This window comes from Myotis myotis, unplaced genomic scaffold (genome assembly GCF_014108235.1).
Source record: "Myotis myotis isolate mMyoMyo1 unplaced genomic scaffold, mMyoMyo1.p scaffold_m19_p_10, whole genome shotgun sequence".
In the NCBI taxonomy this organism is placed as follows: Eukaryota; Metazoa; Chordata; class Mammalia; order Chiroptera; family Vespertilionidae; genus Myotis; species Myotis myotis.
This window is the reverse complement of record NW_023416314.1, coordinates 65,656,485-65,800,663: the sequence shown is the minus strand read 5'-3', so window position 1 is coordinate 65,800,663 and position 144,179 is coordinate 65,656,485. Positions and strand designations below refer to the sequence as shown.

Sequence of the window (144,179 nt, the reverse complement as noted above, 5' to 3'; positions counted from 1 at the left end):
TGAGATCATGTGATATTTATCTTTCTCCAACTGTCTTATTGTGCTTAGCATATTGCTCTCCAGTTCCATCCCTGTTGTTGCAAATGGTAAGAATGCCTTCTTTTTTATAGCAGTGTAGTATTCCATTGTGTAGATGTACCAGTTTTCTAATCCACTCATCTGCTGATGGGCACTTAGGCTGTTTCCAAATCTTAGCTATGTAAATTGTGCTGCTATAAACATAGGAGTGCATATATTCTTTCTGACTGGTGTTTCTGTTTTTTTTTTTTTTTTGGATACATTCCTATAAGTGGGATAACTGAGTCAAATGGAAGTTCCATTTTTAATTTTTTGAGGAAACGCCATACTGTTTTCCACAGTGGGTGCACCAGTCTGCTTTCCCACCAGCAGTGCACGAGGGTTCCTTTTTCTCCACATCCTCTCCAGCACTTGTCGTTTGTTGATTTGTTGATGATAGCAATTCTGACAGGTGTGAGATGGTACCTCATGGTTGTTTTGATTTGCATTTCTCGAATGATTAATGACTTTGAGCATGTTTTCTTATGTCTTTCGGCCTTCTGTATGTCCTCTTTTGAAAAGTGCCTTTTTAGGTCCTTTGCCCATTTTTTGATTGGATTGTTTATCTTCCTTTTGTTAAGTTGTATGAGTTCCCTATAAATTTTGGAGATTAAACCCTTATTGGTGATAACATTGGCAAGTAGCAGTGGGCTTTCTTGTTGTTTTGTTGATGGTTTCTTTTGCTATGCAGAAGCTTTTTATTTTGATGTAGTCCCATTTCTTTATTTTCTCCTTAGGGGCTGTATCGGTAAAGATATTGCTACAACAAATGTCTGCTATTTTGCTGCCTATGGCTTCTTCTAAGATTTTTATGGTTTCCCGTCTTACGTTTAAGTCCTTTATCCAATAAATGTTGTTTTTCAATGTCAATAATAATTGTAAGCAGTGAGTAGCATTGCATTCATATTTATTTATTTATTTATTATTATTTTTTTAAATTTTCTTTTTTTATTGCTTAAAGTATTACTGCACTCATATTTAGAAGAGTAATACAAACTGTACTATTTTAAGAAAATTGTTTTCATGTAAAATGAAGCTCACAATATAATGTTAAGGAAAGGATAGTAGGCAGTATAACAATAATATGATACTTATTGTATAAGTTTTATATCAAGGTACACAGTAATAAATATATATTTACATAGAGAGGTAAAAACCAGAAATACAATCACGGTTGAGAATAGTTCTCTCTAAATTTTTGACCAATAGTTGACTTTTCTTTTGTACATTTCTGTATTTTATAGGTATTTAAAGATAAAATGTTTTACATCTGGTTTAACATTTTCAAAAGATTGATAGGTTAAAGTTGATGATGAAATTATTGCCCAATCTTTAGAAGAAATTATATGCAATCAAAATATCACATGAGACATTACTTCATCTATCTGCTCTGTCTGCGGTCTCCAAGGCAATACTTCAATGATATTCTCCAGGGCTAACATCCCTGGGGTCTGGGTGGAGTATAAGTGTAACACTGCTTGGTGCTAGGATTCAGCTTTTTGGTTTCCCCTTTTCTCTGTCATCTCCATGTTTATTTATAAAAGATTAGAGGAAATATCATTTCCCTTATATATTACAACACACTGTAGACCCCTGTTAATATTTTCACAGGTTTGTTACCCTATATATATTTTTAAAGGTTGAATTCTCAGCAGGAACTTTCCTGGAATTCATTAGTTTTAGCAAAGAAGCTTTAGCAAATGAATAAGTCAAATTCTTCTGCGCTCAGGTGAGTTTATTCAATCTTATTTTATTTCACTTTAGAAAGAAGATAATGCACTCCAGTAATCTTTGCAGGAGGCAAACATGTGTGTCAATCTAACTGCCAGGATATCTACTTAGCCAACTGGAAGTATTTGAATATTCACTGACCCACATCACTAGGAAAGTTTCAGTTTTTGTTGATCACAATATTCTTACCCTTCTGTTTATATGCACAAGCTTTAATTTTAATGACAAACAAGAATTATATGTAGTACTATATCATTTGTAATTATATATATAGTTCCTCAAGATAATTCTCAGAAGGGACAGATTTGAGGGTGAGATCCATATTTTATAATTTCATGCTTTCTAAAATGCCTATAACAGTGTTGAGCACAGAGTAGCTATAAAATGAGAAAGCCACTCCAGGTTAGATGTCCCTGGAAAGAAGGCAACGAGTGTGCACAGCACCTGGAGCTCTCAGTCAACAAGCATGTTGACACTTCATGGGCCTAAATGAGGGACTGTGAACTTTGGCCCCAAGTCTGATGGTATAAATACAGAAGGCAGGAGGTAGCGTGAAAAGCTACACATGTGGAAAAGATATGTGCGTAGGAATGAGATGAATATATATCAGAAATTATATTTATCTTTAAATTTATTGGGGTGACATTGGTTAATAAAATTTTATAGGTTTCAAGTAAGCAATTCTATGAAACATCATATGTATATTTCACTGTGTGCCCACCACCCAAAGTCAAATATTCTATTACCATTTATTTAATTCCCTTTACCCTTTATTACCCCTCAATCCCTTCTTTCTGTGTCCTTGAGTTTTTATTTATTTTTCTTGTTTGTTCATTTGTTGTTTTCAGTTTTCTACCCCACATATGAGTGAAATCATATGGTTCTTAACTTTTCCTGACTTATTTCACTTAGCATGATATTGTCAGGATCCATCCATATTGTTGCAAATGGCAGTATTTCATCTTTTCTTATGGCTGAGTAGTATTCCATTGTCTATATGTAGCACATCTTTATCCAATCATCTATAGAAGAACACTTTGATATATTCATCTTTGATGATGACTATTTCCTTGTCAACCCTGGGATGCTCAGACATTGTTACAACAGCCATAGGGAATAAATATAGATTTTGGAAAAAGTGAGCAAAAATGTGCTCAGTTATGAATTCACATTCAATGAGTTTTATGTGAAGTTGAAAAGTACATTCAGGAAATCATAATAAATGTGATGGAAGATCAAACCACAAGTATTAAATAAAAGGAATTTAAAGAAACAACTAAAGAAGACAAGGTGCAAGGAGATGTGAATGATATGGTTATATATGTAGGAAACCTTTCAGTGCTGCCTGTGATCATGGAGGAGAAAGGCATGAAAACTGAGTGAAAACTATGGTGTGTTTAATTTCAGCTCATAACAAGACCTAGAATTTTGCAGAATTCTACATGGAATGACTTTCCCTTTATACCTAGTGCCTTGTTAGGTTTTAGTGAGCAGTCAGGAAATGGCGTTGAGAATAATTGCTTATAATGACAGAAAAAGGCAGTTGAAGCATTTTGGAAGAGCATAAGACATTTAAAAAAAATCCATTGAATCCCTTTCCCCCCCAAATGTCCTTATTTTATGCTACTTCAGGAAGATTAGGTCCCATGGGATTTTACTGTGAGAACTTCTTTTGTAGAACTCAAGATATGTCTCAGTGCATTGTGAGTTTACAGAGTGGTCCTGATTTAATAGGCAAATCTAACTTCTTTAGTATTAATATAAGCTTTTATCCCAAAGGGAAATTTAGAAATAGCTCTAGCAACAATAGAGAGAGAAAAAAGAAAAATTGTAATGAGAATTTTGTTAGATCATTAATTTCCTTTTGAGTTCTAACTTTTCCTTGTTAAATTGGTTAGGCAGGGAAGAAATTATAGAAACTTATGGTATGTATTTTCTCCAAGACAAGCATTTTAACTGAACTCATATTCAGTTAAAAAACTAGACTGGTCCTTCTCACGATGTTAATTGTCTCTGAGGATACTGAGTCTGAGCATTTAAAATATAACAGAGAACTCTATTTTTGTTCTTTGTCTCTCAACTAACTTCTTTTATTATTTCACCTGCACAAATGTCATATTCACTCTAGAATTGTGATATTAGTCAAATCTAGCTTCTGAAATAATATAGCAAGTATTTTCCAAAACATTCTGTATATTCATTATGTCTCTCCACATTTGCTCATTTTAACCTGCCTTATCCAAATTTTGCTTCTCATTTCTCTGAGTCAACTTTCCTGTTCTGTCCACAGGAACCAAGAAAACCAGAGTGCTGACGTGACTTTCATCCTTTTGGGTTTCTCAGACTATCCAGAACTCCAAGTGCCCCTGTTCTTGTTATTCTTAGCCATCTACACAGTCACTGTGCTGGGGAACCTGGGCATGATCATGGTGATCAAGATCAATCCCAAACTCCACACCCCTATGTACTACTTTCTCAGCCATTTGTCTTTTGTTGATTTCTGTTACTCCACAGTGGTTACACCCAAACTATTAGAAAACTTGGTTGTGGAAGACAGAGCCATCTCCTTCACAGGATGCATCATGCAGTTCTTCTTTGCCTGCGTATTTGTGGTGACAGAAACATTCATGTTGGCCGTGATGGCCTATGACCGATTTGTGGCCGTGTGTAACCCTCTGCTCTACACGGTAGTCATGTCTCAGAAGCTTTGCTCCCTCTTAGTGGGTGCATCATATTCTTGGGGTATAACCTGTTCCCTGACCCTTACCTACTTTCTATTGGAATTATCTTTCAGAGGAAATAATATCATAAATAACTTTGTCTGTGAGCATGCTGCCATTGTCTCTGTGTCTTGTTCTGATCCCTACATTAGCCAGAAGATCATTTTAGTCTCTGCCACATTCAATGAAATAAGCAGCCTGATGATCATTCTTACTTCATATGTTTTCATTTTTATCACAGTCATGAAGATGCCTTCAACTAGGGGGCGCCACAAAGCCTTCTCCACATGTGCCTCCCACCTGACTGCCATCACCATCTTCCATGGGACCATTCTTTTTCTCTACTGTGTTCCTAACTCCAGGAACTCATGGCTCATGGTCAAGGTGGCCTCTGTCTTTTACACAGTGGTCATCCCCATGCTGAATCCACTGATCTACAGCCTCAGGAACAAAGATGTGAAGGAGACAGTCAAGAAGTTATTCAGCACTACATAGTCTTGTGATAAATGTAAAGCTAGAATATTAATTATTTCACTTTGAGAGTATTGGTAAGAGTTATTCATTAGTGAATCAGTACATGAATCTATGGTAAGCTTGCAATTGATAGTCCAATATCTGTTCACCCTAATATTTAGTAAAACAACTTTAAAATTACAAATTATAGTAGGGATGAAAGCTCTGATTACTTAAACTAAGTTTTTGATTAAAAAATTGGAGTGTAAAGTTTTCTGTGATAGTATACATGACCAAGTGATTGTCCAGGTCAATTTTCAGTTCAGTTTAAGCCGTGTGAAGTGTGGGATTTTCGAGGTGATGTGAGCATCATAGTCTACAGTGTAGTAGTTTTACAATTTACTTATAGATTATTTTGGATGTTCAACATGCATATTATATAATCTCTGATTAAATATATTGTTTTTTTCAATATTATTTCTTTCACGTTTTCTTTTTGCTTTGGTTGACTTTAGTGCTAGGAACTTCATTGTAACATTGAACAAATAGTAAAACTGTACATCCTTGACTTCCTGATGTAACAAGAAAAGCATTGAATATTTTATATTTAAAATGTTGTTTGCTATGTCTTTATAGAACCCTTTCCCCCAGATTAGCAAAGTTATGTTTTTTATTTTTTATTTTTATTTTTTGATGAGTGTTAAACTAAGCTACTTTTTCTTCATTCTAACTCAAACATTTTAATGTAACAACTTACATTTTTTTGAATTTTCTAATATCAAACCAATTTTTTTTCTGAGAAAACAAATTTAAATGTCATATAATAGAATTTCCTATTATTTGATTAGATTAATGTGTCGATATTTTATTTGTTTTAAAATCATTTTTGTTTTTAAAATACAATTGATATACATTATTATATTAGTTTTTGGAATACAATCCACTGATTAAACATTATATAACTTACTAAGTGATCATCCTGATAAATCTTGCATTCATCTGACACAATACATAGTTATTAGAATATTACTGACTATATTCCCTATGGTGTACTTTACATCCCCATGACTATTCTGTAACAACTAATTTGTACTTCTTCATCCCTTCACCTTTTCATCCATTGCCTCAACCTCCCACTCATCTGGCCACCATCAAAATGTTCTCTGTATCTATGAGTCTGTTTCTGTTCTGCTTGTTTGTTTATTTTTTTAGATTCAATTATTGATATATATGTATTTGTTGCCATTTTATTGTTCATATTTTTGATATATATTATTCTTCTTCCTCTTTTTTTTAAAAATATATTTTATTGATTTTTTACAGAGAGGAAGGGAGAGAGATAGAGAGTTAGAAACATTGATGAGAGAGAAACATCGATCAGCTGCCTCCTGCACATCTCCTACTGGGGATGTGCCCGCAACCCAGGTACATGCCCTTGACCGGAATCGAACCCAGGACCCTTCAGTCCGCAGGCCGACGCTCTATCCACTGAGCCAAACCAGTTTCGGCTCTTCTTCCTCTTAATGAACACCCTTTGGGTAGAGTAATCTTGGTTATAGGTATTTGCTTTTCATCACTTGTGATATTCCTTGCCAATCCCTTCTGGCCTGCAAAGTTTCTGTTGATGAATCAGCTGACAGTCTTATGGAAGCTCCTTTGTAGATTACTAACTGCTTTTCTCTTGCTGCTTTTAAGATTCTCTGTCTTTAACCTTTGCATTTTAATTATGATGTGTCTTGGCTTGGTGTGGGCCTCTTTGGATTCATCTTGAGTGAGACTCTGTGCTTCCTGGACTTGTATGTCTATTTTCTTCACCAGGTTAGGGAAGTTTCTGTCTTTATTTTTTTCAAATATGTTTTAAATTTCTTGCTCCCTCTATTCTCCTTCTGGCATTCTCATGATGCTAATGTTGGTACACTTGATATTATCCCAGATGCTTTTAACCCTAGCCTCATTTTTTTTTTTTTGATTATTGTTTTTCTTTTTCCTGTTCTGATTGGGTGTTTTTTGCTTCCTTATATTCAAAATCACTGATTTGGTTTGACTACATCTAGTCTACTATTGATTCCCTGTAAATTGTCATTTATTTCAGTTAGTATATCCTTCATTTCTGGCTGGTTCGGTTTTTTTTTTTTTTTTTTAATACTGTTGAGGTTCTCACTAAATTCATTGAGCATCCTTATAACCAGTGTTTTGTCTGCAATTAGAAGATTGCATGTCTCAATTTTGTTTAGTTATTTTTTCTGGAGTTTGTTCTCTTCTTTCATTTGAGACATGTTCTTTGTCTCCTCACTTCGGCAGCCTCCCTGTGTTTGTTTGTATGTATTAGGTAGAGCTTCTGTCTCCCAGGCTTGGCAGAGTAGCCAGATGTAGTATTTCTATAGGATCCAGTAGCACAGTCTCCCTTATCACCCAAGCTGAGCACTAGAAGTACACTCTTGCCCCATATATGCTGTGCACACCCTCCTCTGCTGACTGGTAAACAGAATTAAATAAAATAGTGTTCTGCTTTCTCTAGCTAATTTTCTTATGAGACTACAGCTCTGGCTGACACCTAATTTGTACCCTAATGACTCTCTATGGAGTCCAGAAAGCCCAGCCACGTGGTGCCCAGACTGCTGCCCTACAGAAAGTGTGATATAAAATATGTGTATTAGTTTAAGCCACTGAGTAGATGGTAATTTGTCAGGTAGCATAGAAAATTCATATACCAGGTAACATAGAAAGTTGCTAGTTTTGCGTCACTCTGGTGCAGAAATTGGGTCCAGAGCTGGTCCAGGGTGTAGAGGTGTCAGTGATGAGGAACAGATGCAGTGTGGACTCAAGCCAATCCTATGGGGGGAGTAACAATGCAGACCCACTAAGATTCTGGATAAATAATTCTATTCCCCATGATCAATAGCCTCTGTTGATCTCAGAGGAGAGAGGAATCAGGTGGGGGAGGGGGCTTGATGAAAGAAGGTGACAAAATTAGCCAAAGAACATGTATGCATAACCCATAAACACAGACAATAATGTGGTGATGGCCAGAGAGAAGGGGGAGTGGGGGTTGGGTGGAGGTGGGCAAAGGGGGGATGTGGAGATCTGTAATAGTGTCAACAATAAAAATGAAGTAAGAAATTAGCTTCTGTTGTGTTGGGTTTCTGTAGAGAGTGTGGCAATGGTGAGTTGGTTGTTAAGGGCCCAGGGAAAACTTACATGAATCTAATTGGGTGGTATTTGGGCATAGTGAGACCAATGGATTGGTTGGTACCCAGTGGCTTTAGAGAGCTAAACATGCTTCTAAAATATATTTTTCATTTTTAAGATGGTATAGGCACAAAGAGATTATATTATTCAATTAGGTTAATATAAGCTTAAAGGGTAGATTGCTCATATATGGAAGATAACACATTAGTTTCAAAAAAATAAATAAATGTTTCCAAGAACAATAATGATTATTTTATGTGAAATGAAAAAGGCATAACAAAAGTTATATTATTTATGTATGTTAATGCATGCATGCACGTGCGTGCTCACACACACACACACACACACACACACACTCACACATTATGCATAGAAAAGATAGAAAAATCACACAGCAAATGTTAACAGAAATGATCTCTGAATAGTTGCATTTTAGCTTACTTATTTTTCCATTTGCAGTTTACTTTAGTCACCATATTTTCTACATCAATTTGTATATTTTATATAATTACATTTTTAAAAGAAATTTATAAGGTAGGCTTAATGAAGCATCATCTCCAGTGATTTAGAAGAAATTGCATTCTTATAAAAAGTACATATAGGAGAGCATTCAACCTAATTTGTGAGTTTGTGATATAAAAAGAAATAATTCATTAAAGATTCTCTAGGGTCAAAATCCCCAAGGTCATGGAAGTATACATAAGCCCTACATAAGTTCTGGGAGTCAGATTCATTTTCCAAATAAATTTCAATCTCTCTCTCTCTCTCTCTCTCTCTGGACATTAAGAAAGAAAAATGTTGCCATTGCAGCAATTAAAATTTATTGTAAACTTCTTCCATATTTACCAACTTCTTTAGATTTAAAATAATTTTGAATTCTGAGTGGGAACTTCCTTGGAGACTATTAATAGCAAAAACCAGAATCTTCAGGTGAGTTGGCTTCAGGCTCCGTGCTCTATCTTGTGTTCTCTCCCATTTATCTGGCATGAATAAAGAAGGTTGAATCCTGGGGGGTAGCTAGGATAAGGCTTTAGGTAGAACTGAGCAGAAGAATTTAGATTTGATAAATTAGCTACTAGGAAGAAATCAAAGTTTTCAGAGCAAAGCCTGTTATGATAATCACCGCAATCAAGGGAAGAAGAAATTGATGCTCTCACAGTGCAGCCCGGCAGCAGGGAAGCTGGCTGGTACCCGGCTCCCATAATTCACCCGAGAACGATGGCAGTTCGCTAAGCCTCCCTAAGGCACCAACCTGCGGTTGTAAACAGAGGACAAGAAAGAGTCAGATAATAACGAGAAAGCAAAGGGGGAAACAGAGGCAACTTGTGGAAGGAGAGTAAATGGCGAATTAAGACAAATAGGGCCAAGGGGAGATCCAGGAAAGAGCGGAGCTAGACTTTGACATTTCAGATTGTACCTAGATATTCATTGCTGCCCACTTTCATCCTTGATCTGTTTCTTAGATTAAAAAAAATAATATCAGGGTTTAAAAATAATACCAATTAGTCATAGTACTAAGGATAAAAAGAGGTGAGGATAGAGAAATCTGCATCTCCTGGATTCCATGATTACCAGATTTTGTGCTCAGTATATTAATATCATTTCCTAATTTAATTTTTACACACCTATGAAATATCTATTACCATGTCAATATTATTGATAAAGAAATTGAGGCTTAGACAATTCCAGTAATTCACCAAGGATCACATAGTAAATGACAAAGCCTGAAACTGAATTTAAATATACGTTTTCAAAACCATGCTTTTTAAATCATGCTGATCTGTCACTAACCCCTTGTGCCTGCTGATTCCCTTTTCCTCATGTAGGAAATACATGTTTGGAATGTTACAAGGGGCATTTAGCTATGAAGGGTATAATAGTTTCTTTCTACCTTGATCTGGTCAGGCAAAACTAAAATGGCATCTTTGTTTATGAGATTCATACTAATTGTCTTATATTAACCTGAACATTTCAGATATGTTCATGCTATTGGTTAATGGTAAAGGGAGGGGGAGGTGAATGGGAGATATCTGTAATACTATCAACAACAAAAATATATTTAAAAAGAAAACAAACAAAACTTGTTGCAGGATTAAATGAGATAACGTGTGATTTATCATGAATCTTTAGTTGCAAAGGAAGGAACCCAAAATAAACTGCAAAAGAAAAAGAAAAAAATTCGTTAAATGATTAAGGATATTTCTGCAGTTATGAACTGCTGTGAGTACAAGTTGCTTTTGCTTTCTCAAAATCACATATACTAATATAGCAAAGATTGCATGACTCCAATCAAGATAATAACATATGTAACTTTAATCAAAACCCATCTACAATACTTAGAGTGGCAGGAAATTTTGAGGGTGATTATGTAACCATTGGTAACTATTACCACATTCTCTAGCTTCCTCTAGAGCTGTGGTCGGCAAACTGCGTCTTGGAAGCCACATGCGGCTCTTTGGCCCCTTGAGTGTGGCTCTTCCTAAGCCTTAGGAGTACCCTAATTAAGTTAATAACAATGTACCTACCTATATAGTTTAAGTTTAAAAAATTTGGCTCTCAAAAGAAATTTCAATCGTTGTACTGTTGATATTTGGCTCTGTTGACTAATGAGTTTGCCGACCACTGCTCTAGAGAATATGAAAGGCTTGAGCAAAATACATTTTAAGTTGCTTTCCAATTCACAGATCCTATGAGCATTTAATGCTCTGATATGCCTAATAAAATTATAAAATAAAAATAATAGCCATTTAAAAGTTAACAAGGAATCTACATCAGTATGTGGATGGCATCAATGACAGTGAGAAAAACACTTATGTAGGAAAGAAAGCAGGTGTGTGAGGGAACAACATGTCAAAGCTGTAACTTCATTATTTTATCAGGTTGCCACATGGTTTGTAGAACACTAAGCCAATTATTATAGCTTCAGGATTCATTAGTCAAGAGCTTGAAGATCTACAGGGTTATATTCCTTCAATATCCATTATTTTTTCAAAGCTTGGAAATTCTTGTGGTGACTCACAGATGCTACCTTTCTTATGATCCTCAGGTTGAACATTATGGTTCAACTCATGGTCTGTGGGAGACAGAGCCATCTCTCATAGGCTGCACATGCAAATAGAACTATTATCGCCTCCAATGCTGTTTGGAGATGAAAGTTAATATAGCTTCTTTTGTTCTTTAGATTCCACATATAAGTGAGATCATGTGATATTGATCTTTCTCTGGCTGGCTTATTTCGCTGAGCATAATAATGGAAAAGGGGGAACATCTGTAATACTTTCACAATAAGGACAAAAAAGAAGTTAATAGAGCTTAATGTTTTTCCCTGCCACATGGTAGCTGTTATATAAATGTACTGTCATTATTATCATTGTTGTTATTTTTATCATTATTTCAGATGTTCTCCAGTAACAACCATGTTGTTGACTGAAGGAAATCGGAGTGCTGGAGCCACATTCACTCTCTTGGGCTTCTCAGATTTTCCAGATCTCCAGGCGCCCCTGTTCCTGGTATTCCTGATCGTCTACATGGTCACTGTGCTGGGAAACCTGGGCATGATCATGATCATCAGGACCAGTCCCCAGCTTCACACCCCCATGTACTTTTTTCTCAGCCACTTGTCCTTTGTAGATTTCTGTTATTCCACTACTATTACACCCAAGCTGCTAGAGAACTTGGTTGTGGAAGACAGAACCATCTCTTTCCCAGGATGCATCATGCAATTCTTCTTGGCTTGTTTATTTGCGGTGGCAGAAACATTCATGTTGGCAGTGATGGCCTATGACCGATTTGTGGCCGTGTGTAGTCCTCTGCTCTACACGGTAGTCATGTCCCCAAAGCTCTGTGCATCACTAGTAGCTGGACCCTACACCCTGGGAATAGTATTTTCTCTGCCACTCACCTATTTTCTCCAGGCATTATCCTTCTGTGGGTCTAACATCATAAATAATTTTTTCTGTGAGCACTCTGCCATTGTTTCTGTCTCCTGCTCTGATCCCTACATCAGCCAAGTGCTTTGCTTTGCCATAGCCATATTAAATGAGGTGAGCAGCCTGGTAATCATTCTCACTACTTACCTTTTCATCGTTGTCACTGTCATAAAAATGCCTTTAGCTAGTGGGCGACAAAAAGCTTTCTCCACTTGTGCCTCTCACCTTACTACCATCACCATTTTCCACGGGACTTTCCTGTTCCTTTATTGTGTACCCAACTCCAAAAACTCAAGGCTCATAATCAAAGTAGGTTCTGTATTTTATACAGTGGTAATTCCCATGCTGAACCCTCTGATATACAGCTTCAGAAACAAAGTTGTGAAGGAGAGTGTCAGGAAATTAATTCATCGCTCAATACAATTTTGTTGAAGATTTATATTTCCAAGAGGAATTTGATTTACTATATTGAGAATTGTTCAGTGCTTCTAGTAGAGATGATGATTTAAATTACTTAGGCAATTCACCAAAATTTTAAATCTCTTGCAATAACTACTTATGTGATAATTTGATTTCTATTCATTTCAGTGTGAATTATAAGTGAAGTGACATAGTGTTGTAGGTTGAATAATGTCCTATAAAATATCCATGTCCATCCAGAAGCTCAGCATGTGACACTATTTGAGAATAGGCTCTTAGAAGATGTAATTAAGGTAAAGATTGAGATGAGATTATACTGGAATAGGCTCAAATCCAAATGAGCATGTTCTTATTGAGAAAAGAACCCAAGAACAGACACAGGGAAGAAGTCTTAGAAAAGATGGAGGCAGGGATTGGCATTTTGCGGCTACCAGCCAAGGCACTCCAGGAACCACCAGAATCCGGATGATGCAAAGGATTCTCTACTAGCATCTTCAAAGGGTGCATACCATGCCGGCATCTTGATTTCAGGCTTCTGGTCTCCAGAAGTATGAGAAAATTTCCATTGTTTTACACAACCAACTTTGGGGCAATTTACTGTAGCAACTCTAGGAAATTTACTTAACAGTAAATATGAGACCATGAAATCCAAATTTCTTGACTCTAAGTTGGCATGGCAAATTATTTTTTAAATCATTCTTTAATTCCATTTAAGCAATGGGAATGTTGGGGCTATAGATGAATTCTGAAATGTTATAGCTAGGAGTGTGAATATAGAAGATTAGCAATGAGAGCTTAGAGACAATCTCTCAGATCTGGTCAACTTCTTGAGTCTCTCCACAGGGCCTCATGTACTTTTATTATAGTGTAGGAAGTGGTGTTAAACATGATGACTCTGAATATCAACTAAAAATGTTGATTTTATAGAAATTTCTAGAAGGATTACCAAAAATGAGAAATCTGTAGTTATTAATCTTGCAATCTGATGTGTTAAACTTGATTTTGTAATTCTATTTGTTAACACAGAGGATATCACAATATGTTTCAGAAATAGTTTGCATAATTTTGATTTGTTCTTAAAGGTTAACTTTTAAGTAATTACACATTTTACCTGCATGGCATATCTGCCAGACAGGTACAGCATTATTGCAGCTGTTTTGATTGAAATGTCCTCTACGTTTATTACTCATCTGCTGGCCTTAACCCGGTGTGTTGCTCTTAAATAAAACTTTCTGACTTCACTTTATACTATAAAGATATACCGCAAGTAGGGGAGGCCGGGGGAAGGTCAAGGGGGAAAAAAGGAGACATATGTACTACTCTTTGTAATACTTTAAGCAATAAAACAAAATAAAAAAAAAAGACATACCACAAAACCTAATCTTATATGTGTGAGCAAGTTGGCAATTGTAAAACATAAAGTAAACGCATATTTTATTTGTAATTTTCTTCAGTTTTAAACCAGGGTTCCCACATAACTTTATCATAATATCATAATATCCAGACTCGTTTAAGGGGATATAGAGTGCACAAAAGATGCATACTTCTGTTTGCTCTTACCTCCTAAACCACATGCAATTCAAAAAAAAAAAAAAAAAAAAAAAAGAAGAAAGAAAAAGAAAAAAGTCATTCTTAGCAGTGCTGGTTTATAACCATTTCCTGGCTTTTGTAAGTCTCTACCTTACACAGTCGCCATGTCCCAGAAGCTGTGCTCCATCCTTCTGGCTGAGAGCTACACCTGGTCTCATTACATGGCTGCAATCATTTGGGAGCTCTTCTGGGTCTAAATTTCCATAATGATGCCACTGTTTTGTTAGGTGACATGGTGCTGGCTGTTGGCTGGGGTGCCTCAGTATTCTCCCATGAAGTCTCTTATCTGCTAGTACAGTGGCTCTCAACCTTCCTAATGCCGCGACCCTTTAATACAATTCCTCATGTTGTGGTGACCCCCAACCATAATTATTTTCGTTGCTATTTCATAACTGTAATTTTGCTACTGTTATGAATCGTAATGTAAATATCTGATATGCAGGATTTATTTTCATTGTTATAAATTGAACATAATTAAAGCATAGTGATTAATCACAAAAACAATATGTAATTATATATGTGTTTTCCAATGGTCTTATGCGACCCCTGTGAAAGGGTCGTTCGACCCCCAAAGGGTGTGAGACCCACAGGTTGAGAACCGCTGTGTTAGTAGGTTACCCTGCCTGCCTTATGTAGCAACCTCTGAACAGTGTTTGGAGAGACTGGAAGTAGAAGCTATAAGGCATCTTGGTGCCTCTGCTCCAGAATCTATTTAACCTCACTCCCAACACATTTTCTTGCTAAAACAAGTCACAATTCCAGCTTGCTGGATCAATTCCTGTGCTCCCTAGTGGAAGTATCACTCCTCTAAACTACTACAGCTCATGGTTTCCCTTATGGGAAGCAGGGATCTTGCTGGTGGGTCATAATGGATTAACAGGTAGAAAAGCCACTCCCATTTCCACCCCTCACCCATAAATTCCGGGTCCCATAAATTACTGGAGAAATAGCAGTTGTATACTGGTTGCAGATTTAGAGCACAGAACACATTCTGGAGGCCTTTATTCCATTCCTGTAAAGCAGTGGTTCTCAACCTTGGCTGCACATTAGAATCACCTGGGAATCTTTTTAAAATCCTGATTTCTGGCCCTCATCCTCCGGAAATTCTGTTTCTTTGTTACTATTGTTGTGGCCCCACCCCATAACAAAGAAACAGAATTTCCGGAGGATGAGGCCCAGAAATCAGGATTTTAAAAAGATTCCCAGGTGATTCTAATGTGCAGCCAAGGTTGAGAACCACTGCTCTAAAGTATTGCCAACAGAGCTTGTCCCATAACTGAGGTGTGAAAGGCTAGTCCAATATTCCAGGCACACTGTTTGAATTTCTGAATACTAGGTGAGTTGTTCTTCACCACTGTCTTTCAGGGACACCCTAGGACAGGGCTAGAGTGTCACAGCTGTCCATTTTTATAGAATCATCTAAAAATGAGGTCCCAATGCTTTCTTCCATATTCAGGTTGTCATAAAAAATTCCTCATGAGGATACATTATAAGTTCAGTCTTTGAAGGACAAAGCAACAATAGCATGGATCATGGGCACCTGAACCACTTACTCATGTAAATTACTTGTGTCTTCAGGAACAGGAATGCTATCGACTGCTGTGTATGTCTAATGTTATGGGTTGGTGGGATAGACAACGCCCAGCTGAAGAAGTGTAGGTTGCATAGGAATGTGGTAGCCTGTGGTCACTCATTTAGTCCATATTAGGGTCCATTAAAAAGTCAGAAAGCTGTTTCTCAAAAGGTGAATAGTTATCTGCTGTGGAAGTTGCTGCTTTGTTTTAAAATTCTAATGGTCTAATCTGCAATTCACTATCAGGGCTTTCCAAAGTTCTGCACAATCCTTATCTGTGAATACACTTCAAGGACAATCATGTAATCAGGTCATTTGTTCAAAATAACACAGAAGCTGGCATGGCAGACTGGACTTGTTTTGGGATTCACAAAAATGGACGATATTTTGAGTAACTTTGTAAATGGGTTGGAGTAACTTGCCTAAAATGGGTGTATGCTGTCCACCAAATCAAAAGAGGCCTACTGAATTTTGGTGTAGAGGAGGCAGAATTTGAGAACTATGGTTATACCTTAGCTTTATTAATTCTAGAGGGTGCTTGGTTGTGTGCAAACAAAGGCCGATAGTCCATTTCAAGCAGCAATTTTTCTGTGTAATTTCAAAGAAATTCTAGTCATTAAAAATGACACAAGGGACTTAGCATTTGCCTTGATTACCTGTTTTGATGCTTGTGAGAAATAAGTTGCTAGGGATTCTCCAGGGTTTGAGTCCCTGGGGCTACAAGTTAGATGTAAGGGCTTTGATGACTCTGTTACACTCCGCTTATGAGAACAGGAGGGTGGTGGCCTGTTCCTCTGTAGCAGGTAAGTTTATTCAGGTTTCTATGAAACAGTGAACATATTTTCCAAATGTGATGATAGGGTTTTCTTTTGATAGTAATTCACTGTAAATGCTATCCAATTCTGAGTTTAATTACATTAAAGAAAGAAGTGTTAACTTCTTTGTGGAAATATTTGGCTTCAAGTCCATTGGCAACCTTTTCACAAAGAACAGAGTAAATTTTCTACCTGGAAATAGATATATACTCATATCCTCCTTATATGCACTTTCTATTGGTATATAAACTTTCACAAGAAAGAGTATTAATTAGTTCTGAGAGCACTCTACATGGTAAATCTTGAGACCCTTAAGAGATGTATCTATACAATGTCTGGGTTGTAATAGAAGCTAACTCTTAGGCTATAAACCCTAATAAAGTGTATACTATACTCAGAGGTCAAAAGGAGCCACCGTTCTCCTCAGCCCCTCAGTAGCTAAGGTATTCAATGAAAGAAGTCGCCTTTTCTAAACAAAAGGTGCTAAGTTGGAATTGATACATTTTCCCTAGATTTCTCTAATATTTACTTTATCCTTAGAATAGAAACATATTCTCTTGAAGATTTTAGTTGATTTATGTGTACAGGCAGAATACAATAACATTATATGTTCTTTTTTGAGGCAAACATTTCACTTTTTTCCCCCCACAGACTCACTATGCATTCACCTATGTGCAAACATTTTTATCCGCTGTGTGCATATTATGCTACTAGTCAGTGGGGATGTACACACTGTGATTCGATAAGCATTTCTTATGAAAACACAAAGTGCAATGGAAATGCAAAGGTGTTTAAGAGACTCAGCTTGGTTTGTTATACCTGTAGCAATAATCTGCATGAGACATGTTCTGTATGGAATAAACTAGGACCCAAAACTCTTTTTTATCATTTTGTTTGGTCTACCGTAGAAATTCATGATATGCTTGTTGCTTACTGCCATACATTTCTTTGACAGAAACAACTCTCTTTCCCCAGCCCGCCCTTCAAATGTACCGTAGTGATGGCTGCAAGAAATAGGAGTGTGGAGACAATCTTTGTCCTCTTGGGTTTCACAGATTACCCAGAGCTTCAGATCCCCATCTTCCTCGTGTTTCTGGTCATGTACATCATCACCGTGGTAGGCAACCTCGGAATGATCATAATCATCAAGATTAACCCCAAGTTTCACACCCCCATGTACTTTTTCCTGAGTCACCTTTCTTTTGTTGATTTTTGTTACTCTTCCATCGTTACTCCCAAGCTGCTTGAGAACTTGGTCATGGCTGATAAAAGTATCTTCTATGCTAGCTGCATGTTGCAGTACTTCCTATCCTGCACTGCTGTGGTGACTGAGTCCTTTTTGTTGGCAGCGATGGCCTATGACCGCTTTGTGGCCATCTGCAATCCTCTACTCTATTCAGTGGCCATGTCACTAAGGCTCTGTGCCTTGCTGGTGGCTGGGTCATATCTCTGGGGCATGTTTGGCCCCTTGGTACTCCTTTGCTATGCTCTCCAACTTAATTTTTTTGGATATAATGTAATTAACCACTTTTTCTGTGAATATACTGCTCTCATTGCCGTCTCGAGCTCTGATACACACATTCCCCACCTGCTGCTCTTTGGTTTTGCTACCTTCAATGAGGTGAGCACACTGCTGATTATCCTTGCTTCATATGCTTTTATTTTTGTGACTGTACTGAATATCCGTTCTGCCAGCGGGCGTCGCAAAGCCTTCTCCACCTGTGCCTCCCACCTGACGGCCATCACCATCTTCCATGGGACCATCCTTTCCCTCTACTGTGTGCCCAACTCCAAAAACTCTCGGCAAACGGTCAAAGTGGCCTCTGTCTTTTACACAGTGGTCAACCCCATGCTGAACCCTCTGATCTACAGCCTGAGGAATAAAGACGTGAAGGATGCCTTCTGGAAATTCATAAACACAAAAGTTCCATCCCACTGAACCAACCTCAAAAGGTGTTTTCAATCCCAATGAACAATAGGAGCAGAGCCTATAACACGTCTAAAATAGCATATATTTGCATGAGGTTTTTATAGGTGGCTGTGATGTTAATATTTTGTGTATTGGTTAGCTCAAATCCCTTGATGATGCCAGAAAAGTTAATTTTGGGACGGACTCCATAGGATTTTGATCTGAAAAACATTTATGTCTTCAAATTCTATAAGAAAAACCCCCCATATAAAAATACTACAAAGCTGAGAGGATCATCTTTACTCACCTTAGAGAAGGCCTGTCTGCTTTGTTCCTTACTGCAAGTGACCATGGGTAACTTGCCTTTAAATGTATTTGTGTTGTGTGCCACTAAAGCACCGTGCCTTTGTTGGGAGAAACAGATGGATATGCTCTTTTATAAACGGGGTCATAAGCCTTTTCTGACACCTTCCTTCCTGTGAATTCTATGAATGGACAGTCAGCTTGTGTTGAGAAGTACATTGGGCCAGGATGCTTATACCTGTCGCGTGGATGATGACACAGAAGACCAAGAAACTAGTATAATATAATAGAATCAGGGGCGTAGAAAGGGGGTGGACTGACAATTCTCGGAGGGGGGGAAGCTTGTGGGGGGTGCAGGAAGAGACTGGACAAAAATCGTGCACCTATGGATGAGGACAGTGTGGGGGGTAAGGGCAGAGGGTGGGGTGGGAACTGGGTGGAGGGGAGCTATGGGGGGAAAAAGAGGAACAACTGTAATAATCTGAATAAAGATTTAATTAAAAATAACATAGCGGACTATATTAATAAATATTTTCTTACCTTTTCAAAAAAAAAAAAAAGAAACTAGTATAGAAATGGCTAAAATGATTGATTTAAGACAGGAACTTACTGTTCACTCCAAATCTAGTGCCATTTTCATTGTCATACCTCTGCGGCCGTTAGTGTGAGAGGTCATGAAAATTAATTTTTGTCATTTGGAAATGACAATTCCTGGAGTCACTTTAAGACTTCTAGCTTGTGCTCGGGTATTATTTCTCAAAAGGCTGCATTCCCAGTATTAGCAGTTCTGGGAATGTCTTAAGCATTATCTAGTCTAGTTCATGTATGTCAGAGTGAATGTAATATACATTTTATCAGGAAATATTAAGGAATTATATTTCAAAATTTCTATCCTAATATTTTTATGAATAGCTAAGCAAGCACAAATATCCAGTAACAAATACCTTAAAAATCAGAGCAAATTGTAGCAGGAAGGCTATCCCTATAGAATTTAAAATGAATTATAGACATTATTATTAAAACAGTGTCATATCAGAACAAATAGATAGCCATGTGAGAAAAAGATAAAAATTAGATATCGTCTTTATTTCACATGCCATAAGAGAGCTCTAAGTATAGGTTTAAAATTTAGATTACATAAATATACAAAATCTCTTGGCAAAAACAATAGAAAAATATTAAATTGACAAAAAGCACCACCTATATCACATAAAAGGTTTAAAATTACACTGATAAAGTTTTGGTTCTATCATTCCAGGTAACTTCTGAAAACCTGAAATTATTTCATAGTAATTTTTAAATGAAAGAATACTGCAATAACACTCTACTAGTATTACCCTAGATTTTGTTAGTATTCTAAGGAATACCAACTTAATTGCATAAACACATCTTAAAGGACACCCATTGATACACCCAGATAGGCTTCTTTCTTTTTTTTCTGCCATAGACAATGTCATCCTGAAATATCCATGTTCTCTCTCTCTCTCTCTCTCTCTCTCTCTGTATAATTTTTTTAAAATATATATTTTATTGATTTTTTTACAGAGAGGAAGGGAGAGGGATAGAGAGTTAGAAACATCGATCAGCTGCCTTCTGCACACCCCCAACTAGGGATGTGCCCGCAACCAAGGTACATGCCCTTGACCGGAATCGAACCTGGGACCTTTCAGTCCGCAGGCCGACGCTCTATCCACTGAGCCAAACTAGTTAGGGCTCCATGTTATATTTTTGATAAAGGAATTTAGAAAGTATAGAACAGCAACACAAACTGCATAATTATTGAGATGCATAAAAAAGCTGACTATTTGGCAATGAGTTGTATTTGCTGTACTCTTTGCTCCAGACTCAACACTCTTCCCCCAGTTATTTGAGTAACTTCACAATGGTCTATGCTCAAATAGCACCTCATTGTGGTCTTGCCTAACCTCTCTAAGAGATCAACCAAAGAAATTGTATGCATATATGCATAGCCCATGGACACAGACAATACTGTGGTGAAGGCCTGGGGTGGGTGGCTGGGGCGGGCTAGATGGGGTCAATGGGGAAAAAAGGGGAACATTTGTAATACTTTTAACAGTAAATATTAAAAAAAATAAATGCACCACCAAGAAAATATAAAAATGATTCCTTCAATTATATATATTTCAGCATTAATTATTACCAGAAAATGATTACATATTTATTTGTTTTTGTATTCTCCATTAAAAATAAATTTGTTGATAAAGGGACATTCTTTCTCTCTTTTTCCCCTGATACCTAAGATAGTACCTGTCTCAGGATAAGTATATAATAAATATTTGTTTCTTGAATGAATAAAAGAATGACTGAATGCGTAGTTACATATTCTCATTATGTGCTCAAACCTCCTTCTCCTGGTTCCTGCACCAGAAAGAAGAGTTCGCAAAATAGTCACTTTGTTAATTCTGATCAGTGAATATACATCCTTTAATCAGTCTATGTTCAATGGTATTGCTTGTTACTACAGAGAGATTATATATCCTTTGAGATAAAAGTTTTAATGTAATTCATATCTGTATTATTCTTATATCAATAGCATAGGCTTGCATTTAATGGGTATGCAAAAATGTTTGCTGAGTGAATAAACACGATAAAACTTTGGTTTTAAGATTATCTAGCCGAAACCGGTTTGGCTCGGTGGATAGAGCGTCGGCCTGCGGACTGAAAGGTCCCAGGTTCGATTCTGGTCAGGGGCATGTGCCTGGGTTGCGGGCGTATCCCCAGTGGGAGATGTGCAGGAGGCAGCTGATCGATGTTTCTCTCTCATCGATGTTTCTGACTCTCTATCTCTCTCCCTTCCTCTCTGTAAAAAATCAATAAAATATATTAAAAAAAAAAGATTATCTAAAGGAGAATATTTGAGATGCTCTTTTCCCATTGGTAGACAATTTCACTATGCTGTATCTGATTTTGAAAATTTAAGATTTCTATTGTAATAAACCTGACAAGAGAAAATTCAACAGAGTGGACATTAGCTTTATTTTATTTTGACTGTCCAGTTTTAATAATCCGTTCTAAAAACATTCTTGTCATTCTTTCTGAACTATCTCTTCTCTGCAATCAAATTACTCATAGTTCTAGTATGTTTGTCTCTATCCCCAGTTCCATGGAAGGTCGTATTTTTCATTCAATAAAGATTCATGGTGCTTTATGATAGTCACTGATCTAGGAGCTTGAACTACATTAGTAAATAAAGCAATAAAAAAATCACTGTTTTTCTGAAGCTTTTTCTAGCAGGAGGGAACAAATAATATATAATAAATTCAATAACTAAGCATTCAATATATATTTGAACCATGATAAGTACTTTAAACACTAAATTGGGATGTAGGGTAATCCAGAGTATAATAGCATGGTAATTGAAGGTTTCACTAAAAACGCATTTGAGACAGCATGGAGAGAACTGGTATTATGCTAAGCGAAATAAGCCAGTCAGAGAAAGATAAGTACTACATGATCTCACTCAAATATGAAATCTAATGAAAAAAATAAACTGATGAACAAAATAGATCCAGAGGCATAGAAGCATGGAAAAGACTGGTGATTCTCAGAAAGAAGATGGGGGTGGGTGGGTGGAGAGAGATTAACCAATTAACTGGTGAGTTTATATGCATATATGCATAGCCCATGGACAGACAATAGTGCGGTGAAGGCCTGGGATGAGCGGGTGCTGGGTGGAGGGGGTCATTGGGAAAAAGGAGGACATCTGTAATACTTTCAACAATAAAGGTAAATTAACAAACAAAAAAACAAACACGCATTTGAGCAAACACTTCAGGGAAAACATTCCAGTGTAAAAGAAGCACTACAGAAATTATCTGGGATGATAATAGTAAAAAGGCCATAAGGAATGAGTGTGCTTTTTTTTGGTTTGGTTTTGTTTTTGAAAAGTAGCAAGAAGGTCTGACTAGCTGGAGAAGATGGAGGAGGGAAAGGATAATAGAATAGGAGAGATCTGAAGGGGACTAGATCATTTTTCTGATTGAATATTGAACTTTGTAAATGTCTCTGCTTTAACTCTCAATGAATCATGATGACCTAACTGATGGATCTCGCACTTCTCCAACATAGAGTGGGTGGTATGGAGGAAGAGGGTTATTCCAGGCATATAGTGGTCACGTAGTTAATATTCGATAATGATGACTTTTATAATTACGTAATTTTGGTAACTGTAGGAAGGTATAGGAGTGATCAGGGAGCTGGGAGAAGTGACTTTAAAAGACGAATTTTCATATGAAATGCCCCTCGTGCTGCTCCAGATTTCCAGTACACAAGAATAACATCAGAGAAAGATGATTAATTTTAATTGTTTATTTCATGACCTCAAGAGCATGAGGCAATGGAGAGTCTCTAGGGTCCATATCCCAAAGGTTGTGATTATAGATATAAGAATATATGAATCCCTTCCAATCAGGAGAGGTCCTACCTTTGCCATCAGCAGGTTTGTTTTAAGATTCAAAAGACTGATATTAATTTCAATGTATGGTATCTGGAAAACAATGTGAGAGGGGAAATTTACCCTTTAGATCTATGCAGTGCTTGAGAAATATTTAGTCACTGCAAAAGTTACATATCTGAACATGCCAGGAAGAGGATGTGCCATTGTCCTACAGAGCTTTGCAATCAGAAGGCCTGGCTCAGCTGAGCTCCCCAGCAACAGCAGGTGCCTAGGGTTGGGGTAAGAAGAGCTTGGAGAATTTTGGAAATGTGCATTGTCTTGCTTCTATAATTTCTCAGAGCAGCAGTCAAGGTAGACACACAAGTATTTAAATAAAATGAAGTAAGCAAAGAATAAATAGACTAGTGAAAAAAGTTAAAAGATACCAACGTTAAGATTGCAAAGCAGGACACATTGGGCCTTGAGAGCAAAAATTACAACAAAATGGAGGAAAATTATAAGAAAGAATATCTCAGGTATTGTATTTCCTGGATTCAAATATCTAGAAAAATTTACTAGTAGTTTAATAATAGCTTTTGGGACATTACATTAAATACAGCATTGATTTTTAAAGGACAGGTAAATTAAGAATTGTATTAAGAAAAAGTGTGATAGAGTGACTTTGTGATGGATTGTCTTTTGAGGTTGTTTTTAAGACTCAAATTTATGAGAATATGAGCAGATAGGACCCTGGAGTGTCTCAGTTTCACATAAGATCTGACACCTTCACTGATGGGCCATCTGAAGCTATTTCATGGGTTGTGGGACCAGAGATAACCTTCCTAGAAATAATAGTTTCCTGGTATGGGAGGATCTTAGAGGTGTTAGGCAGCAATTAGAGAAATATAGGGTCAGAAAAGTAGGCTTTTGCCCTGTACAGTTGTGAGTGTGAGAAACACAGAGTTTATTCTTGTATTATTACTTATTAAGTATTGTATTAATTTCCATACAAACCTACTTTTGCCTTGCCTTGTGTAATTCTGTATTACTATTTTGTCTCATAAAATGACTTTCTAGTGCAGTTTTTAATTCTCCTTTATAGGTGATATAGTGACAGAATGAACATTATATAGGTGTTGAAGGAAGCTGGGGCGGGGGGGGGGGGGTGGGGAGAGAGAGAGAGAGAGAGTGAGAGCCTAGGAAAGGGAAGTCTTTCAGTCAGAGTCTTTATTGTTAGTTATTCCTGGGAGAAAATAAAATCCTAAATCCCTTTTCAGTTCATATTGCTGCTGCTTTCAGATGTACCCTGTCACTGGGCTACTGCTTATACACATAACATCTGCAGTTTGTCATAACGTATGACTATTAATAATAAAGGGAATACCTTAGCATCTAGACCTTGAACATGGATCAGAGTGCAGCATAAAATATGAACATACTGCTGGGAGTTTGGAAATGAGGGTTTAGTCATAGCCATTTAAATTGCTCCTTATTTGCATGTCATTGGGAAAGTCATGGTTTCTCCAGCTTCTGTTTTATCACTTCGAGAATAAGAAAGCAGACTAGATTATCTATCATTTGTCCTAATTTTATTATTTCTCAAGCAGTGAGGAAGTATTGACAACTAGGACTCCCTGCATTGAGGGCAATGCTATCTGAAAACAGTAAAGATTTATTTTTATATCAGGCTTACTGGATCAGAAAAGGAAGAGATTAGCCTGGCTGGCATTGCTCAGTGGTTGAGCGTCAACCTATGAACCAGGAAGTCACAGTTTGATTCCTGGTCAGGGCTCAAGCCCAGGTTGTGGGCCCCATCCCCAGTGTAGGGTATGCAGAAGGCAGCTGATCAATGATTCTCCATCATTGATGTTTCTATCTCTCTCTTCCTTTCCCGTTCTCTCTGAAATTAATAAAAATATATTGTAACAAAGGAAAAGATTAAAGTGCTATATGAAATTAACAACAAAGGCACAAATTTAAAGTGTTAGGAGTATTAAATTTTTTTATTGATTTTTCACAGAGGGGAAGGGAGAGGGACAGAGAGTCAGAAACATCGATGAGAGAGAAACATCGATCAGCTGCCTCCTGCACACTCCCCACTGGGGATGTGCCTGCAACCAAGGTACATGCCCTTGACGGAATCGAACCCAGGACCCTTCAGTCCGCAGGCCGACGCTCTATCCACTAAGCCAAACCGGTCAGGGCAGGAGTATTAATTCTTAATGTCACAGTGTGAATGTATGAGGCAAACATTAATTTTAGAAATTTCTCATTTTTATTGCTGATTGCATAATTGACAAAATCAGTGATGTTAGGCTTATCTTTTATGACATTAAAAAAAGGAGAGCTGAAAGTGTTATGGGTGGATTTGATTAAAAATACCATAATTCCCTTGAGCTCATACTATTTTTAAATATTAAATAGTACAATTGAGAACTTAGAAAATTAATTCAATAATTGTATTTTTTACATAAAGAAAAATTTAAAAATGTTATCATGCTTAAAAATATTATACATTCAGCATAACTTGCATAATAAACCCATAGAGAAATTCTGAAAGACATTTTTGCTGCATTTACCAGTTTGATAAGGAATATTAACCCAGCTTTTTATACCCTCACTTGGTTTAATATTTTTCTTTTCAGGACTCATTCAGATTCTGAGAAACAGAAACCATGATACTGTCGGAGAGGAATAAAAGTGGGACCACGTTCACGCTCTTGGGCTTCTCAGATTACCCAGAACTGCAGGTCCCACTCTTCTTGATTTTTCTGGCCATTTACAGCGTCACTGTTGTAGGGAATATTGGGATTATTGTCATCATCAAAATTAACCCCAAGCTGCACACCCCCATGTACTTTTTCCTCAGCCACCTCTCGTTTGTGGATTTCTGCTATTCCTCCATCATTGCCCCCAAGACCCTGGTGAACCTAGTTGTAGAAGACAGAACCATTTCATTTCTGGGATGTGTTGTACAATTCTTTTTCTTTTGTACCTTTGTGGTAACGGAATCCTTTTTATTGGCTGTGATGGCTTATGACCGCTTTGTGGCCATCTGCAACCCTCTGCTCTACACAGTTGCCATGTCCCAGAAGCTCTGTGCCATGCTCGTGTTCGGATCGTATGCATGGGGAGTGGCGTGCTCCTTGATACTCACATGTTCTGCTCTCAGGCTATTATTTGAGGGGTTCAACACAATCAACCACTTCTTCTGTGAGTTCTCCTCACTGCTCTCCCTCTCTTGCTCTGATACTTATGTCAACCAGTTGCTGCTTTTTATTTTTGCCACCTTTAATGAGGTCAGCACACTACTCATTATTCTCATGTCCTACGTATTTATTCTTGTCACTATCCTCAAGATGCATTCAGCCAGCGGTCGCCGCAAAGCCTTCTCCACCTGTGCCTCACACCTGACGGCCATCACCATCTTCCACGGCACCATCCTCTTCCTCTACTGTGTGCCCAACTCCCAAAACTCCAGGCACACAGTCAAAGTGGCCTCTGTGTTTTACACAGTGGTCATCCCTATGTTGAACCCCCTGATCTACAGCCTGAGAAATAAAGATGTCAAGGATACAGTCAGCAAGCTAATGGACACTAAAGTCTTTTCTTGTTGAGCATATTGTTTCAGTAGAGTTTGTACCTACATGCAAATAAAGTATGTCCTTAAAGGTTTATTTTAAAGAGATATTTTTTAAATTATTGAAGAGCTAATGTTGTAGAGTGGAAAGGACATGGATCTTGACTCAAAGAGACCAAAATTAAGTCTGTCTCTTACTGAAGAAAAATCATCAGTTTCTTTCACTTTAATTTTTCATTTACAAATTTGAGATAAATAAACTGGCTCCTAATCTGATTGTAAAGATTAAAAGTTAGTATAGGTAGCCTGTGGAATACCTTATAGAATCTCAATAAACATTAATTTCATCCCTCTTTCATATAACATGCCTGGAGTAGACTAGGCCTTCAATAAACACATGGATTTCTCTTATAAAGATACAAATAGCAGTTAAGATATAGTCTTCATTTTCAAGGAATGCAACATCTAGTGTTGACAGTAGGGCAATGAAGAAAGTGGCCATTGTATAAGATAGAAAATAAGTATCATAAAGGGTTTGAGAGAAAGAAAAGTTCAAATCTATTTAGGGACTTTGGAGAGATGCCTTCATAAAATAGGCATTGTTTGCACTTGGCCTTGGATAGCAGAATAGACAGTTTCGGGAGACACATTTCAATAAGGTAGGAGTTTTATTCAGTAGACAAAAGCCTAACAAAATAAAGAGTTCAGAATGTAATACTGAGTCAATGGCCCAACAAATTTTTAATTGAGAGAATACTGCATAATGTGTGTGTGTGTGTGTGTGTGTGTGTGTGTGTGTGTGTGCGCGCGCGTGGGCGAGCACGCGTCTGCATGAGCTGTATTGTACATACAGGTAACTTGGCATGACTGGGAAATTGAAACTACATGGTCTATATCCTGAATGTGTTTTCAAAGGAGCTCCAGTGTGGCGGTATAATAAGCTATGATAGGCTTCACCAACCACTCAAAAATGGTAGATTGGATCTTAGAAAATCTTAGAAGCAAGAGGTAAGCATGGTTAGAGCCTGCCCTACCTGTATTGCATGCTATTTTTCTGCCTGAAAAGATAAAAAACTTTATCCTTATTATTTTTGTCTGAACATTAGCATAATCTCTGAATCCTCAAATTGAACTCCCATCTTAAAAAAAATGTGCTTGGAAGTGCCTTAAGTGTTGAAAACTAATTGTCTACATAATCTTATTCGAAATAAAATGAAAACCAGAGAGTTGTTAGCATTGAGACCTGTTCAAACTGGCCAATTAAAAATACCTGATGTTGTTAACGTCATCACTTTTGCTTGAGTAACTTGTGCACCCTCCTGCATTCTCTCTACTATCATTAATGTAATGGAAGAAATAAATTTCCAATTGTTTTGGCAAAGAAGAAAAATAACCCGGAGAACAATTTTATATGGGCTCAATAAAGTTATTTGGAATATTTGCATTATTTTGAACTTATGATCATCATTTTAAAAATGTTTCATTGCTATGCATTATTTTATAAATAACTAATCATTGTGTACAGAATGATAAAATATGTAAGAAACATTGTTGTAAATATCCGATGCCTAATTAGGGAATGCTTTTCTCTCCTAATGATTTCTGTTTCTTTTTTTAAAATTTTGTTTTATTGCTTAAAGTATTACAAAGAGTATTACGTATGTCTCTTTTTTCCTCCCCTTGACATTCCTACGGCCCCCCCTACCCCCCAGTGTCTTGTGTCCATTGGTTATGCTTATGTGCATGCATACAAGTCCTTCGGTTGATCCCTTACCCCCTCTCCCCAACCTTCCCCAGCCTTCCGGCTGTAGTTTGACAGTCTGTTCGAGGCTGCTCTGGGTGTTCACAAAGTTATCTTTCTCCACACATCTAGAATTTATACCATTTTTAATTGTCTTTCAAATTAGGAAATTATTTATATTAACCTCAAATAAAATCAATAAAGGGTAATCTCTTTTTATACATTATGTTAATTATTTCCATCCTGCATGGGCTAAGGAGGGTCACATGTTGTGGTAGAAATAATACAACCCACTTGGCTTTTATTCTGAGGAAACCAAGGCCCATATTATTTCAGTGACCTGGCCAAGGTTGCAAAAGCAATCATTCACAGAATTAAAGCCATCATTTAAGACCCCAGACACATTAGCAAGCATATTTTTCACTAAACACTGGCATATGATCTTATATTTATTCATTTTCAAGTTATGACATTTCAGATTCTTTATAGTAGATTGTATTGCTTCTTAACAGAACATGGTTTATATTAGTCCTCTTTACATTTTTGTGTTTATATGCCTTTTAGTTAATTCTGAAAAGGCATATAGCAGAAGTTTAATTTTACATTTAAATATTTCACCATAAATTTAAATAACAGTGAAAAGTGTAATTTCCATTGCATAGAATAATTCATTTAAAACACATGAATAAGAACATCTGAAATAGTCAGATTTGTGTCTTTCCTTCTTCTATACTCATATTCAGCTGTATTCCCTTCCATTGAACATTATAATTGTATTAATTACATTAATGTTTTTTATTTCTTTTGATCGTAATGCTTTGGGAATATCAAGAGTTTTTCTTTCTGGATTAAGTTAACTTGGCAATGACACAATGATAATTATACCACTAATTGAAACATAATTGCATTGCAACTTTGGATATAATATAATTAATCAAAAATTAAAGAATGTTTAAGAAATATTTCTTTTTATGAGAAATATGTGTTTGGATTTTTAATTTCAATTAATTAATGTATCCCTAAATGATATCAAAACATGACATTTCTTAAGACACTCTAATTAAGAGAGGGCTAAATACGGATTTAAAAAATAATTTCTAATATTACTGCCCTCCTTTACAATTCTTCCTTCTCTTACACATGGCTGTAATAAATTACCCCCAGGAGAAAATAGAAACAAGCTTCCAGATCCCAGGAAGTATCATGCATGTCCATTTCCAAAAAACCAGAGTGTAGTCCACCTACCCCACCAGAGGCATCTCATTTTGCGGCCTCTGGCACTGAGTAAGGAGGATGGCATCCTGGCACCATTCAGTAGCCCTGCTCTTCCCCACACAGTCATACGGGCCCCACAAACCCAAAAGCAGCGTATGGCCTCATCCTATCAGTCATTCCACGTGTGACTTCGGGCAAGTTACACCTGTCTGCGCCTCAGTCACCTCATTTGTAAAGGTGTGTAACTGTACTAGTCTCACTTATTTTTATAAAAAGAAAATGTCTTTTTAATAATTTTTTAATTTTTCAATCATAGTTGGTATGTACTGTTATATTAGTTTCAGGTGTTCAACCCGGTGATTAAGCATTTATATAACATACTAAACGAAGACCCTGATAAATCTAGTGCCCATCTGACATTATACATGGCTATTACACTATTATTAAAATATTATAAAGTACTATGCTGTACTTTACATCTCCTGTGACTATTCTGTATCTACCAATCTGTACTTCTCAGTCCCTTCATCCTTTTCACCCAACCTCCCAATCCCTCTTTCATCTGTCAACCATCAAAATGTTCTCTGTATCTGTGAACCTGTTTTTATTTTGTTCATTCATTTATTTTGCTCTTTAGATTCCACATATAAGTGAAGTCATATGGTATTTGTCTTTCTCTGTCTGACTTATTTTGCTCAGCAAAATACCCTCTAGGTCCAACTATGTTGTTGCAGATGGCAAGATTTTTTTAAGGTGGAGTCATATTTCATTGTATATACACACCACTTATTTATATCCATTTATTGATGGACACATAAGTGGCTTCCATATCTTGTCTATTGCAAATAATGCTGCAATGAACATATGGATGTATATGCCTTTTTGATTTAGTGTTTGAAGATGAAATGTCTTAATAGTTGTATTCAGAACAGTACTTAGCATATAGAAATTGGTCAACGAGAAGGTTGGTTGTTCCTACCCCTTTCTGGTATTTGGCAGAACTCTGGTGTGCTTTCACACCCTATGCTCTTAAGGAAGGAGCTTTTGAATATAAGACAGGCGAAGTTTATAAGCCCTATTTACAGATTTCATAACATCAGTGTGATCTCTGGTTCACAGATCGATGCTTGGATGAAGCATACAGCGCCTTGAAATTCACTCTGAGCTCTCAAGGCATCATACTGGACTATAGCAATATATAACAACTTGGGATAATTTCCCCCTGTTAATATCTCATAGAAGTCATTACTGATTTGAGTACCAAGATGGTGGTGTTTTCTTGGTATCTTGTTGGTGTTCCACAGAGATCAACAATTATTTAGGGAAGCTTAAGGACCATGGACCCCAGGGACACACACACACACACACACACACACACACACACACACACACACACACACCATAAAGCTATAATATTTCCCATCATAACATCTTCAGAAACAGGGGAAGCAATGTCTGTCCCGCAGGTTGGTTGGTTGGACTATACACTCTGTTTTTTTGGAGTGGACATACATGTTATTTTCTGGGACCTGGAAGCTTGTTCTTTTTATTTTCTCCTTGAGGTAATTTATTATAGCCCTGTGTAAGAGAAGAAAGAATTGCAAAGGAGGGCAGTAGTACTAGTCATATTTTTTAAAACCTGTATTTGCCCCTCTCTTAATTAGTGTCTCAAGAAATGTCATATTTTGAGCACTCCTTTGTGAAAATACTTTCTCTGTGTATTGAGAAATAATCTTGATGAGAAATGGGAACAATCTAACTTGCAGAACCAAAGAACTTGTAACAGCTTTTAGTGTAAAAGGGGAGAGTGTAAACAAATTGGGGAGAATGCTTGATTTCTCTTTTCATTCTCCTACTCTCTCACTAACTCTATCCACGAAACCTGGTAGAAATTGCATGGAGACCCTCCTGATGGTCACCCTGAGGCTGAGTGGCGGCAAGGGGCCTGAGAACTGCTTATAGAGGGGACAGGCAGCTGCACCCCCTCTGAAGCTCAAAGGGGGGGAATTACCTTGGCCATGTGCAAAGCACTTTGAATTGTCTCTCCATAGCAGGTTTCTCAACTTTGAAACTATTGATATTTTGGGCCACATCATATTTTGATGTTTGCATGTGTTGTCGGTATGTGTGTGTTGGGGGAAAAAGGGGAGGCCATTGTGTATATCGTAGGGTATTTAGCCGCATCCCTATGATGAGAAATGGGAACAATCTGATTTGCAGAACCAAAGATCTTGTAACAGCTTTTAGTGTAAAAGGGGAGAGTGTAAACAAATTGGGGAGAATGCTTGATTTCTCTCTTTTCATTCTCCTGCTCTCTCACTAACTCCATCCACGAAACCACTGTGGGGCTTGCAGGAGGCAGCTGGTCAATTATTCTCTCTCATCATTGATGTTTCTATCTCTCTCTCCCTCTCATTTTCTCTCTGAAATAAATAAAAAATATATATTTTAAAAATCATGCCGGGACCGGTTTGGCTCAGTGGATAGAGCGTCGGCCTGCAGACTGAAAGGTCCCAGGTTCGATTCTGGTCAAGGGTATGTACCTTGGTTGCGGGCACATCCCCAGTGGGGGGTGTGCAGGAGGCAGCTGATTGATGTTTCTAACTATCTCTCTCCTTTCCTCTCTGTAAAAAATCAATAAAATATAGTAAAAAAAAATCACATGCTTCTTCCTGAGCCGATACCATAATATGTTTTGTAAGAATTCAGGCAAGTTTCTATATTGTGTGTTTTAAAAAACAATTGGAATAAAATATTTACATTTTATGTGTGTTGTGAGGCTTAAATATACAATTCAAATTATGTATACATATATAATATCTGTGCAACATGGCTTACGATTTTATAATGACATTTTAGCATAGTCATTTTACAAGTCATTAAAGTTATTAAAAAATAAGTTTAATAGCTGTGTACTTGTCCATAATATATAGGTACCATAACTCTGATAAATTCCATCCTGCTTGACACTTTATTTCTAAGTTTTACTATCATCAATAATGCTGCAGTGTGGCAGCAAATATTCTTGTTAATAATTTCATATTCACCTCTTTGATTAGTTCTTAAAATAAATTTAAAGCAGTAAATTCATTTGTCAAATAGGTCATTATAAGGCTTCAGAGTCATAGTTGCAGGCAGTTTGAATCCAAGAGTACCAATTCACTAAATAATGGCTGACATTAAATAGCTAGTTAACAATATCACTATGCTAATTTCATAGAAAAATGCATAAAAACTACTTTTGCCTTCTAAAAAATATTGGTAGAAAAACTTGTGGTTTAGCAATCAATTAAGCATACTTCTCAGCATTTCAGTGGTAAACAGTATAATAATTAAAAAAAATTATTTCCTTGGGATCCCAATTTTCCCAATATTGACTAAAAAGTCAGCAGGAAAAAGGGATTAAAATTTTATAAAACAAGATGGCTAATTAAATAATATTGGATGTCTTACAATGATTCCCTTCCAGGCCCAAAATTGTGTAGAACTAGCGTTAGGACTCACACTGAGTCGATGGATATGAATGCTTTTGTGTGACCTGTGAATGAAACTGTGAGCTCTATGCATTTGTATGCAACAATGTTTGGGCATTTTCTAAACTTCACAAGAGCAATGTCCCATTTGCAGAAAAAATTAACTATCCTACTTATTTTCATGTCTTTTTTAGGAGACAGTCAAAACTGAATTTGGGATCATATAATGGAGAATAACTGTTAATATTTTTCTCCAACTCCCTTGAAGTGGGGACATGGGCAAGGAAAACTGTACCATCGCAACGGAGTTCATTCTTCTAGGATTATCTGATGTTCCTGAGCTGAGAGTCTTTCTTTTCATGCTGTTCCTTCTGGTCTATGGAGTCACAGTTTTGGGAAATGTGGGCATGATCGCACTGATTCAGGTCAGCTCTCGCCTTCACACTCCCATGTACTTTTTCCTCAGCCACTTGTCCTTTGTAGATTATTGCTACTCCACAATCATTGTGCCAAAGATGCTAGCTAATATTGTAAAGGAAGACAAAGCCATCTCCTTCCTGGGATGTGCTGTGCAATTCTACTTGTTTTGCACGTGCGTGGTAACCGAGGTCTTCCTGCTGGCTGTGATGGCCTATGACCGCTTTGTGGCCATCTGCAACCCACTGCTGTACATGGTCACCATGTCCCGGACTCTCTGTGTGGGGCTGGTGTCTTGCTGCTACCTCGGTGGGACTGTGTGTTCTCTGATTCACTTGTGTTTAGCTCTTGAGATCCCATCCTTTAGATCAAATGTGATTAACCATTTCTTTTGTGATCTGCCCCCGCTCTTATCTCTTGCTTGCTCTGATGTCTCTATGAATGAACTGCTGCTTTACATTGTAGCCACTTTCAATGAGATCATCACCATCGTGATCATCCTCACCTCCTACTTGTTTATTCTCATCACCATCCTGAGGATGCACTCTGCACAGGGAAGACGCAAAGCCTTTTCCACCTGTGCCTCCCACCTCACAGCCATCGTTGTCTTCCATGGAACAATCCTTTTCACTTATTGTCGGCCCAGTACTGGCAATAGTACAGATACTGACAAGGTGGCTACAGTGTTCTACACAGTAGTGATTCCCATGCTGAACCCCCTGATCTATAGTGTGAGGAACAAAGATGTTAAAGAAGCTCTCAGAAAAGTGGTGGCTTCCAAAATATTTTCTCTGAGAATATTTTCTTAGCAGGACTCAGGCCCCATAGTGGAGGCTGGTGGAGGGATGAATGGGTGGGCTGCTGTGCTGGAGTACAGAGAACAGCCAATGGGTAGGTATTTATGAGTGAGGTGTTTTGGTTCACTTATCTTTATACTTACTTTTGATTACCTGACAATCAGCATACATGTATAATTAATGTATATGGCAGCTTGACCAAGAGCACATCTCAGTTCTTTTCATCTGGACTCTCTAGGCAGTCTTCATTACGTAATTGAGTATATTTGTTGTAAGCATTGAGAGCTAATTGCTTTCCGTGGCTTGGAATGTTGTTTTAAATTAAATGTCAATTTCAATGACAATCTAAACAAAGAAATAATAAATCTAGATTATTGTGTATATTAGGGAGGATTCATTTTTCTCTTATAGTAGTCATATTTATTGAAAGATGCCCTCATACACACAGGTATCTAATTTTTAAAATTCTGTAACTTTGTACATCTTTTTAAGCCCATCATCAATTTTACTTGAATTCCTTATATTTTCTTTTTTTTTTTTTTGTCCTGCACTGTTTGCGTTTGGATAAAATTCCAGATTATTCAGAAACTTATTGGGAGGAAAAATTCTGGTTGTTTTTGTGAGGGTAAAATGAACCAGGCAGCAGTCTGATAGGGGTTCATGAAATAATTTGGTATGGTTATATGATTTTAAACTTACAATGATAAATTAAAATAATATCAAAATTTCATAAATATTTACATATACAATTATAACCAAAATGTTTTACATATTTACAAATAAGCTACCTTCCTTTGTATATTGTCACTAACTTAAATTTAAATTATCTGGAACAATAATGTAAAAATAGCAAAGATGTTATATTACTCTTGATTGGAATCTATGAAAAACTCATGTTTACAATTTTTTTATGTATTTTTCTCTATCTTAGTGTAGGATGATTATATTTTTGTAAAGTTAGAGGTAGAAATCAACTTTTATTTTGAGGAAATGAAAATGTATAGTTTAAGTGCTCTGACCAATGTATTAGAATTAGTGAGTGACAAAATAAAGATGGGTAATTGAGATTTCAACCACAGAGGCACTACACTTTTCAATAAATATAGATGTAACATTTCATCTTATTCCATTCTGTCATTTGAGATTTTGAATCTTCTTTGGCACCTCTTACAGCTGCTATGCAGAACATGATTTATGTTAGTGTTATTTAAATTTTTTACTCACGTGTCATTTAAATGAGTTAATTTTTAAAATCTATATATCTGTTAAATTTTTAGTTGACATAAAAAATTCATCACAAATTTAACTTGAAAAAGAAAAACCTATTATTATCCGTGTATACCATAGCTTTTATTTCCATCATGATTAATTTAAAATACATGGATCATCAGATTTCACATTATTTCTTTGTCCTTGAGTCATATTTAATTTTAACTATTCTACAGAGTTGTATTAGAATGACATGTATTTATTTTTCTTTATATTTATTGTCTTTGCCCTGGCTAGAACTCCCAATCTTGTGTTGAATAGAATTGGCTAGAGTGGATCCAGGTCTTTTTCCTGATCTTATAGAAAATGCTTTCAGTTTTCATCACTGAGAATGTTGTTAGCTATAGGCTTGTCATATATGACTTCTATTATGTTGAGGTACATTTCATATTTTTTTCATAGGTATGGACAGTGGTAGGAGGACCTGGCTTTGGAAACAGTAGGAATAATTATAACTAAAAGCTGTCCTTTTCAATAGAGTTTGAATTGTAACAGAGTCTAAACTAGTATTTATTGTGCACTCCTATTATCATATTGCTATATTTGAGGACATATTGGTTGTAGACTACTTGAAAGTCACAATCTATTACATATTTTCATGAGCCCTTTTTATAAATGTTAATTTTAATAATTTAATACATATAATTATATTCCTGGTAATATATTTATTTTAAAATGAAATTAATATGCAGTCACTAGAAAAATTTACTTTCTCAGATTCAGAGAAATTTTAAAATGTCTTTAGTATTATTCTAAATGACAACTAAAAAAAATATTGCACTTACACTTACTTGAATCTTGTTTAAACCAATGTAATCAGACTTTTGGCTGAAGCATAGAAGATAGTAAACTAGAAAGAAATTTGCTTCCTATGTTATAATACAAAAAATTAGATATTCTGTAAGCTTAAAAACTTTCTGGAAAGCCCATCAGATAGTTGAGCTCACTGGGTAATCAACTAACAAAAGAATAGAGTTTCCAGTAACAGAATTCATTGCTAGGAGAAGGAAAAGAATCTAGAAAGAGGTCCATATGCAAAGAGAAGACCTACAGCTTAGGATGGATTACATTTTTAGAATCTCTGGCAAACCAACTCCCACCATCAAATAAAATAGCAATAGATGAATTAGAAGTTTGTGGAAAACAGAGGTAATCATATTATTAACAAAACTGAAACCTAGGTTAAAGCAAAAGATAGAAATCATTTTCAGGCAAAATGCTGCTTACTTCATTCTTTATTGACCTTCACATGATATGCATTAAAAAAATATAGACATAGCACAAATGAGCAGGAGAAAATGGTTATGGGGAAACAAAGACATTAGCAGAGTCAGATTTGGAAAATAACTTAAATGTTAGAGATATCAGACATGCTATCTACACTAATAAAAGACAAACATGCAAATTGACCATACCTTCGCTACACCTAAGCCATGTCCACCAGCCAATCAGAGTGACTATATGTAAATTAACCCAAGCAAGATGGTGGCCAGCAGCCACGGAGCTGGAGCAAGCAAGAGGTTTGCTTGCTCCAGTGATGGAGGAAGCCAAGCTTCCCGCCTGCTGCGGCTGGCTCTGAGCTCCACTCAAGGCAACAAAGTTTTAATTATAGAAGATAAATAAACCCTAGATACCTGCTTTTAGCCAGCCGTTGCCATGGTGCTGGAGCAAGCAGGAGGCTTAGGTTGCCCCTGGCGATGGAGGAAGCCAAGCTTTCCACCTGCCCTGGCTGGCTCTGAGCTCCACTCAAGGCTACAAAGTTTCAATTATAGAAGGTAAATAAATCCCAGAATAAAAAAAGAAAAAAGAAAAAAAGGAGAGGCTGGGAGCTTCTGTCGTCGGGGGGCTTGGCCAGCCTTAAAACAGCCCTCAGCCCCTCACCCAGACTGGTCAGGCACCCCAGTGGGGACCCCCACCCTGAAGGGGGTGTGACCAACTGCAAACACCCATCAGCCCCTCACCCAGGCTGGCCAGGCACCCCAGCGGGACCCCCACCCTGATCCAGGACACCCTTCAGGGCAAACCAGCCGGCCCCCACCCATGCACCAGGCCTCTATCCTATATAATAAAAGGGTAATATGCAAACTGATCCTAACAGCAGAACGACTGGGAATGACTGGTCACTATGACACACACTGACCACCAGGGGGCAGATGCTCAATGCAGGAGCTGTCCCCTGGTGGTCAGTGTGCTCCCACAGGGGGAGCTCTGCTCAGCCACAAGCCAGGCTGATGGCTGCCAGCACAGCAGTGGTGGCGGGAGCCTCTCTGCCTCCTCAGCGTTGGTAAGGATGTCCGACTGCAGCTTAGATCTGCTCCCTGCTGGTAAGTGGACATCCCCCAAGGGCTGCCAAGCTGCCAGAGGGATATCTGACTGCCAGAGGGATGTCTGACTGCCAGCTTTGGGCCTGATCCCTCAGGGAGCGGGCCTAAGACAGCAGGTGGACATCCTCCGAGGGGTCCCAGATTACAAGAGGGTATAGGCCGGGCTGAGGGAACCCCCCGAGTGCACAAATTTGTGTGCACCAGGCCTCTAGTGTAATATAATTCTATGGGTACTAGTGGGAAAGTTATCAACATGTATGAATAAATTAAGAATTTCTACTAAGTCATGGAAACTAAATTTGCTAGAAATAATAATGAAAAAAAAACCCCACCAGAGATAAATATGCGCACAGAAGTAGCCTTAACATACTCAAGCAAAGTATTAGTGAACATACAGATAGATCAGTAGAAAATACTCAAAATTACATGTAGAGAAAAAAAGTGCAGAAACAAGGGAAAGTATTTAAGCTGTATGACTATTAAACAGTCTAAATAAGTCTATTTGAAAACTCAGAAGTAAAATAGAATGATATTAGGGCAGAGGAAGTATGTGTAGAGATAATGGCTAAAAAATTTAGTAAAGGACACAAAACCACAGGTTCAAGAATCTCAGATAACACCAGACAGAATGAACACACACACACACACACACACACACACACATCATAGAAGGAAACAAAGTAAAACAGTACCAGTAAATATGGGATGCAAGAACCAGTACATATGGAGAAAGGATTTTCAACGACAGCAGTTTTAACACAATAATTTGCTTATGGAGTGATATCAGTTGCTCTGTAGGATGTTAAGCAGCACACATGGGCTCTACAAACCAGATGCCAGCAGCATCCCTTCTAGTTATGACTATCAAAAATAATCCACAGCCCTGGCTGGGTGGCTCAGTTGGGTGGAGCATCATCCCATACAACCAACAGGTTGCAGGTGTTATCCCCAGCCAGGGCGTCTATGGGAGGCAACTGATCAATGTTTCTCTCTCTCTCTCTCTCTCTCTCTCTCTCTCTCTCTCTCTCTCTTTCTTTCCTTCCTCTGTATCTAAAATGAATAAAAAGATATTCTCAAGTGAGGATTTAAAAATGTACATATTGGTAGTTAAAAAATAGTCACAGGCATGTAAAGTACAACATAGGGAATATAGTCAATAATATTGCAGTAACTATATGGTGCTAGTTGGGTACTGGAAATATTGGAGAGAACACTTTGTAAAGTGTGTGAGCTTACTTCTAATATTGAATTTAAAACGGAGTGGGTATTTAAAACACAGAAAGAGAAAGAAAAGGTAGCCCTCATAGTCAGTTATAGAAACCAATCAAGATCTCTAAAACAAAGGAGCCTAGTGGGGCAAGGTGGCCTGGCTCTTTACCTAGTTGTGTGGATGATGTGTTCATTCTTCTCTGAAATGGATGCTTCCTTAATCAAAGTTTGTCAGGCACTTGAGTATTAAAAAAATAATAGTGCTGATGAAGGAAACTGAGATATACCCTTAGTTAAGTGGCCAGATGAATTGATAATGTATTTACGCTGATCAGTAGTTGATAGAAAGGAAGCATAAACAGAACATGAGTATATTTTCTTTGCTTTTGCTCTCAATTTCAAAAAGCAAGCTAATATTCTTAAACCTCTTATACATCCCTTTATTGATTATCATCATGAGGAAATGAATGAATATTGTATAATATTTAGAAAAGATCCTAACACATAACAAGTGCTTAATAAATGCGAACTGTTATATAGTTTTCTGACCAATAGGGTCATTACTTTTATGGTATTTAAGGAATTCTGGTGTGGCTTTAGTCACTGTGCCCTATAGGAATTTAGGAGATTTTATAATGTCATAAGAAAGGGAGAATTTATAAGAAATATTTGTGTTGTTATGGCAATAATAGGCTGTGACCCACCTATATGACATCAGGATGTAAGACTGTAATGAACCATAATATCTAGAAGGAGGCACTTTGGTTGTAAATAGGTTTTTCCCAAATGGGGATAATTTAAAAAACAAATTTCTTAACGGCATTCCATAGAGATTAATTATTATACATTACACCATACATTGTATTAGTTTAATTTTTACCTATTTTGTTATACCATGTAAATTAATAATTGATTTGCAACTTGAGGGACCCTTCCCCAGGAGCTTAAATTACATATAAGCCTCTAACTGGGTACCACACTTGTCCTAACATCTCCAGCACCAGGGAGGAAATGTCTGTCACTCAGGTGTGTTAGCTACAACTAGGCTCTGGTTACTTGAAAATTAAAATGGACATGTTTTCCCAGAAAACATGATTTTAAAAATATAGCTAACTCATTTGTCTGCTAATTAGAGAATGATTTCACAGACCATATTCCTGTGCACTTACTGTTCAAATGCTTTTGTCTTTTAGTATTGAGAGACAGTTGATGGTGAAATTAGAACCATTTCCTCTGGAACACCAAATGTTGATGTGTATGAAAGAATACAGAGGAAACAAATGGTAGTCTCTCCCCGCCCCCTCCTTTTCCACTTTGTTTCACACCAATTTTTGTCATGGGATCTAAAATTTGTGACCATGGAGGAACTCCCTAATTCTTTTTTTATGTTAATAGAGTAACTTTTATAATTACATTTAATTACCTTTATTGGGGTGACATCTTAATAACATTACATAGCTTTCAAGTGTACATTTCTATGATACACTATCTGTATATTGCATCATGTGCCCACTACCAGAAGTCAGATCTTCCGTCACCATATATTTGACCCTCTTCCCCCTTTACTACCCCAAGTCCCCTTCCCTCTGGTAACCACCATACTTTTGTCACCCTATATTCTGAAGGTTGAATTGATGTGCCTGAGAGTTGGTCATGGAGAGATAATCAGGACATGAGGACTATGGCTATTCATTAAATGAGGTCTTTAAGATTTGTTTTCAGTTTACCATAAAGCAGTTTCTTATTATCAGCCTAGAACATAGGAAGACATTTTTCCAAGTTGATTTTCTTGGTTTAACTCTTAAGTGGGCAAAGAATTCAGGATTTTGTTGGTTGTTTTTTTTTTTTTTCAAGTAATGAGAAAACCATGATTTTCGGAAGGTGATATGCTTTCATTTTAAATTAACTGAAGATATGGATGAAATACCGGGTTATGTTTTCCGTCCAGAATATCTTCGCTCAATTTTCAGGACATATATGTGTATTACATCATGGGTATAAGAATAAAATTATTTAATTTCTTATGCCTTTTCTTTAAGGATAGGTGTGAAAGGTAGATCTAATTTATATAGAATATACAAATGTAACCACTTCCCAACCAAGTACTTCAGAGAACCTGGGAAAATTCTTCACTTAACCTTTTAAAATGTGGGTAAAGGATTAATTAACCTTTTGATTATAGCCTAATTACAGCAATAACATTTAAAATCTCTATCATATGTATTCATACCTCCGCAGGTACATCTTCATTTCCATTTACATGTATACACCCTGTTTTTTATTATGTATCTTTTAAAAATTAACCATCTCCAAAACATAATTTCAAATAGCACAATAGCCTTCTACCCTAAATATGATGCTCCATAGTTTAACAATTGCTCTTTTTGACAATTAAATTTTCTGATTGTTAATATTATAAACAATGCTGAAATGTAGCTTTGGATGTAGGTTTTCACAATTTTGTCAATGTAATTAATATATCTTATTAAAATCTCCCATTAAAGTATAAGATAGTTTTTATTGTTATCAGGGTTAAGTCTTCTAATATATGCAGCCTAATTATATTCCCGAAAAATTTATAGTTAAGTTTCATCTTCCTGAGTCTTTAATAGCATAGGTCATTGCTATTATAATTGATAAAACCACTTTGCTAAATTGATACAAAAATGATAATTTTCAGTGTATATTTTAATTTTCTTTTTTCATAATTCCAAGTTTAAAGGGTTTTTATGGGTCACAAATCTCAAAAAATAGTCACCTCAAAAATAGAATTGTGAAAAACTTTTATTAAAATTTATGTTCATGATAGATTCAAATAAAGAATAGTTTATATTTTATGCAACCACAGTAAGTGTTACCTTGGTGGACAGAATTTATATTTTGTCAGAGAACAGGAGATAATTTCTGTGTGCCTTTGAAGTGTACCATTGAATCTGTTTTGAAACCCATGGAACTACTGAACTTTCATTCATCATCTTACTCTGTTGTGATCAAGAAAGGTTGGAATCATTGAACCATTCTGATTTTGTTTAAGTCAATTTTGATCAGCGGGACCAACTAGACAATTAATATTATTTATTATATGACAATATTGTTTCTGTTATATCTCAGAAATACACTGCTCCATAGACATCACTGTTATATTTTTCTAAAATTATATACATGTTTTTTGTCTCCTTTCTTCTCTTTCTAGAAGCAATACAAAACTTATCATTTGGTTTTTCCATCCTGACATATGGGAAATGGGGGAGGAGAATTGCACTGTTTTGACAGAGTTCATTCTTCTTGGATTAACAGATGTTCCTGAGCTGAGAGTCTTTCTTTTCATAGTGTTCCTTCTCATATATGGAGTCACAGTTTTGGGAAATGTGGGCATGATTGCACTGATTCAGGTCAGCTCTCGACTTCACACTCCTATGTACTTTTTCCTCAGCCACCTGTCCTTTATAGATTATTGCTATTCTACAATCATCGTGCCAAAGATGCTAGCTAATATTGTAAACGAAGACAAAGCCATCTCCTTCCTGGGATGCATGGTGCAGTTTTACTTATTTTGTGCCTATGCAATCAGTGAAGTCTTCCTGCTGGCCGTGATGGCCTATGACCGCTTTGTGGCCATCTGCAACCCACTGCTGTACATGGTCACCATGTCCCGGACTCTCTGTGTGGGGCTGGTGTCTTCCTGCTACCTCGGTGGGACTGTGTGTGCTCTGATCCACTTGTGTTTAGCTCTTGAGATCCCATCCTACAGATCAAATGTGATTAACCATTTCTTTTGTGATCTGCCCCCTCTCTTATCTCTTGCTTGCTCTGATGTCTCTACGAATGAATTGTTGCTATACATTGTGGCCTCATTCAATGAGGTCACCACCATCGTGATCATCCTCACCTCCTACTTGTTTATTCTCATCACCATCCTGAGGATGCACTCTGCACAGGGAAGACGCAAAGCCTTTTCCACCTGTGCCTCCCACCTCACAGCCATCGTTGTTTTCCATGGAACAATCCTATTCACTTATTTCCGCCCCAGTTTGGGCAACAGTGCCGATACTGATGAGGTGGCCACAGTGTTCTACACTGTAGTGATTCCCATGCTGAACCCCCTGATCTATAGTCTAAGAAACAAGGATGTTAAAGAAGCTCTCAGAAAAGCTGTGAGTTCCAAAATATTTTCCTGGAGAATATTTTCTTAGTAGGACCCAGGATTCCATAATGGAGGCTATTGTGGGGTGAATTTGGTGGGCTGCTGTGTTACAGAATGAAGAGAACAGCCAGGGGCAGGTCTTTATGAGTGAGTCATTTTCATTCATTTACATTTGTGTCTCTGCACTTGACCAGTGCAGGGTTGAGCATATTTCAAAATTTTCAGCCTATATGTTTGCTTTTATTCAACCTAAAATGTTTTAAATGGGTAAGGGTATTTAACTGTTAAGATGCCCAAATATAGTTTGCTTTAAAACCCGTCATAAGGTTAATGATGAACTCTTGTGAATCACATTTTCTGATCTGTTATCAAAAGTACTATCATTTCAAAATTGAATTATTCTAATTTTACAATGAAGAATACACCTTTGCCAGTTTATGCATAGAGTGAGATTTCCATATGTGTATATATTCTGTTTGTTGTTCACTGTTTGCTTCCTTTATTATATTTTTGTTGTTGTCATTGCAATTTCTAATGTTTTTGGAACTTCAGGGACTAATATTTAAAAAAATTGAGATACTAGTAATAATTATGTCAGAGAAATCTTAGGGAAATTAGGAGATAGGTCATGTGTAAAAAATTTAGGATTATTCATGGCACTTAATTAATCCTCTGTTTTTGTCTCTGTTGCTCTATCTGTCTCTGCATGTGTATATGTGTAGAAAATGTATACATGCATTTAATAACCATCTTTATGAGGGGCAGCATTTTTGTCTTTGAACTTTTTCATTAGTTTATCTTTTACTTTTTTAAAAATATATTTTATTGATTTCAGAGAGAAAGGGAGAGGGAGAGAGAGATAGAAACATCAATGATGCAAAAAAATCCATTGATTGGCTCTCTCATGCACATCCCCTACTAGAGATTGAACCAGCAACCTGGGCATGTGCCCTTGACCAGAATCGAACCTGGGACTCTTCAGTTCACAGGTCGGTGTTCTATCCACTGAGCAAGACCAGCCAGGGGTATCTTCTACTTCTTATCATCATGCTTATTTTATATTTTGTGGATCAAATGTTTACTGTCATTTATAGGTGAAGTTGTAGCCTCTGTTTATGTTCTTTGTTGTATTTTTACTTGTGATGAAATGACCTTTGCTTAACCTTCCTATATGTTTCTAAACCACATTTCTTCATTTAATCCTGATTTATAAATACCATTGATAATTTATTTGTGCCTTCATTATGTTTATGTCAATTTCTACATTGCACTAAGTGAAATCATATGGTGTTTGTCTTTCTCTGACTGACTCATTTCACTAAGCACAATACCATCTATATCCATTTATGTTGTAACAAATAGAAATATTTCATTCTTTTTTATGCCCAAGTAATATTTTATTATATAAACTAGAGATCCGGTGCACAAATCCATGCACATTGAAAGGAAATTAATTAGAAGAAATATTTTAATATCACTACTGGTACTTTCTCTAGAATAGAAATGTCAACCAAATTCACAATCTACAATGACAGATGGAAACACACACATGCAACTGGCGCCAATGAGAGTTTTATATGTAGTGCGAATGCGTGAGTCAATTTAGCCTTTTATAGATATAGAATAAACTTGATTAATTAGACCTGCTTTCTAATTTAGCTAAACTTTTCCAGCCCAGTGAAGCAACTCAACTTCTCTTTCAGGTAATTTTCAGCAACATAGCAGTAAATATCAATATGAAGCAGATTATTATTGTAGATCACGCAGGGAGAACAAAGGGTAAAATATTTAACTGCAGCAGTGTTTGACTATATTCTGTGCAGTGAGAAAACCTGAAGTCACTTTCAAGGTCCACTATTTCTTACTTCCTTTCAGTTGGGTCAAGTTTCTAAGCTTTCTAAATCTCCATTTTCCAGCTAATGAAAAGAAAATAGGATTCCACCAAGTCTCCTATTTACCTATTCCAGGACTTCTGTGAGGATCAAATGAGATGAGGAATGGGAAAATGCTTTGGTTAAAGTGTGAAATATTTGCATCTGGCTCTAAAGCAAGTCATGTTCCTGGACTGAAGAAACTCCAAAGAGGCTAGTCGCTAGGGAGAGAAAGCTGGGCATTACTACGTGATGTTATTACCTGGTGCCACAGGGACCATTTCCAGGCTGGGCTGGGCTGTGAGCCAAATTTTGTGCCATGGGGTCTTGGCAGCACCAGCTGTGATTTGGTGGGCTGTTGCTCTGGGGTGGTGGTGGGCCTGTATCCCCCTTGGGGGAAGCTGAGTGTTGCTTTGTGGGTGCCAGGTCTGCAGAGCCATTTCTCTGTAAATGGCCAGTGAATGACACAGCAGCTCCTGTATTGAGCGTCTTCCCCCTGGTGGTCAGTGCATGTCATAGCGATTGGTCGGATGGACACTTAGCATATTAGCCTTTTAATATATATATATATATATATATTCTTGTTTTTACTCACTTGTCTATTAATGCTCACTTGGGGGGGGGACATGTATTACTTTCAACAATAAAGATATATCAAATAATAAAAATTACTATAATTTAAAACTCAGAGGTAAAAGAGAAGGTCCCAGCAGAGGAAATATCTGTAGAGATAATAGCTAAAATTTTTCTGAAATTAACTAAAGACACCAAACCCAGATTCAAGAAGCTCAGATAACACAAAGCAGAAAGAAATCAAACACACATATACACACACACAGAAGAAAGGAAAGTAAAAGAAAATTGAATAGAAAACCATTATACAGTTGAACAATGTGCAATTAAGGGTGCCTACACCCATGCAGTGAAAAATTTGCATATCACTTTTGACTCCCCCAAAACTTAACTATCCTCAGTATCTGCTGGTTCCAGGTCCCCTGTGGATACCACAATCTGGAGAGGCTCATATTCTCTGCATAAAATGGCACAGATCAATGCATATGGTTGTCTGTCTGCGTCCATAGACCTCCATGTTTTATTGGGGAAAAAATCTGTGCGTAAGTGAACCTGCACTGTTGAAGTCCATGGTGTTCAAGGTCAAATGTATAATGAGCAGGTCTGTGGGTCTGTTCAACCTCAGCGCCATTGATCTTTTGTACTGGATAGTTTCAGTTGTGAGATACTATCCTGTGCATTGCCGGCTGTTTAACAAAAGAATAGTACTTAACACAAAAATTACAAAAAATGGTGTTTTTCTTGGTGTAAGGTACATGTATATAGCAATGTAAAACCATAGAAAATTAAAAACTAATCAGATTAATGTTTAATTTATTTTTGACAAAGCTACCAAGGCTATTTTTTTCAATAAACGATGAAGAATAACTGACTATTCCTATGTAAAAAGATGAACTGAAATCTATACTTCATGCCATTTGCAAACACTAAAAATGCATCATAGACATAAATTTGAGTGCCAAAGGCACAAGTTATTTATATCTGGTGGGAGGTTTATATCCATAATATATAAAGAACACTTACAACTAGAGCATAGAAAGTCAAACAGGCAAAATATTTGCATAGACATTTCACCAAAGAAGAATGGGTTTAAGGTTCCTTGATTGCAGAAAACCCAGAAAATTTGAAGACATCCTTCAAACCAACAACGTCCCCAGTTATTTCTATATTGACCCACACATATATGCCCATGGGGATAATACATAAAATATGGACTGGTAAGAGGTGTTTTTTTTTTTTTTTTTTTTAAATTGTGAAAGATTATGTGGGAACGGAGAACCAGAATGTTCCCTCAGCCTAGGATGTTGTCTCTGACATGTCAAGTTTAGGAAGCTATTGTATGGTATTTTAGAATATAAAATTGGTTTACTTGAAATTACCTTTTGACTATATACATTCCTTGAGAAGTTTATGTGTACACTCAGTATACACAGAGACCAGTAGTGGCCTACATTGACAGTAGACAGTGAGAAGAAGCGCACACCCAGAATAGATCACTGAAGGGTCCCAGCTCATGGCTCCAGCGTTGGACATGCATTAAGGAAATGCCAGCCTCAGCCCAGAGTTGCATGGGGCCTTTTCCTGAGATGTATTTAGAGATTATCCAGTTTACAAGTCAGTGCTTGTGCCTCCATCATCTCCTTTGTAAGAGAGACCTAGAAACAGGATTGTTCTCTTGATTGGTTATCATGATCATGCAATGAGTCAATGTTATATAATATTTAGAATAGGTTCTAACATATAACAAGTGCTCAAGAAGTGCAAACTTGGTCTTCTGACCAGTAGGTTATCTTCTTCCTAGCATTTTAAAGGGATTCTGGTGTGGCTTCAGTTACTGTACTTTGTTGGAAATTGGGGGATTTTGTAATAGTATAAAAATGGGAATTAATGAGAAACATTCCTGTGATTTCATTATGACAATGTGATCTGTCACCCACACATATGACATTGGTATGGAATGTCATACAATACTAGGAAATCTGGAAGGAGACACGTTTGATTTTAAACAACTGTTTCATAAAGTAGGACATTTAAAATGTTCTGTATAATATTCCATAGAGATTAATTATGTGTCTTATACCACATGAAGTATTAGTTGAATTTTAATTTATTTTTATAGCATTAAAGGTTAGTAATTGATTGGGAACTTAAGGGGCCCATTCCCCAGGGGTAGCAGTATAAATTGCTGTGTTCAACATTTATTCTAACATCTCCAGCACCACAGAGGTACTGTGTCACTCAGGTTTTTTAGCCAGATCTAGGCTCTGGTTACTTGAAAATGGAAATGAATATACTTCTCCAGCAAACAATTATGTAAGGTAAGTTTAACTCATCTGTCTTCTATTTAGAGAATGATTTCATAGACATATACCTGTGCACTTACTTGCCAGAGACTAATTCCAGCATGACAGCAGGGCTGCATCTGGGAATGGCTTGAAGGCATTTCCCCAAACCTGAATAGGAAACTGATTGCTTGCTGCCAGACAGCTAAAAGGCATCTTAATCTACATGTTATTGCCTCCTACTGGCCAAATACCTGAACAGCCATAGGTTAATTCCCCTGTTCTGACAATGTTTCTGTATTACCCTTTGAAGTGTATATCTCTGCCTTGCCTCAGGACAAATTGTGTTAATAAAAAGCATGGGGTTCTGGGGGCAGAGAGAACCTAAGACTTTAGAGTTAATATCTTAGAACTTAGCTCCTTTAGCTAAGCTCCTCTGACTCCCAAAATGCCTTTCAAAATTATATCTCGTCTCCGGACTCTTTATTAGTCTCTGGATTCCTATTTAACATCTACGCACGGCCCCTTCTCCAGATTCCTGAACCATTCTTGATGCTGGGACAAGAACCCCGGCATTTACTGATTCAAATGCTTTTCTCTTTTAGTATTGAGAGATCATTGATGGTGAAATTAGAACAATTTCCTTTGGAACACCAAACGTTGATGTATGTGAAAGAATACAGAGAACACAAATGGTGTTCTCTCTCTCTCTCTCTCTCTGTCCCTCTCCCTCTCTCATTCTCTTTTTTACTTTCTTCACCCTAGTTTCTCTCATGGAATTGAGAGATCCCTAATTGTCACCCTAAATATGAGGGTTGAATTTATGTGTCCCTGCGTTGGTCATGGGGAATCAGGACATGTAGACTATCTCTGCTCAGTAAATGAGGTGAATTCTTTTATTTTTTTTGTTTGTTTGTTTTTTACTTTACCATGAACTAGTTTCTTATTATCAGCCTAGAACATTAGGAAGAAGAATTTCCAAGTTGATTTTCCCATTTTTAACTCTGAAGTGGGCTAATAATTCAGATTCATTTTTGGTGGAATGGGTGGGTCAAGTAATGAGAAAACCATGACTTCAGCAAGATTTTTGTTTGCACTTCCTTAAAATTAGTTCAAGATATGGAGAAAATACCAGGATATGTTCTCAGTCCAGAATCTCTTTTTCATTATATTTATGTGTATGAAGTCATGGGTATACTCCTCTAGGAAAGAGGACAGAGAATAAAATTTCTCATCTTTCATATGACTTATTGCTAAAGGACCGATCTGAATGTAAATCAGACCCATAGAACATACATTGTAATTACTTCCCCCAACCAACTTCTAGAGATAATTTAGGAGAGTTTTCACTTACCTCTTTCTCAATGTGGGTAAAGGATTTATCTTTTATGGTTGTAGCCAAATTAAAGTGATAACATGTTATATCTACCATATGTATTCATATCTCAAAGTATACATTACATTTAAATTTACATATACACATCAAGTATACTAGATTTAAAAAAAATAACCATCTCCACAAGATCATTTTAAATAACACAACTTTCTGCCTTAGATATGATATAGCATAGTTTAACAATTGCACTATTTTGACAATATTTTTTCCCATTCTCAAAGTAATAAACAATGCCTCAATAAAACTTTGGATATAGTTTTTCACAATTTTTACATGTGATTAAACATTTCTTATAACAGCTTACTAAGAATGGAATCTCTCATAAATATATCATGTCAGGGTTATATGCTACCTAATTGCTTTCCAGAAAAATTTATACAAGTGTTATATCTTTCTGAGTCATTATTGGTATTAATCATTACAGTTGTATTCAATTGAGTCACTTTGTTAAACTGACAAGTAAAAATCATGATGAATTTCAGTATATATTTTAAATCTCTTTTTTTTTTCATTCTCCTTAATTTCAAATTTCAAGGGTGCTTATGCGTCACTAATCTCAAAGAGATTTGTCACATTTTTCCAACAAGGAATCCACACAGAACCTCACCTTCTGAAACCTTATGCTACTGATAGGCTCACCTTAAAAATTAGTGTATATATTATGTAGGGTCACAATAGCTGCAATCTTACTTAAAAAGAACTTATTATATTATTCAGGGAACAGGAGTTGGTCTCACATGGCTTCAGAGTCTATCATTGAATCTATGTCTAAGTCCATCAAACACATAAGTAAATTCATCACCTCAATTTCTTGTGGTAGATAACTGTTGGGAATCATACAGGTTTTTACTGATACTTTAGATTTGATCAGGCAGATCTCCTGTCACACTGAAAATATAGAATTATCTGCCAATTATATTTCAAGTAATGCTATGTCTGATATCAATGTGATACTTTTATTCACTGCGTTTGACATCAATGTGATATTTTTCTTAAGCTAATATATCAGTGAGGTGAAGGATTGGGGAAGGGGCTGGAGAAGGGTGGAGGGAGTTAATAGAAGAAAAAAAAGAAGACATCATTAATATTTTCAACAATAAAGATAATTTAAAAACAAACAAAAACAATAAAAAACTTATCATTTGGTTTTCTAAACCTGACAGATGGTGGAAATGGGGGAGGAGAACTGCACCACTGTGACAGAGTTCATTCTTCTTGGATTATCTGATGTCCCTGAGCTGAGAGTCTTTCTCTCCCTGCTGTTCCTTCTGATCTATGGAGTCACGGTTTTGGCCAACCTGGGCATGATTGCACTGATTCAGGTCAGCTCTCGCCTTCACACTCCCATGTACTTTTTCCTGAGTCACTTGTCCTTTGTGGACTTCTGCTACTCCACGATCATCGTGCCAAAGATGCTGTTCAACATGCTAACCAAGGATAAAACCATCTCCTTCCTGGGATGCCTGGTGCAGTTTTATTTGTTTTGTGCCTATGGAATCACTGAGTTCTTCTTGCTGGCCGTGATGGCCTATGACCGCTTTGTGGCCATCTGTAACCCACTGCTGTACATGGTTACCATGTCCCAGAATCTCTGTGTGGGGCTGGTGTCTTGCTGTTACCTCATTGGGACTGTGTGTTCTCTGATTCACTTGTGTTTAGCTCTTGAGATCCCATCCTTTAAATCAAATGAGATTGACCACTTCTTTTGTGACCTACCCCCAATCTTTAACCTTGCCTGCTATGATGTCTCTATAAATGAACTCACGGTGTTCATTGTGGTCACTTCCATTGAGATCGTCACCATCATGATCATCCTCACCTCCTACTTGTTTATTCTCATCACCATCCTGAGGATGCACTCTGCACAGGGAAGACACAAAGCCTTTTCCACCTGTGCCTCCCACCTCACAGCCATCAGTGTCTTCCAGGGAACAATCCTTTTCACTTATTGCTGGCCTAGTTCTGGCAACAGTGTGGATACTGACAAGGTGACCACAGTGTTCTACACTGTAGTGATTCCCATGCTGAACCCCCTGATCTATAGTGTGAGGAACAAGGATGTGAAAGAAGCTCTCAGAAAAGTGGTGAGCTCTAAAATATTTTCCTGGAGAATATTTTCTTAGTAGGACCTGGAAGCTGGTGTAGGGTGACTTGGTTGGCTGCTGTGTTATAGAGTAGGGAGAACAGCCAGGGGGCAGGTCTTTATGGGTGAATCTTTCACATTCCATTTTCTTTGTCTCTGCAATTGACCCGGGGCTTTTTGAACACATTTCAAAATTTGCAGCTTTGCTCTTTGCTTTTATTCAATCTAAAAAAAGATGGATCTCTTACCCTTTGAGCTAGCCTGGAGGGACCTGGAGAGTATTGTGCTGGAACAGACTGTGTAATCTCAGAGGGAAGGTGGGGGAGGGTGGACAGGAAGAGATCAGCCAAAGAAATTGTATGCATATATAAATAACCCAGGGAAACACAAAATAGGGTGGTGAAGACCTGAGGAGGTGGTGGTGGTGGGGGGCGGAACTGGCTAGAAGAGATCAAGGGGGAAAATGGGGACATATGTAAAAAAAAAAAATAAAGGTTTTTTTTTTTTTAAATATATTTTATTGATTTTTTACAGAGAGGAAGGGAGAGAGATAGAGAGCCAAAAACATCGATGAGAAACATCGATCAGCTGCCTCCTGCACATCTCCCACTGGGGATGTGCCCGCAACCCAGGTACATGCCGTTGGCCGGAATCGAACCTGGGACCTCTCAGTCCACAGACCGACGCTCTATCCACTGAGCCAAACCGGTTTTGGCAACAATAAAGGTTTTAAAAAAATAAAATGTTTTGGGTATTGGACTGTTAAGACCCACACATTTTGTTTGCTGTAAAACCTTCATACGATTAATGGAAAACTCTTGAGAAACAGAGTTGATGACCTATTATGGAAAGTATGATTCATTTCAAAATGGAATTCCTCTTATTTTACAATGAAGAATCACCTTTGCCAGTTTATGCACAAAGTGAGATTTGCATAGGTGTGCATATTCTGTTTGCTGTTCACTGCTTTCTTCCTTTATTATATTTTTGTTGTCATTGCAGTGTGTAATGTGTTTGGAACTTCAGAGACTAATATTTAAAAAATAGAAACACTAATAATAATTATTTCTCAGAAATGTTGGGGAAATTAAGTTACATGTCATGTCTAAAGCACTTAGAACAATTTATGGCACTTAATTAGTTCCCCGTATCTGTCTCTATTGCTCTATCTGTCTCAGTGTGCAAGTGTGTGTATATATGTATATAAAATGTATACATGCATTTAATAACCATGGTCATGAGGGCTAGCATTTCTGACCGTGGCCTTTTTAATCACTTTATTTTTTACTTACCATCATGCTTGTTTTACCATTTGTGTATCAAACACTTACTCTAACTTATAGGTGGATATCAGCCTTTGTTTATGTTCTTTATTTATGCTGTTGATGAAATAAATGACCTTTGTTTATCCTTTTTTATGGGTCTAAACCAGCCGTGGGCAAACTACGGCCCGCAGGCCGGATCCGGCCCGTTTGAAATGAATAAAACTAAAAAAAAAAATGACCGTACCCTTTTATGTAATGATGTTTACTTTGAATTTATATTAGTTCACACAAACACTCCACCCATGCTTTTGTTCCAGCCCTCCGGTCCAGTTTAAGAACCCATTGTGGCCGAAACCGGTTTGGCTCGGCGGATAGAGCATCGGCCTGCGGACTGAAAGGTCCCAGGTTCGATTCCGGTCAAGGGCATGTACCTGGGTTGCGGGCACATCCCCAGTAGGAGATGTGCAGGAGGCAGCTGATCGATGTTTCTCTCTCATCGATGTTTCTAACTCTCTATCTCTCTCCCTTCCTCTCTGTAAAAAATCAATAAAATATATTTAAAAAAAAAAAAAAAACCCATTGTGGCCCTCAAGTCAAAAAGTTTTCCCACCCCTGGTCTAAACTATATTTCTTCATTCAATCCTGATTTATATGCATCGTTGATAACTTATTTATCCTTTCATTATGTTTATGTCCATTTCTACACTATATTTACTTATTTAATGAAGTATCTCTCCTTATCTATATAATAAAAGGCTAATATGCAAATTGTCCCCTTGAAGTTCCACTGGGAGACCAGGAGTTCAACTGCTCACTATGATGTGTGCTGACTACCAGGGGGCAGTACAGAACATGGTGGGCGACCAGTAGCGGAGAGGGGCTGAGGGAGTGAGGGAAGGAGGAGGCAGGGAGGCAGGGAACCTGATTGTCCCTGATCGCAAGCCAGGCCTAGGGATCCTACCCGTGCACAAGTTTCGTGCACTGGGCCTCTAGTATCTATAATAATGTTAGAAAGCACTAAGCTTAAGTTTACAAAAATCAAAGTTTGTGACTTGCCACGGAATTTTAAAATTTGACTAATAATTTAAACTTTTTCATTCCTCAGTTTTAATCATTGAACAATAGTGATAATCTCTCAACATTATGTTGATATTATTGTTTTTAAATATATTTTTGTTGATATCACAGAGGAAGGGAAAAGGAGAAAGAGAGAAACATCAATGATGAGAGAGATCTAGACCGCCCTCCTGCATGCCCCCACTGCATGCCCCACTCTGAGGATCTAGCCAAATGCCCACCAGTAGATGAGTGGTTAAAAAAAGCTGTGGTAGAGAGAACCAAGATAGTGGCATAGGTAAACACCTATTCTTGCTGCCTGTCACAACTACATCAAAATAACAACTAAAAGGCAGAACAACTACCACCCAGAACCACAGGAAAGCTGGTTGAGTGGAAGTTCCACAACTAGAGAGGTGAAGAAGGCACATTGAGACTGGTAAGAGGTGCGGAAAGTGCTGGCAAGTGCTGGCTTAATCAGGAGGGAGATACAAGCTCCCACTTACTCTTAACTCCAGTTCCAGGCGAGACTCTGGGGGACCCAGATATACACGGGGAGAAACTGGACTGTCTGGCATCAGGAGAGGAACGCGAGGGCGGCTTTCTCCCAGAGGTTCTCACAGTGATCATTGTTCCTGCACGGGGGTGGAGGACGGGGGGACGGGTGGGACGTGGAGATCTGGGGACTTCTCCAGTGCAGGGCTGACTGGCAGCCATTGCTGTTTGCTCTGCCCTGGTGATTCCCAGAGACCCCACCCCACCCAATGTACAACCCCACCCAAGCTGTGTGCATCAGCTTTTGCATATGAATGGCCTGTCCTCTCTCTGCCTAAAACCTGGCAAACTGCAGCTGGGTCAGAGAGCCCCAGAGCATCCAAAAGAAGGCCCAAGGCCAGCAGCAGCAGCCTGCCTTGATTCACAGCTTGGCCTCGTCTGGGCACTTCCAAACCCCATACAAAGAGGAGGAATCTGCCAATGTCTCTGTAGCTCCTGCTGGGTGGCCCCAGACAGTGGCTGACCTTGCACCTCCTTGGAGATCCAAGAGCCAGTGTACCCAGTGGTCAATGTCAAACCATACCAGATTAAAACTCTACAAATCCATAAGTGACACACTCAAGGGGCAGACTCAGTGAGCACCAAAGCCTCACTGAAGCAAGTCCTGCCCCCTAGGTGTCTCCTGTGCAACAGATCCTCCAGTGTAGACACAGATGGTCACCACAGCCAATTGGCCTGGAGGTCAATTCCTCCCAGTGAAACAACAGCAATCAAGGGTTAACTACAACAAGACTGTGCAAGCAGCCCACAAAGGGATGCACCAAGAGTGTCCATCTCAGGTGGCTGGGGAGGCTGAGCCACTGGGCCCTATAGAACACCTACCACACAAGGCCACTCTGTCAACTCAAGGAGACTAAACAGATACCCAGTACATAGAAACAAACACAGGGAAGTAGCCAAAATGAAGAGACAAAGAAGCAAGTCACAAATTAAAGAAATGAATGAAAGCAAAATACTGGATATAGAGTTCAAAACTATGGTTATAAGGTTACTCAAGAATCTTCTAGAAACCTCTGAGAAATTTAGTGAGACCCTCAATGATATGAAAAAGGACCAATCAGAAATTAAGCATACACTGATGAAATAAAAAATAATATACAGAGATCCAACAGAAGACTAGAGGATCCCAAGAATCAAGGCAAAGACTTGAAATATGAAGAAGCAAAAAACACCCAACCAGAAAAGCAAAAAGAAAAAAGAATCCAAAAATACGGAGATAGTGTAAGGAGCCTCTGGGACAACTTCAAGTGTACCAACATCCAAATTATGGGGGTGTCAGAAGAAGAGAGAAAGCAAGATATTGAAAACCTATTTGAAGAAATAATGACAGAAAACTTCCCCTTCCTGGTGAAAGAAATAGACTTACAAGTCCAGGAAGTGCAGAGAACCCCAAACAAGAGGAATCCAAAGAGGACCACACCAAGACACATCATAATTAAAATGCCAGGGGCAAAAGACAAAGAGAATCTTAAAAGCAGCAAGAGAAAAACAGTTAGTTACCTACAAGGGAGTACACATATGAATGTCAGCTGATATCTCAACAGAAACTACGTAGGCCAGAAGGGAGTGGCAAGAAATATACAAAGTGATGAATAGCAAGAACCTACAACCAAGATTACTCCATCCACCAAAGCTATCATTCAGAATTGAAGGTCAGATAAAGAGCTTTACAGACAAGAAAAAGCTAAAGGAGTTCATCACCACCAAACCAGTATTATATGAAATGCTGAAGGGTATTCTCTAAGAAGAGGAAGAAGAAGAAAAAGGTAAAGATAAAAAATTATAAACAACAAAGTGACAACAAATACATATCTATCAACAAGTGAACCTAAAAAGTCAAATGAATATAAAACCTGATGAACAGAACAGACTGCTAAATGTAATAGAATCAGAGGCATGGAAAGGGAGCAGAATCAGGGGCATGGAAAGGGAGCAGACTGACAATTCTTACGGGGTGGGGGGAAGTGGTTGTGGGGGGTGCAGGCAAAGATTGGACAAAGAGCTTACACCTATGAACGAGGTCAGTGTGTGTGTGTGTGGGGGGGGGGAGTGTTTGAAGGCCTTGAGTGGGGTGGGAATTGGGTGGAGGGGAGCTATGGGGGGGAAAAGAGGAACATCTGTAATTATCTGAACAATAAAGATTAAAAAAAAAGAAAATAGACAAAAAAATCTTTGGTACATTTACATAATGAAATACTATGCAGCTGTAAAAAAGAAAGAATTCTTACCATTTACAACAGCAGGGAGGGACCTGAAGAGTATTATGCTAAGTGAAATAAGCCAGTCAGGGAAAGATGTGAGATGATCTCATTCATTGGGGAATCTAATGAACAAAATGAACTGATGAACAAAATAGATCCAGAGACATAGAAGCATGGGTCAGACTGACGTATTCCATAGGGAAGGCGGGGGTAGGCAATTGGTGGGGAGTGATTAACTGGGGAACTTATATGCAATAGGTTATAACATATAACGAGAGCCCAAGAAGTGTGAACTATTAATAGTTTTCTGAACAGTACATTATCTCTTCCCTAGCATTTCAAGGTAATCTGTGTGGCTTTAGTCACTGTACCTTTCTGGAATTTTGGTGATTCTGTAATATTACAAGAAAGAGGGAATTAATAAGAAATATTCCTGTGATTTCATTATGGCAATGTGATCTGTGACCCACACATATGACACTAGGATGGAATATCATACAGCACCATGAAATCTGGAAGGTGACTTGTTTGCTTTCTAACACTTATTTCACAAATTAGGGCATTTACAAAAGTTCCTGATGATATTCCATAGAGATTAATTATATGTCTGATACCACATGAAGTGCTAATTGAATTTTCATTTATTTTTTTTTAGCATAAATGACTAATGATAGAATTGGAACTAAAAGGACCCATTCCTCAGGGGTTAAAATTACAGTTGAAGTCTCTGTGTTAAAATTACATATAAGTCTCTAACTGTGTACTACATTTGTCCTAACATCTCCAGCAACAAGAGGAACTGCCTGTCACTCAGGTTTGTTAGCTGGAGCTGGGGAGGCTCTGGTTATTTGAAAGTGAAAATGAATATATTTCCCTAGCACACAATTATGTAAGATAAGTCTAACTCATTTGGCTTCTACTTAGAGAATGATTTCACAGATCACATTCCTGTGCACTTACTGATTCAAATGTCTGTTTATCTTTTAGTATTGAGAGACCATTGATAGTTAAATTAGAACAATTTCCTCTAGAACACCAAACATTGATGACTTATGTGAAAGAATACAGAGGAAACAAATGGTATTCTCTCCCTCTCTCTCTCTTACTCTGTCATTTTGCCTTTCTCCACACCAATTTCTTTCATGGAATTGAGAGCTCCCTAATCGTCACCCTAAATCTGAGGGTTGAATTAATGTGTCCCCCGAGTTGGGGAAAAAGGAAGTGTAGACTATCTATGCTCAGTAAGTGAAATGAATTCCTTTACATTTGTTTTGTGTTTAGCATAAACTAGTTTCTTATTATCAGCCTAGTACATTAGGAAGAAGTGTTTGCAAGCTGATTTTCCCATTTTAACTCTGAAGTGGGCTAATAATTCAGGTTTTGGGGAGGTGAAGTAATGAGAAAACAATGACTTCAGCAAGGTGATTTGTTTACATTTCTTTAAAATTAGTGCAAGTGATGGAGAAAATACAAGGTTATTTTTTCAGTCCATATTGTCTTTACTCACTTTTCATTATATATATGTGTATGAACTCATGGGTATACTCCTCTATGAAGGAGGGCAGAGAATAAAATTTCTCACCTTCCATATGACTTTTCTTTAAGGACAGGTCTGAATGGTAAATTGGACTCATAGAATATACAAAGTAACTACTTTCCCCAACCAACTACTAGATAACTTGGGAAAGTTTTCCCTTTTCTCTTTCTTAATGTGGGTAATGTGATATCATATGATGTTTCTATCATATGTATTCACACCTCAACACATATATTTTATTTAAATCTATATATATACACCAAGTGTACTATTTTATTTTTTAAAAGACTAACCATCTTCACAATGTCATTTTAAATGCTGCATCATAACTTTCTACCTTAGATACAATATAATGTACTTTAAAAATTACTCTATTTTGACATTTTTCCACATTGTGAATATAATGCCACAATGTAGTTTTCCACAACTTATAAATGTAATTAAAGATTTCTTACAATATCATAGTAAAAATAAAATCTCTCATAAATATATCATGTAGCTTTTATTATTGTCAGGGATAAGGATATATGTTGCCTAATTGCTTTCCAGGAAAATATATACAAGAAGTTATACCTTTCTGAGTCATTATTGGTATTGATCACTACCATTGTAATTAATTAAGTCACTTTGTTAAACTGACAAGCGAAATGATGATGGATTTCAGTACATATTTTAAATCTCTTTTTTAATTTTGCATAATTAAAAATTTGGAGTATACATGAGCCACTAATCTCAGAGATTTGTCACATTTCCCAACAAGGGAACTATACAGGACCTCGCCTGCTAAAACCTATGGTACTGAAAGACTGACCTAAAAAATGTTAGTGCATATTACTTAGGATCACAGTAGCTGTGATCTTACTTGAACAGAATTTATTACATTTTTTCAGGGAACAGGAGTTGGTCTAATGTGTTTTCAAAGTATATCATTGGATCTATTTCAAAGACCATCAAAACACCTAAGTTAATTCATCAACTCAATTTCTTGTGGTAGATAACACTTGGGAATCACTCAGGTGTCTGCTGATGCTTTAAATCTGATCAGTGGGATCTCCTGAACAATGAATATTTTGAATGATTTGACAATTATATTTCAAATACATTGTGTTTGAAATCAGTTTTATATTTTTCTTAATTGCATAGAAATATGTGTTTTCTTTATTATGTCCATTTCAGAAGACACACAAAACGTATTATTTGGTTTTCTAAACCTGACAGATGTGGAAATGGGGGAGGGGAACTGCACCTCTGTGACAGAGTTCATTCTTCTTGGATTATCTGATGTCCCTGAGCTGAGAGTCTTTCTCTCCCTGCTGTTCCTTCTGATCTATGGAGTCACGGTTCTGGCCAACCTGGGCATGATCGCACTGATTCAGGTCAGCTCTCGCCTTCACACTCCCATGTACTTTTTCCTGAGCCACCTGTCCTTTGTGGACTTTTGCTACTCCACGATCATCGTGCCAAAGATGCTGTTCAACATGCTAACCAAGGATAAAACCATCTCCTTCCTGGGATGCCTGGTGCAGTTTTATTTGTTTGGTGTTTATGCAATCACTGATGTCTTCCTGCTGGCCGTGATGGCCTATGACCGCTTTGTGGCCATCTGCAACCCACTGCTGTACATGGTCACCATGTCCCGGACTCTCTGTGTGGGGCTGGTGTCTTGCTGCTACCTCATTGGAACTGTATGTGCTCTGATTCACTTGTGTTTAGCTCTTGAGATCCCATCCTTTAGATCAAATGTGATTAACCATTTCTTTTGCGATCTGCCTCCTCTCTTATCTCTTGCTTGCTCTGATGTCTCTATGAATGAACTGCTCATATACGTTATAGCCACTTTCAATGAGATCATCACCATCGTGATCATCCTCACCTCCTACTTGTTTATTCTCATCACCATCCTGAGGATGCACTCTGCACATGGAAGACGCAAAGCCTTTTCCACCTGTGCCTCCCACCTCACAGCCATCGTTGTTTTACAGGGAGCAATCCTTTTCTCTTATTGCCGGCCCAGTTCTGGCAGCAGTGTGGATACTGACAAAGTGGCTTCAGTGTTTTACACTGTAGTGATTCCCATGCTGAACCCCCTGATCTACAGCTTGAGGAACAAGGATGTGAAAGAAGCTCTCAGGAAAGTGGTGAGCTCCAAAATATTTTCCTGGAGAATATATTCTTAGTAGGACCAAGGGCCCCATAATGGAGGCTTGTGTAGGGGTGAATTGGTTGGCTGCTGTGTTACCGAGTGGATGGAACAGCCAGGGGGCAGGCTTTTATCAGTGAGGTTTTCACATTCAATTTTCTTTGTCTCCGCAATTGACCCGGGTCTGTTTGAACACATTTCAAAATTTTCAGCTTTGCTCTTTGCTTTTATTCAATCTGAAAAAAGATGGATCTCTTACCCTTTGAGCCAGCCTGGAGAGACCTGGAGAGTATTGTGCTGGAACAGACTGTGGAATCTCAGAGGGAAGGTGGGGGAGGGTGGATGGGAAGAGATAAACCAAGAAATTGTATGCATATATAAATAACCCAGGGAAACAGACAATAGAGTGGTGGAGCCTGGAACTGGCTAGGAGAGATCAAGGGGGAAAATGGGGACATATGTAATACTTTCAACAATAAAGGTTTAAAAAATAAAATATTTTAAATGGTTTTGGGTGTTGAACTGTTAAGACCCACATATTTTGTTTGCTGTAAAACCTTCATAAGATTAATGGAAAACTCTTGAGAAACAGAATTGCTGACCTATTATGGAAAGTATGATTCATTTCAAAATGGAATTCCTCTTATTTTACAGTGAAGAATCACTTTTGCCAGTTTATGCACAGAGTGAGATTTCCATATGTTTGTATATTCTGTTTGTTGTTCACTGCTTGCTTCCTTTATTATATTTTTGTTGTTGTCATTGCCGTGTCTAATGTCTTTGGAAATTCAGAGATTAATATTTAAAAAATAGAGACACTAATAATAATTATTTGTCAGAAATGTTGGCGAAATTAAGTTACATGTCATGTGTAAAGCACTTAGAACAATTTATGGCACTTAATTAGTTCCCTGTTTCTGTCTCTGTTCCTCTATTGAATCATAGGCCATCTTGTTTTAGTAAGCTCTATTTTGTAAAAATTGCTGTTTGAAATTTTCTACTAAAATGGTCCCTTGTTCTATAAACATGCTTGCTCACATAATAGGAAAAAAGAGCTCCCTCATCTGGTCCTGCAGGACCTGTTTACTTAAGCAGTGCTCACATTTTGGAAAAGCCATAAACCATACAACCCTTAGACGGAGTTGTCAATACTGGTGCCAGAGGAGGCCTTGAGATATAGTCTCAGGGCACCATCCCAGCGGATAGTTTTTTTTTTTTTTGAAAAGCCTGTGAAAGGTCCGGAAGCCCCATTCCATATTTGGGAGACAAAGAAGCTAGAAAGATATAAAGGGAAAATTTCCTCCAGGTTAATTTGTTCAGACTTTGAGAGACAACTCCTCTGAGACTGCTAGTGTAATAAAGGCTCAATATTAATATGGCTTATTGATTAAGGTGTCTTCTGTTTAGTGTGCTGATTTATAACATAACACTATCTGTCTCAGTGTGCATGTGTGTGTGTATATATATATATATATATGTATATAAAATGTACACATGCATTTAATAACCATGGTCATGTGGGTCAGTATTTCTGACTGTGGCCTTTTTAATCACTTTATTTTTTTACTTATCATCATGCTTATTTTACAATTTGTGGATCAAACACTTATTGTGACTTATAGGTGCATTTCAGACTTTGTTTATGTTCTTTTTTTATTTTTGCTGTTGATAAAATAAATGACCTTTGTTTATCCTTCCTTTATGGATCTAAATTATATTTCTTCATTCAATCCTGATTTATATGCACTATAGGTAATTTATTTGTCCTTTCATTATGTTTATGTAAATTTCTACACTATATTTACAAATTTAATGAAGCTTTTCTCCTGATATCTATAGTAATGTTAGAAAACACTATGCTTGAGTTTACAAAAACCAAGGTTTGTGACTTGATTCTGAATTTTAAAATTTGTCTAGTAATTTAAACTTTTTCATTCCTCAGTCTTAATCATTGAACAATAGTGATAACCTCTCAACATTATGCTGACATTATTATTTTTAAATATATTTTTATTGATTTTAGAGAGGAAGGGAAAGGGAGAGAGAGAAACATCAATGATGAGAGATGTCTAGTCCGCCCTCCTGCATGCCCCACATTGCATGCCCCACACTGGGGATCTAAAGAAATGCCCATCAGCAGATGAGTGGTTAAAAAAAGCTTTGGTACCTTTACACAATGGAATACTATGCATCTGTAAAAAAGAAAGAACTCTTACCATTTGCAACAGCATGGAGAGACCTGGACAGTATTGTGCTAAGTGAAATAAGCCAGTCAGAGAGAGTTATATACCACACGATCTCACTCATATGTGGACTCTAATGAACAAAATTAACTGATGAACAAAATAGATCCAGAGACATAGAAGCATGAGTCAGCCTCATGTATTTCATAGGGAAGGAGGGGATAGGGAGTCAGTGGGGAGTGATTAACTGGGGAACTTATATGCAATAGGTTATAATATATAACAAGAGCCCAAGAAGTGTGAACTAGCACAAGTGCTAGTTTTCTGGACAGTGGGTTATCTCCGTCCTAGCATTTGAAGGGAATCTGTGTGGCTTTAGTCACTGTACCTTGCTGGAATTTTGGTGATTCTGTAATATTACAAGAAAGAAGGAATTAATGAGAAACATTCCTGTGATTTCTTGATGGCATGTGATTTGTGACCTGCACATATGACACTAGGATGGAATGTCATATAGAACCACGAAATCTGGAAGGAGACCTGTTTGGTTTCAAACAATTGTTTCACAAATTAGGGCATTTACAAAAGTTCCTGATGATATTCCATAGAGATTAATTATGTGTCTGATACCACATGAAGAACTAGCTGAATTTTCATTTATTTTTATAGCATAAATGACTAACAATAGAATTGGAACTAAAGGGATCCATTCCCAGGGGTTAAAATTACAGTTGAAGTCCCTAACTGTGTTAAAATTACATATAAGTCTCTAACTGTGTACTACATTTATCCTAACATCTCCAGCAATACGGAGGAACTGCCTGTCACTCAGGTTTGTTAGCTAAAACTAGGGTTTGGTTACTTGAAAGTGGAAATGAATATATTTCCCCAGCAAACAATTATGTAAGATAAGTTTAACTCATCTGGCTTCTACTTAGAGAATGATTTCACAGATCATATTCCTGTGCACTCACTGATTCAAATGTTTGTTTTTCTTTTGGTATTGAGAGACAATTGATAGATAGTGAAATTAGAACAATTTCCTCTGGAACACCAAACATTGATGATGTATGTGAAAGAATACAGAGGAAACAAATGGTATTCTCTGCCCCCCTCTTTCTCTCAGTCTCGTTTTGCCTTTCTCCACACCGATTTCTGTCATGGAATTGAGAGCTCCCTAATTGTCACCCAAAATCTGAGGGTTGAATTTATGTGTCCCCTGAGTTGGGGAAAAAGGACATGTAGACTACCTCGGCTCAGTAAATGAAATGAATTCTTTTAGTTTTTTTGTGTGTTTATCATAAACTAGTTTCTTATTAACATCCTAGTACATTAGGAAGAAGTGTTTGCAAGCTGATTTTCCCATTTTAATTCTGAAATGGGCTAATAATTCAGGTTTTGGGGAGGTGAAGTAAAGAGAAAACCATGACTTCAGCAAGGTGATTTGTTTACATTTCTTTACAATTAGCACAAGTGATGGGAGAAAATACAAGGTTATGTTTTCAGTACATATTGTCTTTACTCAGTTGTCATTACATATATGTGTATGAACTCATGGGTATACTCCTCTATGAAGGAGGGCAGAGAATAAAATTTCTCACTTCCATATGACTTTTCTTTTCTTTACCAGGTTTGAATGGTAAATTGAACTCATAGAACATACAAAATAACTACTTTCCCCAACCAACTACTAGAGAACTTGGGAAAGTTTTCCCTTATCTCTTTCTTAATGTGGGTAATGTGATATCATATGATGTTTCTATCATATGTATTCACACCTCAACACATACATTTTATTTAAATCTATATATATACACCAAGTGTACTAGTTTATTTTTTTAAAAGAATAACCATCTCCACAATGTTATTTTAAATGCTGCAACATAACTTTCTACTTTAGATACGATATAATGTAGTTTAAAAAGTGCTCTATTTTGACAATTATTTTTCCCACATTGTGAATATAATAAACAATGCCACAATGTAGCTATGAATATTGTTTTTCATAATTTGTAAATGTAATTAAACATTTCTTATAACACCTTACTAAAAATGAAATCTCTCATAAATATGTCAGGTTGCTTTTATTATTGTCAGGATTAAGGATATACATTGCCAAGTTGCTTTCCAGAAAAATTTACGTAAGAGTTATATCTTTCTGAGTCATTATTGATATTGATGACTGCCATTATATATAATTAAATCACTTTGTTAAATTGACAAGTGAAAATGATGATGGATTTCAGTATATATATTTTAAAATATATACTGAATATATCTATGTCAAAGTCCATCAAACACATAAATAAATTCATCACCTCAATTTCTTGTGGTAGATAACTGTTGGAAATCATTCAGGTTTTTACTGATACTTTAGATTTGATCAGGAAATTCTATGATACACTGCACACTTAACATTTAGAATTATTTGACAATGGTATTACAAATATGTTGTATTTGACATCAATGCTATGTTTTTCTTCACTGGGTTTGACATTAATGTGATATTTTTCTTAATTAAATATAAATATGTGTTTTCTATATTATTTCCATTTCAGAAGACACACAAAACGTATCATTTGGTTTTCTAAACCTGACAGGTGTGGAAATGGGGGAGGGGAACTGCACCTCTGTGACAGAATTCATTCTTCTTGGATTATCTGATGTCCCTGAGCTGAGAGTCTTTCTCTCCCTACTGTTCCTTCTGATCTATGGAGTCACGGTTCTGGGCAACCTGGGCATGATCGCACTGATTCAGGTCAGCTCTCGCCTTCACACTCCCATGTACTTTTTCCTCAGCCACTTGTCCTTTGTGGACTTCTGCTACTCCACGATCATCGTGCCAAAGATGCTGTTCAACATGCTAACCAAGGATAAAACCATCTCCTTCCTGGGATGCATAGTACAGTTTTTTTTATTTTGTGTGTATGCAATCACTGAGGTCTTCCTGCTGGCCGTGATGGCCTATGACCGCTTTGTGGCCATCTTTAACCCACTGCTGTACATGGTCACCATGTCCCGGACTCTCTGTGTGGGGCTGGTGTCTTGCTGCTACCTCAGTGGGACTGTGTGTTCTCTGATTCACTTGTGTTTAGCTCTTGAGATCCCATCCTTTAGATCAAATGTGATTAACCACTTCTTTTGTGATTTACCCCCAATCTTTAACCTTGCCTGCTATGATGTCTCTGTTAATAAGCTCATGGTGTTCATTATGGCCAATTTCATTGAGATCGTCACCATCATGATCATCCTCACCTCCTACTTGTTTATTCTCATCACCATCCTGAGGATGCACTCTGCAGAGGGAAGACGCAAAGCCTTTTCCACCTGTGCCTCCCACCTCACAGCTATCATTGTCTTACAGGGAACAATTCTTTTCACTTATTGCCGACCAAATTCTGGCAACAGTGCGGATACTGACAAAGTGGCTTCAGTGTTCTACACAGTAGTGATTCCCATGCTGAACCCCTTGATCTATAGTGTGCGGAACAAGGATGTGAAAGAAGCTCTCAGAAAAGTGGTGAGCTCCGAAATATTTTCCTGGAGAATATTTTCTTAGTAGGATCCAGGGTCCCGTAATGGAGGCTGGTGTTGGGATGAATTGGTTGGCTGCTGTGTTATAGAGTGGAGGGAACAGTCAGGGGGCAGGTCTTTATGCTTGAGTCTTTTTCATTCAATTTTCTTTGTGCCTCCAAAATTGACCCAGGTTTGGAGGAACACATTTAAAAATTTGCAGCCCCCATGTTTGCTTTCATTTAATCTAAATGTTTTAAATGGTTTTGCTATTGGACTATTAAGACACACACATTTAGTTTGCCATAAAACCTTCCTAAGATGAATGAAGCACACTTGAGATACACAGTTTCTGATCTATTATGAAAACTATGATTCATTTCAAAATTGAATTCCGCTTATTTTACAATAAAGAACTACTTTTCCAGTTATGCACAAAATGAGATTCTCATATGTGTATATGTTCTGTTTGCTGTCCATTTCTTATTTTATTATGTTTTCGTTGTTGTCATTGCAGTGTCTAAATTTTTTGGAACTTCAGAGACTCATCTCTAAAAACTGGAGACATTAATAATTATTTATCAAAAATGTTGTGGAAATTAAGTGACATGTCATGTGTAAAGCACTTAGAACAGTTTATGGCATATAATTAATTCTCTGTTTCTGTCTCTGCTGCTCTCTCTGTCTCAGTGTGCATGTGTGCACATATATGTATATACAATGTATATATACATTTCATAACCATTGTTATGAATGGCAGCATTTTGGACTATGGCCTTTTTATTCACATTATCTTTTACTTATCATCATGCTTATTTTACAATTTGTGGCTTAAATTCTTACTGTTACTAGTAGGTGGATTTCAGCCTTCGTTTTTGTTTTTTGTTTATATTTGCTTGTGATGAAATGACCTTTTTTCAAAAGATCAGAATTATGTTAGAAATAATAAATTTAATTGTTCACTTTGAAGCCTCCATAGAATAAGGAAGCTATTTTTTCTAAGAACCTGGTTACATAGAGAGTGGACATAGTTATCAGAGTCTTAGATCTCCCCCAAACCCTTCTCCAGAGGCCCACGGGGGCTGTCTTTTCTATTAGCAGGTTTGTTTGCAGGTCTGAGAAAATATGGATATTCCTTTTCATGAAAGGTATCTAGAAAATGTTGTAGGTTTAGCCATTTTTCATGGGAAAATCATTTTGACAGAATTTTTAGCCACTGAATACATTAAGTGTCTGGAACAGAGAGTGTACACTTTCTACAGTGCTTTGCCCAAAGGGTTTGGCTTAGCTAAGGACCTGCATAGTCATGTCCCAACAACTGTTTCCTGGGAGTGGGAGAAAGAAGGACCTGAGACTTTTTAGGTATACGTCTCTCTGCTTCTTTAAATTTTTGGAAGAGTTGTGCAAAAGAGAATAGGCAAGTATTTAAATAAACTTGAATTGAAAGGAAGAAAATGAGCCTCTGGAGAAATCGAATAAACAGGACCAGCTCTAAATATGATTTTAGAGCATGGAATATTATTTTGGCTCCCAAAAGCAAAAAGAAAAAATACAAAGAAATTATAAGGAAGAATTTTTAGATACCACATTTCCCAGATTCAAAGATAGTACAGATATTTTTAAATGTTTTTATTGATTTTAGAGAGAGAGAAAGGGAGAAGGATAGACAGAGATAGAAACATCAATGATGAGAATCATTGATTGGCGACCTCCTGCACATCCTATGCTGGGGATCGAGCTGCAAACTGGTCAGTGCCCTGACTAGGAATTGAACTGTGACCTCCTGGAGCATAGGTCAACTCAACCACTGAGCTGCACAGGCTGGGCGATAATACAGATTTTGAAATCCATATAATAACATCATTTGAGAGATAAGCAGCCATGATATTTAATTTGCACATCTGTTTTAAGTCAGAAGAAACATGAAAATCTACCAGAAGTAAGAAAATAAGGCAGCAGTTCTCAACTACTGGCTATTACGCACACTCCAATCACTGCCCCAAGAGTCAATTGACAATGTTTGGGGATATTTCTGATGGTCATAGTGGAAGGACCAGAGGTGAGGGTACCACTGTCATCTAGTGACTAGAGGTCAAAGATGCTGCTATACAATGATAACTTGCACAGGGTAGTTCCCCATAACAAGGAGTAATTCAGCACAAAATATCAATGAATATGAGGTTGAGAAATTTTGAAAAAGGACATTAAGAAAGAATTTTATAATAATAAGAATTGACTGAAAAAGATGACCTTCTGATTGATTCATAAATCCTTAGATATTTGAACAAATTGGGCTATCAAGATTTCTCAATGTTATATGGGTCCCTTTGGTGTTGGAACTCCTAGAACCACCTGGTTTGAGGTTGCAGAACCAGAGATGACCTTAGCAGAAATGTTAGTCTGAGAAAGAAGACTGCATTATAAGGGAATATGACGGACAGAATTCCTGGTTTGTGTGACCTATCGTACTAAAATGAGGACAGTTCTAGGTGAACTGGGATGTGTTGGTGACCATAACATTCTGAGTGCTAGATATTGGTTGCCAGATTTAGCAAACAAAAAATGCAGATTACTACCATTAATTTGAACTCCAGATAAACAAGGAGTATATATTTAATATGGTCATGCCCATACAATATTTTGAACACACTTATTGCAAAATTTCACTGTCTCTCTGGGATTAAATTTTAACTTGGATCCTACCTGGACACCAGTTTGAGAAATCACACCTTTCTCTCTCTCTTAAGAACTCCCTTATCATAAACATCTTCAATGCATTAACTGGATCAATTTCTGTAGTTTCATTGCATGAAGTTTGTCTTTAAAATGGTCAAAACAATAAATAAGGAAGTGTGAGATAATCATTTCAAAATAAAAATGCTGATGTGACAATTCAGTGTGGGTCAGGGTCTAGCTTAGAGAGATGGGTACATGCTAGGAATTCAGAATTCTGTGTTATTGTTGTAAGTTGATTATCTAATATTTATATGTCATTAGACAAGTCATGACTTCTTCAGGTTTCTGTGTGCTCACCTGTAGAGAAATGCAGTTCAGTAGATACTTTGTACCAAAGATAAATTATTATTTACTTTTATATTGGCTCTATTTAGTCAAAAAGAGGAATGATGACCTGGTATTTAAAATATGATATAAGTAAGTATACAGACTATTCTTTCTTTGTGTCACAACATATGCACATATTTTTATACAGAAATTAGCTCTAATTATAGAAGTTATTTCATTAGTAATTATAGAACCAATAAAACATTATTTTATTTTCCTAGACTTTTCCTTGCAGAATTCATAAATTCAGTGAGATTAGAATGTCTTACATAAGGATTTGATTATATGTACCACCTAAACCACTCAAATTTATAACTATTACATGTGTAAGTCTTTAAAATTACATTTCAGAATAAGAACATAATTACATTTTATAATTTTTGAAAAGGTAATATTAACTAGTAATCATTGTATGGAAGTTTAGATGTTCCTGTCTTGGATACTTAACACTGATCAGGATTTAACACAGAGTATTTTGTTTCATCTTATACTCTACACAGGAGAGAATGAAGCATGTTTCATGTGTCAGTCATTCACCATAATATATTATTTCCAAGATGAATTTTCAGATCCTACCATTAAGAAACATGTTTCTGGTAGGGAGCAACATAGCTCCTGGGGCCATGTTCACCCTATTTGGCTTCTCAGATTACCCAGAAATGAAGTTCCCCTGTTCCTGGTATTTCTGGCTATCTACAGCTTCAGTGTAGTAGGAAATGTTGGAATGATTATGATAATCAAAATTAACCCCAAACTACATACTCCTATATACTTTATTCCAGCCACCTCTCGTTTTTGAATTTCTGCTATTCTTCTGTCATTGCTCCCAAGACCCTGGTGAACCTACTTGCAAAAGACAGAACCATTTAATTTTCAGGATGTATGGTGCAATTCTTTTTCTTTTGCACCTTTGTAGTGACTGAATTAATTCTATTTGCTGTGATGGCCTATGCCTGCTTTGTGGCCACTTGCAACTCTTTGTTCTACACAATTGTATAATGAGCAGGTCTACAGGTCTGTTCAACCTCAGCACCATTGGCATTTTGTACTGGATAATCTCTGTTGTGATGTACTATCTTGTGCAGTGCAGGCTGTTTAACAAAAGAACAGTACTTAATACCAAAATTACAAAACATTGTGTTTTCCTTGGTGTAAGGTAGATGATGTATTACTGTAATGCCATTGATAATTAAAAAATAAACAGATTAATGATTTGTTGATTTTGACAAAGCTACTAATGCTATTTATTTCAATAAATGGTGAGGAATAATTGACTATTCATATGCAAAAAAACCTGAAATCTATACTTCACACCATATACAAACATTAATTCAAAATGGACCATAGGCATAAATTTAAGAGCCAAAGGCACAAGTTATATATCTGATGGGAGGTTTATATCCATAATATATAAAGAACACTTACAACTAGAGCATAGAAGTCAAACAGGAAAAATATTTGCATAGACATTTCATCAAAGAAGAATGAGTTTAAGGTACTTCAATTGCAATCCCCTTTGCCCCCGCCCCCCCAAAACAAAAACCTAGAAACTTTAAAGACATCTTTGAAAACAATAACATTCCAATTATTCTTTTAAGCTCACTGGGTAATCCACGAAATGGGCTGGTGAGAGGCTTCTTTTTAATTGAGGAAGATGATGTGGGAATGGAGAACAAGAATGTTTCCTCAGCCTAGGATGTTGTCACAGACATGTCAAGTTTAGGAAGATACTATATGATATTTTAAAATATAAATATTGATTTACTTAAAATTATTTTTTTACCACACACTCCTTGTAAGGTTTATGTGTACACTCAGTGACACTCAGTGATTCACATAGACCAACAGGTCACTGTGGCCTACGTTGACAGCAGACAGTGAGAGAAGTGCACACCCAGAACAGATCACTGAAGGGGTCCCAGTTCATGGCTCCTGCGTTGGACATGCATTAAGGAAATGCAGCCTCAGCACTGCCTCTGAGTCTGTTCTTTGCTCCTTGCAGTCACAGGGGTGAAAAACCAGAGTTGCATGGGGCCTTTTCCTGCGATGTATTTAGAGTTTTACAAGTTACTACTCAGTGCTTGTGCCCCCATCATCTCCTTTGTAAGAGAGACCTAGAAACAGGCTTGTTCTCTTGATTGGTTATCACGATCATAAAATGAGTCAATCTTGTATAATACTTAGAATAGGTTCTAACATAGAACAAGAGCCTAAGAAGTATGAACTATTAATAGTTTTCTGACCAGTAGGTTATCTCCTTCCTAGCATTTGAAGGGAATCTGTGTGGCTTTAGTCATTGTACCTTGCTGGAATTTAGGGGAGTTTGTAATATTATAAGAAAGAGGGATTAAAATTAATGAGAAACATTCCTGCGATTTCATGATGGCATGTGATCTGTGACCCACACATATGACACTAGGATGGAATATCATACAGCACCATGAAATCTGGAAGGAGACTTGTTTGCTTTCTAACAATTGTTTCACAAATTAGGACATTTACAAAAGTTCCTGATGATATTCCTTAGAGATTAATTATGTGTTTTATATTACATGAAGCATTAATTGAATTTTAATTTATTTTTATACCATGAAAAATTAATGATAGATTTGGAACTAGAGGGATCCATTCCTGAGGGATTAAAATTACAATAGAAATCTGTAACTGTGTTAAAATTGCATATAAGTCTCTAACTGTGTATGTACTATACTTTTCCTAACATCTCCAGGAGGAGATGAACTGTCTGTCACTCAGGTTTGTCAGCTAGACTTAGGCTCTGGTTAATTGAAAATAGAAATTGATATATTTCCCCAGCAAACAATTATTTAAGAATATATTTAACTCATCTGGCTTCTACTTAGAGAATGATTTCACAGACTATATTCCTGTGCACTTACTATTCAAATGCTTTTGTCTTTTAGTACTGAAATACAGTTGATGGTGAAATTAGAACAGTTTCCTCTGGAACACCAAACATTGATGAGTATGAAAGAATACAGAGGAAACAAATAGTAGTCTCTCTCTCTCTCTCTCTCTCTCTCTCTCTCTCTCTTCCTTTCCATCTCCCTCTCTCAATCTCTTTCTACCCTTCTCCATACCAATTTCTCTCATGGAATCAAGATTTTATAAAGGAGATCCCTAATTGTCACCCTAAATATAAGAGTTGAATTTATGTGTTCCTGTGTTGGTCATAGTGAATCAGAACGTGTAGACTATCTCTGCTCAGTAAATGAGGTGAATTCTTTTATATTTGTTTTGTGTTTAGCATAAACTAGTTTCTTATCAGCCTAGAACATTAGGAAGAAGTGTTTACAAGTTGATTTTCCTATTTTAACTCTGAAGTGGGCTAATAATTCATGTTGGGTTTTTTTTAGGGTGTTTTTTTTGTTTGTTTGTTTGTTTTTTTAGGGTGTGTGTGTCACGTAATGAGAAAACCCTGACTTCAGCAAGGTGATTTGCTTTCACTTCTTTAAAATTAGTTCAAGATATGGAGAAAGTACGAAACAGGTTATGTTTTCAATCCAGAATCTCTTTACTTGAGTTTTTTTACATATATGTGCATGACATCAAGTGTATACTCCTCTAGGAAGGAGGGCAGAGAATAAAATTTCTCACCTTCCATATGATTTTTCTTTAAGGACAAGTCTGACTGGTAAATTGAACTTATAGAATATACAATGTAATGATTTTCCCCAAAATTAGAGAGAACTTAGGAAAGTTTTCACTTACCTCTGTCTGTATGTGGGTAAAATATTTATCTTTTAAGGTTGTAGCCAAATAAAAGTGATAACATGATAATTCTACCATAGGTATTCATACTTCAACATATATATTTTATTTAAATCTATATATATATACACTACATGAATTAGGCTATTTTTAAATAACCATCTTCACAAGGTCATTTCAAATAACTTGATAACTATTTGCCTGAGATACAATATACTGTAGATTAACAATTGCTCTATTTTGACAATAATTTTTACCATAGTGAATATAATAAACAATGCTGCAATGTAGCTATGGATATAGTTTTTAATAATTGTAAATGTAATTAAATATTTCTTATAATCCCATACTAAACATAAAATCTCTCATAAATATATCACATAGCTTTTATTATTGTCAGGGTTAAGGATATGTTGCCTAATTATTTCCAGAAAAATTTCTACGATAGTTATATTTTTCTGAGTCATTATTGATATTGACCACTACCATTATATGTAATTAAGCCACTTTGTTAAATTGACAAGTAAAAATGATGATGGCTTTCAGTATATATTTTAAATGCCTTTTTTTCATTCTGCATAATTTCCAATTTCAAGAGTACTCATGAGCCACTAATCTCAAAGAGATTTGTCACATTTCCCAACAAGAAAATGGTAGAGAACTTCACCAGCTGAAACCTTATGCTACTGATAAATTGACCTAAAAATATTAGTGTATATTATATAAAATCACAATAGCTGTTATCTAACTTGAACAGAATTTACAACATTTTTTATTTTCAGGGAATGGGAGTTGATTTCATGTGGCTTCAAAGTATATCCCTGGATCTGTATATAGACTATCAAACACCTAAGTTAATTCATTAACTCAATTTCTTATGGTAGATAACAGTTGGGACTCATAAAGGTTTCTGCTAATACTTTAAATTTGGTCAGTGAGATCTGACACACTGAACGATTATAATTATTTGACAATTGCATTTCAAATATACTGTTTGGCATCAATGTGATATTTTTCTTCACTGTTTGACATCAATGTGACATTTTTCTTAATTAAATATAAATCTGTGTTTGCTTTATTCTTTCCATTTCAGAAGACACACAAAACGTATCATTTGGTTTTCTAAACCTGACAGATGTGGAAATGGGGGAGGAGAACTGCACCACTGTGACAGAGTTCATTCTTCTTGGATTATCTGATGTCCCTGAGCTGAGAGTCTTTCTCTCCCTGCTGTTCCTTCTGATCTATGGAGTCACGGTTCTGGGCAACCTGGGCATGATTGCACTGATTCAGGTCAGCTCTCACCTTCACACTCCCATGTACTTTTTCCTGAGCCACCTGTCCTTTGTGGACTTTTGCTACTCCACGATCATCGTGCCAAAAATGCTGTTCAACATGCTAACCAAGGATAAAACCATCTCCTTCCTGGGATGCATAGTACAGTTTTTTTTATTTTGTGTTTATGGAATCACTGAGGTCTTCCTGCTGGCCATGATGGCCTATGACCGCTTTGTGGCCATCTGTAACCCACTGCTGTACATGGTCACCATGTCCCGGACTCTCTGTGTGGGGCTGGTGTCTTGCTGCTACCTCGGTGGGACTGTGTGTGCTCTGATTCACTTGTGTTTAGCTCTTGAGATCCCATCCTATAGATCAAATGTGATTAACCATTTCTTTTGTGATCTGCCCCCTCTCTTATCTCTTGCTTGCTCTGATGTCTCTTTGAATGAACTGCTGCTTTACATTGTAGCCACTTTCAATGAGATCATCACCATTGTGATCATCCTCACCTCCTACTTGTTTATTCTCATCACCATCCTGAGGATGCACTCTGCACAGGGAAGACGCAAAGCCTTTTCCACCTGTGCCTCCCACCTCACAGCCATCGTTGTCTTACAAGGAGCAATCCTTTTCTCTTATTGCCGGCCCAGTTCTGGCAGCAGTGTGGATACTGACAAAGTGGCTTCAGTGTTTTACACTGTAGTGATTCCCATGCTGAACCCCCTGATCTACAGCTTGAGGAACAAGGATGTGAAAGAAGCTCTCAAGAAAGTTTTGAGGAGCTCTTTTCTTAGCTAATTCAGGGTTTCATCAGAGATCTTTAAAGAGAGATTAGTGGGATGAATATTACAGAAAAGCAAAAGGAGGGATTTTACATGCTAGAGATCTATGCATGCTTTCTTGTTTTCCATGCTTCTGTCTTATTAAAACCATATTTTAATAATATATTTTTGCCTGTAATTATTTTTTGATCAATAAATTTATTGAAATTTGTTGGTGTGACATCCTATATAATAAGGAGCTAATATGCTATTTAGACCAAACGGCAGAACAATCGTCTGGATGACCTTTGGGACAAAGCTGGGGCTGTGAGGGGCTGTGAGGGGCTGCGAGGGGCTGCGAGGGCCGCCAAGGCAGCTGGGGCTGCGAGGGCTGAGCCCCTTGCACGAATTTTATGCATTGGGTCTCTAGTTGGTTAATAAAATTATATAGGTTTCACCCTAGTTGGTTTGGCTCAGTGGGTAGAGCATTGGCCTGTGGACTGAAGAGTCCAGGGTTTGATTCCAGTCAAGGGCACATGCCTGGGTTGCTGGATAGATCTCCAATAGGGGGCATGCAGGAGGCAGCCAATCAATGATTCTCTCTCAACATTGTTTCTATCTCTCTCCATCTCTCCTTCCCTCTCCCCTCCTCTTTGAAATAAAAAATATTTTTAAAAAATCATATAGGTTTCAAGTGTACAGTTCTGACACATTATCCTTTTGCCCACCACTCAAAGTCAAATCTTGTTCCATCACCATATATTTGACCCCCTTTACCCTTTCATACACCCCACACCTCTCCCTTTGGTAACTACCATGCCGTCTGGATGTCTACAAGTTTTTGTTAGTTTTTCTTGTTTGTTCATTTGTTGCTTTCAGTTTAAAGCTATATCTTATTATTTTTATTGGCTAGTTCAGCTGTATCTGCTCAGCTTTGCTGCTGTTCTCCAATATCTAATTGCTTTGAATGAGTTTTGAGTGTGGTATTGTTAGCATGAATTTTTTGTTTTGAGATAATATCAGTATATTTCTAGTAAAGTGCACATAGACACATGTCTTTATCATCCTTGATGAATACAACTATTTTTATTAAACTGAATTCACTCTTTAACATGGCATGAGTATACATTTGTCTCATATAATGTGTTTTCTCAGGAAAATTTGAAGTGAATTTCCTATATGTTTATGGGTATTTGGGATATTACTTTTCAGTCATTTATAATTATTTTCTTTTTTAGTACCCTTTCTATTGCAAGATTATAATTTTAGGACTTTTAAAAACTTTTTTTGCAAAATAGAGATAATAACGCTCTAATATAATAACATTTTCATAAAAATTAAATGCTGTATCTTAGTTCTTAGCATAATAGATGGTATAACTGTTTAATACATTATCTGCTGTTATTGCTAGTTTTGACTCTTACCTTTTGTTCTCTCTTTTACTTTAATACTGGATTAAGCAAGTAGATCATGCATTTGATTCCACACATTTTTAAAGATTTTATGTCTTTGTTAATTTTTAAAATTTACTCTGGCTGAAATTATTTTAAGCATTCACTATATTTTCTAAATCTATTATATTCTAAACCTATTTATTAATTTCCTATGGCTTATGAATAAAATTACTGCAAATTTGGTGGATTAAATAATAGATCTGAGTTCTCTTATAGTTCTTGAGTTCATAAATTTGAAATCAATAGCATTGGGCCAAAATCAAGGTGTCAGGAAGACTATACCACTCTCTCTGGGGCTAGGGGACAATCCTTTATCTATTTCAGCTTCTGGTGGCTGCAGACAGCCTTGACTTGTGGCCAGATCTTTTCTTTTTTTGTGGGGGGTGTTAGGTTAGGTGGCTCAAGAGGCGGCGCAAGAAATAGAGTCCAGTGAGTCAGAAAAGAAAGGAAAGGAAAAGGTTTATTCTGCGTCCCCGGGAGACCCACGTACCCCAAGGACAGGGCACGTGGATTCACGCCAACAGGGAGGGGGGCGCTTTTTTTATACTGCGGTTGGGTGAGGGGCGGGGACATGAGCTGAGGAATTCTCTGCTGCAGGGAATGGGCGGAATATTCAGGACGAAGTTCTTATCTGTGTGGGGGTATGTGAATTCAGGGAGAAGAAGCCGGCATCTGTGTCTGGCACCTTGATCTGTGAGAAATTCCAGGGGAAGTCCATTATCTTGTCATGTCTGCATGTATCCGATCCTGGCCTCTCTCCGACCTAACAGGGGGGGGGGGCATAGCAAAGGTGGAAATTTAATGAAGAACAAGTACAGACTCCCACGTGGGGAAAGGGAAAGATTCTCACAACACAGACTCCACGTGGGAAGGGGGGAAAGAGTCCCCCGTGACCATATCATTTTAATCTTTAAGGCTAGCATCTTCAAACCATTCTATGTTCCAGTTTTAGTAGATCTTTTTGTTTGTGTTTTTGTGTTTGTGTGTGTGTGTGTGTGTGTATGAAACAACATTTTGCCTCTCTATTCTAAGGACATCTGTGATGGCATCTAGAGAGCACCCGGATAATGAAGAATAACCTCCTCATCTCAGTGCCATTAACCTAATCACATCTCTAAACAACCTTTTTTTTTCAAATGAGGTGACACTTTCAGGTTCTAGGGATTAGAACCTGAAATATATGAGGGTACATTTTAAAGCTTAACGCACCCATCTGTTTAAGGCTAAATCATAATGTACCTTTCCTATGTTTCTGCAATGTTAATGCTTCATTTGTTTCATTACTTTTTAACATATCCTTTGGTATTTGTTATTGTCCATATATTTATTAAGGTCCCTTATTCAATGCAATATAATAAAGAAGAGCACTTGACCTGAGATTAAACACCTGGGGGCCAATTCAGATCTTGATGAGTTATTTTGAGGAAGATGCTCAAATTTACTTAATCTTGGGTCTCTCAAATATAAACTGGGGATAACCTGCCAGCCTCAAAGTGTTTTTGTTAATCCTCACTAAAGGATGTTTTCCATTGATTTTTTTTCCTTTTTTTAGAGAGAGAGTGAAAGCGAGGAGGGGAGGGAGAGAGAGGAGAGAGAGAAACATCAATGTGAGAGAGCCACATCAATTGGCTGTCTCTCACACATGCCCCAAGTAGGGCAGGGAACCTGCAACCAGATAATGACCTTGACTGGAATCAAACCCATGACCCTTCGGTTGGCAGGCCAACACTCTAACCACTGAGAAACACCAGCCAGCACTCAAATACTTTCAATGGAGTGAGATTTCCCACATCACCTATGAGAATTTGCATTTTAAGATGAGAGGAGAAAATAGTTTACCTTTGGTCTTCTAATTAGAACAGTGTTTTCAACCTTATTACTTGTGACATTCAGGACCAGACAATTCTGGTCTATAGGATTTTTTCCTGTGCATTCAGGGGTACTAACAGCATCCTTGGCCCCTACCCATTAGATGCTAGACCCACCCTTCGTCTCATTTATTCTTATCAAGCAAAAATGTCTCTAGACATCGTCAAATCTCCCCTAGAGAGCAAATCCTGATCTGGCGTCACTAACCTAGAATGTGTAAATATGCTTGAGTTCTAGTCTCTCAGAGGAACCTTCAGTGTTGAACTTCTCTGTATTTAAGAACTCTTTATAGCTAACCAGGCCCTCAAATTTTAGCCAGTTGCTCTCCAGAACCTATTATGTCCTTTTCAGAGATCTTTGATTTTAGGGCTTTAGGGGCACAGAGTTACTCTTACTTTAGCATGGATAATTATTGGTCTCCATATCTTATGAAGATGTAGGCATACTTTTGGTATCTAAAAGCTGGCTGTTTTGTTTTATTAGCAAAAAAGAAGTCACATTATATTCAGCGTCACAAAACCTTGGAATGTCAGATTTCTATTTTCTTCCCAAAGTTTCTTTATAGGTAACACTCCCAGTTGTCTGGGAATAGCCAAGGAACTCTGAGTGCTCCTCAGACATGTTTGAATAGCAAGAACATAAAAGTTTCCCATTTCTTTTAGTGATTTTACTTTACATATATAATCTGGCTACTCCCTTACTTGCAAACTATAGGAATTGATATAGTATTTATCATCCCCTTACTAATTGCAGTTCAATTTCCTGGTGGGCACCCAGCCTCTCCTGTTCTTGGTGAATCTTTGTTTTTGCACCAGTGGGATTTGGTGAAATGTTCATGGCTAGCCATTGAAGACCCAGTGATTGCTTTCTGAGTGGACACTAGGGTACTAGTGATTTAAGTGTGGGATTTTCCTGGAGTTTTTGGGAAAGAAGAGTTTCTTTCTTCTGAGATTAATCCTCTGGAAAGATAGAAGCTTAAATTTTTCTCCTCATTGGGTACTTGTCAAAATCTTTAATGTTCCATTGAAATTATCCTTTTCTCTGTAGAACACTGCCTGACATAACATATTCACACAGTAAATGTATTTATTGAATGCAGACTCTGGGGTCTATTCTGGCCTTGGGTAGGCAGAATTCTGTTTCAACATGATACACATATAACACATACCAGAGTTATTGACTTTGTTTGTAATTGGGTTTTCATCTACATGTTGACTTTCAAGATCTCTAATTCTCAACAACCTGACAGATACATTTTTGCTTCTTTCCCAGCAAAATGGGATTTGGTCAAGTGTTCATGGCTAGCTATTGAATTTTTGCATCATCTTATCATATAGCATATTCTGTTGTTTCATAAATTGCTTTGAGCTGGTTAAATCAAATTAGATGCAAATATCATAATCCAATTTTATGTATAACAATTTACTATTTTGAGAGCCAATATTTTTGGAGACACTCTCAAGGTGTAGAAAAACACATTGCATCATTTCATGTTTGTTTAATCAGCTCCTCAGTAGAACTGTCTAATTGCTCACATAAATTTTTCCACTGGGATTTGGATATCAGAGTGTGTGTTCCTGGGATTTGATGTGAGCTCAGAAAGTTAATTTCAAAGCCTCAAAGCAAAATATAAAAGGTCTTGCATTATCTAAGGGAACCATAGCCTTCCTAAAGGAGGCACAACTTTCTTCTTCTACCAGCACAGGCCTACCCAAATGGATTATAACAAATTTGGCAATGGTCAATTTTTAATCTTTAAGTCACACAATTAATTTTTCCAGTAAAAATTGAACTGATACTGACAACAGTGTAGTAAGAAGGTGAGTGAAAAAGATAATGACCTGGTAAGTGTTCTTACCTTAACCCTAGGATATAAGAGCTTAATGAGGTTTTAGGTGCTAATCTTCTTATAGTCACTTACTTTACACATAGGAAACTGAGGTTTTGAGAAAAAAATCCTGGGATAACACAGCTTTCAAATCATGAAGGTATTTTCAACAAAAACAATAGAGTAACAACTAAAAAGAAAAAGCATGTTTAATATGTGATATTCCTAAAACAATGCTCAGGATTATTGGAGGGGATTTAAAGAAGAAAGGAGACATCAAAGCTATCACAGGGAGTAGAGAAATAAACTTTATTATACATTTTAAAATATTAGATTTAACATGTAGGATGTAGTTTGGGATGTGGACCAAAAAGAATTTGCTATTGTTCAGACCAAAATCCTACCTCACTTAGTAAGCTGAAGTGAGAAAGTGGAAACCAGTGCAGATGCCTGGAAGGAAACATTGAAATGAATGAAGGAAAAGAAGTAAAAGTAGATACAGGGCAACATTTTTGAGGATGAAATTGACTTCAGTGTTGCTATGTGCTGACAGTTTATGAGAGAAATATTATTAATAATAGTAAAAATTAATAGCAATAATTAATATCTTAATTGACATAAGTAGTCAGAATTCAGTGGTGCAAAGTTGAAGATATTAACTCAGAGAGGAGGGACACAATTTTCCCAGAAAAGGAAAGGAGGGAGAGAGCAAATTACTGATGAATTCAAGTGCTATACAATGATAATATGAGAAAGTTGAGGATAAACTTATTTGGTATTCTATATTTTCTCCACAAAATAGAAATTATTTTCTGGTAGTGAGAAAAAGGTCATAGAATGAGACTTAAAAAAAATATGAAGGTTTGCAATAGTTATTAAATGAGGGAAACAAATGTGTATAATATGAAATGTTAAAGAACAATTATATATAAATATACATAATATAAATCATATATATACACACACACATACATGTGACTTAAAGTGGTGAATTTTATATAATTATAAAATGAACATGTGTCAAAGATTTTACTTAATTCATTGGTTTAAAAGATAACTCAAAGAATTATAGATCAGGCATTCTACAAATAAATACAAGATTGGCTTTTTGCACAGTGGGGGAGGGAAATCAATTGTCTACATTGGACAAACTGTGCATGTCTATAGTCAACTATCACTTGAGTTGCTATCAATTATCTACAACTTACAGATTTGTAAACTAGAGCAAAGACAAAGAAAGGCAGATATAATTCAGAGAGGTAGATAGAAAAGACTTTTCAACATCTTTCACCATTTTTCACTATAGACAACATAGAAACATTCCTGGATATCATTATCATATTGCCTGGATTGAATTTAATGGATTTGTAAGCATGGGGGTTTCTCTAGCTATATTCCATAGCTCAGATTCCAGATAAAATAAAATGTCTGAATTGACAGAATTGCTAGGTTGCCAACTTAGAACAGAGAAATCACAAGATGCTGAGGATATGGAGGCTGGAGAAGAGAATTTAACACATAATTGATAAGAAAGGGACTGTTGTTCTCCTATTATAGATCATGAAACTGAAACTCAGTGATTAATTGGCCTGTCTAAGGTTTCACAACATTAGGTGACAGAGCTAGGAATCAGCCACTTTTATAACTAATTCAGAACTTCTTTCTGTTAACAGTGGATTTCAAACAACTCTAAGGAGTTCCTTTGTTCTTTAGAAGCGAATGCAGGTCTCAAGGTGAGAAATATCTTTACCTATAAAAGGCTTCACCTCAAACAATAATGCTTTATCTGTTGTGGAAATAAAAACAACACAAATAAAAACAGAGGCTATTTAGTCAGAGTTTGCTATGTAATAAAGTGGTTAACTTCTATTACTTGACATTGGTGGAAGATGAGGGAGTTGAAGAAAATAAAAGAGGGAAGCCCAGATTTAGAGTTCAATAACTGGTTTGATGGTGGTGCCATTTAATGTGGAAAATAGCTTTAATTTTATTAACCGATGTCACACCAATAAACTTAATGGCAAAAAGAGAAGTGAAATGTATCAATTTAATAAAAAAGAAAATCTATGCATTATACTACATTAACTGTAGAAATGCCTAGGAGATATCAGGATGCTCAAGTAGATTTAAAATTACTCTTCTATTTATTTTGATCATTTTCTTTTCTATTTTTCATCAGTGTTGAACTTATTATTACTATTGCCATCGTTACTCTGCCTCAAGTTCAGGAGTTCAGGAGCACTGCAGAGAATGGAGTTGGAGAATGGCACTGTGATGTCTGAGTTCTTTCTCTTGGGATTTAGTGACCATCCGGAACTTCAGAATGTTCTTTTCGCTGTGTTTTTTTCCATCTACTCTGTTACCCTGATCGGGAACCTTGGGATGGTTTTGTTAATCACAACCAGTTCCCACTTGCACACCCCTATGTACTTTTTCCTCTGCATGCTGTCCTTCATAGATGCATGCTACTCTTCTGTCATTGCCCCCAAATTACTTGTGGACTTGGTTTCCAACAAGAAGACCATTTCTTACCATGGCTGTGTTGCACAGTTATATTTTTTCTGCTCTTTGGTTGACACAGAATCTTTCCTCTTGGCTGCCATGGCTTATGACCGGTATATAGCAATCTGCAACCCACTGCTGTATACTGTTATTATGTCTAAGAGGATTTGCTGTCAGCTTGCTATTGGAGCATTTTTGGGGGGCACCATGAGCTCAGTTATTCACACCACTAATACTTTCCATCTGTCTTTCTGCTCCAAAGAAATTAACCACTTTTTTTGTGATATCTCCCCACTCTTTTCTTTATCCTGCGCTGACACTTACAAGCATGACATTGTCCTGGTGGTCTTTGCTAGTTTGGTGGAAGCTATCTGTCTTCTCACGGTTCTTCTCTCTTATGTCTGCATCATAGCAGCTATTCTTAAAACAGGTTCTGCCGAGGGAAGAAGAAAAGGGTTCTCCACTTGTGCTTCCCACCTGACTGTGGTCACTATTTACCATGGGACCCTCATTTTCATTTATTTGCGTCCCAGCACTGATCATTCACTGGATATTGACAAAGTGACCTCTGTGTTCTATACATTGATTATACCCATGTTGAACCCCTTAATCTATAGTTTAAGGAACAAAGATGTAAAAAATGCCTGTAGGAAGGTGATTAGCTCAAAATTTCTTTCTCTTTAAGAAAGGATGAAAAAGGGCCTGACGAGTTTTCAACAATGTCTATATTTTACATTTGGTTCTGAACTATTAGAAGTTAGTTTAATACGGATGTTCCCCAAATCTGTGGGTAACGAAGCCTCAACCACAGAACAGAGCATGATGCCATGGACAATAGCATTCTTTCTTTCAGTGCCAGGAGTTGAGTGACAGATAGGAAGTTAATTGGCTAAGGTCATAGAGCTGACAAGTAAATGATATAATACTTGAACTCAGATATGAACTCATGTCAGTTTTACTTCAAAGTCTAGTTGTTATCTTATACCTTCTCCCATCATTATCATTTTCTTACAATTCTATATAATAAAGAGATAATATGCCAATTGACCATCACACTCTCACATAAGATGGCTGCCCCATGTGGGCACAAGATGGCCACCCCCATGTGGGCACAAGATGACTGTCAGGGGCGGGAAGTTGTGGGTGATCAGGCCAGCAGGGGAGGGCATTTAGGGGCAATCAGGCCAGCAGGTGAGGGCAATTAGGGGCAACCAGGCCAGCAGGTGAGGGCAGTTAGGGGCAACCAGGCCTGCAGGGGAGGGCAGTTAGGGGCAATAAGGCCTGCAGGGGAGGGCAGTTAGGGGGGACCAGGCCAGTAGGAGAGGGCAGTTAAGGGGGACCAGGTTGGCAGGGGTGGGCAGTTAGGGGTGACTGGGCCGGCAGGGGAGGGCAGTTAAGGGTGACTGGGCCAGCAGGCGAGGGCAGTTGGGGGTGATTGGGCCAGCAGGCGAGGGCAGTTGGGGGTGATTGGGCTGGCAGGGGAGCAGTTAGGCTGGCCAGGGAGTGGTTAGGGGCAATCACACTGGCAGGCAGAAGTGGTTAGGGGCAATCAGGCAGGCAGGCAGGCAAGTGGGTGGGAGCCAGCAGTCCCAGGTTGTGAGAAGAATGTCCGACTGCCAGATTAGGCCCGATCCCTGTCTGGCAGTCGGACATCCCCCAAGGGGTCTCAGATTGGAGAGGGTGAAAGCTGGGCTGAGGGACACCCCTCCCCACCACACAAATTTTGTGCACAGAGCCTCTAGTTAATATAATTTAAAAAACAAACCCCAAAAAACCTGGTATCTTAACAATCTGTAAAGGCTATTAGAATCTTCAGAAAATATTTAAAAGACATATTTGAAATATTTTTATCTTAAATTTCTGTTCAAACAGTAATGCAAGACTAGTAACTTGCTGAAAACTGCATATTTTTAATGTGTTGTTCTATTCTCACGATGTTTGAAGTACATAATAGCTCATGTTACACAATACAGGAATATATAAAATTATGGGAGAGGATTTAAATAAAACACATGTGTAACCCATTATTTCATGTTTATTTTTTGACACCACCTAAATTAAAATGAATACTCTTGAGAATCTGAAATTGTGTTGTTTTTCATAACTGGATACATTCTTAATTGATCACACTGCAAACAATATATGCAATGAACTTAGTTTTTAGGATAGATTGTAGGATTACCTAATATTCATCTACTCATCAATACTTTGTTTAAAATATAGTTACAGTTTATTTCACAGATACACAGAGAGTAAATATAAATAGGTACAAATGGAATATCAATCCAAATACTATCTTGTTATTTGTTTTTATTTCACTGAATCATTATTAAGTTAATAAATCTATCTTTTAATTTAAACTCTATCAGTTGGGCATTTTAGCTTTCTATATTTATTTTAACCCGTGTAATGCTATGAACACAAGGGGAATGAAGTCCTCTTTTCCATTGGCCTTTGGAAAGGCTCAGTCCTTTATCCTCCAACTTCCATTTATGCAGTTTCTGTCCAGTTGTCAATAGCATCATGTCTGTTCTCTAGAGTGAGGCAAGAAGGGAAATCCACAGGCTGACGTGAAGACTGTGAGGTGTAATAAAAATCTAGAGCTGCTGATATGGGGTTTGTCTATTGATATAACCGGGCCAGAATGATGAGAAATAGAAGGTCCAATAATATTTTCACATCAAATAATTTTCCCTTGATTCTTATCACAGCCAACACCAAAAGACAAGAAGTTCAGATAGATTTCATCTAAGATGAAGATCATAGAATAACATTGAACAAGAGAATTCTTTTTTGCATCATATTTCAGCCTACACAATAATATTAACCAAGCATTTTGAAAGCTGTCCTGGAACTGGGCATTACTAATTGCAAAGGAGAAATGATGGTGGACAAAGTAGGCAAGGGTTGTGCCTTTATGGAACTTTGAATATAGGAGATTTCTGATTTATTTTTATTTATTTACTTACTATTTTTATCCCTTTAAGTGTTAAGATAGAATATTTATAGGGTGATGTACCTAGTACATGGGGAGGAGACAAACCTTCCTATGTACTAAACCTAATTTAACCCATTTAACCTCCCTTTTGACTGAGCAAGTTTATTAACCCCATATATATAAATAATCTTAAGGAGGATATGTTGAATTGACAAGAGAAGTAGTTGCTATTTGCATGATGTCTCTCTTGGACATACTCATGAACAGAGAATGTAAGTATGAAAAGACTCTCTTTGCAAAAGAATGAAGTGAACCTACTATTACTTGCCCTGAGTTGGGAGAAAAAGCTAAAACCAATAATTAATGCACCTTACTTGCATTTCAGGCACAAAGGTAAGAAATGGGAAAAACCCAGAAGTTTGTATTGGAGACTACAGGAACCTATGCCACAGTACTTAAAGCTTAGTACTCAGATTCTTTCAATAAATCCTTTTGAGTAAACATACTTTCACCCAGAACATAACTTAGTGCCAACTGCTTTTTTCAAGGCACCTTTCACATCCTTATTCCTTAAACTGTAGATCAGTGGGTTTAACATGGGGATAACAACTGTGTAGAAAACAGAAGCCATTTTGTCTGTGTCCATGGAGTAACTCGTGCTGGGTCGGAAATACATGAACAAGAGCGTACCAAAAAATATCGCCACAGAGGTTAGGTGGGAGGCACAGGTAGAGAAGGCTTTGTGTCTGCCCTCTGCTGAGTTCATTCTAAGGACGGTGGTTATGATGTAGCTGTAGGAGAGGAGGACAGTGATGATGCTGGACCCCACAACACAGCCAATGAAAGTGAACATCACTATCTCATTGATGGTTGTATCTGAGGAGGACAGAGCTAGTAAGGGTGGGATATCACAGAAAAAGTGATTGATGATGTTGGAATTGCAGAATGATAATCGGAATGTGAAACAGGTGTGGATGGCCGAATCCACCAAGCCCGTGATGTAGGCAATAGTCACAAGCTGGGTGCAGATGCTTCTGGACATGGCAGTTGTATAAAGAAGTGGATTACAGATGGCCACATAACGGTCATATGCCATGACAGCCAACATGAGACATTCCACATCTGCAAAAGCACCAAAAAAGTACATCTGAATGGCACATAAATTATATGGAATATTTTTTTGCTCAGATAAAAAATCAACTAACATCTTGGGAGAGATAGTGGAGGAGTAGCAGACATCACAGAAAGACAGGTTGCTCAGGAAATAATACATGGGTGTGTGGAGTCTGGGGTCCATGTTGATCAGCAGGATCATCCCTAGATTGGCGATCACGGTGATGCCATAAACCAGCAGGAAGAGCACAAAGAGCCCCCGCTGCACATCCTGTCTGCCAGAAAGTCCTAGGAGTATGAAGTCAGTAAACACAGTGCAGTTCTCAGCAGCCATCACTCAGGTCTGGAAACCCCTGATATTAAAGAAGGAAATGGAAGTGGGGTTCATATCATATTACTATTTTTCTGTAATTAGAAAAAGAGATAAGCATTTTGCTAAGTATGCTTTGGGTAAAATGACTCTCTTGGTATATATCCAAGTAAGTATAAATTGATAAAGTGATTATGCCAATAATACTGCCTACATTTATATAGCACTGTCTACAGCAGTGGATCTCAACCTGCGGGTCGCGACCCCTTTGGTGGTCGAACGACCCTTTCACAGGGGTCGCCTAAGACCATCCTGCATATCAGATATTTACATTATGATTCATAACAGTAGCAACATTACAGTTATGAAGTAGCAACGAAAATAACTTTATGGTTGGGCCACAACATGAGGAACTGTATTTAAAGGGCCAGAAAGTTGAGAACCACTTGTTTAGAGTTTGCAGTGCACTTTCATTCAAAATCGATCATGTTATTTTCACACCAACCTATGCAGAACTTACGATAATTTTTACTACTTCTATCTTATGTTAAGAAATTGATGTCCTCAATGTTCTGTTCTATGATGTCTTCATAGTTCTAAATGATGTCCTCATAGATCTCAATGATGTCCTCATAGGTCTAAAAATCATTTGGTCCAGATAACCCACATATTCTGACAATATTGTTTTTCTTTTTAGTGTTGTAGAACTATTCTATCCTGTAATAGAGAAGTGTAGTTAATGAGAGGTTCAGCTAATGAATATATTTCTTTTCTATTTCTTCATTAATCCAATTGTGAAATAGGCAGAGTGATTATAGGTTCCTAGATATAACGTTCACCTAATACCCCATCAACTCCTCAGTTTCTAAGCAGCCTTAACAAACAAGGGATAGCAATGGTCTCTGATCCAGGACCCAGTGGAGCAGTGAGGGTGATGCTTGCTGGAGTAGTTTTGGAGGGTCCCTGATGCTAGCGCTAACCATGTCTCTTCTGACAGCAGCTGTTGCTCAGGGGAAATGATGGAAAGTTTTTGCGATACTATTCACATATATGACTGAAAGGAAACAAAGAGAGTACGAACTACTGTGTAAGCCCTTCAACTCTAATCTGCTAGAATCCATATGATCTATTCACCAACAGGTCAGATCTGTAAGACATATTTAAAAATACTCACTGGTGCACAGTCCCATTAACCCTGAAAGATTCATGTCTAAACTATACCCCCATCCCACGTCCCTCGAAATTGTAATATTGCTTTATTGTTTTCATTGATCCCTATTTAACATGAACATCTCCAAGTTCTCCTTCAGTGGTGTTGGTGGTCTTTGGGAGGCCAATGGAATTCTACATCCCACTGTTATATTTTACCCAATCAATTGCTGAATCATCTGTGACCTTCTCATTTCTGTGGGAATATAAAGAAAGTAGAGTTGAGAATAGATGAAAGACAAAAAAAGAATATATACATAATAATCCAGTTACTAATGTTCAGCCTTCCAAAACCTTAGCCTAAACTTCTCTAGACAGATCAGCAAAAAATTTTTTATGCCCAGCCGAAGTGGCTCAGGGGTTGAGCATCGACCCATGTACCAGGAAGTCAGGGATTGATACCCGGTCGGGACACATGCCTGGGTTTCGGGTTCCATCCCTGGTGGGGACATGCAGGAGGCAGACAATCAATGAATGTCTCTCATCATTGATGTTTCTATCTCTCCCTCCCTCTGAAACAGTGGTTCTCAATCTTCTGGCCCTTTAAATACAGTTCCTCATGTTGTGACCCAACCATAAAATTATTTTCATTGCTACTTCATAACTGTAATGTTACTACTGTTATGAATCGTAATGTAAATATCTGATATGCAGGATGGTCTTAGGCGACCACTGTGAAAGGGTCGTTCGACCACCAAAGGGGTTGCGACAAATAGGTTGAGAACCACTGCACTGAAATCAATAAAAAATATATTAAAAATGTTTCCCATGTAAAAATGAATATATTTTATAAAATATACAAAAGGAAAGGTTACAACAAAAATAATAAAAATGATCTACCACCTCCCCAACCCATGCTTACCTTTTATTGTATTTATAGCTAAGTACATGTATTTAAATTAAATAAATGAAAAACAAATCTGTATGGACATGGCTTTGCTGGTATCACTGGTGCCCCTTAACATAATACTAAGTGAACAATTGTCTAGTTATAAAGTCTTTCTTCCAGAAAATGGTTATCTGATCCTGAGAGATGGCCATTGTCATATAAGTGCATGACAGTGCTACCAAGGAAAACAGGTTTAGTCAAGGCTCCCTGTGGCATGAAAGGAAGGCACTGCATGTTGTTATAAATATATCTATACTATAAGCAAAGTAGTGTTTTAGGAAAATAAAAAATAATTATTTAATTAAAATATTCTCTGAATGTAGTATGCCTTGCCAATTTCACAAACTTATCTCAAAACTACAAATAAGCTACTAAAGTTTTTAAATTCATACTGAAATCCTGCCATTTTTTACCATCTGATAGTCCATAATCCTTATTTTTATAAAACCTTATAAAGTTATATATACAGGGTACCCCCCAAAATGTATACATACTTTAACAGCTGATAGCTGGATTGATGTTTCTTTCTTTCTTTTCAGATTTAACCCATTGGAATCAACAAAGATTCACAGTGTGTGTATACATTTTTGAGACACTGAATATGTGAATATAAACATCTTTTGAAATTTTATACTTATTTAAAATTTTTTTTATAAGCAAGTGAATTTTCAGGATGGAAACATCCTTGCACTAAATACTGAACTAAAATTTTCAGAGGTAGTCTTGGAGCTTTAACACTAATGATATCCAATATGATAGAAATTTTATATATTTTCTCTAAAGAAAAAAAACTTGATTTTATCACTGACAATGCTTCTGTATGTTAGCAAATGAAAAAAATTATTTTTATTTTATAATTATATTTTAGTTTATGTTTATTGTTGACACTGTTACAGATGTCTCCATCCCCCACCCCTTTGCCCACCTAAATGAAACTTTTTATGCTACCGTTTCGGTGTATGGCATCTTAGTGTTTACTGAAATCTGAAACACGTTTTGCAGATCTAGTCTATCACTCACCTTCACTGGTTGCATGACTGAGGCCAAGAGGACAAATCCCTTTTCAAAAGAAAGAAATGTGATAAAAAAGAAGTGAAAACAAAATAAAGTGTGAAAATTGACATATGTTTTTATTTTAAGCTGCCTTTCCCATTTAAATGAAAAGGTACAGAAACCTACCTGAAATGAGCAAGTCTTTCTGTCCTTATCTCTGATACTTCAACAATAGGCAGATTGCATTTTATTTCTACCTCAGTGATTGTTGGGACAAATCTCTAAAGCCTCTGCCTCCACTCCTCTGTGTTGTGAGAATATGATTAATTAGATTCCGCTTCTGTGTTTTCCCCTGTGAATGCTGCAACAACTTTAGCAAAGTCTCAAAGTTTTAATCCTTCACTCCTTTGAGTAAATTGGTCAGTGTCAGACATTTAACAGACTTTATTTTAATGCTGTGCTTCATGCTACCATGGGTCTACACTCTCCTCCAGTGAAACCAGATGTCTGGTGAACTTAGATTTTGATCTGCTTTGCATTGTTTATCCTGTTTCCTCTACTTCTGAAACACCTCCTTCACTTCTCACTTAGAAATACAGTCGTCTCACATATTGCTATTTTCATTAGTTATTGTCTGATTCCTTCCCACAAGTATACATCAACTGCCCTCATTGCAAGGGTTTTTTTTTTTTTTTTGACTTGTGTAAGGGTAGGAAACTTTTTCCTTCTTCTCTTCTGTTTTCTTTGACTGGCCTAATAGGAAATTGGCATCACACAAATTAACAGGAGAAAGACAAATTGAATTTTACATGTAGAGGAGACCCATATCAAATGTTAGACTCAAAGAGATGAACAAAGGACGCAGTTTATATACCATGTAGACAGAAAAACAATAAATTTGTGAAAAATTCAAGACAAGACAAAGGAGACTTTAGGGTTGGGATAGTGAAGAAGTTACAAGTTTTGTTTATATAACCTTCTCAGCTCTAAATTCCCTATCTCTGGTGATAAGAAAGCAAATAGAAATTGTTGCAAGTTGAATACTAATGTGAATACTACTTTGCTTTTTTAAGTTTTAAATATATACTTTTAGTAATCAATTTCCCTTACAACTTAAACTTTATAAATTGGGTATTTTAGTTTTTTCTATAATTTTAACTAATATAATGCTATGGACACTTCAAGGGAGACTGGCGTCCTTTCCTCCAGTGACATTAGAGAATGTCCTGTTCCTTTTACCCCAACCTTTATTTATGCAGCTTCTGTAGAGTTGTCAATAGGACCATATCTGTTCATCAGAATGAGGGAAAGAGGGGAAATCCACAGGCTGGTGTGAAAACTATGACATATTTCTTTATGTTGTACGACCTGCCAGCCGTGGGGGATTATTTTTGCATTGTCCATTTATTGAGTAATACTTTATTTTGAGTTTGAATCATTTATAAAATGTATAATACTCATTACATTAGCTATACATCTTGAATATTACTAGAGTTAATTTAATTGCCAGAGATCTGTAAAGGCAAAATTCGTTTAAACAATAAGAAAGATAAGATGTGTAAGGCGTATAGAGTTTGTGCGCTCCAATAGTTCAGGAAATTTTATGTTTCTTCTTGTTTTCCTTGTGTGTTGCTATGTAGTTAGTTATTCCTAGCTTCTAAAGGCTGAATAATCTCAGGCAAAATTCAGTGAAATCAATATATTTTTAATTTTGTAAAACTGCTCTTATTGACTAGTTTTAATGTCTTTTCACAGTGTATTGCTCTTGTGTGTGTGATGATCCCAATACTAAAACACCAGATGTACTCCTGTGGGAGATGCTACGGCAAATCTCAAACCACCTAAGTAATTGCTAGCAACGTACCAGCAGATAAACGTAAGACAATGCTATATGTATAGTACTTGAGAGCTTTACCACCATTCTCTGCCTCCCTGGTATGTATTTGGAGGAGGCGGGGTCATTCTTGGTCACCTTCTTCTGATTCCCTTCCATACTTATTTTCCCCGCAGGCACTCCCTCCCCAGGGATGTCCGTTTCCTCAGGCTGCACTCCACTGAGGCAGGATACAAACTTTACCTCTGGAAACATGGAAGCCCCTCCAGACAGGCAGTCTAACTCCCAGTCCCCATTAAATGCATAACATGGGTAGCAATATATTGCTGAAAATTGGGTAATGTAAATTTATTCTCAAAGGATTTATGTTCTAATAGAACAGCTTTCTTTAACTATGGGGTGTGGGTGAAGATTTACAAAATAATTTAAGATATCAGACACAAACAATTGTGAAAAATATTTCTTTGTTGCCTGGCTTTCTTTATATCACTGTTGCCTCCAAACATAATAGTGCATAGATAACTGTCTACTTATCATCTCCTTCTTCCAGAAAATGGTTGTCTGTTCTTGAGGCAATGACCATAATCATATAAGTTCAGTGCATGACAATACTACCAAGGAAAACGAGGTTTAATGAGGCTTCCTGATGCAGCAAACAGGAAAAGTAGGGGCTGCTGGTTGCTAAATATGACTCTGTCCTATAAGCAAGTCAGTATTTTAGTAAATATAGGCTAATCACTTAATAAAATGTTCTATGAAAGTTGTATGCTTTATTAATTTCACAATTAGCCTATGTCTTGAAAGTGTAGTGTGCACAAGAAACTTCTTGATTTAAAAATTAATAATGAAATCCTGTAGTTGTCAATAATCTGATAGTGAATGGGATTTGTTATTCTGAAATCTTTTAAAGGTTTTATTTATATATCTACATGTATATATTAGATAAACATTTGATGTCATCTAATATATATAAAGGCCTTAGCGACCATTATGACTAGATGGCTGGACAACTGGCTGGTAGCTATGACGTGCACTGACCACCAGGGGGCAGATGCTCAATGCAGGAGCTGCCCCTTGTGGTCAGTGCACTTCCACAGCCAACCTCCTGCGGTCCCTTCCCCAGGCCAGCAGGACCTGATCAGTCTCCAATCCTCAGCCAGGCCAAGAGACCCCACCCATGCACAAATTTGTGCACCAACCCTCTAGTATACATATATTTATCTATTAAGTAAAGTAAGTGAAAACAAATGAAAACATCCCTGCCACAAAAACCTTAGAAAACATTTAACAACATTTCAGAGACAGCCTGTGAGCCTAACGCAAATAGATGTCCAATAGGATGAGTAGTTTTGTATGTTTTCCCTAAGAAAACAGAATTGATTTCATCACTGACAATAATTTTTCATAGAAACTAATAAATGAAAATTATAATGATACAGTTTGGGTGTACGTCATGTTTAGTGTTTTCTGCCACATGAAATACTCCTTATAGAACTATTCTATCACTCTTCCTCATTGGCTTGCCACAGCACTTATAATCCATATGTGTGGCTGAACTCTGCATAGGACACATTTCTTGAAAGCAAACAAGACATGATAAAAAAAAAAGTGAAAACAACAGACTTTGTGCAAATTGTCACATTACTGTAATTTAAGTTTTTTAAATTAAAATAAAAGGTAAAATAAATGTTCCTGAGATACATGTAATTCTGTCTTTTTGAAAATATACATTTTTATTGATTTCAAAGAGGAAGAGAGAGGGAGAGAGAGATTAAAAACATCAATGATGAGAGAAAATCATTGATCAGCTGTTTTCTGCATGCCTCCTACTGGGGATTGAGCCTGCAACTTAGGTATGTGCCCTGACTAGGAATCAAACAGTGACCTCCTGGTTTATAGTTTGATGTTCAACCACTGAGCAACACCAGCCAGACTACAATTCTGTCTTTTTTCTGGACACATTATGTATGTGTGTATCTGTTGATAGATGAAAATTTGATTGTGGATGGTGTTCACATTTTTTTCTAGATGTATATTTCAGTATGTGATCCATATGGACTTGGATTTTTACATGATGGTATGTATAGTGTATCTCTTATTATTTGAAAAAACAGGAGCAAATATTAAATTAATGTATACAATGATATTTCTTGCACAGAGATAAAAACATTTACTTATGAAATTTGATTACAATGTAAATAAGTGAAATATTTAATTTCCTTATACTAATGACAAAGGAGTTCTGACAAATTCACACAGGTCTAACAGGAAATACTATTGTCCGTTAGATTAAATAGGTTATTTATCTGAGTAAGCAGATATCAAATGATTCCTTTACAAATTACTCAATACTTAATTACTCAGTTTTGTTAACAAAGCATGGAACAGATGGACGGATATCAGGAGGAAAGGGGGGTTAGGCTGGGAGATTAACCAAAGAACTTATATGCATATTTGCATAGCCCATGGACACAGATAATATGGTGAAGGCCAGGGGTGGGGCGGGAGCCAGGTGGAGGGGGGCAAAGAGGGAAAATGGGAGACATCTGTAATACTCTCAACAATAATAATAAAAAAGAACGAAATTGAGCCTTCTGCTACAACATAGTTGGACCTTAAGGGCATTATGTTAATTGAAATAAGTTAGAGAAAGACTACTACCATATAATATTATATATATTTGGAATTGAAAAACTAAATAAATGAACCAAAAATATGAACTCTAGATATAGAAAAAAGATTGGAGGCTTGAACATTACCTCAGATGGGAATGGGAGTGGGAAAAATGAGTGATCCAGATCAAAAGTACAAATTTCTAGTTTTAAAATAAACTAGTGGCCTGGTGCACAAAATTCAGCTTGGCCTGCACCCTCTCCAATCTGGGACCCCTGGGGCATGTCCTACACAGTGATCAGGCCTAAACCGGCAGTCGGACATCCCTCCCACAATCTGGGACCGCTGGCTCCTAACCGCTCGCCTGCCTGCCTGCCTGATTGCCCCTAATTGCTTCTGCCTGCCAGCCTGATCACCCCCAACTGCCCTCCCCTGCTGCAACCCAACTTCTCCGCCAGGACCAGCCTCCTCTGCACTGCACAGAGCCGGAGGACCCCCAGGCCTCACTGCGCAGAGCAGCCAGAATGATCAGAAATAATGGATACAAAAAGTTCTCTACATCAAATGATCCCTGTATCTGATACTTACTCAGCTTAGGCCAAAAGAAGAAATATAGTTGGATTTTATGAAGATAAACATACTGGAATAAAATTAACAAGGAAAGTTTATGTTTCTGTTTTGTTTTTTTTTTCATTGAAAAAGGCTTCTTTTTATTTTTTTGTTCACTCTCACCTGAGGATATTTTTCCACTGATTTTTAGAGAGAGTGGAAGGGAGGGGGAGAGACACAGAGAGAGAAACATTGATGTGAGAGAGACATATCCATTGGTTGCCTCCCGCACACACACCCCAGTGACAAGGGCTGGGGATTGAGCCTGCAACTTAGGTACGTGCCTTTGACTGGAATAAAACCCATGACTCTTCAGTCTGAGGGCCTATGCTCTATCCACTGAGCCAAACCAGCCAGGGTCAAAGGCTCCTTTTTATATCAGTCTTGCAGGAGACACACATCAATTCATTCAGTAATTTTTATTGAATTTATTGGGTTGACGTTGATAATAAAATACAGGTTCCAGGTACACAATTCTACAATACGTCACCTGTATATTGTATTGTGTGTTGACCACCCCAAGTCAAGTCTCCTTCCATCCCATTTATCCTCCCTTTACCTTCTCCTACTCCTTCCATACCTTCCCTCTGGTAATCACCATATTGTTGTCTGTGTCCAGGAGTCTTTCTTTTGTTTCTTTGCTTAGTCTCTCACCTTTCTCATCCAGCCCCTAACTCCCTCCCCTCTGACAGCTGTCAGTCTGTTCTCTGTGTCCATAAGTATGTCTCCACTTTGTTAATTTATTTTGTTCACTAGATTCCACATATTAGTGAAATCATATGGTACTTGCCCTTCCCTGACTGGCTAATTTCACTTCAGCATAATAATCTCCAGGTCCAACTATACTGTTGCAAAAGATAAGATTGCCTTCTTTTTGTGTGGCTGAGTAGTATTCTCTTGTGTAAAAGCCCCACAGCTTTTTTTTTCCAGTCATCTACTCATAGGCACTTGGGCCGATTCCAAATCTTGTAAATATTGTAAATATTGCTGCAATGAATGATTTTGAATGGCATCCTGAAAATGAGCATTGTAAGTAGCAAAGTATAAATAATGCTGAATAAGACAGTCAAGGGTCTTGCATCTATAAAACATTGACTTAGGGCAGGAGAATTTAAATTTAGTTTTATTAATTTATTTACTACTTATTACTTCTAAGTGTTATGATGAAAATGTATAGTTAGATGCCAGCACATAGGAAGAAGACAAACAAAACAAAACAACAACAACAACAAAAAACAACCCCACAAAACAGTAACACCTAATTTAAACCACTAAAACTCTTATCTCATTGAGCAATTTTATTAAAACCCAATGTTTTGAAAAAATGGAGCTTTAGATAAAATAAATGTAATTGACATGGAGGCAGATGCTTCTATGCCCATATCTCTCTGGGACATACCCATGAATAGAGAAAGTGTATAAAAAGACCCTCTTTGTAAAACAGTAAAGCAAACATATTACTACTCTGCCTTAGTTTGAAGAGAAAAAGATTAATAATCACTGTATCCTACATTCAATTTAGGTAAAAATACAGGTAAAGAAATACGCAGAAGTGTACTGGGAGACTCCACAGAACACTTGTCAAAGTAACAGAATGTGAGCTCTCAATATCCCTAAACAAAAACTTTTTGAGTGAATACGCTTTCACCCAAGATATAACTTCCTGCCAACTGCTTTCCTCAGGGCACCTTTCACATCCTTATTCCTTAAACTATAGATCAGTGGGTTTAACATGGGGATGACAACTGTGTAGAAAACAGAAGCCACTTTGTTCATGTCCATGGTGTTACTCAAGCTGGGTTGGATATACACTAAAAAGAGTGTACCAAAAAATATCCCCACAGCGGTTAGGTGGGAGGCACAGGTAGAGAAGGCTTTGCGTCTGCCCTCTGCTGAGTTCATTCTAAGGATGGTGGCTATGATGTAGCTGTAGGAGAGGAGGACAGTGATGATGCTGGACCCCACAACACAGCTACAGGAAAGGGTCAATGCTATTTCAATGATGGTTGTATCTGAGGAGGAGAGGGCTAGTAAGGGTGGGAAGTCACAGAAGAAGTGATTGATGACATTGGAATTGCAGAATGACAATAGAGTTGTGCAATAGGTGAAGATGGTCATATCCACCAAACCTGCAATGTAGGCAATGGCCACGAGCTGGATGCAAACACTCCTGGACATGGTAGTTGTATAAAGAAGTGGATTACAAATGGCTACGTAACGGTCATATGCCATGACAGACAGCATGACACATTCCGCAGCTGCAAAGAACCCGAAAATAAACATCTGAACAACACATACATTATATGGAATCCTCTTTAGCTCAGATAAGAAATCAACCAGCATCTTGGGAGCGACAGTGGAGGAGTAGCAGACATCACAGAAAGACAGGTTGCTCAGGAAATAATACATGGGCGTGTGGAGTCTGGGGTCCATGTTGATCAGCAGGATCATCCCTAGATTGGCGATCACGGTGATGCCATAAACCAGCAGGAAGAGCACAAACAGCCCCCGCTGCACATCCTGTCTGCCAGAAAGTCCTAGGAGTATGAAGTCAGCAAACACAGTGCAGTTCTCAGCAGCCATCACTCAGGTCTGGAAACCCCTTTGTGTTAAAGAAGGAAGTGGAAGTGGGGTTCACATCATATAACTATTTTTCTGTAACTAGAAGAAGAGATAAACATTGCTAAGTATGCTTTAGGTAAAATGACTCTCCTTGAAACATACCCAATTTATTACAAATTGTGGAAGTGATTATGCTAATAATATTGCCTACATTTGTACTGCACTTGATAGGGTTTTCAGCGTAGTTTCATTAAAAATCAATCATGCTATTTTCACACCAACCTATGCAGTACTTATGATAATTTTTACTACTTCTATCTTATATTAAGAACTTGATGTCCTCAATGTTCTGTATAGGTAATAGCTCTTAAAATTATTTGGTCCAGATAACCCACATATTCTGACAAGATTTTAGTGTTATAGAACTATTCTTTCCTGTACTAGAGAAGTGTAGTTAGTGAGAGGTTCAGGTAATGAATGCATTTCTTTGTTATTTCTTCATTAATCCAATTGTGAAGCAGGCAGTGATTACGGGTTCCTACATATAACATTCTCCCAATACCCCATCAGCCCCTCAGATCCTATCCAGCCTTAATAAACAAGGGATAGAAATGGTCTGTGATCCAGGACCCAGTGGAGCAGTGAGGGTGGTGCTTGTTGGAGTAGTTTTGGAGGATCCAGAGAACGATATGTTAGGGTTCACAGTCAGGAATATGCCAGCGCTAACCATGCCTCTTCTAACAGCAGCTGTTGCTCAGGGGAAGTGATGGAAACCTTTTGGGATACTATTGCACAGGTGACCTAGAAGAAAGAAAGAGAATATGGACTACCATGTGAACCCTTCAACTCTAATTTACTGGAGTCCACACAATCTATTATTCACTAACAGATCTGATCTCTAAGGCATTTAAAAATACTCACTGGTGCACAATTCCATTATTTTAGAAAGATTCATATCTAAAGTATATCCTCACACCACTTCCCTAAAAATTATAATTTTTTTTCATTGACTCTTATTTCATGGGGAGATCTCCAAATTTGGCCTCCCTTTGGGGGTATTGGTGGTTTTTGGGAGGCCAATGGAATTCTCCATCCCACTGCCATTTTTTACCCAATAAATTATCCTGTATAGTAAAAGCTTACTATGCTAAGTGTCTGACCGATTAGTTGACCCTTTGGTTGACCACTTGACCGGTCGATATGATGCGCAGTGACCACCAGCGGGCAGACACTCCGACTGGTACGTTAGCTTGCTGCTGGGGTCTGGCCAATCCGGACTGGGTGAGAGGCCAGACACACCCTGAAGCCCTCCTGTGGTCCCTCCCTGACCAGCTGGCCTGATTGGAAGTGGGTGAGATGGCCCTGATCGGCCCCAATTGCTGGCCAGGCCAAGGGACCCCACCTGTGCACAAATTTGTGCACCGGGCCTCTAGTGTGCAAGAATAATATTGTGTGTGACCGCCTACATTTTGTGGTAATATAAAGTGGAGTTGAGTGTAGATGAATGTGAGAAGAAAAAATTCTGAATAAGAATCTATTGATCAATATGCAAGGTTCCAAACCCTTGGTCTCAAGTTCTCTAGGCATGACAACAAGAAATATTTTTCATGTAAAAATGAATCTATTTCAGAAAATGTACAAAATCAGAAGTTAGAATTTTTAAATAATTAAAAATGAGCTACCACCTCTCCAATCCATGCTGACATTTCATTGTGATTATATCTCTGTACATGTGTTTATATTAAATAAATAAAATATATCTGTATCTACATGGCTTTCCTGATATCACTGGTGTCCTTAAGCCTAATACTAAGTGAACAATTGTCTATGGAAAGTCTTTCTTCCAGAAAAGTATTGTCTGATCCTGAGAGATGGCCATTATCATATAAGGGCATGACAATGCTACCAAGGAAACCAGGTTTAGTTAAGGCTCCCTGTTGCATGAAACAGGAAAAGAAGGCATTGTAAGTTGCCAAAAATACCTCTGTACTATAAGCAATTAAGTTTTTTAACAACATAAAAATAATGATTTAATTAAATATTCTGTGAATCTAGGATTCTTTACTCATTTCAAAAGCATATCTTGAAATTCTATTGTCTAAAATAAACTGCCAAAGATTTAAAATTAAAAATAAATTTCTGTAGTTGTCTACAATCTGGTAGTAGATAATCCTCGCTTTTATAAAAACTTTTAAATGTATATATACGTTTATATTTATTTACACTTTTTGAAGTCATTTACTTATTTTTTTACTGTACTCCCTACACTATTATCTACTATTGGATTTTATGCATTTCCTTTGTGTTAATAAATTGATAGGCAAGTAGTGTTTTAGGGTGCGTACACTGGCTACATATTTTCTCTGCATTAAGCATGTTTTTATGTAACTCATTTTTGAATTTCCTCATCTAAGTTTATTAAAATAATTTCAATGAATTAGAATTGTTAGGGCAAAGGATATTCAAAATTTATATTTTGATTAAAAACTAGCTTTCCCCCTAATTGTAGATATTCCTCATCAATCTGTCTCCCAGTGTTCAGTTGTGAGAGTTAAAACTGTACAACACAGCCCTAACCGGTTTGGCTCAGTGGATAGAGTGTTGGCCTGTGGACTCATGGATCCCAGGTTCGATTCCGGTCAAGGGCATGTACCTGGGTTGTGAGCACATGCCCAGTGGGGAGTGTGCAGGAGGCAGCTGATGGATGTTTCTAACTCTCCCTCTCCCTTCCTCTCTGTAAAAAATCAATAAAATATATATTTTTTAAAAAACACACAACAACAACTGTACAACACTATTCAAAACTGAAAAACATTAGATGTCAGTGTTTTTATTCTGTGACGGTGTGATATTTCAGATAAATTACTCTGTCTTTGTTTAGCACAATCATCATAAATGCTGAATCCTTGATCATCATTTGTATTATTTCATTTTTTTCCCCAGTTTCCTTGGATTATAGTCTTTCTGTTACTGGTTTCTAAGAGCTTGTTTATGACTAAAGATGTTAACCATTTGTTAGTCATTGCAGATGAAATACCATGCGTTCTTTGTTATTATTTTACTGTGGTGTTTTACTTTTTGGTTGTATCAAAGTTGTATATTAAATATAATCATGTTTTGTTTTTTTTTTTAAAAAAAAGCAAATAAATTTTCAGAATGAAAACAGCCCTACACTAAACTCTGAACTAATAAAAGAACATTAGCATTTCAGAGACAGTCTAAAGCTTTAATATGTGTCCAATATGATAGGTAGATTTGTGTTTTCACTAAAGAAAAAGACTGATTTTATCACTGACAATGGTACTGCATATATTAGTAAATGACAAAAATTATTTTTTATTTTATTACTTTATATTTATTGTTGACAATATTTCAGATATCTCCCTTCCTTCCCCCTCCCTTTGCACACCTAAATGAAACTTTTTATGCTACTGTTTTCGTGTGTGGTATTTTAGTGTTTAATGAAACCTGAAACATATTTAGCAGAATTATGTTATCACTCATATTCCCTGGTTTGTGGAAGCACTTAGGACCCATTTGTATGACTGACCTTTGACAAAAGGACAAAACCATTTTCAAGCCAAAGCGATGTGATAAAAAGAAGTGAAAACAAAATAAAATGCGGAAGTTTACCTATCCTTTTATTTTAAGCTACCTTTCCAATTTAAATGAAAATAAGTAAAGGAAAAACAAATGTTCTTGAGATATATATGATTCTGTCTTTTTTTTCCATGAAAAGCACTATGCTTATGGTGTATTTGCTGATATATGAAAATTTGAATGTGGACAGTTGTCTAATTTTTATATTTTCTCGACTTAAAACTATGATATGGATTAACATATTGATATTTTAAAATGTATTATATCTATTATTATTTGCAAAACACAAGAGAAAACCTTAAATTTACATGTACAGTGCTATCTCTTGTAGAGTGAGAAAAAGCAATGGTTTACTTATCAACATTTATTAAAATATAAATCAGATATTTAACTTTCTTATACTAATGACAAATCAGGTCAGACAAATTCACACAGATCTAACAAAGAAATATCACTGTTTGGCCATTAAAGTGAAAAATTTATTTAACTGAGTAAGCAGATATGAAATGAATCATTAACCAAATTCCCAAATCTGTATTCTTCATTTTTCCAAAAGTAAGGTTTTTCTTTGCCCTACATTCTTTAAAGTAAGCCATTTAGAAACCTACCTGAAATGAGCAAGTCTTTCTGTCCTTATCTCTGTTACTTCAATAGAAGGCAGATTGCATTTTATTTCTACCTCAGTGACTGTTGGGACAAATCTCTAAAGCCTCTGCCTCCACTCCTCTGTGTTGTGAGAATATGATTAATTGAATTTCACTTCTGTGTTTTCCCCTGTGAATGCTGCAACAACTTTAGCAAAGGTTCAACTTTAATCCTTCACTCCCTTGACTAAATTGGTCAGTATCAGACTTTTACCAGACTTTATTTGAATGCTGTGCTTCATGGCCACCATGGATCTCCCGTGAAAGCAGATGTCTAATGAAATTAGATTTTCATCTCCTTTTCATTGTTTATCCTGTTTCCTCCACTTCTGAAACACCTCCTTCACTTCTCACTTAGAAATATGGTCATCTCACATATTTCTATCTTTATTAGTTATTGTTGGATTCCTTCCCACAAGTACACATCAACTGCCTTCATTGCAAGAATTTTTTTTGACTGTGTAAGGGTAGCAAACTTTTTCCTTCTTCTCTTCTGTTTTCTTTGACTGGCCTAATAGGAAATTGGCATCACACAAATTAACAGGAGAAAGACAAATAGAATTTTGCATGGAGAGGGGTCCCATACCAAATGTGCGATTCAAAGAGTTGACCAAAGGATGCAGTTTATATACCTTTTAGACAAGTACACAACAAATGTGTGAAAAAATGAGGAACTGACAAGACAAAGGGGTTTAGGGTTGGGATAGTGAAGAAGTAACAAGTTTTATTTACACAACTTTCGGTGCTTGAAATTCCCATCTCTGGTGATAAGAAAGCAAATAGAAATTGAATACCAATATGAATACTACGTTGTTCTTTTTTATTTTAAACTAGAGGCCTGGTGCACAAAATTCGGGCACTGGAGAGGGGGTATCCCTCGGCCCAGCCCGCACCCTCTCCAATCTGGGACCCCTCGGGGGATGTCCAACTGCAAGGGATGTAAACCTGCAGTCGGACATCCCTTTCACAATCCAGAACCACTGGCTCCTAACCACTTGCCTGCCTGCCTGATTGCCCCTAATCATTTCTGCCTGCCAGCCTGATCGTCCCTTAATCGCTCCCCTGCCAGCCTGATTGACACCTAACTGCTTCCCTGCCAGCCCGATCGCCCCAACTGCCCTCCCCTGCTGGCCATCTTGTGACAATGTGGGGGTGGCCATCTTGTGATGAGGTGGGGGGAGGCCATCTTGTGGCAGCCATCTTGTGATGACATGGGAGCGGCCATCTTTTGATGTGAGGGTGTGAGGGTCAATTTGCATATTACCACTTTATTATATAGGATACATACTTTTATTAATAAATTTCCTTTACAACTGAAACTTTATAAATTGGGCATTTTAGGTTTTTTTTCTGTAATTTTAACTAATACAATGCTGTGAACATCTCAAGGGAGATGGAGTCCTTTCTTCCAGTGACATTAGAGAATGCCCTACTCCTTTCCTCCCAACCTTCATTTACCCAGCTTCTTAGAGTTGTCAATAAGACCATAGCTGTTCATCAGAATAAGGGAAGAAGGGAAATCCACAGGCTGATGGGAAGACTCTGAAGTGCAATGTAAATCTAGAGCTGCTGATCCTGGGGGTGCCTGCTGATATAATTGGGGCAGAGTGAGGAGAAATAGAGGATCTGAGAAGTTCTCTACATCAAATGATCCCTGCCCCTGATACTTACTCAGCTGAGGCCAAATGAAGCATACAGATGAATCTCTGTCAGATGACGTACTAGAATCAAATAAAACATATGAGGTTTTTAAAAAAAATTTACCAAAGCTCTAAAATAAAATAAAATATAAAATAAAAAGGAATTTTTTGGAGGATGAATGTACCAAGGCTGAAATGCATCAATTTTGTAGGGAACAGTCACTCATTATTCAACATATGTTTTAAAATGTCATGCGGGAACTGAACATTATAAATAGCCAAGTAGAAATATTGTGAATCAGGCAGAAAAGGGACTTGCATTTATGGATTTGAGTTGGAGCAGTTTTTAACTTTTTTCTTATACATTTATTTAGTACTTATATATTTCTTAACTATGTCCCATCTCAATTTGTTAGGTTTAAAATGTGTTTTATATATTTATTTTGGATCCATATTTTCCTTGAATACCTCTGAAATTTGCTTCCTGTTGCTTTAAAAATGTTGCTTCTTCCCAGCCCAATCAACTTTTATGTCCCACTGTTTTATTTTACCCAAACCTATTATCTTTCACATAATATAAAACATGTCCTCTTCTCTTCTGTGAGTGTATATAAAAGTGAGTTGAAGGTAGATGAAAAAAAGCTAAGGAAAGTCTGAATTATGGTCTAATAATCAATGTGCAGGTGTCCAAACTCTTGGTATAAACTCATTTATATATTGCTTCTAGGAGCACATCTTTGTAAACAATTAGATCACTTAAAAATGAAGATTTTTTATATTTCTCCCACTGGCTTATTTCGCTTAGCATAATGCTGGAGAGAGGTCAATGGGGAAAAAGGAAACTTATGTAATACTTTATACAATAAAGAATTTAAACTAAAAAATGAAGATTTTAAAGAGTATGTAAAAGTATATGTAAAAAATTTAAAACAAACAAGCAAAAAATATTTGGCCTCCTCCACAATCCATGCTTGCTGTCTCCTATATTCCCCTTTATTTATGTATACATGCATTTCAAATATATAGATGCAAGAAATTAAAAGTTTGTATAGTATTTCATACATGCCTTTGAGTTTATAACATGTTTTCCAGTAGATAAAGGAAAAGAAATAAACAAATCTAAACTAGAAATGATAAAAACATTAGTCTCTGCCTCAGTACCAAATTAGTTGCATCCAGCTCTGTGTGCAGGAGGGCCCAGCGCTGTCTCCTGACTGAGCTTGATTATTGCAACATCTCTGTCTGCTCCAGGGTGCTGAACACTTGGACTTTCAAGAATAAGTGACAGAGCCCTAACTGGTTTGGCTCAATGGATAGAGCGTCAGGTTCAATTCAGGCCAAGGGCACATGCCTGGGTTGTGGGCTCGATCCCCAGTATGGGGTGTGCAGGAGGCAGCCAATCAATGATTCTCTCTCATCATTGATGTTTCTATCTCTCTCTCCATCTCCCTTCCTCTCTAAAATCAGTAAAGTATATTTAAAAAAGAATAAGTGACAGATATAATAATGTGTTTTATTGTCCAATATTTCAGACACAAAAGTTGACGGGGAAAGAAATACAGACCTTTTAGGAATTGTTTAGTTTTGTCCCTATCTACTGCCCACCCAATATTATATTTATTTCACATAGCAAAATGAGTCCAATCAATAAGTATTCCTGTGCCCTGGTTGATGTGGTTCAGTTGGTTGGGTATCCTCCCATGTAGAATAATCTCAGGCAAAATTCAGTGAAATTAATATATTTTCAATTTTTGGAAAATTGCTCTTAGTGACCAGTTTTAATGTCTTTTCATAATGTATTGCCCTTGTGTGTGTGATGATCCCAATACCAAAGCACCAAATGTACTCCTGTGGGAGTTATAGCTAAGGCAAATCTCAAACCTCCTAACTAATTGCTAGCAATTTACCATCAGATAAACATAAGAAAATGCTACATTATGGTACTAGTGAACAGTTGCCACTCTTTCTTTCTCTCTCTAATGCTGGTGTCTTTTTTATACTATTTTGAATATAGAATAATACATTAATTCATCTAAATATACTTTGGAGATAAGAAAGTCAAAACCCAGGAAAATATAAAAACTGACAGAAAATTGCATACATCATGAGAACATAAAGATTTAGTTAAAAGTTTTTCAATCTCTATGCCAGGTTTTCTTATACTTTCAAATAAATAGCAATGTTTCTTTTAAAAGAGTGGGTACATGACTAGGAAAAATAACACTAACTTGAGAAGATATTGGTAACCCCATGTTCATAATAGCATCTATATATATAAAAGGCTAATATGCTGTGTCCGACTGTCCTACCCGTCACTATGATGTGCACTGATCACCATGGGAAGGACACTCAGTGCAGGAGCTGCCGTGACATGCACTGGTCATTTACAGAGAAACAGCACCGCAGACCTGGAGCCCACAAAGCAACACTTGGCTTCCCCCAAGTGGGACACAGGCCCTGTCACCACCCTGGAGTGACAGCCCACAAAATCACAGCTGATGTTGCTGAGATCCCATGGTGCAAAATGTGGCCCACAGCCCAGCCCAGCCCAGAAATGGTGACTGTGGGCACCGGGTAATGACGTCACATAGCAACACCCAGCTTCCACTCCCTAGTGACTAGCCTCCTTGCAGTTTCTTCAGCCCAGGAACAGGACTTGCTTTATAGGCAGGTGCAAACATTTCACACTTTAACCAAACGTTTTCCCATGCCTCATCTCATTTGACCCTCACAGAAGTCCTGGAGTAGGTACATAGGAGACTTGGTGGAATCCTATTTTCTTTACATTAGCCAGAAAATGGACATTTAGAAAGCTTAGAAACTAACCTGACTGAAGAGAAGTAAGAAATGGTGGACCTTGAAAATGATGGCAGGTTTTCTCCCTGCGCAGAATATAGTCAATCACTACTGCAGTTAAATATTTTACCTTTTGTTCTCCCTGTGTGACCTACTATAATAATCTGCTTCATGTTGAAATTTACTGCTGTATTGCTGACAATTACCTGAAAGAGAAGTTAGGGTGCTTCACCGGGCTGGAAAACATTTAGCTAAATCAGAAAGCAGGTCTAATTAAGCAAGTTTATCATAATAATAAAAAGCTAATATGCAAATGGTCATCACACCATCACACGTAACAACTGAACAGTAGGAGGTGGAGCTTGATGGGGGATGCAAGGCTTGCATCTCTGTCAAGCCCTGCCCTCGCATCCCAGCCTCACATCCTCTGCCAAGTCTGGCGGGGTGTGACGGGGGACCTGAGGCTGCGTAACCCACCCAACGAGTCTTGATGGGGTTGGGCTGGCTGGGTATGGGTCTCAAGCGATTTCGAGGCATGGGGGTTTCCAGGAACTTGACTCTGGGTCCTATGGCACCCCAGACTCTGACAGGAGGGAGATTTTCATATACAGTTTACTAATTTTCTTTCACCTCTGACACTTCTATTATAGAGAAAGGGCAAATAGCAATATTGAAATATTTCCTCTAATTAATTCCCTTTTAATGTGTATGAATTTCATGCACTGGGCCACTAGTCTATATATATAAAGCTCTCCCTGGTGCCAATCACACACGTGTGTTTCAATCTGTCATTGTGAATTGTGAATTTGCTACATTATGGTACTAGTGAACCGTTACCACTCTTCCTTTCTCTCTCTAATGCTGGTGTCTTTTTTATACTATTTTGAATATAGAATAATACATTGATTCATCTAAATATACTTTGGAGATAAGAAAGTCAAAACCCAGGAAAATATATTTAAAACATAGTAAAATATTTTTATTTTGTCTTAAAACTGTGTTCAATAAGTAAAATAACCAGCTGAAAATTGCATGTTTTAATGTGTTATTTCATTCTTATGCTGTTTTAAGCACATAACATTAAGTGCACTTTATACATTAAAGGGATATATCTGAAAAACCTAAATGAAAAACCTTGTATAACCTATAACTCCGTCCTCCAGGAAGCAGAGAGAACCTCCATATTTCTACAATAAATGAATGAATACTCTGAAAACCTGAAATTGTATAATGTTTTTCATAACTAGATTAATAGATAATGGATAATAGTACAAACATCATGTACAATAACTTATTTTAAGTTATTAAAATAGATTTTAGCATTGCTTAACATCCAACCATAAAGTAATGACCACTATTGAAATCGTGTTTAGAATACAGTTTCAGTTTATTTCACAGATACACAGAGAATCATTTTAACTCATTGCAAATGAAATACTAATGTAAATATTATTTTGTTCTTTGTTTTATTTCATTGAACATAAATTATTGTTAACAACCTAGGGCATTTCAGTTTTCTAAACAAATTTTGTTAATCACTCTGGGCATTTTATGTTTTTAATTAATTAGTACGTTCTATGAAAATGTAAAGTGAGGTAAAGTTCTTTTTTTCTAGTAGCCATTAGAGTAGGTCAAGATCCTTTACCACCCACTTCATTCATGCAGTTTCTGTATAATTGTCAAGAGCATGTATCTATTCTCCAGAGTGAGGGTAAGAAGGGAAAAACACAGTATGATGTGAAGAATAACAAGTACAATATAATCTAGAACTGCTGCCCTGTCCAGGTGGCTCAGTTGGTTGGAGTGTCCTCCCATGTGCCAGATGGTCACAGGTTCAATTCTTGGTCAGGGCACACACCTAGGTTGAGGATTCCATGCTTAGTCAGGGCACATATGGAAGGCAACCAATTGATGTATCTCTTTCACATGGGTCTCTCTCTCTCTCTCTCTCTCTCTCTCTCTCTCTCTCTCTCTCTCTCTCTTTCTCTCTCTCTCTCTCTCTCTTTCTTCCTTCACCTCTCTCTAAAATCAATTAAAATAATTTAAAATCTAGAACTGCTGATCCTGATGATCCTTGGGACAGAATGATCAGAATTAACAGATCCAAAAAGTTCTTTACATAAAATAATTTCTTATCTGATACTCAGCTTAGGCCAAAGGAAGAAATACAGGTGAATTTTGTGAAGATGAACATATTAGAATAAAATAAAGAGAGTTCTTTTTCTTCTTCATTGATAAAACTCCTTTTTATTTTTTTGTTAATCCTCACTGAGGATATTTTCCCATTGATTTTTAGAGAGAGTGGAAGGGAGGGGGAGAGACAGAGAGAAACAACTATGTGAGAGAGACACATCAGTTGGTTGCCTCCCACACTCACCCCAGAGACCATGGCGAGGGACGGAGCCTGCAATAAAAGGATGTGCCCTTGACCAGAACCGAACCCTGGACCTTTCAGTCCAAGGGCTGACACTCTATCCACTGAGCCAAATCAGCTAGTGCCAAAGGCTCCTTTTTATATCAGTCTTGCAGGGGACATACATGCATTCCTTCAATAATTTTTTATTGAATTTAGTGGGTTGACGTTGGTTAATAAAATACAGGTCTCAGGTATACAGTTCTACAATATATCTGCTATACTTGCATATTGTATTTTGTGTTTACCATCCCAGGTCAAGTCTCCTTCCATCTCATTTACCCTCCCTTTATCCTCTCCTACCCCCTCCACTCTGATCCTCTGGTAATCACCATACTGTTGTCTGGTCCATGAGCCTTTCCTTTTTTTATTTGCTTAATCACTCATCCTCTGCATCCAGCCCCCAACTCTATCCCCTTTGACAGCTGTTTGTTCTGTGTCCATGAATCTGTTTCCATTTAGTTGGTTTATTTTGTTCATGAGATTCCATATGTACTGGTAAGTGAAATCATGTGGTACTTGCCTTTCTCTAATTGGCTTGTTTCACTTAGCATAATAATCTCCGGTCCTATTGTTGTTGCAAAAGGTAATATTATCTTCTGTTGTGTGTGTATGTGGCTGAGTAGTATTACATTGTGTAAATGTACCACAGCTGTTTTATCTACTCACCTACTGATGGGAACTTGGGCTGCTTCCAAATGTAAACATTGCTGCAATGAAAGTTTTTGAATGGCATCCTGAAAATGAACATAGTAAATAGCAAAGTAGAAATAATGGTGAACAAGTCAGGCAAGGGCTTTGCACTTATAAACCTTCGAGTTAGGGCAAGAAAATTTAAATTTATATTATTATTTATTTACTACTTATTACTTCTAAGTGTTATGATATAAAATTTACAGTCTGATGCCAGTACATAGGAAGAAGACAAAAAACAAACAAAAAAACAACATCTAACTTAAACCACTAAAACTCCCTTGTGACTGAGAAAATTTATTAAACTCATTGTGTTGAAAAATGGAGCTTTATGGAGGATAAATTTAATTGGCATGGAGGGAGATGAGACTATGCCCATATTTCTTTGGAAGATACTCATGAATAGAGAGAGTGGTATAAAAAAACCCTCTTTGCAAAACAGTAGAGTAAACCTATTACTACTCTTCCTAAATTTGAAGAGGTTAAGATTGGTAATCACTGTATCTTATACGCAATTTAGACACAGAGATAGGTAAAGAAATAGGCAGAATTGTACTGGTGAGACTATAGGACACTTGTCAAAGTACCTGAACTTGAGTTCTCAACATCTCTAAATAAAACTTTTTGGGTGAACATGCTTTCACCCAGAACATAACTTAGTGCCTAGTGCTTTTCTCAGGGCACCTTTCACATCCTTATTCCTTAAACTGTAGATCAGTGGGTTTAACATGGGGATGACAACTGTGTAGAAAACAGAAGCCACTTTGTCTGTGTCCATGGAGTAACTGGAGTTGGGTCTGAAATACATGAACAAGAGCGTACCAAAAAATACCCCCACAGCGGTTAGGTGGGAGGCACAGGTAGAGAAGGCTTTGCGTCTGCCCTCTGCTGAGTTCAATCTAAGGATGGTGGCTATGATGTAGCTGTAGGAGAGGAGGACAGTGATGATGCTGGACCCCACAACACAGCTACAGGAAATGGTTGTGGCTATTTCAATGATGGTTGTATTCAAGGAGGAGAGAGCTAATAAAGGTGCGATGTCGCAGAAGAAGTGATTGATGACATTGGAATTACACAATGATAATGGAAAAGTGCAAGAGGTGAAGATTGTTACATCCATCAAACCTGCAATGTAGGCAATGGCCACAAGCCGAAGGCACACCCTCCTGGACATGGCAGTTGTATAAAGAAGTGGATTACAGATGGCTACATAACGGTCATAGGCCATGACCGACAGCATGACACATTCCACAGCTGCAAAGAACCCAAAAAGAAACATCTGAAGAAAGCACAAATTGTATGGAATCCTTTTTTGCTCAGATAAGAAATCAACCAGCATCTTGGGAGCGACAGTGGAGGAGTAGCAGACATCACAGAAAGACAGGTTGCTCAGGAAATAATACATGGGCGTGTGGAGTCTGGGGTCCATGTTGATCAGTAGGATCATCCCTAGATTGGCGATCACGGTGATGCCATAAACCAGCAGGAAGAGCACAAAGAGCCCCCGCTGCACATCCTGTCTGCCAGAAAGTCCTAGGAGTATGAAGTCAGCAAACACAGTGCAGTTCTCAGCAGCCATCACTCAGGTCTGGAAAACCCTTTGTGTTAAAGAAGGAAGTGGAAGTGGGGTTGACATCATACTACTATTTTTCTGTAACTAGAAGAAGAGATAAACATTGCTAAGTATGCTTTAGGTAAAATGACTCTCCTTGAAACATACCCAATTTATTACAAATTGTGGAAGTGGTTATGCTAATAATAATGCCTACATTTGTACTGCACTTGATAGAGTTTGCAGTGTAGTTTCATTAAAAATCAATCATGCTATTTTCACACCAACCTATGCAGTACTTATGATAATTTTTACTACTTCTATCTTATATTAAGAACTTGATGTCCTCAATGTTCTGTATAGGCAATAGCTCTTAAAATTATTTGGTCCAGATAACTCATATATTCTGACAAGACTGTTTTTCTTTTTAGTGTTGTAGAACTATTCTATTCTTAATAGAGAAGTGTAGTTAGTGAGAGGTTCTGGTAATGAATGCATTTCTTTGTTATTTCTTCACCAATCCATTTGTGAAACAGGCAGAGTGATTACGGGTTCCTACATATAACATTCTCCCAATACCCCATCAGCCCCTCAGGTCCTATCCAGCCTTAACAAACAAGGGATAGAAATGGTCTGTGATCCAGGACCCAGTGGAGCAGTGAGGGTGGTGCTTGCTAAAGTAGTTTTGGAGGATCCAGAGAACGTTATGTTAGGGTTCACAGTCAGGAATATGCCAGCGCTAACCATGCCTCTTCTGACAGCAGCTGTTGCTCAGGGGAAGTGATGGAAACCTTTTGGGATACTATTGCACAGGTGACCTAGAAGAAAGAAAGAGAGTATGGACTACCATGTGAACCCTTCAACTCTAATTTACTGGAGTCCACATAATCTATTATTCACCAACAGATCAGAGTTCTAAGACATTTAAAAATATTCACTGATGCACAATCCCATTATTCTAGGAAGATTCATATCTAATCTATACCCTCACACCAATTCCCTAGAAATTCTAATTTTGTTGTTTTGTTTTCATTGACTCTTATTTCATGTGAAGATCTCCAAATTCGTCCTCCCTTCGGTGGTGTTGGTGGTTTTGGAGGGGCCAATCAATTCTATGTTCCACTGCCATATTTTACCCAATCAGTCACATTGTATATAATATCATGTGTGACCTCCTTAAGTCTGTGGGAATATAAAGTGGAGTTGAGGGTAGATAAATGTGAGAAAAAGAACATATGAATATTGGTCTTGTGATCAATGTGCAGTATTCCAAACCCTTGGTAAAATTCTCTAGACATGTCATCAACAAATGTTTTCCATGTAAAAACAAATCTATTTTTTAAATGTACAAAAATAGAGGTTAAAATTTTAAAATAATTAAAAATGAGCTACTACCTCCCAATCTATGCTGACATTTTATTGTGATTATATATGTGCATGTGTTTAAATTAAATAAATAAAATATATCTGTCTCTACATGGCTTTCCTGATATCGCTGGTGTCCTTAAGCCTAATACTAAATGAACAATTGTCTATATAAAGTCTTTCTTCCAGAAAATGGTTGTCTGATCCTGAGAGATGGCCATCTATATATATATATAATATGCAAATTAGGCCGGGATGCCATAATAGGTCACGACTGGACAGGAGGAAGTTGTGTGTGCAGGTGAGGCTGGGAGCAGAGATGGAGACAAAGATGGAGGGGGGGGGGGGAGGGGACGGGGGGCGCCTGCCTGAGCTGGCAAGGCAACTCCAGTGGCCCGGAGCAAACACAGGCAGGGAGACAGGGGGAGCCTGGGGCGGAAGTCAGGCTCCGGTCCTGGCCAATGGAGGTGCTGGTCTGACCTGACTTCCTCAGAGGCCTGTGGGCGGGGCGGGGTGTGGGGGTGGGGGGGGTGGGGTGTAGGGGGGTTCCCTCCTTGCGAGATTTCAATTGCAGGATGGGCCTCTAGTTATCATATAAATGCATGACAATGCTACCAAGGAAACCAGGTTTAGTTAAGGCTCCCTGTTCCATGAAACAGGAAAAGAAAGCATTGTAGATTGCACAAAATACCTCTGTACTATAAGCAATGTAGTGTTTTAACAACATAAAAAAAAAAATTTAATTGAACATTCTGTGAATTTAGTATGCATTACTAATTTCAAAAGCATATCTTGAAGCCATATTGTGTAAAGTAAACTGCTAAAGATTTAAGATAAAAAATGGATTCCTGTAGTTGTCTACAATCTGATAGTAGATAACCCTTGCTTTTATAAAACCACTTAAATTTATACATATATATATTTATACTTTTTGAAGTCATATACTTACTTTTTTTCTGTACGCCCTACACTATTATCTACTATTGGATTTTATACATTTCCTTTGTGTTAATAAATTGATAAGCAAGTAGTGTTTTAGAGTGCATATACTAACGACATATTTTCTCTGCATTAAACATGCTTTTATATAGCTCATTTTGAATTTGGTCAACTAATTTACTGAAATAATTTCAATGAATTAGCATTGCCAGGGCAAAGCATATTCAAAATTTATATTTTAATTAAAAACTATCTTTCCCCCTAATTGTAGATATTACTCATCAATCTGTCTCCCAGTGTTCAGTTATGAGAGTTAAAACTGTACAACACTGTTCAAAACTGAAAAACATTAGATGTCAGTGTTTTTATTCGGTGACAGTGTGATATTGCAGATAAATTATTCTGTCACTGGTTAGCACAATCATCATAAATGCTGAATCCTGTGATTATCACTTGTATTGTTTCATTTTCTTTTTTTCCAATTTTCTTGGATTATAGTCTCTCTGTTACTGGTTTCTAAGAGCTTTGTTAAGATTAAAGATGTTAATCATTTCTCATGCCCTATTTTTGTTATTATTTTACTGTAGCGTTTTACTTTTTGGTTGAACGGAAGTTGCGTATTAAATATAATCATGTTCCATTTTTTTAAAAGGCAAATGAATTTTCAGAATGAACACATCCCTGCACTAAACTCTGAACTAAAAAAAGAACATAAGCATTTCAGAGATGGTCTGCAGTCATTGACAAACTCATTAGTCAACAGAGCCAAATATCAACAGTACAACGATTGAAATTTCTTTTGAGAGCCAAATTTTTTAAACTTAAACTATATAGGTAGGTACATTGTTATTAACTTAATTAGGGTACTCCTAAGGCTTAGGAAGAGCCACACTCAAGGGGCCAAAGAGCCGCATGTGGCTTGCGAGCCGCAGTTTGCCAACCACTGGTCTAACGCTTTAACATTAGATGTCCAATGTGATAGATTTTCACTAACGAAAAAAAGTCTAGTTTTATCACTGACAATGGTACTGCATATGTTAGTAAATGACAAAAATTATCTTTTTTTCTTTTATTATTTTATGTTTATTGTTGACACTATTGCAGATGTCTCCATCCCTCCTGCCCCCTTTGCTCACCTAAATGAAGCTTTTTATGCTTTTGTTTTGGTGTGTGGCATCATAGTGTTTACTGAAACTGAAACACGTTTTGCAGTATTCTATCACTTACCTTCCCTGGTTTGTGGAAGCACTTAGAAACCATTTGTATGACTAATCTTTGCCAAAAGGACATATTCCTTTTCAAACCAAAGAGATGTGATAAAAAGAAGTATAAACAAAATAAAATGTGGAAATTGACATATCTTTTTATTTTAAGCTGCCTGTTCCATTTAAATGAAAATAAGTACAGGAAAAATAAATGTTCTTGAGCTACATAGGATTCTGTCTTGTTTCTATGAAAATTATTATATTTATGTGTGTCTATTGATATATGAAAATTTGAATTTGGGCAGTGGTCTAATTTTTATTTGTTTAGACAAAAACTATGGCCTGGATACTTTTAATGTGTTATCTCTATTATTTGCAAAACACAGAGCACATCTTAAATTTATGCATGCAGCAATATCTCTTGTATAGTGATAAAAGGTAATGGTTTACGTATGAACCTTTATTAAAATATAAATAAAATATTTAACTTTCTTATAATAATGATAAATGTGGTCAGAGGAATTCACACAGGTCTAACAAAGAAATATCATTGTTTGGCCATTAGAAGGAAGAATTTATTTAACTGAGTAAGCAGATATAAAATGATTCATTAACCAAATTCCGAAACCTGGATTCTTCATTTTTCCAAAAGTAAGGTGTTTCTTTGCCCTACATTCTTTAATTTAAGCCATTTGGAAACCTACCTGAAATGAGCAAGTCTTTCTGTCCTTATCTCCGGTACATCAACAATAGGCAGATTGCATTTTATTTCTACCTCAGTGACTGTTGGGACAAATCTCTAAAGCCTCTGCCTCCACTCCTCTGTGTTGTGAGAATATGATTAATTAGATTCCGCTTCTGTGTTTTCCCCTGTGAATGCTGCAACAACTTTAGCAAAGGCTCAACTTTAATCCTTCACTCCTTTGAGTAAATTGGTCAGTGTCAGACATTTACCAGACTTTATTTGAAAGCTGTGCTTCATGCTACCATGAGTCAACATTCTCTTCCAGTGAAAGCAGATGTCTGATGAACTTAGATTTTGATCTGCTTTTCATTGTTTATCCTGTTTCTTCCACTTCTGAAACACCTCCTTCACTTCTCACTTAGAAATATGGTTGTCTCACATATTGCTATTTTCATTAGTTATTGTCGGATTCCTTCCCACAAGTACACATCAATTGCCCTCATTGCAAGGATTTTTTTTGACTGTGTAAGGGTAGCAAACTTTTTCCTTCTCCTCTTAGGGTTTTTTTTTTTTTGTTTTTTGTTTTTTGTTTTTTGTTTTTTTGTTTTTTTTTTTTTTTTGACTGGCCTAATAGGAAATTGGCATCACACAAATTAACAGGAGGAAGACAAATTGAATTTTGCATGGAGAGGGGACCCATACCAAATGCGAGACTCAAAGAGGTGGACAAAGGACGCAGATTATGTACCTTTAATACAAGTACACAACAAATATGTGAAAAATTGAGGAAATGACAAGACAAAAGGGTTTAAGACAGGAAGACTGAAGAAGTAACAAGTTTTGTTTATACAACCTTCCTAGCTCTGCATTCCCTATCTCTGGTGTTAAGAAAGCAAATATATATTGTTGCAAATTGAATACCAATGTGAGACCTTTTGTCCAGTGACATTAGAGAATGCCCTGCTCCTTCTTAGAGTTGTCAATAGGACCATAGCTGTTCACCAGAATGAGGGAAAGAAGGGAAATCCACAGGCTGATGGGAAGGCTCTGAAGTGCAATGTAAATCTAGAGCTGCTGATCCTGGGGTTTCTGCTGATATAATTGGGGCAGAGTGAGGAGAAATAGAAGTTAGAAGTGAGAAGTTCTAACTTCTCACTAATAGAGTGAGAAGTTCTCTACATCAAATGATCCCTGCCCCTGATACTTACTCAGCTGAGGCCAAATGAAGCATACAGATGAATCTCTGTCAGATGACATACTAGAATCAAATAAAACAAACTGAGATTTAAAAAAAAAATTACAAAAACTCTAAAATAAAAATGAATTTTTTGGGGATGAATATCCCAACGCTCAATTTTGTAGGGGAGAGTCATTCATTTATTCAATAAATGTTTTAAAATGGCATGCGCGAGCTGAACACTATAAATAGTAAAGTAGAAATATTGTGAACAGGCAGAAAAGGGACTTGCATTTATGGACTATGAGTTGGAGCAGCAGCTTTTTAAATTTTCTTATTCATTTTTTACTACTTATATATTTCTGTGATGATGGAATATTTATAAGCTAATCCTGGTACATAGGAAGGATACAAACATACCTCTTATTATCCACTAATACTGTATTCTACCTGAACAAATTTATTAAACTCATTACCAAAATTGAATCATAATAAGAATAATTTGAATTGACATAGGTGGAGAGGTTATGATATTCACTGGGGCATACCCATGAACAGAGAAAAGGTGTATAAAAAGAACTTTTTGAAAATGAATTTATTAATACTCTCTCTAGTTTGGAAAGTAGATTAATGACTACTACAATAATGACTACTCTGTACATTTTATTTAGGCATAATAATAATTGAGTACTCTGAAAATCTGAAATTGTATAATGTTCTCCATAACTGGATTACCAGCTAATCAATAATAGTATAAACCTCATGTACAATCACCTTAAGTTATTAAAATAGATTTTAGCATCTCTCAACATCCCACCACTAAGTAATGACTACTATTAAAATTGTGTTCAGAATACAGTTTCAATTTATTTCACAGATACACAGAAAACCAATTTAAGTCATTGAAAATATAATAGCAGTGTAAATAATATTTGTTCTTTGTTTCATTTCATTGAACATAAATTTTTGTTAATAACTCTGGGCATTTCATTTCTTTTTTAAAAAAATAATTAGCATAATTCCATGAACATGTAAAGGGAGATAAAATTCTTTTTTCTAGTAGCCATTAGAGATGGTCAAGGTCCCATATCCCCCAACTTCATTCATGCAGTTTCTGTGTAGTTGTCAAGAACATGTATCTGTTCTCCAAGTGAGGACTAGAAGGAAAAGCCACCGTCTGATGTGAAGACTATGAAGTGCGATGTAATCTAGAGTTGCTTCCTTGACTGGCGTGGCTCAGTTGGTTGGAACATAGTCCTGTGCACCAGAAGGTTGCAGGTTTAATTTCCCGTCAGGGCACACACCTAGGTTGTGGGTTCCTCCCTGGTCAGAGTATCTATGGGAGGCAAACAATGGATGTATCTCTCACATCGATGTTCCTCTCTCTTTCTCTCTCCCCGTCTTTAAAATCAATTAAAAATTTAAAAAATTTAATCTAGAACTGCTGATCCTGCTGATCCCTGTGACAGAATGTTTAGAAATGAAAGATCCAAGAAGTTCTCTACATCAAATGATCCTGGTCTCTGACACTTACACAGCTTGGGCCACAAGAAAAAGTACAGGTGGATTTTGTGTAAGATGAACATACAAAAATAAGATAAAACAAAGTTTTTTTTCTTCTTCATTGATTAAGGCTCCTTTTTATATCAGTCTTGCAGGGGAACACACATTCATTCAATAAATAATTTTTAATTGCATTTATTAGGTTGACATTGGTTAATAAAATACAGGTTTCAGGTATACAATTCTATAAAACATCATCTGTATATTGTATTGTGTGCTTACCACCCCAAGTCAAGTCTCTTTCCCAAGTCAAGTCTCTTTCCATCACCATTTATCTCCCCTTTACCTTCTCCTCCCGCCCTCCACCCCGCTTCCCTCTGATAATCACAGCACTATTGTCTGTGTCCAGGAGTCTTTCTTTTTTTTCTTTTGCTTAATCCCTCACCCTTCTGATCTAGCCCCCAACTTTCTCCCCTTTGACAGCTATCAGTCTTCTCTGTATCCATGAGTCTGTGTCCGTTAGGTTATTTTGTTCACTAGATTCCACATATAAGTGAAACCATATGGTACTTGCCTTTCTCTAATTGGCTTATTTCACATAGCATAATAATCTTCAGGTCCATCTATGCTGTTGCAGAAGGTAAGATTGCTTTTTTGTGTGTGGCTGAGTAGTATTACAGTGTGTAAATGTACCACCACTTTTTTTGTCTACTCATCTACTGATGGACACTTAGGCTGCTTCCAAATCTTGGCTATTGTAAATATTTCTGCTATGAATGTTTTTGAATGGTATCCTGAAAGTGAGCATTGTAAATAGAAAAGTAGAAATAATGGTGAACAAGAAATGAAAAGGCCTTGTATTTATGGAACTTAGAGTTAGGCAGGAGGATTTAAATTTATTCTTATTATTTACTACTTATTACTTCTAGGTGTTATGATGTAAAACTTATAGTATGATGTTAGTACATAGGAAGAAGCCAAAAATGAGCTAAATTAAGCCGCCCAAACTCCCTTCTGGTTAAGCAAGTTTATTAAACTCATTTTTTAAAAATGGAACTTTAAGGAGGATAAATTAATTGAGATGGGGGGTGGGGGAGATGTGACTATGCCTGTATCTCTCTGGGACATACCCATGAATAGAGAAAGTGGTATAAAAAGACCCTCTTTGCAAAACAATATTATGAAACAATTGCTACTCTTCCTTAGTTTGAAAAGATTAAGATTAAGACTGTTTCCTATACTTAATTTAAGCACAAAGGTAGATAAAGAAATATCCAGAATTGTACTGGTGAGACTATAGGACACTTGTCAAAGTACCTGAACTTGAGCTCTCAACATCTCTAAATAAAAAATACTTTGAGTTAACATGCTTTCACCCAGAACATAACTTAGTGCCTAGTGCTTTTCTCAGGGCACCTTTCACATCCTTATTCCTTAAACTGTAGATCAATGGGTTTAACATGGGGATGACAACTGTGTAGAAAACAGAAGCCACTTTGTCTGTGTCCAAGGAGTAACTGGAGTTGGGTCTGAAATACATGAACAAGAGCGTACCAAAAAATACCCCCACAGCGGTTAGGTGGGAGGCACAGGTAGAGAAGGCTTTGCGTCTGCCCTCTGCTGAGTTCATTCTAAGGATGGTGGTTATGATGTAGCTGTAGGAGAGGAGGACAGTGATAATGCTGGACCCCACAACACAGCTACAGGAAATGGTCAACACTATTTCAGTGATGGTTGTATCTGAGGAAGAGAGGGCTAGTAAGGGTGGGATGTCACAGAAGAAGTGATTGATGACATTGGAATTACACAATGATAATGGAAAAGTGCAAGAGGTGAAGATGGTCATATCCATCAAACCTGCAATGTAGGCAGTGGCCACAAGCCGGAGGCACACTCTCCTGGACATGGCAGTTGTATAAAGAAGTGGATTACAGATGGCTACATAACGGTCATAGGCCATGACCGACAGCATGACACATTCCACAGCTGCAAAGAACCCAAAAAGAAACATCTGAAGAAAGCACAAATTGTATGGAATCCTTTTTTGCTCAGATAAGAAATCAACCAGCATCTTGGGAGCGACAGTGGAGGAGTAGCAGACATCACAGAAAGACAGGTTGCTCAGGAAATAATACATGGGCGTGTGGAGTCTGGGGTCCATGTTGATCAGCAGGATCATCCCTAGATTGGCGATCACGGTGATGCCATAAACCAGCAGGAAGAGCACAAAGAGCCACTGCTGCACATCCTGTCTGCCAGAAAGTCCTAGGAGTATGAAGTCAGCAAACACAGTGCAGTTCTCAGCAGCCATCACTCAGGTCTGGAAACACCTGGCTGTGGAGGAACGAAATGGATGTGGAGAGTTAACATCATCTATCTTAATGGTTAAGTGGCTGATTCTTTCTGTTATTTAGTAATTAGAAAAAGAAGTAAACAATGCTAGGACTTCACGACGACATCTGATTCTTTGGAAGTATATGCAATCTAACATAAATCAGTAAATGGTAATGATAATATCTCTTACATTTCTGTAGCACTTCAAAGCGAGTTTGTGGCATGCTTTTATGTTTAATCATGCTATTTCCATACTAACCTAACTAGTATTATGGTAATTTTGTTAATCCTGTGTTATAGATTAAGAAATTGATGTTTTCCTAGTGGAGACAATAGTTTGTAAATTAATTGGTTCAGTTATCCACAATTTCTGACAAGATTGTGGCTGTTTTTCAGCATTATTATATCCTTTAATAGAGAAACATAGTTAAGCGAGAGGTACAAATATGAATATATTGCTTTATTTTCCCCTCATCATTTACTTGTGGGGAAGGCAAAGATATGGTGGACTTCTGGATATAGCATTGTCCCATGTCTCAATGACCAGGGATGGAGATGGTCTGTGATTCAGAACCCAGTGGAGCAGGGAAGGTGGTGGTTGCTGGAGAAGATGCTGGAAGGGTCTCCATGAGTGATCCTTAGAGTGGTATGTGCCAGGGCTAAACTTGCTCCCTCGACAGCTTCTGTTCAGCAGAGATTATAATGAATGGTTGGGACTTGACCATAGACATGCTGGTAGCAAGGGTGACAGAGACATAAGGAAGGCCTGATGTATTTCTATGTGAGTTACTTTCCTCTAATCAACTCAAGTCCACATGATCTATTCACCAACAGAACAGATGTGTCAGACACATGATAACAGTCCTTATATGTCCATAGTCTGATAACCTCAGAGAGAAATCATGTCTGAACTGTGCCACCATTTCTCTGAAAATTGAAATATTTCTTATTGTTTTCTTTCATCCTTAATTTTCTTGAATATCTATGAAATATGCCTCTCTTTGCTTTAAAGGAATTGGTCATAGGGAGGCTAATTGAATTCTATATCCTATGGTTATATTTTGTCCAATCAATTATGTTATATATAATGTCACACATGACTACTCTTGTTCTGTGAAAATATAATGAAAGTGGAGTTGAAGGTAGAAGAACAGAACAGGAAAATCTGAATAATGATCTAGTGATCACATTCAGTTCTCCAAACCCTTGGAGTAAACTCCTTTCGATATCTGCCCCTGGTTGAAAGGACATGGGACAATGTTATATCCAGAAGTCCACCATATCTCTGCCTACCCCAGAAGTAAATGATAAGGGGAAAATAAAGCAATATATTCATTATTTGTACTCTCACTTAACTATGTTTCTCTATTAAAGGTCATAATAATACTGAAAAACAGCAGCAATCTTGTCAGAAATTGTGGATAACTGAACCAACTTGTCAGAAGTTGTGGATAACTGCACACATCTTTTAAAAAAATGCTTTCCTTAAAAAAAAAAGAAAATATTTTTTAAAATATAAGAAGTACAGCTAAGAGATTAAAACGAAAAAACTCCTGCCACCTCCTTAATCCATACTTGCATTTCATTGTATTCCCTGCCATTTGTGAACATGCCTTTAAAATAGACTGATAAATCCATCAAAATAAAAGTAATCAAAGTAAAAGTCTGTGTAATATTTTACACCCTCTTTAGGTTTTATGCCATGATTTCAGTCAATAAAGATAAAAAACAAAAGAAATATAAAATATAGATTAGAAAAACAACAAGAAATGGCAGCACCTGTCTCAGAACACCAGCTTCTCTGTCCCATCTGGTCTGTGTGCAGGAGGGCTCAGCACTGTCTCCTCGATGACCTGGGTTATATCACCATCTCGGTGTCTCGTCACTGGGTGTTGAACACGTCGTCTCTCAGGAATGAGTGCTGGATATAATTATAGGTTTTATCATCTGTTATTTCCTACAGGCTGGGTGACTGAGAAAGAAATACAGCCCTTTAAAAAAAGGATGTTAGGTGGTTTAAAAAGCCACCTAAATAATTTCCACCAGGTAAACGCAAGGAAGTGCTGTATGTGTGGGACCCAAGAGCTTAGCTGCCAGTCTCTGCTTCTCTGGAGCATATTTGGAGGAGGCGGGGTCATCCTTGGTCCCCTTCTGACTCCCTTCCATACTTTCTTAGCCCTCAGGTGCTCCCTCTCCAGGGATGGCAATTTCCTCAGGCTACTCTTCCTTTAGGCAGGATCTGCTTTACCTTTATAAACATGGAAGCCCTCTGGACATCTAGTCTAACTCCCAGTCCCCATTAAATTTGGAGCCTGGGTAGTAGCAATATATTCCTGAAAATTGGATAATTTCAATTTCTTCCCAATGGGTTTGTGTTCTAATAGAAAGACTTTCTTTAACTGTGGGTGAGGGGGAAGACTTAAGGTAGAATTTAAGGCCTCAGAGACAAACAAGTGAGAAAAATATCCTGTACCTACATGGTTTTCCTGATATCACTGTGCCCCGAAAGGTAATATTGCATAGATGACTGTCTACTTATAATCTTCTTCTTCCAGATAATGGTTGCCTGCCCCTGAGACATGGGCCATTATCACATAAGTTCAGTGCATGACAATGCTACCAAGGACAACCAGGTTTTACAAGGCTTTCTGTTGCAGGAAGTAGGAAAAGTAGGGACTGTGGGTTTGATAACACATCTCATATATGAGTAAGGTAGTACCTTCTGGTAATAAAAATTAATCACTTAATGAAATATTCTGTGGGAGTTGCATGCTTTATTAATTTTACAAGAATATTTTGAAAACGTGTGTATATGAAACTATTAGAGATTTAGAAATTAATAATGAAATCCTGCAGTTGTCTACAATATTATAGTAAACTAGATGCCCAGTGCATGAATTCATGCCTGGGTGGGGTCCGGCCAGCCCACCCCACTCGGGGCCCATTGGGCCAGGCCGGTGCAGGGGAGGGGCTGTGGGCAGCTGGCCAGCCAGCCCTGCCCTCAATCAGGGGTATTGGGGGCCACTTGGGGGCCAAGCTGGCCAGGGGCTGGAGGGCGATCAGGGCCCAGATCAGGCTGGTTGGCTGCCGCAGTGCGCGTCATAGTCACCAGTCGTTCTGGTCATTCTGGTCGTTCTGCTGTTCTGGTTGCTGGGCTTTTATATATATAGCTAGTCTTTGTTTTTAGAAAACCTTTTAAAGTTTGGTATATATTTTTGGTATATATATATATATATTTTTTTTTTTAAGTAAATTTTTGAAAATTAATATGTTCCCACATCCAAGCCCTGAGCAAAACCCAGAAAACCACAAGCCTTTCAGAGACGGTCTGTAGGCCCTAGCACAAATCAATGCCAATATGACACAGTTTTGTGTGTTTTTATAAAGTACACAGAATTAAAATCCTTCTGTTTTCAACCTGTCATGGCTGTATTCTTTTATTCAATATTATGTTTATGAGATTCCTCCAGGCTGTTGCATGGGATGCTATCTTATTCTTTCTCTTTGCTGTGTCATATTCCAATGAACAATCATGCTATATATTTTTTGTCAAATCCTAAATAATGCTACATTGATCATTTTTGTACAAGCTTTGAGTGTACATACTTTCTCATTTCTATTGGGCACAAAACTAAAAATGGAATTTTAGGGACAGTCATAACAGATAACTGCCATCTAGTTTTCCAAAGCTGAACATCAATTCTGACTTCTGTCAGTGAGTGACAGCTGTAGTTATTTGACATTCAAACAGGTGAATCTTTTTCACTTTAGCTCCTCTTTAGGCGAGTCATGGTACACCATGTACATATAGAAAACGCTTAAGTGGTAAGTATACAACTAGTTAAAAAAATTCTCAGTAACCAGGACTCAGACCAAAAAACAGAACATTGTTAGAATCACTAAAGCTTTCTACTTTCTCCTTTCTTTTTAGTTCTCTTTAGTTTACATATTAGACTTAGATCTGAAAATAGGAACTCAGATGCAGATAAACTCTGATTTCAGGTACATTTCAGTTGTCTTATGGGAAAGTAATGTGCTAGCTAGATGCTGTCTTGATACTTCTGGGATTGACACCATCTTTGCTTGGGCTTTAGTTTGATTCAACTGCACTCCTGCCATGTTTATGCTCAAGTTAGTACCTAGTTCATAGGTAACATTTCAAAAGTCATGGGTTAATATGGAGATATTATAACTACAACAAGCATCTCCTATTGTTTTTTTCTCTATTCTATACTTCCCCCTATTGTGACCCAGCATCCCAGAAATAATATCCTCCTAGAGAATAGAGGGGACTCATTGTCCTACTTGGGCTTCCCTGGAAATCTGAAATGTTCTCACTCAAAGGCATTTCACAAGGGCACCTTAGCTCTGTAAGTAAATGTGCAATTCAAAATAATTAGAAACAAAATATTATCTTGCTAATAAAGATATTTATAATTTACAAAGCATTGAAAGTAGCTGCATAGAAAACATGAAAGAAGTAAAATGTTGAAAGCTGATCCACCCTGGCTGCTTGAGGCAGTCCCTGCAGGGATGTTTCAAGGAACCTTGAAATGGAGATGAGAAACGCCCTAGCCTTTGGAATGGAATGGATGGGGTTAAGATCAAATAGGACAAATGCAGAGGACAATAGGGGGAGGAACCTGGCTAGGAGAAGAAAGGTTGTTTTCCCAGGTGAGGACCAAATAGTATAAATATAGATGTTAGATGACAATAAAAGAAAGAACCTGGCTATGATGATCACCTGAACACTGCCTCCATGTCTTTCCTTCTTCGCCGACTCCGTCCACACCTTGGGGAACCCCTGGACCCACTGGGGCTGGACCCCAGCAGTAAAAAGTACAAATTGCTGATTTATAAAGTACAGCATAGGGAATATAGTCAATAATCTGTCCTATATAATAAAAGGCTAACATGCAAATAGACCGAATGGCAGAACAACTGAACAACCAAACAACCAGTTGCTATGATGTGCCCTGACCACCAGGGGGCGTTTGTAGAACATGGCAGGCATTGGTGCTGTGGGATGGTGGAGCAGGTGAGTGGGGGCGCCAGACCAAGGTGGGGCATTGGTTGCTGTCATTGGTCGGGCCTCTGGTGGTTACTGAAAATTCTTTGTTTCCACGTGCCGCGGTCCCACCTGACGTTTGCATCTGCAAATGCCACTCACCAGAACCGCCACTCACACCCACTTCCAGTGTTGGCCCCACTTGCACCCACAGCCAGCGCTGGTCCCAATAGCTCGGTACCATCAGTGGGTGTGAGCGGTGGCTGCCAGCCCTGAATGTCCCTAAGGGCTTCTCCACCTCCCCCTGCTCCTGAGGGGTAATTGTGGCAGCAACCGCTGCTTGCACCTGCTGATGGCACTGGCCCCACTCATACACAACTGCTGGCACTGGTTCCAATCACTCCACGAGGTCAGCAGGTGCCAGCGGGGCTGATGCCATCAGCATGTGGGAGTGGCGGAAGAGGGAGCAGGGCTGCTGGCAGACAGGGGACTGGGGGCCACAGCAGGAGGGGCCAGGCGGGGGCATGGAGGATGGACCAAGTCCTGCCCCTGTGCCTATAATAGCCTTGCGGCCCACAGTTCCTTTCAAGGTGCACAAATTTGTGCACTGGGCTCCTAATCTATATATATCCTATCTAATAAAGACAGAATATGCTAATTGACCCTCATGCCATCCCAAAATATGGTGGCACCCACAGCCAATAAGGAGGGAATATGCTAATTGGTCACCATGCCCTCAAAGATGGCGGCACTCACAGCCACAAGATGGTGGTTCCCAGTCCCCTTAGCTCCAACCAGGGCTGCAGGTGTGCAGCAAGGCTGGGCCCACCCCGAGGTGGGCCCAGCCACTCCTGTGTGCCTGCCTCCAGAGTCCCCCAGTTCCCTCAGCCACCCAGAGCCGGCCTGAGGCACAGGCAAGCCTCAGATGGTGGCTGCCCAGCCACCCAGGGTTACCTAAGGCTCAGGTAACCGGGGCCGGCTGAGGCTTGTGCTGCTGGCAGTGGCAGCAGCAGAGGTGTGATGGAGCATCGCCTTCCCTTGATCACCAGGTCGCCTCCTGCCCCTGAGCTCCCGGACTGTGAGAGGGGGCAGGTCATGTTGAGGGAACCCCCCTCCAGTGCATGAATTTGCATGCACCGGGCCTCTAGTATATATAAAATACAGTGGGGCCTTGACTTACGAGTGTCCCAACTAACAAGTTTTTCGAGGTACGAGCCATCTCTCAGCTGATTTTTTGCTTTGAGTTGCGAGCTAAAATTCGAGTTATGAGCCAGCTTCATACACCCCACCACTAGTTGGCGCAGCAAATGTCACAGTGAACGCCACAACATCGGCCCAGCATCACGTGTCTCACTCGTTCACTGTTGATTTGACATATGAGTAATTTGAGTTACAAGCTCCGTCATGGAACAAATTAAACTCTTAAGTCAAGGCCCCACTGTAGAGAAATATGCTAATTAACCAGGATGTCATAATGGGTTGATCGGAAGGAGCAGGTTGCGCACGCAGCATCAGGGGTGGGATGGCACAGGCCTCCACATGCCTCCGCTGGGGGGAGGGCTGATCAGCAGTGGTCATGGCTTCTTCAAGGGCCAGAGAGGGAGGCAGAGCTGGATTGGCAGTGGTCGCGGCTACTGTAGAACCCAGGGAGCAAGGCAGGGCTGGACCAGTGACTCGAGAGTGGGCGGCACCGTGCAATTTTGAATCATGCACTGGGCTCCTAGTATCCTATCTAATAAAAGAGAAATATGCAAATTGACCATCACTCTAACACACAAGATGGCCACCCCCATGTGGTCAAAGATGGCCACCACAAGATGGCCGGCAGGGAAGGGCAGTTGGGAGGGACCGGGCCTACAAGGGAGGGCAGTTGGGGGGACCAGCCCTGCAAGGGAGGACAGTGGGGTGACCAGGCCTGCAGGGGAGGACAGTTGGGGGGAACCAGGCCTGCAGGGGAGGGCAGTTGGGGGTGACCAGGCTTTTAGGGGAGGGCACTTAGGAGCATTTGGGCTGGCAGAGGAGCAGTTAGGCATTGATCAGGCTGGCAGGGGAGTGGTTAAGGGCAATCAGGCAGGCAGGCAGGCAGGTGAGCAGTTGGGAGCCAGCAGTCCTGGATTGTGAGAGGGATGTTCAACTCCCTGGTGGGATCGGGCCTAAACAGGCAGTCGGACATTCCTCGAGGGGCCCAGATTGGAGAGAGTGCAGGCTGGGCTGAGGGACAGTGCCCCCCCCACCCCCATGCATGAATTTCCTGCACTGGACCTTTAGTCTAATCTAATAATAGACAAACATGGTAATTGACCATACCTCTGCTATGCTTCCCATTGGCTAATCAGCACGATAGGCTGATGGCTGCCAGTACAGCAGTGGTGGTGGGAGCCTCTCCTGCCTCCTCAGCAGTGCTAAGGATGTCCAATTGCAGCTTAGATCTGCTCCCCGCTGGCAAGTGGACATCCCCCGAGGGCTGCTGGGCTGCCGGAGGGATGTCTGATTGCCAGCTTAGGTGCAATCCCCCAGGGAGCAGGCCTAAGCCAGCAGGTGGTCATCCCCCGAGGGGTCTCAGACTGCAAGAGGGCACAGGCCCGGCTGAGGGACACCCCCGCCCTGAGTGCACAAATTTTTGTGCACTGGGCCTCTAGTCCTATCTAATAATAGACAAACATGGTAATTAACCGTACCTCCAACACGCTTCCCATTGGCTAATCAGGGCGATATGCAAATTAACTGCTAACCAAGATGGGAGCCGGCAGCCAGGCAGCTGAAGCGAACAGGAGGCTTGCTTGCTCCAGTGATGAAGGAAGCCAAGGTTCCCCGCCTGCTGCTGCCAGCCTCTGAGCTGCAACTCTAAGAAACAATGTTACAATTTAGAACCTAAACAAACCCCAGAAAACTGCTTTCAGCCAGCTTCGGCCTCAGAGCTTAGAGCGGCAGTGATGGCAACAGAGTTTCAATTATAGAACCCAAACAAACCAGATACCTGCTTTCAGCAGCCAAGGTCTCAGAGCTGGAGCCGAGCCTCATGGCTAAAGCTGGCTCTCAGCTCCAGTGACAGCCATAGAAGGTAAATAAATCCCAGAATAAAAAGAAAAAAGAAAAATGGAGAGGTTGGGAGCTTCAGTCACCCGCCAGCCTGAAAACGGCCCTCAGCCTCTCACCCAGACTGTCCAGGTACCGCAGTGGGGACCCCCACCCTGAAGGGGGTGTGACCAGCTGAAAACAGCCATCATCCCCTCATCCAGGCTGGCCTGGAACCCTAGTGGGGACCCCCACCCTGAAGGGGGTGTGACCAGCTGCAAACAGCCATCATCCCCTCATCCAGGCTGGCCAGGCACCCAAGCAGGACCCGGACCCTCAACCTGATCCGGGACACCCTTCAGGGCAAACCAGCTGGCCCCCACCCATGCACCAGGCCTCTATCCTATATAGTAAAAGGGTAATATGCCTCCGGGCACCGGGATCAGTGGAGCCGCGAGGCCTCCTGGCCCCTGGAGCAGTGTGACAGAGGGCAGTGCCCAAACCCCCTGATCGCCCTGCTCTGTGCCTGATAGGGGGGAGTTCCCTAACCCCCTAATTGGCCCTGCTGTGTGTGTGACAGGGTGCAGTGCCCTAACCCCCCCATAGGCCCTGCTCTGTGTGTGATGGGATGGAGCCACAACCTCCTCATCGGCCCTGCCCTTAGTGTGGCAAGGGGGAGTGCCCAAACCCCTGATCCGCCCTGCTCTGTGTGTGACGGGGGGAGTACCCCAACTTCCCTATTGGCCCTACTCTGTGCGTGATGGGGGAGCTCCCCAACCCCATATCGGCCCTGCTCTGTGCATGACGGGGGGAGCTCCCCAACCCCCAGTCGGCCCTGCTCTGTGTGTGATGTGTATGGAGCCCCAACCCCCCTGATGGGCCCTGCTCTGCGCATGACAGGGGGCGGCGCCTCAACTCCCCAATCAGCCCTGCTCTGAGCCCGACCAGGGGCTGTGGGGCAGGCACCTAGGGATTGGGCCTGCCCTTTGCCACCCAGAAGCGGGCCTAAGCCAGCAGGTCGTTATCTCCCAAGGGGTCCCAGACTGTGAGAGGGCACAAGTGGGGCTGAGGGACACACTCCCCCCCCACCAGTGCACAAATTTTAGTGCACCGGGCCTCTAGTATATATATAAATTGGAGTTATTGTAGCAATGGCTCATGTGGTTATTGAGGCTGAGAAGTCTCCTGAGCTGTTGCCTGCAAGCTGGAGAACCAGGAAAGCTGGTGGTGTAATTCATTCCGGGTCGCATAGCCTGAGAATCGGGAGATGACAGTGTGGCCCTGTCTGAGGCTGAAAGCCTGAGAACAGGAGAGCTGATGTCTGTGGGCAGCAGATGGATATCCCAACTTAAGCAGAGAGTGAAAATTTGCCCCCTTTCCACGTTTTTGTTCTATTCAGGCCTCCAATGAATTGGATGCCCACCTTGTAGTGGTGAGGATGGTTTTCTTTACTCAGTCTATAAATCAAAATGAAAATGTCTTAGAAAAATCTCCACAGACCCACCCATAAATAATCTTGACATTCCTTAGTCCAGTCAAATTAACACCAAAATTACCATCATAACAAGTAAAAGCAGATCTCTTCATAAATCAACTTGATAAAAAATAACATAAAAATCCTACTATTTGTAACTGAGGTCCCTGACCCAGCAGCACCAACGTCATCTATGAGTTTTGTACATGTATAGAATCTTAGGCCCCATCCTAGACTTAATGAATCAGAATCCATTTTAACAAGATCCTCAGTTTATGTGCTCATTTAAGTTCGAGAATTACTGATATAAACCACACAGTCTTAGTTCATAGATGGAGGTGGGGGAAAGCAGTGAGGAGTTTATCCAAAACGCTTGTGTGACTTCTGAGTACCTTCCCTACATGCCTCTAGCCTCAGTTCTTGGGCTCAGGACCGCCAACCCTGGTTCTTGCATGACCTTTTAGGGGAAGTATTAGAGTCTCTCTATGCATGTTTTTGATTTTTCAAGATGCTACACCTGCTCAGAAACTTCTGACTTTTTTCTTGCTCTCTTGGAGTGGGAGCTTTCTTAAAGTGAAAAAGTATTGTTCCTGACTAAGTATCTAGTTGTGCTGTGTGAACAGGGAAACTGATTGGCCCTTATCGCCAGCCAGGCCTATGGACCCCACCAGTGCATGAATTTCGTGCACTGGGCCTCTAGTATTACAATAACTGTATATGGTGCCAGGAGGGCACTAGACTTATTAGGGGACTTTGTAAATTATATAAATATCTAACCAGTATACTATTCAACTGACACTAATATAAAATAATACTGAGTGTCAAAAAGAACATAGCTGCACAAATTCATTATGTTTAAAAAACTGGTGACACATATGCATTTCTGCCACATTATTACCACCGAATGTAGTGAGTATTTAGGTATGTTTGTTAGTTGTCTAATTTCGTGACAAAATCATTTTTGAAATTCTCCACTGAATTTTACTGTATGAAACTTTATTTAGCAAAAAAACAACATTTCTCCAAGAACATAGCTCTTATTTGCCCTTCTCTATAAAAAGAAATGTATTCATTCACATCCATTCAAGATACTAATATTTTTAATATTTTTCTCTTTTGCCAGTTATTTCTTCTCTGTCAAACATTTTTTAAAAATCTATATTAGGCAGGAAGGACGATGACAAATGAAAGGCTGTCTCAATTTCTGTCTCAGCTCTTTTCACCTATAATAGCTTTAGGATTTCCCAATTTCTGCTTGGAAATTTTCTTGGAATTTTTTGTTGTTATTATACTATTCTTTTATTCTTAAATTTATATAGTTTCTAAGAGTTTGTATTCTCTGAGATTCTTTGTGACTCATTAATTACTTGCTTTGCTTCTAGCCAGGGTCAATTTTCTTTCTTAGATTTATTATCAGGGTTTCATCATCTGACTGTTTTCTTCCAGAGAGAAAGTAGTACTACTCTTGCCCACCTACATGGAATGAGTCAGGCCCATATAAATGTGAACAAAATTGATATTTTTTAAAATGGGACAAAAGCTTTAAAAACATTGCAAGCTTCACCACATTTTTGTTTTTAAAGTTTTTTAAAAAACATATTTTTTTTGCTAATAATTCTTTATTGTTGAAAGTATTACATATGTTCCCCCCATCCCCCCATTGAATGCCTCCAGACCACCCCCGTCAAGCTCACCACATTATTTTTAACTTTGAATGTCTCAATTCTTGGTTCTGTGTCTCAGGTTCTGGTACCACAAGATCTGTTGCCTGCCTATATGAAGGATTCATTAAATAAGCATGGAAGTTTGACAATAATATAAATAGAGAAATAGTACACACAACTAACCATTAGGATTTTCCTTATTCACTATGAATATAAATTTATTGTTTGCTTTGTATGATTACATAAATATCACAGGTTTATTGTAATACACTGCAAAATTGCAGTAAAAAAAAAGAAAAATGATGGAATGATTTACTCTGAGATTTCCATAGTTAACATTGCTGATTATATTTTTATTGATCATTTTTAATGTGTGTGTATATGTGGCATATAAAGTATGTGTTTGATACCTGTGTTTTTATAGGAAATACTTATATAAACATTTATTTTCTTTTCCCTAGTTTTCCTATTCCAACTATAATCTCTAGGAAAGTATATTTAAAAATAATAACATTCCCATGACTACTTATGAGCTCTTATTTTTATATGCAAAAATTTTCTAACAATAGTTGTTTTATCATATTACATGACAATATTTGTTATATACATAGCCTAACATTCACTAGTATCTTCATACAAACATCATTATAAAACTACATTCCTAAAGAAAGGTGCTTATATATCTAAAAAATAATTTCTCTGTAGATTCATTGCTTGGCCTAACTATATATAAAATTTTATTTAATGTTCTATTACCAACCAAGTTTTAAAAATGGCTGTGACAACTCTGAAAATGAGTGATACGGTTTCCAATATATGATACAAGAGATACTATATTACACTAGAGTCTGTTACATTGATCCTTGTCAGAAGTTCTTATTGAGAATGAACATTTCACAATAAAATTACACAACTCCCAAAACAGTGATTTGCTATTTGTAGACACATATATAACTACAGAACTGAAGACAGAAAAGTATCTCAACATTATAAGTAACTTCCAATTTGGAAATAAATAAATTGAGTTTAAAATAACTGTTTAAATTGTAATAAATATCTCTAAGATATCAATTCCTGTAAATGGACTAATTTTTTTTTAATGTAGGGAATTACTTACCTAGCAGTTTTCTCAGTGCCATTATAACATCCTTGTTCCTTAGACTGTATATCATGGGGTTAAATAAGGGAGTCACGATAGCGTAGAAAAGAGACAGCACTTTGTCAGTTCCTGCTGAGTCTTCGGTCATGGGTCTTAAATATGTGATGATACCCGATCCAAAGAATAGTGTCACCACTATAAGGTGAGATGAGCACGTGGAGAAGGCTTTGCCCCGACTCGTGGCCGATGGCAATTTAAAAATTGTAGAGATGATTTTGCCATAGGAGAGTAGTATGAACAGAAATGGAACCATGACAAACAACACTGCCACTATGTAGACCATCATTTCATTTATAAAGGTGTTCCCGCAGGCCAACTTGAGTATTGGAGGGATGTCACAGAAAAAGTGGTTGATGAGGTTAGAACCACAGAAAGGCAGAGAGAAAATCTGGACGGTCTGCCCTATTTGGATTGGCACTCCACTGACCCAGGAGCCCGCCACCAGCTGGACACAGACCTTGTGGCTCATCACTAGAGGGTAGTGCAGAGGGTTACAAATGGCCACGTAGCGGTCGTAGGCCATCACGGCCAGAAGGAAACACTCGGTGGCTCCCAGGATAAGAACCCAGCACATTTGTGTAGCACAAGCAACTAAAGATATTGTTCTTCGTTGGGTCCAAAGATTCGTGAGCATTCTAGGGAGTGTAACTGATACATAGCAGATTTCCAAAAAGGAAAAATTGCCAAGGAAAAAATACATGGGGGTCTGGAGAGCAGGGTCCAGTTTTGTAATGAGAAATATGGTGCTGTTTCCCATCAAGATAATGATATAGATGATTAAGAATAGTCCAAATAGAAACCACTGGAGATGAGGAACATCAGCAAAGTCCAAGAGAACAAATTCCGTCAATTTAGTTATATTTTCTTCTGGTGTTTTTTCTTGGTGTTTCATCTGTGGGAAGAGAAAATTTACTGTGTGCTTTTATTTTTATCTTTGTGGATCAGTGCCTGTTCTTTAAATTGTTGGATGTTGAGATTGGTTTTCATGATCACTGCAATTATTGCTAATTTAAGAATATTACTATTGATATATTCCCCACTCTCTCAGTGTAGATACTATAGGTTTTCACTGTAAAATTCCTTGAAATTTCCTTTAAGATCATTGTTTGTATTTTCTGAATAGAACCCCAAATAAACCAAACTATGTCCTGCCCAGCATAGAGACTGGCAAAATTGGGAGTTGAAGATAGACCCACAGCTTTGCCATATGATCTAACTTTTAGTGAATTACAGTTCTTGATAATCCAGCTCTGTGTCAAAAATTGTCTTCTGTATACATTTTCAACTGCCTGCGGCTACCTTTCATTTCTCTTCCATCACTTGATTATCTTGAACATACATGTCTTTATTGTACAGTTCATATTATTAGGTAGTTTACAAAAGAAGAGAGAATATTTTATTATACATGGTGGTATAAAACAAATTAGTTTTTAGTAGAATACCGAGTGGGGAAAGTAAGAGAGTTCTATTCTAGAAAATTTGCCTGGGGACACAGATACAGATAGAAACAGTAAAGGGGGAAACTCTGGGGAAACAGGCCTGAAATGTGCATGTGTGTGGGCAGGGGGAGAAATATGTTGCCTGTGATATTTACCCGGTGTGCCCCTCCACAATTTTTGTTGTTCCTTAAAACATAACACTTTAGGTAACCATTTCTCACTTTTTTTAGGGATAAAGATAATTGAAACTGACTAATGATGGCTACTTTGATCATTTGCACAAAGGTTTTATGATTGCAAGTCAGGGCCTAATTTTATTTTATTTTATTTTAATTTTTGTGTGTGTGTTTAATTGGACTTCAGTTTGAATCCTAATTCCTAAATCTGTGTTAAATAAAACAAGTGTTTAATAAGGTTCGCTTCTTTATTTGTGATAATTAAATGAAATCATATTGGTAAAATTGCCTATCAATTTTAATTAGGATTCTATAATTATGAATATGATATTATGTTCTTAAATTTTTAGTCCCCAGTGTTATATAACATATTGCCTAGCAAAAAATATACTTAATAGAGTTATTGAGTAACTTGGTGATTACTTTTTCCATTCTTTTCTTTCATCAGGGCAGGGATAAAGGAAGTGAGCGACATCCCTCGGGTACAAAATTTAAGAGGCACTCACTCATTTTCAGGGCGGGCTGATTCCGCATGATACAATCCTGAAAGTGTGTTCCTCCTTAGATATTGCATCCCAAGCTTCTCTTGACTCAAGATGGGTCCCAGCCCTGCCTTTCATTTCTCTGTCCTGGTGAACCATGCTCACCAAACATAGGGAAACTATAGTGTCATGGATAAACAATACATTCCTACCAAGATGGATAGGATTTTAATTATAGCTTCCCACCTGCTAGCTGTGTGGCCTGATGCAAGTTGCTTAATTTCCCTTGGCTAACTAACGTATAAACACTTAGGATTGTTATATGAGTTAATGCATTTAAGATATCCAAAGTAATTTGAAGCAGTCCTGGCATTTATGAAAGAATGGCTAAACGCTAGCTATTATTATTGTTATTTCATACTCATTTGAATTACATTTTACTATTAAATTTTCTAAGCTGCATGAAAAAAATACCCTCTAATTTACTTTTTCTTTGTATCACATGTTTAAAGTGAGAAAAACTAAGATCTTAAAGCAATCAATCAGGGTGTTAAAACTTCTCCATTAATTCTCTGCCAATATTTTTGCTTATGTTATTATCTCTAGTCTGTGGGCCTAATGCCAGGATTACTCTCACTACCCAGCCCATAGTCTTGCAACTTGGCTACTCCCTTGATGACTTTTCTTTTACCATCTGGAGGCAAGGACTGTGACTATTTTCTACCTGGGAACAATATAGGTCTTAGAAAATGCCTGATTCCCTAACTAAGTAAAGCATCAAAAACTGTTTAAGGGAAATCATCATTCTTAAAAGGGAGAAAAGGATAAATATATAATGTAATAAAATTCCAATTTTTATGTATTGCATTTATGAATGGCAGCATTTAATAAAATAATTTAATCCTTATTTGAATAAAGCGATTTCTGGTACTAAAATATATATGTGGCTTCTAACTGTACAAACCCAATTTTGGTGATGAAATAATAATTCTATTACATGAAATATGTTAGATTTGTTTATGTTTTTCTCAAGAGGGGAGCAAGGTTGAAAAAGCAGAGATCTACTTTTGTGCTTTAACAAAATTATCTATATTTCTCTAATTTCTTGTAAATATTTATTAATCAAAGAAAATAAAATTCAGTGTTTAGTAATTTTATTTTAAATGCCAGTCTCCATTCTTTGAATAAATCCAAATAATTAAGAAAATGTGTACAATATTATAATTTGTTAGCTATAAAGAACTAAGCAAGCTTCACATATATTTATATATTTGATATAAAATTTGAAATTAAACTTTGAAATTAATAAAACACCATATAAAACTTAAAAACATTTCTATTATATTAGAAGTCCTTAATTTAATTTTTTCTTTAAGATAAATATTTTTAAGATTTCTTAATGGTTGTACTTTATTCATGGATTATTTTACTTTAAATCTCCTATTACTATATCAAGTTGAATACATAAATATTATACTTATTTGTTACATGTTGGCTCAAAATGAAGTATTTTATAATATTACCTGTACCTAGAAAATATTCTTCAATACTACAGTTTACAGTATTTCAAAGTGATTTAACATCATTACTATTTCATTGTAAAATTTAATAAAATTAGAATATGTAAGAGTTGCTTTAAAACAGACACATTTTCTACTGTGTTAAATATTAATTTTAAATTAAGAAATATGAACTAAAGCTTAATATCTTATAAAGTAGTTCATATTTACCTCTCTTATTTGGGATGTTGCTGATTTTTCTCACTATACAAGTTTTAAATATTTAAATTAATGTAGGTGAAATACTTCTTTCATCAAAGATATTCCAGCTACCTTTAAAATATTCTGTTCTTTATAAATAAAAGGTGCTGTTTAAATAAAAGTAGTCATCTCTACCCCTGGGATCTCTTCCACCTAACACATTTAAGTTTTCAATTATACTTTCAAATTTTACTTCTAATAAAATGAGAATCTGGCATAACTCCAGGTGAGATAATGGAAAAGATGCCAAGAAAACAGGCTTCAATTCTGGGAAAGACAAATTTTTTTCAACACTTATATTGTTTTAAGATCCTGGGTTGGAATCAATTTCTTATAACAAAAATAGGCCGTTGCTTCCTATTATTTAGTACATAGTGACCTCTAAGGGTTTATGCTTATGAAAAGAAAACATTTACAAGATAAGGAGCTCCTATAGCAGTGATGGCGAACCTTTTGAGCTCGGCGTGTCAGCATTTTGAAAAACCCTAACTTAACTCTGGTGCCGTGTCACATATAGAAATTTATTTATATTTGCAACCATAGTAAAACAAAGATTTATATTTTTGATATTCATTTTATATATTTAAATGCCATTTAACAAAGAAAAATCAACCAAAAAAAAAATGAGTTCGCGTGTCGCCTCTGACACGCGTGTCATAGGTTCGCCATCACTGTCCTATCGTCATGTGATGCTGGAAAGTGACTAAGAAAGTTCATTACAAATTATCAGGAGCCATTCGTCATCATGGAAAACAGGATGGTGGTGAGAGGCCTCAGGGGAACCAGATGGGACACAGCACGGCAAAGGGGTGAGAGCAGCCAGGGCTGAGCTACTGCAGATGCACATCCAAGAGGCAGCTCAGCTGAAACGGAGTTGTGAGCCTGATAATGAGCACAGAGTAATATCATGCATGGATAGAAGGATCTGCTGATGCCACAGAGTATAAGTTCCAGAAAAGGGCTCAAATACAAGAGAGAATTTACTTGATGAAGAGAGCTTACCAAATTGGCAAATTATGGACATAAAAAATACTACTGGGACAAGTTAGCAGCCTTAGTGGGAAAGAAATAAACCTTCTATTTTCTTAATACCTTATATTATAACAAGAAAAACTCCAAATAATACACAAGCTTAAAGGTTTTAGAGAGTGAAATGATAAAATTATTCTAAGAAAAAAAGGTTTCTATAATTTTGGAGTAAGGAAAATTTAACTATAACTCAAAATTTAGAATAAAGGACACAGAAGTTGAAAAAAACCTTCCTATGTAATAATAAATAATTCTGCATGATAAAAAGAAACAAACTCCCAAAAATAAAGTCAAATAGAATTCATAAAATGGAAAAATAATTACAAATGCTATCTCAAATAAAGTGCTCTTGGCTTATTCTTAAATACTGAGGAACAGTCCAAACTATAAATAGAAAAATGAACTAAACAAATGAAGAAACATTTCACAGGAAAGATAGAAAAATAACCCCTTAAACATATAGACAGATACTCAACGTTATTTGTAAAATTTTATATTTTAATCTGAACAATGATTTAGTTTTTAAAAATCTGAGATATTTCCTATGCATTATATATAAAAAATGAAGCAGGCACCATTGACCAACTGTGTTTATTTTTTGACTTAATCACTAAAACATGCATGCATATGAAGTTATGCAGTAATATAATATTGCAACAAGTTTGTATTTGCAAAAGATTGTAAACCAACTAAGTAAAAATAATCAGGTGGGTTATCTCTTACTGACTTAAATGACCTTAATTTTGATATTGCCATGTATTCATTTTTCTTCTAGAGCTCTATGATGTCTCTAAAATATGAGTTTTATAATTTATGCAAACTTTTCTAGTGCTTTCAACAGGAAGGCTGGCTTGCTATGACTCAATGAATTGTAAGCAAATATGGACGTTATCTCTTTGTTTTAAATGTTGGAAAATATATGTGGCTTGGTTTTCAGTAAGTTCTTACATGGTCTTGATTCATTTATCCAAAACAAATCAGTACTATTGCCACTCTGGAATATATTTTTGTTGCTAATTATTTTTTGAGGTAAAAGGCAACTCATTTTTCTGAATTAGTTTCAGGAAAAATAGAAGTGTGGCATAAAAATAATAAAGAGTATTGGATTATGGTTCATTATAAATATGTGTTACATAACATTTAGCAAAGTGAGGAAAATATATGTAATGGACAATTCTAAATATTATCTTTTAACCTTAACTAAAAGGATATATACAGTAAGATTATGGCTTGTTTTTCTCAATAATATACTTGACCTATGTTGTATGTAATTGTGTTTTATTAACTTTTATCATTGTCTGATTCTCCCCTGTGTGAAGCTGTCAAAATAGTTTTCCATACTAATTTGAGAAGGATTTAACATTATAAATGGTGAAAAGATGAACATTCTCAGATGTGTGCCTGGCACATATATGTATGTATTTCTGCTGGTACATGCCTGGGAGTAAGAGTCTCAGGGGAATGCTACTCAGCCACCAGAAAAAGATGAAATAGTGGCACTGGCAACAACATGGATGGGTCTTGAGCAGGGGTCCTCAAACTACGGCCCGCGGGCCACATGCGGCCCACCGAAAACATTTATCCAGCTCGCAGGGTGTTTTTGCGGCTGGTGCCTGTTGTTCAGCAGCCGACTAGTTTTTTTTAAAACTATAGTCTGGCCCTCCAAGGGTCTGAGGGATAGTGAACTGGCCCCCTGTTTAAAAAGTTTGAGGACCCCTGGTCTTTAGAATACCATGCTTAGGGAAATAAGTCAGACAGAAAACGTCATGAGCCATATGATATCACTCATACATGCGAGGTAAAACTGAAAACAGCAAATGAACAAACAAGGCAAACAAACAAAACCTCATAGACACAGACAACAGTATGGTGGTCACCAGGGGGAAGGAGGTGGGGAGTTCGAAGTAAAGGGTAAGGGAGGTCAAATAAATGGTGACAGAAGATTGTGCACTTGAAACCTATATAATCTTATTAACAAATACCACCCCAATATATTTCATTAAAAGATAAAGTAAAATAAAATTGAAAATAGTTTCTCCAGATGAAAGCAGCTTGTCTGCTAGAGTGCTGTCCCAATCCACATGCCTGCAGCCATGAGAGCTCCCATTGCTCCATACCCTTTACACCTGCAGTATGGTTAGTCTTGGTTTATTCACTTACAAATTTTTCTTTTTCTGAGGAGTGTGTCATAGATCTCATTTGGTTTTAAGTTGCCTTTTACTGTTTACTAATGAGTTATTTTTATTTTCCTGGTCATTTGGATTATCCTTTATCTTGTGCAAAATCCCTAAACATGTTTCCTTTTAATGTTCCTTCTGAGTTTTCTGTGTTTTGAACTTGGAGTACTTCTTCATATGTGGTGTTGTGGACCCTCTGCATTGAAAAGTTCACTCTGAATGGCTTCTTTGGATGAGGAGTTACTTTATCATCAATTCTGTTTAATGTATCACTGTTTTTCACTATGGCTATTACTCTTATTTAAATGATTTTTCTCACAGCCAAGGCCATGAAAGTCATATAAATAACCCTTGAAAAAAGTCATGTTGCATTTCATATTTAGGTTTACAAATTATCAGGATTTTTTCCCCTAAATTATGTGAAGTAAAGGTCATGTTCTTTTTGTTTACACATTATGCTCATTTCAATTAATGTAGTTTATTAAGTACCATCTTTTCTACACTGAAAACTGTTACATATTCAAGTGTCCTACAGTCATTCAACAAATATTCTCTAAAGGCTTTCTATACATTGTACTCTTTACTAGCTGACATCTTTTTTAAAGTAATTGATAACAATAAATGGAGAGAAGAACTAAACTGTACGCTACAGTTTTTAGAGAAACATATTGGGACATGAATTACAAGATAAAATATACTATATATTTTCTGTAAACCGTCTCAAATCAGCAGTGAATTTGTGCTGACGGAGACTAGTCCACTAAATATACAATTTTCTAAAATATTAGTTTTTTATTAGAAATACAATCACTTGGGATATAACTCTAATATCCAAAAGTCCAGCCACAAATGGCAAGTTCAAGAATGAGTAAGCACAATCAAGTCATATTAGGGCAGAAAAGTACAAGATAATTTCTGATTAGACAAAGGCCAAAATAGAGTGGGGGGACAGATAATGCATTCAAATCAGTGGTTAATGTGTGTTTAATACTAAAAATTAAGAGAGACATTTTCTCAGCACCATCATGACATCCTTATTCCTCAGAATGTATATCATGGGATTAAAAATCAGGGTAAAAATATGTAGCAAAGAGAGATAAATTTCTCTGTTCTGGAAAAGTGTTTGGATTTGGGTTATAAATATGTAATGATTCCAGATGCACAGAATAGAGCCACATATGGTGAGAAATGAGCAAGGGGAGAAAGCCTTTGTGACTTCATGATGGTAGAGATGATTTTACTGCAGGAACCAAGTGTCAACAAAAAGGGGATCATCATCAACAGCACAGCAACTGCCAAGACCAGCATCTCATTCAGAAAAGTGTCCCCACGGGCCAGCTTGAGCATTGGAAGGATGTCACAGAAGAAGTGATTGGTTTGGTTAGAGCCACTAAGTGGCAGGGAGAAAATATGGCATGTTTGCCCTAATGTGACTGGAATTCCACTCATCCAACAGCCAGTCATCATCAGCCAGATACAGGGCTCATGGTTCATAACCATGATCAGAATGTGACAAATGGCCACATGGCGGTCACAGACCATTAGGAGAAAGCATTCTGTGTTTCTAAGCATAAAGATAAAACATACTTTTGTAACATGGGCAAAGAAAAAAATGATACTTTTCTGAGTCCAAAGATTTATGAATATTCTGGAAAGACTAACAGAGACATAACAGATTTCCAGGAAGAAAATATCACCGAGGAAAAAATACATGGGACTTTGGAAAGACGGGTCAACTCTGGTTATGAGAATAATAGTGCTTTTTCCCATGAGTAGTATCACATAAGCAAGAAAAATGTCATAAAAAGAAACATTCCATAATTGGGAATACAATAAAATCCCCAAAGAACAAACTCCATCATTGAAGTGAAATTTGCTTTTGGTTGGTATTTTGTGGTGTTCCATCTGTAAAAATAGTGAAATTAATTATTTATATTTTTGATTTTTTTATTGACTAGAGAAATTGAAGAATATCCTGTTCAAATTCCAGCATTTTATATCATAATATTAAAGAGAAAAACTGAATCCAATGGTGAACATATGCTAAATCTAAACATAGCAATACAATAAAATATACAGTAGGTTTGCATTTTAATGGAATTGAAGGGTTCTAGAAGCATGCATTTCTATTTTTGTTTGTGGATAGGGCCCAGTCTTTTTATGCACTTTTTATTCCACATATAACAATCTACAGCAGAAACATTTATACCTAGTATAATTCCCAATGAAGTGCTCACCATAAAAGTTTGAATTTTACTTTTTGGTAATACAACTCTTACATATAACTTTTTGTAAGTACAGTGTGTGTCATTCCTTAACTCTAATACTGCTATAGCTCTTCCGAACTGCATGCACTTTGCTCTGACATTTTATTCCTGTTTCATTTATCTGTCAAAATCAAATAAATAACATTATCGCTAGGCATTATATTTCAAGATCTTTCACTCACCCAATACCATCAAGCAATAATCAATAAAAATATTTTGAACTAAAAGTGGTTAATTAATAATGAACTTACGAAATAAATTGCATAGATAATATTATTTCAGGAATGTTGTCTAATTCATATAAACTGATATGATTAGTTGTTCTCATTTTAATAATATATCTGAGATAAAAAATAAAAAAATCCCAAATTAAATAGTATAAATTATTATAAAATATAATGATTAGACAGTTACTCCCCAAAAGTCAAATATTGAAGTATTGTCTTAACGTTTTTAGTTCTCTTTTTAAGATATAAAGAGCTATGAAAATTAATTTAGATAGAGCTACTTCAAAATAGAGTCAGTGTTGCCGTCCCAGAGCAATTGCCTAACATGACTTATCGTCCTCAAACCTTTGGAATGTTTGACTGGGAAAAATAGCCTTTGAACTGGACCAAAGTAACACTGTATTCCAATTGTTTTCATAGCTAACAGGGAAGCAGACATCCTTACTACAAATTGAAAATTAGACAATCTTTAGTAGCACTACCATATATAGCTAATGATATACATTCTGAGGAATAAGGATTTCCTTATGGCCTTGAGAAAATGGCTCCCTTAATTTGTATTAAACCTGCATTAGCCTCTGATTTGAAAGCATTATCTGTCCCCCCTTCCTATTCCAGCTTTGGTTTAATCAGAAGTTATCTCACAGAGGGTAGTGCTAATTCTAAGATTGTCTTTAATTTGTTATATACCACTTATACCTCCATTAGAAAAATAAAAGTTTTCTTTGTGTGTTTTACATACTATAATTTCTTTGTAACAAGTCCAGACTCTGAATTTCTATAGGTGCAGTTTGGTTGCACCTATAGAAATTTCTTCCTTGCTCATTGGCATCAACAGATATTCCTTCTATTCGTGTATTTATTTCCCTTCCGTTTTACCTAAATAACCCTTGCCTCTCTCTCACAACCCCAGACACTATTTGGGTTTCTGTCTTAATCAGTGCTACCCAAGTAGCTATTTTCTTTAATATCAAATAAATGCTGTTACCTTTCACTTTGGCTCTTTATTTTTAAGGTTAACAGAAACCCATCTCCCCCAAAAAGAATAAGGTGGTTTGGAAAGAAAACAAAGAGTATGTTTTAAAAGCAAATAAAAGTACAAGGAATAAAAAAAGAGATGACAAAGAAATGAGCAATCCCATGTTTGTATACTATTGTACGCCAACTAGTCTTAAGAAAAAATTACTTCTAAAAATATGTTTTAGTGAAAAAATCATAAAATTAATCTTTAATGTAGCATATATATTTTTTCTATAGTAAGTCATAGAAACAGATATAAATAAAGATAAACCAGTATCTTTTCTTATTAAAACGGATTTGGTCCAAATTAGTTTCAGTTATTTACCTGATTAATTATTAACACAAACATGCTGTATTTATGTAAGATTCTATGATCTCCAAAGTGTTTTATTATCAGTTCCGTTTCAATTTCCTGTATCATAATGAAGGTGAGAAATCCAAATTTTCAGCTTTGATTGGAGTGCAAATTTTGAGCTTACATCCATCTTCTTTACATGGTGAGTATGATGAATCTTGATTCTCAGAGTTCTACAGTGTTCTAAAATAAATGAAAAATATCAATACAAAAATCAGAGTGAAATAAAATAAGTCATCTTCTTTCTTTCATATTTAGTTATAGCTGCTTTTTTATTTGTTATGTAGTTTTTATTTACTGAATAAAAAGTTATTTCTTTTGAGTTACATATTACATTATTTTTGTAATGGGTTCAAACAATAAATAAAAACATAATAATAAATAAATCAGAAATTATTTGAAATCCTGCCACTATGAAGATGCCAATATTTTCTTTTTCTTTTTAAAATATATTTATATTGATTTCAGAGAGGCAGGGAGAGGGAGAGAGAGATAGAAACATCAATAATGAGAATCATTGATCAGATGCCTCCTGCACACCCCCTACTGAGGATTGAACCCACAACCCAGACATGTGCCCTTGCCTGGAATCGAAGGTAGAATCCTTCAGTCCACAAGCCGATGCTCTATCCACTGAGCCAAACCACCTAGGGCAAACAAATATTTTCTAAAAAACAGAAAACAGAGTAGTTGGTGGTTGCCAGAGGCAGGGTTGTGGGGTGGGCAAAATGGATAAAGGTGGGCAAAGATAGAAACTTGGAGTCATAAGATCAATAAATCAGAAGATGTGACCTAGGTGGCTATACTTAATAATACTGTATTGCATATTTGAAAGTTGCTAGGTGAGTAGGTCTTAAAAGTCCTCATCATAAGAAAATAATGTTTCATAACTATATATGGCAATGGATGTTAAGT

At 37.5% G+C, this 144,179-nt stretch overlaps 17 protein-coding genes across 17 annotated transcripts; 11 read left to right on the top strand and 6 right to left on the bottom strand.

Annotated features, from left to right (window-relative positions):
• Positions 1 to 2,701: 2,701 nt before the first annotated feature.
• On the top strand, positions 2,702 to 5,003 carry LOC118665490 (olfactory receptor 5D13-like). Its single transcript, XM_036326937.1, has 2 exons — positions 2,702 to 2,709; positions 4,079 to 5,003. Exons 1-2 carry the CDS (start codon positions 2,702 to 2,704, stop codon positions 5,001 to 5,003), a joined length of 933 nt encoding a protein of 310 aa, XP_036182830.1.
• Positions 5,004 to 11,566: 6,563 nt separating this feature from the next.
• On the top strand, positions 11,567 to 12,511 carry LOC118665489 (olfactory receptor 5D13-like). Its single transcript, XM_036326936.1, has one exon. The coding sequence runs from the start codon at positions 11,567 to 11,569 to the stop codon at positions 12,509 to 12,511; it is 945 nt and encodes a 314-aa protein (XP_036182829.1).
• Positions 12,512 to 17,477: 4,966 nt separating this feature from the next.
• On the top strand, positions 17,478 to 18,416 carry LOC118663994 (olfactory receptor 5D14). The gene has a single exon (XM_036323900.1). It carries the CDS (start codon positions 17,478 to 17,480, stop codon positions 18,414 to 18,416), a length of 939 nt encoding a protein of 312 aa, XP_036179793.1.
• Positions 18,417 to 25,760: 7,344 nt separating this feature from the next.
• On the top strand, positions 25,761 to 26,702 carry LOC118663993 (olfactory receptor 5D18). The gene has a single exon (XM_036323899.1). It carries the CDS (start codon positions 25,761 to 25,763, stop codon positions 26,700 to 26,702), a length of 942 nt encoding a protein of 313 aa, XP_036179792.1.
• Positions 26,703 to 33,369: 6,667 nt separating this feature from the next.
• Positions 33,370 to 34,320, top strand: LOC118665488 (olfactory receptor 5L1-like). Its single transcript, XM_036326935.1, has one exon. It carries the CDS (start codon positions 33,370 to 33,372, stop codon positions 34,318 to 34,320), a length of 951 nt encoding a protein of 316 aa, XP_036182828.1.
• Positions 34,321 to 42,352: 8,032 nt separating this feature from the next.
• On the top strand, positions 42,353 to 43,303 carry LOC118665487 (olfactory receptor 5L1-like). The gene has a single exon (XM_036326934.1). The coding sequence runs from the start codon at positions 42,353 to 42,355 to the stop codon at positions 43,301 to 43,303; it is 951 nt and encodes a 316-aa protein (XP_036182827.1).
• Positions 43,304 to 50,548: 7,245 nt separating this feature from the next.
• Positions 50,549 to 51,499, top strand: LOC118665486 (olfactory receptor 5L2-like). Its single transcript, XM_036326932.1, has one exon. The coding sequence runs from the start codon at positions 50,549 to 50,551 to the stop codon at positions 51,497 to 51,499; it is 951 nt and encodes a 316-aa protein (XP_036182825.1).
• A 7,800-nt stretch (positions 51,500 to 59,299) lies between these two features.
• Positions 59,300 to 60,250, top strand: LOC118665485 (olfactory receptor 5L1-like). Its single transcript, XM_036326931.1, has one exon. The coding sequence runs from the start codon at positions 59,300 to 59,302 to the stop codon at positions 60,248 to 60,250; it is 951 nt and encodes a 316-aa protein (XP_036182824.1).
• A 4,754-nt stretch (positions 60,251 to 65,004) lies between these two features.
• LOC118665484 (olfactory receptor 5L1-like) lies at positions 65,005 to 65,955 on the top strand. The gene has a single exon (XM_036326930.1). The coding sequence runs from the start codon at positions 65,005 to 65,007 to the stop codon at positions 65,953 to 65,955; it is 951 nt and encodes a 316-aa protein (XP_036182823.1).
• A 7,889-nt stretch (positions 65,956 to 73,844) lies between these two features.
• LOC118665482 (olfactory receptor 5L2-like) lies at positions 73,845 to 74,780 on the top strand. The gene has a single exon (XM_036326929.1). It carries the CDS (start codon positions 73,845 to 73,847, stop codon positions 74,778 to 74,780), a length of 936 nt encoding a protein of 311 aa, XP_036182822.1.
• A 7,361-nt stretch (positions 74,781 to 82,141) lies between these two features.
• Positions 82,142 to 83,080, top strand: LOC118663991 (olfactory receptor 5I1-like). The gene has a single exon (XM_036323898.1). It carries the CDS (start codon positions 82,145 to 82,147, stop codon positions 83,078 to 83,080), a length of 936 nt encoding a protein of 311 aa, XP_036179791.1. The 5' UTR covers positions 82,142 to 82,144.
• A 2,762-nt stretch (positions 83,081 to 85,842) lies between these two features.
• On the bottom strand, positions 85,843 to 86,781 carry LOC118665481 (olfactory receptor 5W2-like). Its single transcript, XM_036326928.1, has one exon. The coding sequence runs from the start codon at positions 86,779 to 86,781 to the stop codon at positions 85,843 to 85,845; it is 939 nt and encodes a 312-aa protein (XP_036182821.1).
• A 9,767-nt stretch (positions 86,782 to 96,548) lies between these two features.
• LOC118665480 (olfactory receptor 1052-like) lies at positions 96,549 to 97,487 on the bottom strand. The gene has a single exon (XM_036326927.1). The coding sequence runs from the start codon at positions 97,485 to 97,487 to the stop codon at positions 96,549 to 96,551; it is 939 nt and encodes a 312-aa protein (XP_036182820.1).
• Positions 97,488 to 109,892: 12,405 nt separating this feature from the next.
• On the bottom strand, positions 109,893 to 110,831 carry LOC118665479 (olfactory receptor 1019-like). The gene has a single exon (XM_036326926.1). It carries the CDS (start codon positions 110,829 to 110,831, stop codon positions 109,893 to 109,895), a length of 939 nt encoding a protein of 312 aa, XP_036182819.1.
• An 8,219-nt stretch (positions 110,832 to 119,050) lies between these two features.
• LOC118665478 (olfactory receptor 1019-like) lies at positions 119,051 to 119,989 on the bottom strand. Its single transcript, XM_036326925.1, has one exon. The coding sequence runs from the start codon at positions 119,987 to 119,989 to the stop codon at positions 119,051 to 119,053; it is 939 nt and encodes a 312-aa protein (XP_036182818.1).
• A 12,293-nt stretch (positions 119,990 to 132,282) lies between these two features.
• Positions 132,283 to 133,227, bottom strand: LOC118663990 (olfactory receptor 10AG1-like). The gene has a single exon (XM_036323897.1). It carries the CDS (start codon positions 133,222 to 133,224, stop codon positions 132,283 to 132,285), a length of 942 nt encoding a protein of 313 aa, XP_036179790.1. The 5' UTR covers positions 133,225 to 133,227.
• A 7,302-nt stretch (positions 133,228 to 140,529) lies between these two features.
• Positions 140,530 to 141,165, bottom strand: LOC118665477 (olfactory receptor 10AG1-like). Its single transcript, XM_036326924.1, has one exon. It carries the CDS (start codon positions 141,163 to 141,165, stop codon positions 140,530 to 140,532), a length of 636 nt encoding a protein of 211 aa, XP_036182817.1.
• Between the last annotated feature and the right edge of the window lie 3,014 nt (positions 141,166 to 144,179).

What these genes read in the sequence shown, in the direction of transcription:
- LOC118665489 (XM_036326936.1), top strand. Translation starts at nt 11,567, where the DNA reads ATGTTGTTGACTGAAGGAAATCGGAGTGCTGGAGCCACATTCACTCTC.
- LOC118663994 (XM_036323900.1), top strand. Translation starts at nt 17,478, where the DNA reads ATGGCTGCAAGAAATAGGAGTGTGGAGACAATCTTTGTCCTCTTGGGT.
- LOC118663993 (XM_036323899.1), top strand. Translation starts at nt 25,761, where the DNA reads ATGATACTGTCGGAGAGGAATAAAAGTGGGACCACGTTCACGCTCTTG.
- LOC118665488 (XM_036326935.1), top strand. Translation starts at nt 33,370, where the DNA reads ATGGGCAAGGAAAACTGTACCATCGCAACGGAGTTCATTCTTCTAGGA.
- LOC118665487 (XM_036326934.1), top strand. Translation starts at nt 42,353, where the DNA reads ATGGGGGAGGAGAATTGCACTGTTTTGACAGAGTTCATTCTTCTTGGA.
- LOC118665486 (XM_036326932.1), top strand. Translation starts at nt 50,549, where the DNA reads ATGGGGGAGGAGAACTGCACCACTGTGACAGAGTTCATTCTTCTTGGA.
- LOC118665485 (XM_036326931.1), top strand. Translation starts at nt 59,300, where the DNA reads ATGGGGGAGGGGAACTGCACCTCTGTGACAGAGTTCATTCTTCTTGGA.
- LOC118665484 (XM_036326930.1), top strand. Translation starts at nt 65,005, where the DNA reads ATGGGGGAGGGGAACTGCACCTCTGTGACAGAATTCATTCTTCTTGGA.
- LOC118665482 (XM_036326929.1), top strand. Translation starts at nt 73,845, where the DNA reads ATGGGGGAGGAGAACTGCACCACTGTGACAGAGTTCATTCTTCTTGGA.
- LOC118663991 (XM_036323898.1), top strand. Translation starts at nt 82,145, where the DNA reads ATGGAGTTGGAGAATGGCACTGTGATGTCTGAGTTCTTTCTCTTGGGA.
- LOC118665481 (XM_036326928.1), bottom strand. Translation starts at nt 86,781, where the DNA reads ATGGCTGCTGAGAACTGCACTGTGTTTACTGACTTCATACTCCTAGGA.
- LOC118665480 (XM_036326927.1), bottom strand. Translation starts at nt 97,487, where the DNA reads ATGGCTGCTGAGAACTGCACTGTGTTTGCTGACTTCATACTCCTAGGA.
- LOC118665479 (XM_036326926.1), bottom strand. Translation starts at nt 110,831, where the DNA reads ATGGCTGCTGAGAACTGCACTGTGTTTGCTGACTTCATACTCCTAGGA.
- LOC118665478 (XM_036326925.1), bottom strand. Translation starts at nt 119,989, where the DNA reads ATGGCTGCTGAGAACTGCACTGTGTTTGCTGACTTCATACTCCTAGGA.
- LOC118663990 (XM_036323897.1), bottom strand. Translation starts at nt 133,224, where the DNA reads ATGAAACACCAAGAAAAAACACCAGAAGAAAATATAACTAAATTGACG.
- LOC118665477 (XM_036326924.1), bottom strand. Translation starts at nt 141,165, where the DNA reads ATGGGAAAAAGCACTATTATTCTCATAACCAGAGTTGACCCGTCTTTC.